The following is a 138,223-nucleotide window of genomic DNA, read 5'->3' as shown; positions in this document are numbered from 1 at the left end:
ATTCTCCCCCTTGGGGCCTCTTCTTCTTGGGCCTGGTCACTGGGCCCAGTTTGTCTCTGAAATTTGGGCCCGACATGAGTTTCCCCGAGTGTGTGTTGGGGCAGGAGGTGGAGCAGGAGTGGAGGAGAAGCCAGGCCAAGCCCTCAGGGCCCAGAGGGATGTGTGGGTGGGCGCTTACAAACCTAAATAGCTATTCAGGGCCAAGTCTCCGGCTGGTCCTGGGAGCCGGTCAGCAGGGTCCAAAGTTTTATACACCAGCTGGTCAGGGTCTGAGCTATCAATGTTGGTCACAAAGAGCAACCCTGTGGGGGCCGGGGGGGGGGGGGAGAAGAGACACCAGGGAAGGGACATCCAGAGGAGGGATCACAAAGTGGAGAAACAGAGCCAGACACAAAGGCAAGGAGGAGAGGAAGAGGTGGAGAAAGAATATGAGAGAGACAAAGAGGTCAAAGGGATACAAAAAGAGAAACAGAGACAGAGACAAAGACAGAGACAGAGACAGAAGGGCGGGAGCATGGAGAGGGAGGACAAGAGAGAGGAGCAAAGGGTTAGAGTGGCTCTGGGCCAGGGGGGGTCCCTACCAAAGTAGCTGTTGGCAGGGACCGGAATGAGGCGGGGGTCCTGCTCCTTCTCTCCCCCCGCCTCGTAGGGCCCGTCGTCCAGGTGGGCCAGGTCCGCTGAGCCCTGCACACAGAGCTCCACCCTGGCAGTGCCTGCAAGGACAGACCTGTTAGTGCCCAGGGCACAAAGCGAGGAGCACCCTTTAAGCCAGATGCTAGTTAGACAGTCACACAGGGAAGCCCCTCCTCTCCTTTCTAGCCCCATTGCCACCCCCTCCCAAGCTTCTGGGCTCCCACAAACTTGGCACACACTCACCGAGTGTCAGCTCAGCCAGCGGCAGCGTGCGGAGACGGGAATGGGAGTGATGAGGAGCGGGCTGGTTGGTAAGGAGGACCAGCCGTGCGTGTGGGGCTCATGCCAGCATATTGAGGAACACTCGGCCATGCGAAGGAAAGGAGATACCTCCATTCATGTGTGTGCTGGCATGACAAGGGTGGAAGGCATGGCAGTGCACAGGTCTACATGGCAGTGAACATGTGGGCATGCTTGGCCACGTGCTGCCTGCAATCCCCTGTCTGAGGTAAGAGGATGGTTTGGTTCCCTTCTCCCCTCCCGGAGGAGTGACTCACCCTTCCAGTTATAGGTTCCTGGGGCCCCAAAGAGGAGATAGTGGCTGTCGGGGGAGAAGGCAGCAGCTGCTCCCTGCTGGCAGAACCCAAATTGTTCATGGCCCTGGGGGCGCCCCTCACAGAACTTCCACTCGCCACCATCCAACTCATCGTGGATGGCCAGGTCTTGGCTTAGCACAAAACAGCGACCAATCACATCCCTCGTCTCCAGAATTTGGTCCACTCGCTGCCTCGCTTCATATCTGTGCGCACAGGTCTATGGGAGGAAGGAATGAGGGGCCATTCCACTGGGTGGGCCAGGAACCTGCTTGAGCCACACTGCCCACGTGCAGACATTTGGCAGACATTGGTTCATGTTGCACGTACCCCCCCCACACACACACACACACGCACGCACACCCCTATGCTAGCATCACTTGAGCACCACAACCAGCCCAGTGTTAGGCAGGTATATTCATAACCCACTATCCCATCAGCACCCATTTCCTTGCCTTGGCAGGAAGAAGTTTATGTTCCACATTCCGCCTGGGCATCCACAGGCATGACTAGGCCAGCACACAGGCCTCACACCTCCATGATCACACCTAACCTGTCAAGTTTGGTCCTATCTCTGGCCCTTTGTGACATCACCTTGTCTGCAGAGAACTTCCTCCCCTCTCCACTCTCCAAGTATCATTTATTCTTGAAAGACTGGCTCAAATCACCCCATCTGCAGGTGTCCTTTCTCCACTCCTCCAGACTTTGATAGACTGGGGATTATACCACTCACTTAACATTAACCATACTCTGTCTTATAGTGACTTGTATTAATCATTGTGGCCCTGGCCAGTGTGGCTCAGTTGGTTTTGGTCATTCCATGTACCAAAAAGTTGCCAGTTGGATTCCCGGCCAGAGCACACGCCCAGGTTTCGGGCTTCATCCCTGGTAGGGTGCATGCAGGAAGCAGCTGGTTCCAATGGTTCGCTCTCACACCAATGTTTCTCTTTCTCTCCCTCTCCATTCTTCTTTCTCAAAACATCAATGTTGAAAATCTTTTTAAAAAATAATAATTGTGTATTTGTGCATGTTAGGAATGATACAGAGAGACACAGAAAAGGAGAGGATGAGATTCTCCAGATATACAGTAGGCTATTTGAGGCATGGACCAAGATCTCCCTGTCTTTACATGTCTTCTCTCAGTACCTAGCACAATGCAAGATGCTTAAAAAGTTCTCAGTAAGAGTTTGACAAATGGATGGATGAATGAAATGTTTAGATGGCTTACATTTTTAAGGACAGGGGCCACATCTACTTTTCTCTATCTCCTTGAGGTTCTGGGCATCATACACACACACACACACACACACACACACACATACATACACACACCACCCTGGCATACAGATACAGAAGTGGTACTCACAACAATCTTGCCCCCAGGCCCCTGGCTCCGAACACTAACTCCCAACCACTGGTTCTCCTTGCTCTCTTTCTGCACGTCAGCTGGAGGCAGGACGGTGGGAATTAGGGGAGGGAAGAGGAGGCCAAGTCCTTTCCTCCCCTTCCCACATGCTCCCCCCACTCCATCCCCACAGGGCCAATACCTCCCTGGTCAATGTCCACTCTGTAGCAGTCAGTCTCCTCCAGGCTCAGGGGGCAAGCGAAGAGTCCTCCAGTGCGGTTCGCCTGCTGCCCAGGCAGAGCCAGGGCCTGGGGAGCACCTACCAGCAGCCTGCACGATGGGGCAGGGGCAGGAGTCAGCAGCCAGAATGTTTCCCCTCCACAGAGCTGCCCAGGCCCAATCCCTCAGTACCAAGCAGAGTGTTGAAAGACTAAAGACAAGAGCCAAAGTCAGTTTCCCAAGTCCTGAGAAGCGCAGGTTAATATACTTGACCATATATGTAATTATCATGTTACATATGCACATACTACCTGCCTGAGGGGCCATGTGCACAGAGGGACCACATGCACAGTAGATACACACACACACACACACACACACACACACACACACACAGAGTGACCCTGGGCTAGTTCGAAAGAACCGCCTATTCCCAGCACCTGTTCCTGACCAGGCCTTTGCTACCCACTCCCTGGCCCCATTTCCAAGCTCTACCCTCCTCTCCAGTCCTGTTGAAACCTTCCCAGAAATGCCAAGAATGCTGGGAGCAAAAGTAACAGGGGCCCAGACTGGCACCACGAGGTGGCCCAGGGATCAGCTTCAGAGGCCAAGCAAGAGGCTAGATATAGGTCTGCTTCCTCCACCCTTTCATCAGGGACCTGTCAAAGACCCCACCCCTAGCAACCCTACCAGCCCAGGATTCTATCAGTCACTCTGGCTGGCAGCAAAGTAGGGGCAAATTTCTCAATTGGTCTCTAATCCTCCCTCGCATCTCCCCCCACTTCCTCAGTCCCCTTTCCCATTCTTCCTTCTCCCCACAGCTACGATTTTCCCATTCCTCCCACCCCACCCCACTCCCTCCTGCCCCCTCCCAGTCTTCTCTCCTACCTCCCCCTCAGACACTTTCCCAGCTACAACTTTCTTGGCAGGACAATTTTCCATAATCACAGCCAAGGCTTCTTCCCTGAGAGAGGACTGTGCTGGGAATGGAGGCTGCCTGGGTCCCTTGGGGCTGAACCCTCCGGCCAGGAGTGTAGGGAGGGGTGAGATGAGGTGACTGTCACCCAGCTGGACAAGGATCCTCTTTTCGAAGAAGGAGAGACTCAAAAGTGGCAGCAGAGCAAACCTCAAAGCTTCTCTCCCACACTGTTTTCCTCCATCCCTCTTCCTGGTGGGGAGGCCCGAAGCTGTGTGGGGCAATGCTGCAGACAGGCATCTGTGGGGCACTGTGCCATTTCTGATGGTGCAGGGGGAGGGGAGGGCACAGAGCCATTCTCTCTTCCCACAGCTCTGCCTGGTCTCTGCCCAGCTGTCATCCCATGTCACAGCCAGTGTCAAGAGAGAGAAGGGGGGGCGGGACTAGTAGTAGGGAAGAGAGCATGGCATGCCTTTAGCATTTGTTAACAACTATTTACTGAAAACCGATCTGCCAAGCACTGGTGAGGCAAGGAAGTAATATTAATTCAGCACCTACGCTGGGTCAGGCCCTAGGCTAAAGGCCAGGGACATGAGGAACTAACTTTTATCACTCTCCACCTAGGTACCGGGCTGGGCAAGTTACATGCATTATCTCATTTAAGCTTCACAACAACCCCATGTAAGGCTTCTTTTCTGGCTATTCAAGTGGAGACACTCAGAGACATTAAGTGGTATGCTGGAATTCAAATGCACATCTGCCTAACTCCAATACCCATGCCTTTTCCACCACACCCGGTGACAGGCCATCTCCAGAACACTGAGACCCCTCCAGAAAGGGAAGAGGAGGAAGGAGAGAAGAGGGGACCCCCTGAGCAAAAAAGGAAACTGGGTGGCATGACCAACTTTCAGACAAGTCTGCAGTAATCCCAAATCATCTTCAACACAGAGATGGCCAGCTCATGCAGGTGGGGAGCTGTCTTAGTCATCTTTGTGCTTGCCCCATAGGAGGCTGAACCACCCTTCATGTGGACTCACAGAGATAGCCAGAACCTCAGTGCATAGTCAGTGCTGGTCAGTGACTAGTGCATAGTGGACTCACAGAGATAGCCAGAACCTCAGTGCATAGTCAGTGCTGGTCAGTGCATAGTCAAGTACCTGGAGAAGCTAACCTTCAGCATTCAATGTTCACATCTCCTCTGGAGGTCAAGAGGAGAGAGGAGGGAGGAGGGAAGGGGTCTAAAGGGAGGAAAGAAGTTGAGCATATGAATCCATCCAGCCCCACCCTTGGTGAACAGACCAGTCCATCGTTCCTGGAACAAAAGTTCCCACACACAGCCTTTCTGGTCCCTCCACCTCTGCCCCAGCCACACACTCCTTCCTAGCTCCCTGCTATGACCCCCAGACACCCCAGGACTCTGGACAGAACAGTAGCCACAGCTGCAGCCACTACAGAGAGAAAAGCAAAAACATGTTGGCAGCTGAAGGCAGAGGGACTCCCTGGGATCTGGGCTAAGTGGAGGTGAAAGAGAAGCCCCACTGCATCTTAGTTCTCCATACACTCCAGGCTCCCACCCAAGTCCAGCCCTCTCTGACCCTCTCAGTCTGGGTGGCCCTCTGCAGAGGGTGCTGGGCTGAAGGCTAGCCAAGCCTTTGGATCTAGGCTTGCAGTAAGGTGCTAAAGCTATTCTCTAGCTCTGTGGATCCCAGTACAGGTATTACAGTACTAACACTTGATAGCACTCACTTTCGTAGTCCTGCACTGTTCTAAGCTTTTTACCTGCTGGGAAAGGAGATCTGAACTCAAAAGCTAGGGATGAGAAAGGTACTTGGTCTCTCAGGTGTCGCAGAGCGCCCCCTGCTGGAGCAAAACCACGGTTAGACAGTCAGGCCCCTATGGGAATGCCCACAGCTTGACTGTGGGAGACAGAAAGAATCAGGGGCCACCTTCAGAGATGAGGGGGGAAATGACAAGAGAACAAGCTATTAAAAATAACCTAGAATTTGCCTGGAAATAGCTCAGAGAGTTCAGCATGTCCTAAAAAGGCCTCCAGTTCTGGAATTCTGGCAGATGGGGGTAGGGGGAAGGGAGACAGATGAGGGAGGAAGCAGACAGAAGGCTGAAGAAGAGATGAAGTCAGTTGCCTTCTATCTCTCTCAAACTTTGGGGGACCACTGACCCAGCTCCCTGATGACAGGGATAATGGAAGAAGAAAGATTAGAGCTAGCCCCTCCTCCCAGAGCAGGAAAAGAGAAATGAGCTCTTGTCACTACCCTCTGCCCCCAAGCCAATAGTACGGGGAAGAAGACAGTCCCTGTGGATGTCATTGATCCCAGTAATGGACACTTAGTGTGGCTTAGGCATGGCCTAGGAGAGAAAAGTCCCCTGACAGGATGGGGTGGGAAGCTCTCTTCCCCTTCCTGTCTCTCTTTTTTAAATCATACGTGTAGCTGGAGTGAACGGTACAGGAAGCATACAGTCACAGGCCCCATGCACAAGTGACCCACCTCCCATGGGTCCTGAACAGATTAGAGAATAACCAGAATTGTCTTCTGCCCTTCACTCCTCCCTGCCTTCCCCCACTGCTGAGATTCCTGGAGCTGGAAATTTCCTGAGGAGGAAGGGGAACAGCCTGGCTTGCATCCTTCCTGGATCTCTCACTGGCGGCTGCTGCTACAACTTTCAGAGCTCCGTTTCCTGCCGCTCTCTATCACTAAAACAACCGAGTACAAGTTGTCAGACCCTGCCAGGTCCTCTCCCAGCTTTCCCGTGGTCCTGAGCCACACAAGTGGTAGTTCTCTCCTGGCCTCCCAGTGTCCTGCTGCCCTGACTCCATCCTATGGCAATACACTGACAGGAAGCTATTTCTGGAGTCTACCCTCCACCCTTCCCATGGCACCTTTAGCCTCTCTGTTTTTTCCCTCTTTTCCTGTCCTAAGAAGAGACAAAATGCTCAGTCTCCTCCCTGAGGGAATTCAGCTCTCTGAAGAGGGAGGGGAGCCACCTACCCTGGAACTGGAGCTAGGATGCAAATTGGGGGTTGGGGAGAATAGTCCCTGCCAAGACAAGAACCTTGCTGTCCAACTCATCCCCAAAGCAAGAGCCTGGGTCTCTGGGCCTGAAGGTGTGCCTCCAGACCCGAGACACATGAGGCAAGGCTCCAGACTGGGGTGCAGGATATCTATGGACAGCCGAGTCTTAGTGGGGTTTTGGTGGGGTTCGAAGATTGAGAGATGAGGTAGGGGTGGGGGATCTGTGGCTGGGACACAGGGATTCTGGACCGGCTCGGTGACTCACCAGCTCTGGGGTCGGGGCTGTAACTGCCGGTGCAGAGCCACAGAGAAGCCGAAGAGGCTCCCGGGCTCACCCTCCTTGCGCAGAGCGCCCATCACATCCAGATTGAAGGCGACAGCCCCTGAGGAGAGCAATCCGACGAGCAGGGTGCCAAGAAGGTAACAAATCCCTCGAGGACCCCGAGGATCGCGGCCCGGAGTCCCAGCCATGGGCGAACCCTGCGCACGCTCCCCGCGAGTGCAAGGAAACTCGCTCGTTCCCCGTACCCCAGGTCCCCCAGGCAGGTCCCTGGTCTGGAGTCCCCGTGGTCTTCAGGGGTCTCCCAATCTTTCACCGCTCCACCGCCCCACACCCGTGGCACGACTGCTGCAGCAGCGGCTGGGTGTCCACTGGGGCTCCCGCCTCCGCCCCCGGGACACCGCCCCGCCCCGCCCTCGGCCCGCCCCGCGCTCCGCGGCAGGTGGAGGCCGCGCGGCGTCGCGAAGGGATGCCCGGGCGGACCGCCCCGGGTGAGACCTGGCCTCGCTCTCGGGGCCCCGAGCCCCGCCCCAGCTCCGCCCCACCGCTCCCAGCGCTCTCTCCTCCCCCCACCCCCCATTCCGGCCCGAGCCCTTGAGGGGTGGAGGCGGCGCCTCGGAATGGGGAGCGGGGAGCGAGAGAGAAGTACACAGAGAAAGGGACCGAAAAAGAGAAGAGGGTAAGAGATGAGAAGTGGATGAGGCTAAAGGAGTGTGGGAAGAGAGACAGGCAAACGGAAAGAGAGGAGATGAAAGGGGGGCGGTCTGGAGTCTGCGTTCTGTGTGGTCCCTTCACCCCTTGGTCACGGGAGGCATCCCTCGTGCTGTTCGAATCAAACCGCTCCCTACCTGTTCCCATCCCAGCCCCCAGAGCCGGGCAGTGACACGTCGTCTGCATTCCAGAGAAGAGAGAAAAAGACCGGCAAGAAGAGAGAAAAACTCGGCAGGCCTGGGGAGGGGAGAAAAGGAGGCAGGTAGAAACAGAAAGAGAAAAGAGATGGAGAAAGAAAGGCAAGAGTTTGATCAATAAGGGATAGGAGAAAACAAGAAAAAAAGACTGAGATGATAAAGGAAGAGGAATATAAGCTGGGGAAAAGGGGGTGCCAATGAAAGGCAAAGATGAAAGATTGGACACAAGAGGCAGAGGGATGGGAAGGATGCCTCCAACTCCCAGACCCCTCCCAGGACTGTGCATTTCCCACCTTCCAAAGGGGATGGAAGGGGGCTGAGTCCCACCTTCCAAAGCGGGTGGAAGGGGTCTGAGTCCTGGGCTGGCCCAGGCTGGAGCTGGGTGAGGCTTCTCAGGGATTTCCAGGAGACCTGCAGGCCTGTCCCTCTTTCTCTCCCTTCCCCCAGGCTGAGACAGAAGCAGAGGCAGGGGGACATTTTCCAACTCTCTGCTATTTATAACTCCAATCTAGAAATGAGGCCAGGAGGAGAGATAGGAAATAATTTGGCACAACTGGAACCTTGCTCCCACCTTCCTTCCTAGTTGTGTTTCTTACTGGGTGTTTGTCTTGTGTATATCCATCTGTCCATCTCTCTCACTCTCTCTTTCTATATATAAATAGATATGGTTTTGTCTCATCTCAAACTCTATTTTTGTCCCCCTTCTTGGAATCTTTTCAGACTATTTCTCAATGTCACTAATGATTTCTCTGCCCCTCAAACACTGTCATATTTTTGAGATTCTGTCTTCTTCCTGCCTTTCCTAAAAGTCCCAATATGTGTCATACCTAGTTCCTCTTCACATGCTCCCTTTGTCTCTCTTATTTCTTTGTCCAAGATTATACTGTTAAACAAACATGTAGGTTCTTACTCTGCCTCCCTCCAGCTCCACTCCACTGGCTCCTGCTGAATCCGAGGCTGAAATCAGATGCCAAAAATCTGCTTCTGACCTCCTCTGCCCAAATATTTGAGAAGTCACCTCACTGCCACAGGAGGAAGGAGAAGGAAAGAAGAGAGAGAAAGGCCGCCCAAAATTAGCCTGCCTATAAATAGTGGGACAAGGGTTGGCGGGAACAGGCAAGAGCTCTACAGCAGCCTAGTAAGTTCAAACATGGAGATTTTCTCTAAAGGAGAAGTGAGACCAGATTGTTGGAGTGGAAAGCAGTATTGTAGGAATATTGTAGTTGAAGGAGGGAATGAAGAAGCCAGAGGGATCCTGAGACTGGAGGAAGCTGAACATTAGAATAAGCAACCTGCCAGAGAACTTCCTGTATTTGAGTCAAGAGTTTGGAAATTCATTAAATTAAAACCGATGCTGAGCCCTGGCCTGTTTGGCTCAGCAGTTAGAGCACCAGCCCACAGACCAAAGGATCTAGGTTTTGATTCTGGTCAAGATCACGAACCTGGGTTGTAGGTTCAATTCCTCTACCACCGGTCCGGGTTGGGGTCGTTAGGGAGGCAACCAATTGATGTGTCTTTCTCACATTAATATTTCTTTCTCTCTCTCTCTCTCTCCCTCCTTCCTTTCCACGCTATCTAAAAATAAATGAAAAAATATCCTTGGGCAGCCCCGCCGGTGTGGCTCAGTGGTTGAGCATCAACCCTTGCGCCAAGAGATCGCCAGTTCGATTCCTGGTCAGGGCACATGCCCAGGTTGTGGACCCAGTCCCCAGTGGGGGGCATGCAGGAGGTGGCCAATCAATGTTCTCTCTCATCAATGTTTCTATCTCTCTCTCCCTCTCCCTTCCTCTCTAAAATCAATAAATAAAATAAAATAAAATGGAAAAAATATCCTTGGGTAAGGATAACAACAACAAAAAGCTGATACTATATTATTCCACTCATATAACATTCTCAAAATAATAAAACTATAGAGATGAAGAACAGATTTGTGATTGCCCAGGGACAGGTTTTTTTTGGGGGGGGGAGTGAATATAAAAGAATAGCACAGGAAGTTCCTTCATGGGATGAAGAATTCTGTATCTTGATTTTGGAGGTGGTGATTTGAATCTATACATGGGAAAAAATTGCACAGAACTACATATATACTATACACACACATACACAAATGAATGCCTGTAAAACACTGGTGGAAATTGGATAAGGCCTGTAGACTAGTTAACAGAATTATAGCTATGTCAGCTTCCTGGTTTTGATATAGTGCTACAGCTATATAAAACATCACCACTGGGGGAAGCTGGGGTTAAGGTACACAGGACCTCATGTACTATTTTTGCAACTTCTTCTGAGTGTATAACTATTTCAAAATAATTTTTAAAACTGATAAATGCGCCCTGGCCAGTTTGGCTCAGCGGTTAAAGCGTCGGCCTGCGGTCCGGAGAGACCCGGGTTCGGTTCCCGCTAAGGGCATGTACCTCGGTTGCAGTTTGTCCCCGGCCCTGGTTGGTCGTGCGGGTGGCAGCCACTCGATGTGTCCCTTCACGTCGATGTTTCTCTCTCTCTCTCCCTCCCACTCTATCTGTACAAAAAATGGAAAAATGTCCTCGGGTGAGGATAAAAAAAAAAAAAAACTGATAAATGCCCAGGCTCACCAAATACTTGTCTGAGTGATAGCTGAGGCTTTCTCCAGCCCCTTCCCCTTCCAACAGCCTGCTTCCCTTCCATCTGAACTCCCTATTTTCCAACTGCTGTCTCTAGCTTTCAAGCAAATACTTTCAGAACACACACTGCCAGGGTAACTTCTCCCTCTACTTCATCTGGCAGCAGAGCCTTGGCGCATACGTCCCGGGGTCAGCCTTTTCCTCCTCACCCACCCACCTCTCCAGCACTTGAATCCTTCTACCTGCCTCTGAATTCTGGCTGTAGCCAAAGCTTGAACTATGGGAATGACTGGAAGAGAAAGAATAGAAATTTGCTGGAGGGGAGTCGCTGGGGAAATGACCATTCTGGTCTTTGGGGATCCAAGGGAAACCCTTGCACGTTGGGGAGGAGGACTAGGAGGTCACTTCCCACAGGGAGCCATTTAAACTGTCTTCAGGGCCTCTTTTCTTTGAGCACTGGCTTCAGGCCAACATTTGGAACTCGGCCACGCCACCAACAGCCCCCCTCTTGAAGCCCAGCCAGATTTCCCAGTTTGAGAAACCTTCTCCACCCACACGATGCCCTCCCTCAGTCCTCACCCAACCCCTAACAACTCAGCAGCTTCCAGCCCTAATGTTTAGCCTCCTCTGTCAGCTTTGGAGCTTGCTAATTAAAGCTAATTCTCAAAGAGACTTCAAAAGAACAGGAAAATGAGTGGGGGGAAAAGAGCATGGAGTTGCATTCATTCATTCTAAGGGAGAATAATCTAGGTGGGAAATGGTAAGGAGAGGGGGGCAGGAAGAGATTTCAAATGTCAAGATTCATTCTCTGGATATGCAAACAGCTTTTCTCCATCTCTAGCAAAGGCAAGTGGGGCTGAGCTAAAACTTCCTCAGAAACTCAGGTGGGACAGTAAGCAAGAAAAACCCAGAAAAAGAGAAGCTGGAGGATGACCCTGGAGAGATCAGCTGCAGTCCCCAGATACAGGTACCCATGTCCTCTGTCCAACTCTAGGGCAAAGGAACAGCCAGTATCCGGGAGAAGAGGGTGGGGCTGATGTCTGCAGAATACTGGCAATCTCTGTACTGATTGTGAAAATGTCAAATGGTTGTGCCAAGCAGGGTGAGGGTAATACAGGATGTGCTTGGCACTCTCCCTGAGTTAGCCTATTCTTAATATTCACAGACTGACCACTGAAACCCCCAAACCCAACCCCCCTCATTAGCCCCTGCCCTCTGTTTCACATCCCCCAAGTCATCATTCTCTGGTACCCTTTCCCACCCCTGTCCTTCTTTCCCAGGCTCCACAGCTCTGGGAGTGAGGCACCAGGCATGTTCCAGTCTGCCTCTATTTTGCTTGCTCACTGCAGTTAGAAGCTGGAGCCAGAGTGGGGGTAGGACTGGGTGAGGCTGCCCTGTGATGCTCTCACTCTTCCCGCTTCTATTGATCAGCCAGTTCTCTGGAGTGGAGCCTCTTCCCAAACACTCTTCCTCTACCAGGATTCCCTTCAACTGATGCTCAAACTGAAGGACATAGTGACAAGAGACAGGGGTCTCTCCCATGGTATCTGCAGGCTTTGGAGTCAGATAGCCTGGATTTGTATCATGCCTCTACTTCTTGTGAGCTTTTATCTCACCACTCTGTACCTGAGATTCTTCATCTGCAAATTGGGAATGACAACTATAATACTTTACAGGATAATTCTAGGGATTAAATTAATTAATACATGTAAACTGTTTGACCTATGGTAAATGCTCAGGAAATGTTAGAAAAAGAAGTTATAGTACACATATAAGCACAGACAAATACATGCACAGTATCCAGCCTTTTTTAAAATATTTTTTCTTTATTGATTTTTAGAGAGAGAGGAAAAGAAGGGAGAGAGAGATAGAAACATCAATGAGAGAGAACATCAATTGGCTACCTCCTGCATGCCCCCCACTGGGGATTGTGCCCACAATCTGGTCACTTGACCTGACCAGGAATCAAAGCAGAGAACTCTTGGTCCATGGGTGGATGCTCAACCGCTGAGCCACACCAGCTGGGCTTAAATATGTTTTTATTTATTTTAAAGAGAGAGAAAAGGAGAGGGAGAGAGAGGGGGAAAAAAATCAATATGAGAGAGAAACAGATCAGCTGCCTCCTGCATGCCTGAAATCAGGGCATGTGCCCTGATCAAGAATCACACTGGTGACCCTTTGGTGCATGGGATGGCACTCAACCAACTAAGCCACACTGGCCAGGGCAGTATCCAACATTTTTATTCAGAATTTTTATTTTGGCCCTTAGTGTTGTGCTTTATGCTACCACTTAACCATTTCACTCACTAAGCCTTTGATGGTCACACATCTCCCAGGATTTAAGATGCTACTCTGCAAATAGCTAAATGAATCAAGCAATAAGTAATCCTCAACTCTTCCCAGAAAATTCAAAGAGGATGTTTTATTATAATTCAGTCAGCACCCATTTCTCTTCCCCCTGCGAGTAGATGTGATGGCCATTTTCAACTGTGTAACTGAATCACAAAATGAAAAAATGCCAAAGTTGGAAATAGCTTCAGATATGGTGTAGTCCAGTGGTTCTCAACCTTCAATGCATTTTTTTAACTTTTTTTAAATGTTTTTATTGATTTCAGAGAGAGATAGGGAGAGGAAAAGAGAGAGAAAGAGAGAAACATTGATCAGCTGCTTCCTGCACGCCCCCCACCAGGGATTGAGCCCACAACCCAGGTATGTGCTGGGACTAGGAATCAAACCAATGACCTCCTGTTGTATGGGATGATGCTCAACCAACTGAACCACACCAGCTGGGCCTTCGATGCATTTTAGAATCACTTGAACAACTTTTTAAAAATATGTTTTATTGGTTTTTTTAAATATGTTTTTATTGATTTTTTAGAGAGAGAGGAAGGGAGAGAGATAGAAACATCGACTTGAGTGAGATGCATCCCCCCACCGGGGATCGAGCCCGCATCTCAGGCATGTGTCCTGACGGGGAATTGAACCAGGACCGTTTCAGTCCATGGGACGACACTCCACCCTCAGAGCCACACCGGCCAAGCACCTGAACAACATGTTTTGTTTTGTTTTTTTCTATTTATTATTATCAGATAAAATGGGAAGGAGGGAGAGAGAAAGACAGAGAGAAACATCGATGTGATAGAGCCACATCGACTGGTTGCCTCCTGCACGACCCAACCAGGGCCAGGGACGAACAACTGAGGTACATGCCCTTGACCGAAATCGAACCTGAGATTCATTGGTCCGCAGGCCGGTGCTCTAACAGCTGAGCAAAACCAGCTAGGGCTGAACAACTTTTTTAAAATACTTATGGCTGGGCCCGGCTAGTGTGTGGCTCAGAGGTTGAGCATCAACCCATGCCGGTTCGATTCCCATCAGGGCATATGCCCAGATTGGGCCCGATCTCCAGTGGGGGACATGCAGGTGGCCAATCAATGTTCTCTCTCATCAATGTTTCTCTCTCTCTCTCTCTCTCTCTCTCTCTCTCTCTCTCTCTCCTTTTCTCTCTATATAAAATCAAAGAAAAAATATTTTTAAATAAATAAATAGCCCTGGCCGGTTTGGCTCAGCGGTTAGAGCGTCGGCCTGTGGTCCAGAGAGACCCGGGTTCAGTTCCCGCTAAGGGTACGTACCTTGGTTGCAGTTTGTCCCCAGCCCTGGTTAGTCGTGGGGGTGGCAGCCACTCGATGTGTCTCTTTCACGTCGATGTTTCTCTCTCTCCCTTTCTCGCTTCCTCTCTCTCCCTCCCACTGTATCTGAACAAAAAATGGAAAAATGTCCTTGGGTGAGGATAAAAAATAATAATAATAAAATAAATAAGTAAATAAATAAATACTTATGCCTGGGCTCCACTTCTCAGAGATCTAGTCAATTAGTCTAGGGCCAGGGAACGTTTTAAAAATTCCCCAGGTGTTTCTAATGTTTAGCCAGGGTTGAGAATCACTGTTCTAATCCAACCCCCTTATTTTACTAAGGAGAAAATCCAAATTCAAAATGGGTAAGCAATTTGCCCAAAGTCGCCCAGCATGTATGCCCATGGTGCACCAAGAAAGACTAGCAATAGCAAGAATATATAGATGAAGTTTATAATTTTTTCTTTTTCTTTTTTTTATCCTCACCTGAGGACATCTTTTTCCATATTTTGTTCAGATTGAGTGGGAGGGAGAGAGAGAGAGAGAGAGAAACATCTACGTGAAAGGGACACATCGGGTGGCTGCCACCCGCACGACCAACCAGGGCCGGGGACAAACTGCAACCGAGGTACCTGCCCTTAGCGGGAACAGAACCTGGGTCTCTCTGGACCTCAGACCGACGCTCTAACCGCTGAGCCAAACTGGCCAGGGCTATAATTTTTTCTTGTTGGAGTTAATCCCAGAAGTATTTTTCTTAGTTCAGAGAGGTGTTATATAATATACTTTTTACTGTGACAGCAGCATTTATTCTTCCGGTAAGATTGAAATGGGTTTGCATCGCCTGACCACAAAGGGACAGCGATGGAATTCCACGTTACTGCAGAGAGCCAGTCAAATTAGCAAAGCTCCCTAGGAGGCCACTTGAGGTGCCTTAAAAGCTGCTTCTCTACAATGATCACTTAGCGCTGAGGGACCGCAGCAGTGGTGAGAAGACAGAGGGCTGGAAAAGAAAGGAAAGTGGTCCCTCCTAAAGGGAAAAGAACCGGCCAGAGCCGCCAGGAAGGAAAGGCAAGAAAGGAAAAGAATTTCAATGAGTCTAGGGAGCCTCTCTACGGCAACAACCAAACCGTGATGGACAGCCTGGCAACATCAACCTCCCTGCCCCCGCACACACACACACACCCGGGAGCCAGAGAGCCAAAAGAAATGTTTAAAAATTGGCTCTACAATATAAGTGCTAAAGAAAGTGTCTTCCAACACTCACCAAAAAGTGAACCCCCAATAAAGACAAGAGCTCACTTGCCTCCAACCCTCTACTATTCTCTTTCTTCCCAGCCAAGATCTTCATTCACTACCTGTCAACCTAGGCTCAAAGAGGGGGGCGGTCCCCGCCTCACGTGACAGTGCGGTCACGTGACCCCGGCCTCTCCGGCGCGGAGGAGTGCGTTTCTGCTCCGGGTGTCGGAGGGGGCCGGGCGTGTCCAGCCCCCAGCCCCCACCCCGACGCGACCATGCTGTCCCGCCTGCTGAAGGAACACCAGGCTAAGCAGAATGAACGCAAGGAGCTGCAGGGTGAGCCGACATCGTGTCTTCCGTTTCCTCTCCTGCCGCGGCCTAGCTCAGCCCCGAGCCTGGACCTCGAGTAATGGCCCAGATCCAGGGAAGAGCGCGGGCTAGTGGGCATGGGCATCGGGAGCTGGGGGCTTTGGGGAAAGTCCGGCCCGGCGGCAACGGGCTCGAGTCCCTTTAGCAACACTCCTGGGCCCCTCAGTACGCTCCCTACGCGTGGGCTCCCTGGCCCCTTAGTCCCGCCCCTTGCTCATGGAACGCTGTGCCGATTGGTCCAGGCAGCCTCTCATCCTGAAAGTGGGAAGGGATGCTCCTTGAAGGGAGGAGGGTGCTGGGGACCCGACAAAGGTGGGATTCTTGGAGTCCAGAACCCACCGAAAAGTGTGTGGGGCGCTTGTTTCCTGAGCCTGGGCTTGGAGTCCTGGAGTTAGCGATCTGTGGGCCAAGAAAGTGGGGAGAGACTGCCTGGGAGGCAGGAGTCCTGGTCGTTGCCAACGACTCGTTAGGGCCCCTATGTGAGTCGCTTCCCCCCTCAGGGTACCAGCTTCCTCACCTCTAAAATGGAAGGTGTTTATGTTTGAAAAAGTCCTTTTCACCTCTGGCACTCTGAAATTAGTTGCAGTGTTCCCACAACTAGCAGAATAGTAATAAATTGGTAGGAAACCTTCATCACCACCCCTCAAAAACCAAGTCGCCACTCCAATACCTTTCCCCCCTCCCCCCAGAGAAGAGGAGGCGAGAGGCTATCACTGCAGCGACATGCCTGACGGAAGCTTTGGTGGATCACCTCAATGTGGGGTATGAACCTCTTCCCATCAACACCAGAAGCCCCCACCCCTGACCAAGTTTAGGCACAAGCCAGGTCTGGCTGGAAGACTGCTCTTGAAGATGAGATGTCCCACTCATTCCCTTACCTCCCCCCCAACCACCCACCCAGTTTAAGATTATGGAGAGAGGTTTGAGTCAGTTCTGACTCATAACATTGGGCAGGGAGGAACAGCTGCAAAGGTTTGAGAAGCAGCCAGATTTCCCCCTCCCCACAATAACTTCCCTGATGTTCACAACTTGGTGCCATCTGCCCACCTCCCTTCACCCCTCCTAGTCCAGCTGTCACTTTGGTGGGAGGGAGGGCACCTTCGTTTACCATAGTTTACTACCTTCTTCTTCGCCTTCCAGCCTCTGGCAGGCCTGGTGAGCAGCTGGCAGGAAAGAGATGGCACAGCTGGTGAGGGTGAGGGCAGAACCTGTGCCAGGAGCTACAGCAAAGCCAGGCTATCTCTGCCCTTCCTCTGGGTCTCCAGGGACCACCCTCTGCTCCAGTCCTAAATCAGAATGCCAATAACAACCAAAAACTTGAGAAGGAGCAAAGAATATTATCTTTTGACCTTGAGTGACCCAGGAGGATGCAGAGATGATTTGATAGGCTGTCTGTTGGAAGAAAGGAGGCAGTATGATGCCTTCCACCCCGGAGCAAGGAGAAAAGCTTAGTTGTGAATCCAGAGACTGAGTCACCCAAGTGATCCAGGCAGGGGCTGTTGTCTTCATTACTGGTTTCAGGGAAAGATAAGGCTGTGGTCAGGGCCTCTGATCTCCCTTCCTCCAGGCCACTCCCTTCACTCAGTATGAATATGTAAAGCAGGAGATCAGCAGGAAAAATGGCTTTCAGGAGTTCCCAGAGGAATCTTGAGATATTGGGAGCCCCCTATTCTTATTGTTTCAGCTCTTACACAACCCCCTACTGTGGCCCTACTGTCCCCAGAGAGAAGGGACAGGGTCTACCCCCTCTGTCGCCTCCCACATTGGTGCCTCCTGGGTCTGCTGTGAGGTTGGCCCAGGCTTCTCTCTCTCTTCTTCCTTTGCAAGGGGCCATCCCACTTCAGTTGAGAGGGCAGCTAAGCCAAAGCCAGATTAGAAAGGGTTTTGTGTTGCTGCCCACGGCTCCTCTCATTCCCTGGAAAGGAACACAAAGGCCCTGTCTATCTCAGCCCCTGTCAGGTGTCCTTCCCACTCTCTCCACCCTCCAACCCCGTGCCCCCTCCAGCCCCCACAGATTCCAGTGGGTGGGGGCACCGGATGTGGAGTCTCCCAGCTGACCTAGACCTTTGAGGTGGGGAGAGAAAGATTCACCAGCCAATAAGAAAGAACAGTCATTGCACAATGATTGCAGGAGGGTTATGGGGAATGAAGAACAGAGAATTGAGGATACCAACCTCATGGCAGTAATAGTAACTGTAGCCAGCATCTTGATTAAGGAGAAAAGAAAAACTATAGAGCCAAAGAAAGGGAGAAAGTGTGCATGTGTGTTCATTCATTTGTGTGGGTGAAAGGAGACGGGTTGGGAAAGAGACTGAGTGCCAAGAAGCAGTCCCTGAGAGATCTTCTCTTGACCCTGAGTTCCTGGGGAGGGGGTTGTTCTCTCATCCCACCCCAGATTCAGGGAGCGGCCCAAGTTCCCTTCCCAACTTTTTGCACAGATCCCTAGGCTTCCAATTGCTGCCAGATGTGTCCCTGCTGCTGAATTTTCCCAGCTTCCTCCACACCCCCTTTTTCTCCCCAGCTTCTTACTCAGGGATATCCCCCTACCAGGTTAGCCCTCTCTTCCCCCACCCAAATTCAGGAACTCCTTTGGGAGGTAGGAGATGGTATGTTTCTAGTCAGCTCCCAGCTAGGTTCTCCTGGGAATCCTGGGAATGAGAAGAAGGAACTGGGTTCATTTGCATGTATTAGTCTTGTTTGCATCATATCCCAGAATGGTCAAAGTCATGAGGTTGTCTCCAGCCTGACCCCTGGCTGGCTTCCCACTCTTTTTTTTTCCTTCTTTTTTTTTTGGTACGTGCCCCTAGCCACTAGGGCCTAGCAGGAACTGAACCCGGACTCTCTGGTCTGCCAGCCGATGCTCCAACCACTGAGCCAAACCAGCCAGGGCTGGCCTCCCACTCTTGCAGTAGGATATTAGTCCTGGAGACCACTCCCACCAGTTGCGTGAGTTGATCTCTTCCTTCCTCCAAACTCTAGTGTGGCCCAGGCCTATATGAACCAGAGAAAGCTGGACCATGAAGTGAAGACCCTACAGGTTCAGGCTGCTCAATTTGCCAAGCAGACAGGCCAATGGATTGGGATGGTGGAGAACTTCAACCAGGCACTCAAGGTGGGCCACACTCCTTACATCACCATTCCCATCCTGGGCCCCCACTGGCCACCACCAGTTGGGTCACCTCAGGCCTGCCTGGGGTTAAAGAATAATTAGGGATAGCTCCAGAAACCTGATCTATGGCCCTAGTGTCAGAGAGGCTAGAGAAAGAGGTAAATGTAGTTGGTGGGTCCAAGCAAAGACCTTTGTAGATGGATGGGTGGAAAGTGCCCCATCCATCCACTAGAGCCATATGCTACCCACCCTGATTTGAGGACTCCCATCCTCTCCCCTTCCCAGGAAATCGGGGATGTGGAGAACTGGGCTCGGAGCATTGAGCTGGACATGCGCACCATTGCCACCGCCCTGGAATATGTCTACAAAGGACAGCTGCAGTCTGCCCCGCCATCCTAGCCCCTCTTCCCTCCCCCTCTACCTCGCTCCTACCCCTCTACCTTCCCATGGGGCAAAAGGGAGGCTGACAGGCCACAAATAAAACACAAGCCTCCATTTCTCTGCAGTACATTTTAAGGAACTACTAGCTCAGCATTGGGGGGTGGGAGTGGAACGGCCAAAAATTGTTCTTCTAAGGCACAGGCACCTTTTGGATAGAGGGTGGAACTAGCTTCCTCTTATTATCCCAACTCTCTTTTCCTTCTCAGGCCTGGTGCTGGTGCCTGTTGGGTAAGCAGAGGTTGGGAGTTTCCCATACCTCCCCAGAGAAGGTCCCAGTGCGGGCCCTGCCCCAAGCAACCTAACTCAGGACTTCCATTTCCTGCAGAGGAGAAATAAGACAGGGAACAGACCTGGTCCCGGCTCTGGCGCGCTGCCTCTCCACGCGCTCCTGGCCTCTTCCAGCCTGGTGCTAAGCCGTGTCATGAGTCTGGACCAGGTGGGAGATTAACTCTAGGGCATGGGGGCACTTCAGGGGCTGGGAAGGAAGAGGAATGACAGGTCCATGGTCACCAACAGGGAGGGGCAGCTGTCATATTGATAGATCCCTCCTCCTGGGGGTCTTTGCATGCCTGGCCTGTGCCATACTTGCATATGAAATACAGTGAAGTCAACCAGCAGAATTCAGCTTTCCTGACTCCACCTCCCAGTCTTCCCCCACCCCACCCCATATGCTTAATACTCTGGCACCCAGTCCACCCACTGCAGACTTTGGCCTTAGCTGTAGCTTGTGTGGGAAGACTGGGAGCAAAGTCTCTCAAACAGAGCAAAGAAGAATTTTCTGTTGTAGTACCTGCTAAGTTTCCCCAGAGGAGGTAAGCAGGGTGCTGGGAGCTGGGGTGCTAGGGGAAGCCTTGTAAGATATTACGTGTATTAATAGCTCAAAGCTTTAAACTTTTAACGTGCTTCCTCACACATTCTCCCTTTTGATCCTCCACAACTCCCCGGTGAGCATGATGGGTGTTAGTCCCACTTGGCAGATGAGAAAACAGGTTCAGAGACGCTCAGCATCGCACAGCAAGTTTGGGGCCACCAGGACTGAAATGCAGGGCTCTTTGCCCCGTATGTGTTTCCTAAAACAAGGCCCAGCTTACATTTAGAGAGTTCAGATGTCTCTGGTTTAGCAAGAGAGAAGAGGTGATGGCAAACAAGATCCTTCTGCTCCTGCACTCGGGACCTGGCTCTTCTGGGTTTTCATTAAGCTACCCACAAATATAGGGTCTGCCAAGATCCTTGCTTTGCCTAGTGAGGCATAATTTGCATTTATCTGCCAAGCAGGTAGTTTCTCAAAATGCTCAGACCTAAGACTTCCAGCTAGGGTGGCTGTTAGGTGCCAGGGCTTGAGGGCCAGAGTAAACTACACAAGTTTTCCTGCCCAGCCTTGGCTGCCACCTGCACATCACTTGGCCTCCAACCATGTGGCTGCCTCTGTTGCTGGGAATCTTACTCTGGGCAGCTCTGTGGTTGCTCAGGGACCGGCAGAGCCTGCCCCCCAGCGATGCCTTCGTCTTCATCACCGGCTGTGACTCTGGCTTTGGGCGACTGCTGGCACTGAGGCTGGATCAGAGAGGCTTCCGAGTCCTGGCCAGCTGCCTGACTCCCTCAGGGGCAGAGGACCTACAGCGGGTAGCCTCCTCCCGCCTCCACACCACCCTACTGGATGTCACTGATCCCCAGAGTGTCCAGCGGGCAGCCAAATGGGTAGAAACATATGTTGGGGAAACGGGTGAGTATGGCTGGGGCCACTGGGAACATGGTGTAGGGTGTTCACTCGCAGGGGCTGTGGGAACCAGAGGGACTGTGAGGGGAAGGAGCAGTACTCAGGTCCTCCCAGGAAGGAGAGGGGCCATTGCAATGCCTCAACTACCCTCAGTGTGTCTCACCTCCCCACAGGGCTTTTTGGTCTGGTGAATAATGCTGGTGTGGCTGGTATCATTGGGCCCACACCGTGGCTGACTCGGGATGACTTCCATCGGGTGCTGAATGTAAACACACTGGGTCCCATCGAGGTCACTCTTGCCCTGCTACCTTTACTGCAGCAGGCCCGGGGCCGGGTGATCAACATCACCAGCGTCCTGGGTCGCCTGGCAGCCATTGGTGGGGGCTACTGTGTCTCCAAGTTTGGCCTGGAAGCCTTCTCGGACAGCTTAAGGTGAGGGGGCAGGTCCCTGGGTTCCCAGCCCACTCACAAAAGAGTTTGTGTCTGCCCTGCAGAGATGATTAAAACATGTAATGGAAATGGAATACTTCAGAGGAGGTAGTTTAGGGCTTGACTTCATGGATTCAAATCCCAGCTTCTCATTCAAGCTTTGTGACCTTAATAGGTTAGTTCTCTTTACTCCAGTTTATTCCTCATCTGTTAAATCAGGACGAGAAGACTGCCCTCTTGGGTGTTGTGAGTGAAATGAGGTATGTGTAAAGCCCCAAAAATACCTGGCACATAGAAAATGCCCCAAGCCCTGGCCAGTTTGGCTTAGCGGTTAGAGCATTGGCTCGCAGACCAGAGAGTCCCAGGTTTGGTTCCCACTAAGGGCACATGCCTCGGATGCGGTTTGTCTCCAGCCCCGGTTGGGATCGTGTGAGTGGCAACCAATCGATGTGTCCCTCTCACATCAATGTTTCTCTCTCTTTCTCCCTCTCTCCCTCCTGCTCTATCTGAAAATTAATGCAAAAAATGTCCTCAGGTGAGGATTTAAAAAAAGAAAATGCCCCAAAAAAGCCTGCTATCATTATTATTAGTGTTATTAATAACTATTATGAGGAGCTGGTACCTTTACATAATATTCTCATTAATTCTCCTGGCAACCCCATCAGGGTAGGTATTAACACCCTTAGAGACATAACTTACCCAAGACCATTGGAACTGTCTGCTCGCCTACCAAGCCTGGTCATTCTATTCTCCTGCCCCTCATCTTTATTTTATTTTTCTTTATTGATTTTAGAAAGGGAGAGGAATGGAGAGGGAGAGACAAGTAGGGAGAGAGAGGGGGGTAGAAACATCGATTGGCCGCCTCCTGCATGCCCCCCACTGGGGATCAGGCTCACAAGCTGGGCATGTGCCCTGACTGGGAATCGAACCAGCAACCTCAACCACTGAGCCCCACCAGCCGGGCTCTTGCCCCTCATCTTCAAACAGTAATGTTCAAAGTCCCATGAGAGCACAGTGGAGACTTGACAAGGACAACATGGGAGCAGGACGTGAATATATTTTTTTTTAAAGATTTATTATTGATATTTTTTAGAGAAAGAGGAAGGGAGAGGGAGAGAGAGAAACATCCATGTGAACAAAACATCAATCAGCTGCCTCCTGCATGCTCCCTACCCCCTACCAGGGATCGAGTCCAAAACCCAGGCATGTGCCCTGACCGGAATCAGCCAGCAACCTTTCAGTGCACAAAACAACCCCAACCAACTGAGCCACACTGGCCAGGGCTAGGGCTTGAATTTTGAGCAGAAGTACAAGTCCCCAAAGCCAAGCCCACCCTCTGAAGGAAGCCTGCCTTTGTCACCATCACTCAGCGAGTAATTTCAATATTGACTTTTGTCCCTATCCTTTTGTCTCTCAATTTTCCAATTGACATCATGAAACACATACTTTATACTTGGATTTCTGCATCTGGGCCAAGTGGTTGGATGTATCCCCACTTTCCTCCCAGCAAATACCAGTCTGTACCTTCATATCCAGCACTCAGGACTCAACCCTGTGTTTTGGGAGCTAGGGAATAGGGTTCTAGGTCTGGAAGTTGCAAACTGGTTCTCAGGCCAGATCTGGCCAGCTGTTTATAAGACAATAATGGTTTTTACTTTTTGTTATTGTTGTTAATCTTCACCCAAGTATATTTTTTCCATTGATTTTTAGAGAGAGTGGAAGGGAAAGGTGGGGGAGAGAGAGAGAACCATGGATTTGAGAGACATGAATTGGATGCCTCCTGCACGTGCCCCAACCAGAGCTGGAAACTGAACCTGCCAACCCAGGTACTTGCTATCGACCAGAAATCAAACCCTAGACCCTTTGGTGCATGGGCTGGTGCTCTAATCACCAACCAGTGTGATTTTTACACTTTTAAATGGTTAACTTTTGGTCCTGCAGTACCAAAAATATTTACTATCTAGACCCAGACCCCTGCTCTAGGTCGTAGAAGAGAATATAAAGGAAGACAAACCTCCTTTCCTCTGTCCCCCTTTGCCTCTCATCTCAGGGTGACAGCGTATCCCTTATTGTCAGGACCCCTTGTCCCTGGTCTGATCATTTTCCCACCTTAGCCTCCCACCCATGTCCCTGAACATCCTCTGTCTATAAGGGCAAGAACCCAGAAACCTCCCTCTGCCCCCACTCCAGGCGGGACATGGCTCCTTTCGGAGTACAAGTCTCCATCGTGGAGCCTGGCTTCTTCCGAACCCCTGTGACAAATCTGGAGAGTTTGGAGAATGCCCTGCAGGCCTGCTGGGCACGGCTGCCTCCAGCCACACAAGCACACTATGGAGATGCCTTCCTTACTAAGTGTGAGTAGCTGGGCCCACATAAGAGGAAATGAGAGTGCCAGAAATGTCAGTCCTGCACCAGCCTGCTGGGAGGAAGTAGGCAGGGCAGTCAGGAAGTGGGTGAGGGTGAATGGGATGCTATAGAACACCCAGGCCATGTGGAGCCTGCCCATTCCCCAAAAGGAATGGGACTAAGGATTCCTCTCATCTCTGCTGGGCAACAAGCCCCAGGACCCAGAAGAGGGCCTGAGATGGGCTAGAGGGGGACAAGGGCACTGATTACAACCACCCACTGGGCTACAGACCTGAAAGTGCAGCAGCGTGGCATGAACCTGATCTGTGACTCAGACCTAACCAAGGTGAGCAGGTGCCTGGAGCATGCCCTGACTGCTCGTCACCCCAGAACCCGCTACAGCCCAGGCTGGGATGCCAAGCTGCTCTGGCTGCCAGCCTCCTACCTGCCAGCCAGCCTGGTGGATGCTGTTCTCACCTGGGTCCTTCCCAAGCCTGCCCAGGCAGTCTGCTGAATCCAGCCTTCCAGCAAGAGGTTGTTCTTCAAGTACAAGAACTTTATTTCTGTCCCCACCCCTGGTACTGTCTGGTGCCTGGCACAAAATAGGCACACAATAAATGTGTTTAGAAAAAAAAAAAAGTAGGTGTGCAGAAATGAAGGTGCTCCGTTTTTGTTGTTACTAATCCTCATCCAAAGATTGTGAAAGAGACACATCATTCGACCCTGTGGGGGATTGAACCTGCAACCCAGGTATGTGCCCTTGATTGTGAGTTGACTGGGAATACGAACCCGTGACCCTTCGGTCTGCGCGCTGGTGCTCTAACTGCTGGAGCAAAACTGGCCAGAGTGAGGGTTCTCCATATAAATGCTAACTACCCTTCACTTACATTACCCAGGGTCTCTAGCCTGTTCAGTGGCTGCAACACAACTAGCACCACTGGAGTTCTTAAAGGGAGCTGTCTTGCGTCTCTATGTAGTCTTTAACGCTGCACCTAAATGGCCACCAGGGGGCACCACTGGACGTTTCCTTTATTTTCTGTATGAAGTAATAATTCATTGTTTGGAGTGGGAATGGCCCTTATATTATTTCTCTTGGGGGGCAAGGGAAGGTGGTAAGGAGGGGTCAGGGCCAGTCTGGGTGGTTTCCATGGAAAAAAAGGTAGTACCCACTTAAATTCTCTTATCTAAGTCAGGATGGATGACACTGGCCACACAAATGTCAGAGCAACTTATCACCACCCTGAAAGGAGCCAAGCCCCTGGGTTGGGGAGTTGCTGGGCCCTAAGTAGGGCAGAAGGCCTAGGAGATGTCCATGATAGACGTGGGCTGGCCTGTCCTAGGGAGGACCTTTGTGGGGAATCCTTTTGATTGATGAAGTTTGCAGCACTGAGCCTGGCCGCACACAACTAGGAGATGAGAGCAGTGGGCCACAGCCTCCTCCCAAACCCCACTTCCATAGCCAGCCCACCAATACCTTTCCAACACCCCCCAAAGTAGGCCTTTCTTTCCTGGAGGTGCAAATAGAAGAAGGGGTCCCAGAGTACAGGAATATTGATGACAGAAAAGGGATAAAGTATCATTCAAGACGGACTGTCTTTTCGGTCTGAAAAAATAATCCGTTTAATTGAAAAATGTGGAGTATACTACCCCCCACCCTCTCCTCAATGAGGGGCTAAAGAGACCAGATTCCCTACATCACTTCATAGCCACTTTGGATACTCTTCACAAGGCAGCAGGCAAAGATAATTCCCAGGACCTAGAAGGGGGTGGGGGGTGAGATGAGATGAGTCAGACAGGCAAGGTACACCCAACCACCCAAGAGACCCTAACCATACCCAGGGCTTTTCTCCTCAGAACCCTCCTGTCCACTGCCTTTACTCCCAGATGCCCTGAATGAGCCCTAAGCATGCCTCTCACCTCCACAAAGGCAATGCCCAGGGCTGCTGCGGCCACCACCAGCACGTTGCTCCTCAGCCAGACTCCAATCTTCTCTACACAGCCCTGAAGGGCAGCAGACAAACAGGGCAAGAACACCATCAGAAACTCCCCACCCACCTCCCCATGTCCATCTGCCTGCCGCCCTCTGTGCCTTTCACCTCACCCCTAGCATTCCCGGATCCCCTCCCCATTCCTGATCCCCAACTTCTCAGAGCCCCAACCCTCTCCACCTCCATCCCTGGTTCCTCTCACCTCTTGAAACATTTCCCAAGTCCCCCCATCTCAGCCTCCTCCCTACCTCCGTATGGATTTCCTTCACATTGAAATTAATCCCACAGCCCTGAGTGACATTAACACAGCAGGAGTCAGGGACACGGCCCTTGGGCTCAATAGACATGGTCTCCCAATCCGTGTAGTTAGCCGCCCCGCAGCACCTGAACTGAAGGAGAAGAGAGAGATGGGGGAGGTTAAGTGAACCTCCATCTTTAATATGGAGATGAGAATCTTCCTCCACTACCCCTGCTCCCAGCAACCCCACTCACATTTTTCTGCATCTTGTCCAGGATAAAAGCTGTCTGGTTCTGTTTGGGATAATTCTTCATCTGCTGCCGGAAGTCCTTATTAAATTCTGACATCACCTGGGAGTAGGGAAGTTGAGGTCAGAATTCAGGGTCCCTGGATCCCAGAGCAGCCAGGCCTCTGAGGCAAGGTCCTGCCCTTATTCCTTGCTTACCTTGTCTCTAAACACATACGCAGCAATGGCTGCAGCCACCTCCACCAGCACGATGAGAGACAGGAAAATGACAAACTGCAGACACAAAGAACAGGAGTCAGGTTTGGAGTCTCGGTGAGAGGGGCCTACTGTGGCCCAGCCAGTCTCTGGAACACTCACAAAGGTTTTCCTCACCTACCCACCTCCTGAGGCCCCTCCACAGAAGTTACCTTCCAGAAGTCCCACGAACCACAATGGCCTCACAGTCCACTCACCGTGATCATAAGACAGTAGTTCTCCTTGCAGGCCCCACAGCAGCCCACAATGGCCACCAGGAAGAGGAAGGCACCTACTGCAATGATGACCACAGGCAACATGGAGCCAGGAGTGGCCCCCTGGCTGATAGTCTGACTCAGGACATAGTGGGCTCCTACACCCACAGCGATCAGTCCTACTGCACAGGCCTGCGAAGAGAACAGGTAAGGGTTAGGCAAGACCCACAACCCGTTGTGGAGGGCAGTGGGTGCACCCAGGAGACAAATTTAACACCATCCTGAAGAGACAGATTCTCACCATCCTGAAGAGACCCATCCTTGTGAGCTTGTGAGCAAGGATGGGTCATCTTCCTCCCCCACAAACTTGAATGTGGGGAAGGAGGATGACCCATCCTTGCCCACAGTTTAATCAAATGCAAAAAGAGAAGTTCCCAGAAAGCCTTGACCTCAGGGCACATATTCCTAACCAAGAGCAGTGCTTCCTCCCTGGCCAGTGTAACTCAGTTGGTTGGACATCATCCTGTTCACCAGGAGGTTGACCGTTTGATTCCCAGTCGGGACACATGCCAGGGTTGTGGGCGCAATCCCTGGTGGAAGTGTGCAGGAGGCAACTCTCATATCCACTCTCTCTCTCTCTCTCCCTCTCCCTTCCTCTCTCTAGAAAATCAATTTTTTAAACATTAAAAAAAAAAAAAAAAAAACCTAGTGCTGCCCTGGCCGGTTTGGCTCAGCGGCTGGAGCATAGGCCTGCGGACCAGAGAGTCCTGAGTTCAGTTCCTGCTAGGGGCACATACCAAAAAAAAAGAACGAAAGAAAGAAACTAGTGCTGCCTTGTCAGTGTGGCTCAGTGGATTGAGCATCCTCCAGTGGATTGAGAGGTCCTAGTTCGATTCCAGGTCAGGGCACATGCCCAGGTTGCAGGCTGGATCCCTAGTGGGGGGCGTGCAGGAGGCAGCTGATCAGCTGATTGATGTTTCTCTCATCAATGTTTCTATCTCTCATTTCCTCTCTTAAATAAATAAATATGTGGTGTGTTTTTTTTTTAAGTAGTGCTTCCTAGGGGCCTCTTGGGCTCCTAGAACTGCCCTCTCACTACCCTCCATGCCCAACTCTTCCCCATCAGCTGTGAATAGGGTTCCTTGGGCTAGCTAGGCCAGAGAGGAGAAGGGGTAAAGACTGGTGTGCCTCATGCCTTAGCCCAGTACTCAGTTGCTGAGAGCGTCCTCTTATACACCATGGTTGCCAGTGATCCCTGGTCAGGGCTCATACAAGAATCTAATAAATGTATAAATAAGTGGAACAACAAATAGATATTTCTCTCTGTCCCTCCCCACCCCCCTCAAATCAATAAATAAAATTTTTAAGAGTGGTGTGCCCCTCCCTGGACAAGCAGTGGCCTCTCAAGTTGGGAGCCCAGGGCAGGAACAAATTGAGGTGAGCAGAGCCCCTCCCCACCCATGGCATGGCGATAGCATCAGCCGTTGGCTGGTTGCCCCACTACCCCTATCACAAGTGGTTGGGTCACCAGACAGGAAGGGCCAGGAGGGGTTAGGGTGAGGGAGCTACGCATCCAAGCTGACCATTCTCATCCAAACCAGCCTCAGAGGTCCCTGCAGGCTGCTGGAGGAGGTGGTCGAGCTGTCTCCGGCTGTTCCCCGGGCTTTCCTTCCACATCTGGTTTCCAGCTGCCTTCATTCTTGGTTCCTCAGCCCTCACACTCCGAAGCCAGGTCTCCCCGCACCCTGCCAGCGCGCCCCCTTCATCTCCCCACCCCACTTACGCAAAAGGCCAGCAGAAAAACGTAGTGCAAGATCTTGACACATTTCATTCCTCCTTCCACCGCCATGGCTGCCGGACCTGGGACAGAGGGGCGGGCAGGGGGATTAGAACCGGCCGAGGGGGCCCTCGGTTTCGGGCTCCCTGCCGGCCCTCGCAGCCTTCCTTGCACGGCCCCATTCCCGGCCCCGCCCACCCGGAAACCCGCGGACAGATCCACGTCTCCCAGGCCCCTCTTCTCCCTGCCCGAGAGGGGTGGGGGCGACGGCCGCGCAGCCGGGACTGAGCCGAGGGCGCGGACAGGGAGGGAGCCCGCCGCCCACCTTCCGCCGCCTGCCCCAGGCTTTCAGCACCCCCTCCCCACCAGACCGCTCCGAACACGGTCCCCACCCAAACCCGACCGCCGGTCACTTTCCCTGCGCTCTGACCACCCCAAAAACTAGGTGCGGCCGCACCCCCACCGCACCCCGCTCCGCCCGGGCCTCTGGAACTTTTCAAAGTTGCCAGAGCCTCGGAGCGGCCGGGAGCGCGGCGGGTCTTCGGAGACCGGGGCGAACCTGGAGCAGGGGGCGGCCGCCGAGCCCCCCGCCCCCGCAGCGGCCCGGGCCCTGCGCCCCACCTGGTCCTGGAGGCTCGCGCTCCTCTCCCGCCGCCGCTCCAGGGCTCTCTAGCTGCGCCCCCCACGCCACGCCGCCCCGCCCGCCGCGCGGCCCCGCCCCGCCTCCCGCCCAGCCCCCTCCCCCGCCGCGGCCGCCCGCCTCCCTCATGTGACGCGGGAACAGCTGCGGCCTGAGTCACCCGGCCACCGGGGGAGGGCCAAGCCCCACGCTGGGGCAGGGCCACGTGGACCCGACCTGGAAGACGATGCCCACCCCTAGCCGAGGGCGGGCTCCGGGAGCAGGACCTCGGGGCGCCTAGGGCTCTTCTGGCGCCCCCAGCGCCGTGCCAACGGGGGTAGGAGAGCGCGACGGGGCGCCGCTGGCTCAGGGGAGCAGACGTGTGAGCGCCAGGGCACCGGTGAGCGCCCTGGCCAGGCAGCGGAGCCGAGGCAAGGCGACGGGATGGTCGGCCAGAGGCCTCCTTGTCCTCCACCCAGAGCCCACCCCCTTCCAAGGAAGGGCTTCACGTCTGTCCAAGCCCCACTCCACCCCAACTCAGAGTGCGGGGGCTCCCTGGGATCGGCTGGGGCCAGAATAAACACTTCCAGAAGGTCCGAGCCTCACGTCCTGGGAGTCCCCCAACATTCTAGAGCCAGTGTGCCTGTTCTCCTCCGTCAGTCCCTCCTAGGGCTCCCGTTTTCCAGGGCTTCTGAGTAGTGGGCTGAGAAGGGGAGGAAACCCTTCTCCGGGCCATCCCGCACAGCCCAGTCTGATTCTTCAGAGTCGATCCCTCCCTCTGGGAAAGGACTGGCAAGGTCTGTGTTCCCAGCACTCCTGATGATCCTGTCGTGGTAGAGGTGTGGGGGTGGACACTAAGGCGGGCATGGCATATCCCGTAGATTTCCCCATCCCATCCTAGCAGACAGCCCTCTCATCCTACAGGGCAAAGCCAGGTGAGGGCTAGAAGGAGAAGAGGCAGGCCCAAGCTGCCTCCCTCCCATCTATGCCATGGGGTCCCCAGAAGAATTGTGTGAACAGGCCAAGGACAGAACCAGCCGATACATTGCCATTTCCTCAGCCTGGGCCCCTCCCCTCAGGTTCCTAGGGTTCTGCCTCAAGAACCACTTTCTGAGTCTTAGTGTGTGTACACAGAAAGGAAGGAAACTAAGAACAAAGGGACGGAGATCTGGGCTGAGCTGGGCACCAGTCTCCAGGATCACAACCTTCCATTCCGGACCTTTCTCCCCAGTTACCACAGCAGGCAGGCTGTGGAGGAGGTTTGAAGAAAGGAGTATTCAAGGGTTGGTTTTTCTTATTGTGCTGCCTTTAGATGCTAAGCATGTGCTAGGCATAGGGGTGGGAGGACAGCGAGGTGAGGAAGACAGTAGCCCTGCCCTCTACCCGCAGGCAGAGCCCAGCCCACACTGTCAACAGAGGCAGAAAACTCTGGTGGCAGCTGGGTGAACTCAGAAGGAGGGACAACTGATGCCTCAGCCCAGGGAGGAAAAAGAAAAAGAGTATTTCACAGAGGTGGGTGGTGCTCTCCAAAGTGACTTTAGAGAAGGAGCAAGCTCTCAGCTCCAGGGACAAGGACAGGGCCAAGTGTAAAAAAAAAAAAAAAAAAAGAGTTAGTTTATAACTCAGTGGCACATTAGGATTGGGTGGCTCAAAGGCCTCAAGAAGGATGGAGAGGAGGGGGCCCTGGCCAGTTGATCGGTGGTTAGAGCATTTCTGGCCTTCAGACCAGACCAAAGGATCAAGGGTTCAGTTCCTGGTCAAGGGCATGTACCTGGGTTGCAGGGTTGATCCTGGCCCTGGTCGGAGTCATGCAGGAGGCAACCAGTCAATATGTCTCTCTCACATCAATGTTTCTCTCCCCTTCCCTCCCTTCCACACTGTCTAAAAATCAATGGAAAAATATTGTCAGATGAAGATTAACAAAAAGAAAAGTACAAATTGTTACAGAATAGTCATGGGGATGTAAATAGAGCATAGGAAATATAATGAACAAGATTCTAATAACTACTTATAGTGCCAGATGGGTATGAGATTTATCAGGATGATTACTTAATAAGTTATATAATATTTAATCACTGAAACTACTATAATGTATGTCAATTGTATTTGAAATTTTTTTTTTAATTTTTAATGATTTCTTTTTAAAGATGGACAGGAGGGAAGGTGGTCTGGAATCAAGATTAAGAAACGTTAGTCTGGCCCATGTGGCTCAGTGGTTGAGTGTCGCCAAGAGGTCACCGGTTTGATTCCCTGTCAGAGCACATACCTAGGTTGTGGGCCAAATCCCCAGTGGGGGGCATGCAGGAGGTGGCCAATCGATGTTCTCTCTCATTGATGTTTCCATCTCTCTTTCCCTCTCCCCTCCTCTCTCTCTAAAAGTCAATAAAAAAGAAAAATAATTTTTTAAAGAAATTTTAGACATAACAACCAAATATAATGCTTAGTCTTTGATTGAATCTTTGAACAAACTGAAAGATATTTTGGGAACAACTGGAAGAATTATGAATATGAACTGAGAATTAGACATGAGAAAATATATTTGTTAGCTGTGATGATAGTATGATTATGTAGGAAAATTATTTTTTTAAAGATGCATACTAAAATATTCAAGGGAGAAACATCATATCTTCAATTTGCTTTGGGATACTTCACAAAACACGAGGTGAAGCATGAAGAAAACCATCTCGGTGACAAGACTATTGAGAACATAGCCGGCTATGCTGGGTATGTTCTAAAGGCAACGGGGAGTGGTGGGGAGTTACCTGGAGAGGGAACTACCTTGGCATTGGTCCTACACTGAAATGAGGAGGAATGGATGTGAGGTGTTCTGGAAGACAGCTGGGACATCACTGCCACCCATGGTCCCATCGAAAGTTGATGAAGGCTGGAACCACAGAGAGGAGGGAAGCCCGAGGGGGCATTTTAGAGGCAAATTAAAGGACTGGGTGACTGCATACCTACGGGAGGGGGAGAGGACGTAGGAAGAGTCCCAGATTGCTCAGAGAGGTACCCTTTTCCCTCCCCACACAGGAGAGCCAGACTGCCCTCCAGCTCTGCCATCCCTCCACACCAGGCCAGCAGCAGGGCATGGTGGCTACAGGTGTCCCAAGTGAAGGTGGTACCATCTGAGAGCACATCAGCATCGACCAGAGCCAGTGCAATGCAAAGCAGCTTGTGGTCAGTGCCCCAGGCCTCCTGAAGCCCACGTCCATACAAGGAGCCCAGACAGCTTCTCCTCTGCACTCAGCAGGGCCATGGGCCCCCTGCCTAGACCCCACTAGGAGAAGGCCTGCTCAGAAATGAGACTCAGTTGTTCCCAAAGAATCTTTCACAGGTGCTCTAATAAGATAGGCTTGTGAATTCAGAACTGCCACCTGCAGAGACTGAGTGGGGGTAGGTGGCATGGGAAAGGAAAGGAGAAAAGAGACGGACTGAGGAGAGTTGGGAGAGGGATGAAGAGACCGCGGAGAGAATAGAGGAGGGTGAAAGACACGGAGAAGTTGGGGGATATGAGAGGGGAACATAGACATAAGGGACAAGGGTAAGGAGAAGGAAGAGAAGGAGACCAGAATGGGACAAAAAAGGAAGCGAAGGCTGCATCTGCATGAAGGCCATCTCACTGGGAGGAGGGTAGGAAGGATGGTGGCTGAATTAGGGGCCTGAGATTTAAATCTGCAGTACCCAGTTTTGTATATGAGGAAGCATGGGTGCTTGATGGCAGCCACAGACTGCAGGGTCAGATAAAAAACTTATGGCTCTGCAAGTCCTGCTGGTAGAAAGGTCCATGGACCACCCAGCATAGCCCCCAGAGAGTCAGTGATCGACCTCAATGAGCACCAGGGCTGAGAGCAGCCCAGAGAGGAAGATACCCCACACAAGCTCTCTGGGGACGGCACCACTGAGGTACTGCTTGGTGGAGTCACTGTGGTGGCCAGCTCTGACATCCTCCAGCTGTCTGGGCAAGACTAGGTCACTAACTCCACCATGGTACCCAGGAGAACATCATCATTGCCAAAGTCACCTTACATTCTTGCTTCAAGAAAAGTTAAGCTTGGAAAAATTAAGCCACAATCAGAAGGAAAGAACCAGGGTCTTGACACACAAACTCCAGTGCTGAGTGCACCACGCACACCACAAGCAAGAAGCGCTGTGAGGTCAGCGCCCTGGTGTGAAATAGGTTCTGCCCTCACGCGTGCAGCTGGGGTGACTTTGCTAAACCTTCCTGAGCCTCAGTCAGGCAGAAGAAAAGCTACTCCTCTCATTTCACAGGAGGATCACAGAAGAAATGAAGGGATCAGTTTTGTTACCTTAAGAATAATAAAAGCTGCCCTGGCTGTTAGAGCATCATCCTACAGACTGAAGGGTCTCAGGTTCGGTTCCCAGCCAAGGGCATGTACCTAGGTTGCAGGTTTGATCCCTGGCCCTCGTCAGGGCACGTTCAGGAGGCAACCAATCAATGTGTCTCTTTCACATGGATGTTTCTCTCTCTCTCTCTGACTCCCTCCCTTCCATTCCACCTAAAAATCCATGGGAAAATATCCTCTGGTGAGAATTAACGAGAGAGAGAGAGAGAGAGAGAGAGAGAGAGAGAGAGAGAGGAAGAAGGAGGAGGAGGAGGAGGAAAGAGGAGGAGGAGGAAGGAGAAGGAGAAGAAGAGAGAGAGAGAGAGGAGGGGGAGGAGGAGGAGGGGAGGAGGAGGAGGGGGAGGAGGAGGAGGAGGAGGAAGAGGAGGGAGGAGGAGGAGGAGGAGGAGAAAGGCTTTATCATGCCCTGTTTTTAGACTCATGAGAATTAAAATGATTTTGCTTTGAGAAATATCTAGACTCCACACACACCCTCTTAAGCTTGCCCAGGAAAGGGTTGAAAGGGACAATTTGGCCTCCTCTGGCCCCTCCTACCCAACTTGGCCCATCCCAGAGCCCCAGTTCAAGCTCCTGTTCCAGCCTCACCAGGCACTGCCCCACATTGCCAGGCTCCATCCTCAGTGCTCTACCTCCCTTCTTGCCCTTTCCCTTTCCCTACTCCTTGGGCCTCCAGCCCATGACTGCTTGCCCCTTGTTCTCCCTGCCTTTGCCTGGATCCTGTCCCAGCCACCTCCCAGCCATTGTCACCATTACCAACGAAGTCAATCTAGATGCCCTGCTGATGACTGAGTAGGGTGGGCAGCTCCAGTCCGTGGCCTCCTAGTGTTCCGCTGGGACCAGGAGCTCAGCTGCTGTGTGGTTCTGGTCCAGGACTGGATCAGGAACACAGCAGTCTCCACTGAGAGTCACAGACCCACACAACTAAGATTTCTCCTGGGATGGAGCAGAGATGAACATCGGAAAAATAAGAAAGAGGCAATGCTGGAGCAGGGTGGTTACCTCGGATTTCTGTTTCTTGGGGCTGAGAGGAACAGCACTTCTGCCTAACTAGGAGCTGAGGAAGAATGCATTCATTCACTCACTCATTCATTTATTCATTCATTCATCTACCTGTTTATTGAAAGCCTAAACATGCCAGGCAGTGAGACTATACAGATATGAGTAAGGCATGGCCCTGCCTTTAAGGTGATTACAATTGTAGGCACATATTTTTAAACGCAGTGTGGTGTCTGGCTGGTGTGGCTCAGTGGCTGAGCATCGACCCATGCACCAGGAGGTTGTCAGTTCTGCCCTGGCCAGTTTGGCTCAGCGGTTGGAGTGTCGGCCTGCAGACCAGAGAGTCCCGGGTTCGGTTCCTGCTAGGGGCGTGTACCAAAAAAAAAAAAGGTCGCTGGTTTGATTCCCAGTCAGGGCACATGCCCAGGTTGTGGGCCCAATCCCCAGTGGGGGGCATGCAGGAGGCAGCCAGTGGATGTTTCTCTGTCTCCCTCTCACTTCCTCTCTCTCAAATCAATAAAGGAAAAAAATACATTTTTCAAATGCAGTGTGGTGAGGGCTATGGCAGAGAAACCCTATATGATGGGGGCCACTTAGCACAGGTAGGGGTAGAGGGGTGTAAGAGGGCATTGCAGGCCTTGATTGGGCATTCATTCAGGCTCTTCTCAACTGGTTGGACTCCTCCTCATGAGTGTGGTTTGCAGCTTAAGGAACTAGGAATGGGGAGAAGAGGCAGGATTTGAATGGATGAGGGTCACATACACACCCCTCATCTGGCAACAACCTTGACCATCACTGCCCTGTGCCCTGTTCTGGAGATTGAATTCCCTTTGAATATTCCTATCACCAGCTCTCCTCTGCTTCTCAACAGTTCTCCTCACCTGGCAGCCCAGCTCATGCTTTGTCACCTCTGGTGTCAGCACATCTGCCAGTGTTTTGAAGTCTTTGAAGAAGTAGACATTGTACTCAGACCTTTCCGTTTCTCTCTTTCTTTCTTTCTTTCTTTCTTTCTTTCTTTCTTTCTTTCTTTCTCTCTTTCTTTCTCACTTTCTCTCTTTTTTTCTCTCTTTCTCTTTCTTTCTTTCTTTCTTTCTTTCTTTCTTTCTTTCTTTCTTTCGTTAATCCTCACCTAAGGGTATTTTTTCCATTGATTTTTACAGAGTGAAAGGGAGGAAGGGGGAGACAGAGATTGAAACATCCATGTGAGAGAGACATATTGACTGTCTCCCGACTGCATCCCAACCAGGGCCAGTGATTGAACCTGCAAGCCAGGTACACACCCTTGACCAGAAATCAAATGCTCAAACCACTGTGCCACACCGGCCAGGGCCACCCTTTCTTTTCTTGACCAGCAGCTAGAATAGTGGTGCCTGCTGCCAGCAGCATAGCTGGTCAATGGGGCCAACTTTGGCTGATGCCCCCAAGCAGCACACCAGCAGAGGCCTGGAGAGGAAGCAGTAGGTGAGAAAGACAAGCAGATGTGGGAAGGCCTGGGCAGAGGAGAGTGAAGGCAGGAAAGAATTGGATGGCTGGGCCTATCCTAAGAGGGTAAGTGGAAAGTGATGGGGGTGGGCATATCTTCTTGGAGGCCAGAGTCAAAAGAAGATGTGACTGGAAATAATTCTCAGAGTTCCCCACTTGTACCCCACCACTCCCCCAAATTCAGACTCTTTGGCTTCCTGGTCCCAACCTCCAACTTTTCTTCAAGGGCCTTGGTAACAGGGTGGATCCAAGCAGTATAATTATAGGGTTTAGAATGTGGTGTGGAGAGGATGGTAATTACAGTGAGGTCCGGGGGGCGGGGGGGGGGGGTCAGGGTTTGTGGGCAGAGGCCTGGAAGAGGTCCGTTCCACCAAAAGACCATCCCCAGCCCAGAATAGTCAACCCCATACCACCACACTCTCAGAGGTTTATGCTGGGGGGCAGGGGAGAGCAAGCCTTGTAGGGAAGCCCCCCTTCCCTCAGCTGTTTCTCAGTGACCATGCTCATCCCTTCCTTGGAAAGAACTGCTGTGCTGGGAATGAGTCCACTAACCCTAAAAATAGGTAGGGCCTTTAGGAGGAAACACGGAGAAGAGAAAACTAGGGATTCTGAGTTACTCCCCACTGAGCCCCGCTCTGAAGAACAAGGCAGTTTGGGTGTTGGGGGTGGCCTGTGTGATAAGGATTAAGGAAAGCAGGAATCCCTTCTCCTCACGGTGGTTCCCAGTTCTGGGATCAGCTCTGAGAGTGGCCCAGGTGTCTCTGGTCTGAACTCTGGTGACTGGAGCCCAGGACCTTCAGGACCTCTTCCTGAGGATGTAACGGACGCTCTACCCGAGGCTACACAAGCTCGTCTTTCCTGCAGCAGCTCCTGAAAGCGCATTCCCTCCCTCTGAAACCTTTCAGGCAGTTCACACTCTTCAAACCTCAATGTCTCCCTTGGGCCCCAACCCACATTTTCTATGAACCTGTCAGGACCTTGAAGGAGGCGGGCCTGAAGGTTGCTTGGGTAACGCAGGAAGAGCGGCACCCGTGGCAGGAAGACAGTTGCCAGGGAGACCAGGACAGTGGGCGGGGCCCCAAACCCTGGTTAGCCAGTATTGGAATTGAGGAAAGAGCTAAATGTCTAGATCTCTCCCAACTCATCTTCCGTAAAGACAGCAAGGCTCCCCTCCTCGGGACTGGGTCTAGGTAGAGAGGAACAAGACCGAATGCATTATGATGCAAAACTTCTTGGACTAGAAAGCTACAGTGAAAATATGTGAAGTATGCAAAAGAAAAAGAAAAAAGAACAAAAAAAGGCTTTTAGTCCCACTTCCAAGAAGCGAAAATTCCAGATTCTACCACTAGGTGGTAGTCTTCCCCATTCATTGAATTAAATGCCTTCTGGGACCCCCTTGGGGAGGAAACCAGGAGGTGGAGATCCTTTCTGTCTCAGAAGTTATGCCTGACTCTGCTTTCTGGTATTTGGCAAGTACCCATTACTCCTCATGACCATAAATACAGTTTTCTCTTCCTAACCGACTCTGACCAGATCCAATTAGCAGGGTTCATTCATTCTTTACTCAAAGCAGTTAAGAATAAGGAGGGTGTCTAGAGGGAGAAAGGAGAAACATCTGTAAGAAAAATAAATTAATAAAAATTGGGGAAAAAATAGAATTCTTTGGTGAAAAAAGTAAGGTGGTAAATTGGGGTAACAGTAATGACTAATGAACTCATTTGGAACTGTGTGTTAGGTAGTTCATTCTCATAACCTTATGGAATAGGTACAATCTTGTTTTCCCTGTCTTATAGATGTCTGAAGCATAGAGCCAAATTCACACAGTCAGAAAAGAGAGAGAACAGGGACCTTAAACCAGGCAGCCTAGTTCTAGTCTAGAGGCTTTGTGATTAACTCCCATACTCACACAGAATGGTGCAAATAAAGCTAGGAGGAGCATCTACTCTAGACTTGGGAGTCAGGAATGGACTCCTGGAAGACATGTCTAAAATCTCATCTGTACTGAGAACTGAGCAAAAATGAGTATAGCCAAGAAACTGTTGGTGGAAGGGAAGGTAGGAGGGGGAGTTGTTCTAGGAAGAGAAAACAAGTTGTACAAAGACTCAGAGATTATCAAGAGAGAAAAAAAATGAGCCTGGCCGGGTAGCTAAGTTGGTTAGAGCATCATCCCAATAAACCAAGGTTGCACATTCGATCCCCAGTCAGGGCACATACAGGAGTCAACCAATGAATGCATAAATAACTGGAACAACAACAAATCGATGTTGCTGCTGCTGCTTCTTCTTCTTCTTCTTCTTTTTCTTCTTTTTCTTTTTTTCCTTTATTGATATTAGGAAGAGAGAGGAAGCCTCTTGCATGCCCCCACTGGTTGTTCCACAACCTGAGCATGTGCCCTAACCGGATTCGAACTGGCAACCTCTTGCTGCATGAGTCGTCACTCAACCACTGAGCCACACCAGCCAGGCTAAATCGATGTTTCTTTCTCTCTCTCCCTGTTCCTCTCTCTCTCTCTCTAAAAGTAAGAAATAAAACAATTTAAAAGAAGAGAGGAAGGAAATGAAGGCTACAACCAGGTTTCTGGACTGAATGATTGTCATTCACTAAAAATGAAAAACATCAGGATGGGGACACATTTTAGGGGGAGAAAAGGAGTTTTCTATTTATCCTATTTAACCTATGATGTTTTTGAGTTGCCTTGTTACTTCCAGATGGAGATATCAAGGAGACTTCTGGCCTAGAGCTTTGGCCAGTACTCTTCACCTAGTGTTTTATCTAGTTTACATGATCCCCAAGAAAAGGGGCTATTTTATTTATCTTTGCATCTTTAATAGACCTACCACTAGATATATGCTGTTCTTTTTTCAGTTCTTCTTTTTATTATTATTTTTTAATCCTCACCCAAGGATATGTTTTTATTGTTTTGAGAAAGACAGAAAGGGAGCGAGAGAGAGAGGGAGGGAGAAACATCAGTGTAAGAGAGAAACATCAACTGGTTGTGTCTTGTACACGTCCAGACCAGGGGTTGAACCCGCCAGCTGGGTATGTGCCCTGACAGGGAATTGAAACTGCCACCTTTTACTGTATGGGGATGAGCTCCAACCAACCGAGCCACATCAGCCAGGGCTAGATACATGTTTGCTGAGGAAGTAAAGGTTGGGCCAACTCCTCTGAGGGAGAAGGAGATGATACCACCTCTGCTCTCAAGGAGTTTGCAATTTTGCTGAGGAAATGACATCAGAGAAACATTTTGGATATAGCAGAATATGTGTTAAAGGCAATCACTGCTCTGGGGAGATCAGAAAAGAAAGGGGGGAAATCATGAGGAAAAAGGACATGGAAAACACTATTGATTGATAACTATGTAATCCTCACAATCAGTTGAGGGTAGACAATGTGATCCCCATTTTATAAATGAAGAAACTTGATAAAATGTTGAGATGCCCATGTCTTAGACCAAAGCAAGGGAGGAAACCAGCTGCCTACGTTTTTGTGGGTGTTTTTTTTTTCCCATTCTGCGGCAGTCATAGTTCCTGTCCTCCATAGAAATGTATCATCTCTTCATAGTTCCCCAGTGTGGTCCTCCTAATCCCTACCTGACCTCTCGCCTCACACCTGGACCCCCTCTTTCTTCCTTTGTTCCACTACAGTTCCCCAGTCCAACCCTGTCCTTACACCTAGGGCTCCATCAAGACAACTTTAAGACACTGTTTTGGTCTCTAATCCAGGAGAAAACAGTGTTTCTTTATTTTGCCTGAGAAGCCCAATAATGTTCTTCTATTGGTCCGATAAACATTGTGTATGCCAGCCCTGGCCGGTTTCGCTCAGTGGTTAGAGCGTCAGCCTGTGGTCCAGAGAGACCCGGGTTCAGTTTCCGCTAAGGGCACGTAGCTCGGTTGCAGTCTGTCCCCAGCCCTGGTTGGTTCATGCAGGAAGCAGCCACTCGATGTGTCCCTTTCACTGGATGTTTCTTTCTCTCTTCCTCTCTGAACAAAAAATGGAAAAATGGCCTGGCCGGTGTAGCTCAGAAGTTGAGCAATTTATCGGTTCGATTCCCAGTAAGGGTACAAGCCTAGGTTGTTGGCCCGATCCCCAGATCCCCAGTGGGAGGCATGCAGGAGGTGGCCAATCAATGTTCTCTCATCGATGTTTCTATCTCTCTCTCCCTCTCACTTCCTCTCTCTCTAAAATCAATAAAGAGAAAAAATAATAATTCTCCAAGTTTTAAAAAAATTTTAATGAAAACATGTCCTCGAGTGAGGATTAAAAAAAAAAAAAAAAAAACATTGTGTATGCCAGGAAACCAGCAAGATCCGGTCCCCTAAACATTTCAAATCTATTGGTTGTCTATTGATCTCCAAAGCTTTAGACTCAAGAAATAAGCCTAGAGAAATTGAGGTCTGAGAAGAAATATCCAGAACCAGAAGTTAAGCACTTCAGGAGTATATGAGTACCTTGGCCATCTTCCACACTGCCCTCTGGCTATACCCAGGGTCACACTTGAAGACTAGGGCTGGTCCCATATCTGGGTTTCTCCCTTTACAACTTGCTGCCTCCAACTCAGGCATCTGAGGGTAGACCTCTCTCTTATTCTCACCCTTAAAAAACTAGCCCCTTCTCAGATTTCTAAGACCCTGCAAATCGAAAAGCATAGCTAGGAATCCAGATATCCAGATTCCTCCACAAGCATAGTTGTCTTCACCCCTGTTTCCTCCCATTCTGCCCCCAGTGGCCCCCAGTTTCTGTCTCTGCCAGCCTCTGATTACCTTATCCATTTCAAACCTTAATTTCTTTTTATTTTTCTTTATTGATTTTTGAGAGAGAGGAAAGGAGTGAGAGGGAGATAGAAGCATCGATGAGAGAGAACATCAACTGGTCACCTCCTGCATGCCCCCCATTGTGGATTTGGCCCACAACCTGGGCATGTGCTCTGACAGGAATCAAACCAGCAACCTCTTGGTACATGGGTAGATGCTCAACCACTGAGCCACACCAATTTCAAGCTCATGAACTCTTCCCAGCTCTGTCTCCCCCTGGTCTCAGGGCTTCCCAACCACCTCTCCGCCTCTTCAGACCCTCTCTGTCTTCTTCCGCTCCTAGACACCCCACCCCCCCATCTCCAGTCCCTTCCTTGCTCTTCCTGATTCCCCTGAGGAGGACACAGCCTGAAGCTCCCTTCCATGGCTTCTTGAAACATCTTCTTTGGGCTGCCTTTGGTAGCTAGGGCTCCTCTGGGCTCAAATCCCCCCCACCCCACCCCCAGGCTCTCATGCTCCCACTAAGGCTGACTCTTGTCACTGTGCTGTCTCTCCTTCTCTCAGGGGTCTGTCTTCTCATCTCTGCCTTCCCTTGATCCTCTGTGTGGGCCTCCTCAGGGCTCCCTTGGCATCTCCAAGTCTCTGTCCCTCCACCCCCTCTTTCCCAGGGTCCTGGTCCCTGTCCCATCAGTTCCTCTGCCCGTGCTCCCATCTCTCTGCACACCTGACCTCCTGAGGTCTGGCTCTGTAGACCTCCATCTCTTCCCCTGCCTAGCCGTACCTCTTTCCTCTCTCTAGTCTCTCTCCCTTACCTTTGTCTCTGACTCTTCCTACTCTAACTCCCCTCCTAGTTGTGCCTGTCTCTTTCCTTCTCTCTTTTTTCTAAAGTCTCTGCTCTCTGTCTTACCCCTCTGACTCCTCTTATCCCCTCTCCCCTTTGTCTCTCCTCCTCTTCTTCCTGCTTTCCCGATCTCTGTCTCTGACCTGTCTCTTCCCTCTTTATCGCTCTGCCTTCCCTTGGTCTCTCTGATACTCCCTCTTCCCTCTTCTCCCCCACCCCAATATCTCGGTCTCTCCATCTCTCTCTGGGCTGTCGCTCCCTCCCTCTCTCTCTTTTCCACGGCTCTCTCCGGCTCCCTCTCTCGCCTCGGATGACAGCGCTGCCTCTTTTGTTGGCTCCGCAGCCAATCGCGGCCGCTGACGACACGGGGGCCGGGGCTATAAAGGGCCTGGCCCGGGCTCGGGCCCCCCCAGCCTCCCGCCCCGGCCGCCCGCCCGCCCCGCCCGCGCGCCCGCCGCCCCCGGCCCCCCCGGGCCCCCCTCGGCCGGGCAGCCCCCAATCCCGCGCCGCCGGGACCCCCTCCTCCCTCCCTCCCTCCTCCCTCCGCCCCCTCCCCGCGGGACTCCGGCGTCCCCGCCCCCCAGTCCTCCCTCCCCTCCCCTCCAGCATGGTGCTCGCGGCCCCGCTGCTGCTGGGCTTCCTGCTCCTCGCCCTGGAGCTGCGGCCCCGGGGGGAGGCGGCCGAGGGCCCCGCGGTGGCGGTGGCGGCGGCGGCGGCGGCGGCGGGGGTCGGGGGGGAGCGCTCAAGCCGGCCAGCCCCGTCCGCGGCGCCGGAGCCCGACGGCTGCCCCGTGTGCGTGTGGCGGCAGCACAGCCGCGAGCTGCGCCTGGAGAGCATCAAGTCGCAGATCCTGAGCAAACTGAGGCTCAAGGAGGCGCCCAATATTAGCCGCGAGGTGGTGAAGCAGCTGCTGCCCAAGGCGCCGCCGCTGCAGCAGATCTTGGACCTGCACGACTTCCAGGGCGACGCGCTGCAGCCCGAGGACTTCCTGGAGGAGGACGAGTACCACGCCACCACGGAGACTGTCATTAGCATGGCCCAGGAGAGTAAGTGGACGGCGGGGCGCGAGCGGAGGGGTGCTGACCCGGGCTCTGGGACAGTGAACGCCTCCGGCTCTGAAGCGGGGCGCTCCCGGTTGCTCCCGCCTCGAAGCCTTTTCTGAGAAAACTTGACGGATTGGGGGGCGGGGGCTGTTCCATAGAAGTTTTTCGAGCGTTGAAGATGGGCTGCGGAGTTGTGTGCACGCCTTGTCCCTGGAGGGGGTGGGGCGGCAAATCGAGAGGGTTGCGAGATACCGCCTTCAACCCCCGGTGCCCGAGAAAGATCCGAGTTAGGGGGAGTCTGTGGAAGCTGGGGCCAGCTCGCAGCGGAGGGGAAGGGGCAGCAACTGAGTCCTGAGAGTCGTGGAGGACAGGCTGGAGAACGGAATCGGTCCTCGCAGTCCTGGCGGGGCTGCAGCGCGCTCTGCCTCCCAGTGCCCCTGGCACCAACTCTCCACCCCTTCCACCCTGGGCTCCGCAACGCGCCCACTGGGCTACAGAGAACTGAGTGCTCCTCTCCCTCTCCCAGGAATGAGATCCCAGAGCCCTGTATCTCTCCCGGTACGTAGCCCAGCTGCACTCATTCCACCTAGAGTCCTCTGACACTCGGTCTCCCTAAGGGACCGAAAAGCTGTGCCTTCTCGATACTGACTGAGCTCAGAGAACTCAACTCCATTGCGCTGCGGTTACCGGCACCCATTTGCCTGCTCAAACCTTAGTGTTCCATCCCTTATTCATCTGCCCCTACCCACACCCACACTTGAGGAGAGAGGAGAAGACCTGGGGGGCGGGGGGAATAGATGGGGAGAAAGGAGGAACCCAGGCACCCAAGCCCCTGGCCAGACGGAAGATGAACATGTTAATAGACTTGAGCTGCTTTGAAATTTTATGGCCTGGAAAATCCAGGCCAACACTGCCCCCCCCAACACCCCCAAACTCTCCAGCCCTCCCTAGGGTCAGATGACTCCCTTTACCCTCCTCCACTGAGGTCTCCCCCCTCCAACTCCAGGGAACCAGGCCCTCTCTTATTCCCTAGAGGTTTGGCAAAGTAACCCCCCCCCCCCCATCCACACACACACACAACTGTTTGGTTTTATGGCTCTGAACAGAAGAGGGGGAGACTGTTTTATTGGCAGATGGGTCATAAAAAGCTGGGGGCTGAAGGGAGTCCTAGTGGCCCACCCCCATGGGAGAGGCACAGGAACCCAGGTGTGCCTCATACTGCCACCAGTTTTTTTGCAGACCCTAACTCCATAGTACTTGGTTGGGGCTGTAAAGAAAAGAAAACTCAAAGAACCAGGAAACCAATTTGATGGTGGGGTGGAGGTGAAGGCCTGGGATCTGATCTTGGGTTCCCTCAGTCTCCCTTCTGTTCTTAAGGTTTCTGCTTTATGGAAGCTAGGGTTAGTCTGAGATTGACTGAGGGCAGGGATGGGGGTGGGGATTTGTGAAACAGAGTTGTAGAGGAATTCTGAAAGAGTTTGCTGGAAGACGAAGGGCACCGAGGGAAAAGATTCTGTGGTCTGTGTGGTGTAGTGTGTGTGAGGATTTCCAGATAGGTGATGATAGAGCTGTGGTCTTCCCCTTGCCTTTTTCTATCCCCAGCATCCCTTAACAAACGGGCCTGAGTCCAGAGTTAGCCCTGGGGATGGGGATGGGGATGTGGGAAGTGAAATGGGCTCTGCATGCTTGGATTGGGAAGTGTAGGTTAGGCTGGGGGACAGGGGAGGACAACAGCAGGTGGGATTCCACCCCAACTTCTGCCCTCATGCCACCCCAGGACTTGGATAACTAGGGACTGGGTCTCCAGCCAGGTATTGTACGTCCCCTTTAAGAGCCAAGCTGAGCTCTTAAGAGAGGGAGGGGGAGTGGAGGGGAGGGGAGAGAGAGAGGGGAAAAGGAAAAAGAGACTTTTATAGTCTAATCCCCAGGGACCCGCTTTAATAAGAGACTTGTGCTCTGCTAATCGGGGGAGGTGTTTGTCAGCAGAGATGGCCTCCGCTCCCCTCCCCCTTTCTCCCCTCCCCCAGCCCTCAACCCAGGACCCCAGCCCCCACCTCTCCTAGGCTGCAGTGCCTGCCCTAGTTCCCTCCACCCTCTCAGGCTCTCCCACCCCAGCCTTCATCCTGGGAACCCAGCCCCCTTGCCCTTCTGGGAGCCAAGCCCAGCCCCTCAGTTTCTCTCTCCTCCCTACACCAAGAGGCCCCTGTCCTCTCAGCCCAACCTCCTGCCCCTAGGCCTTCCAGCCAGGGTAAGAAGAGTGTGTATGGGAGGGGGGGGGGGGGGGGGCGAGGTGGTGAGCAGTGAGGGGGTTGGGCTTTTGCTGAAAATAGTGCAATGACCTCTCTCCAGACCAGCACCGCCTACTAAACCTGACCTGCTGCCTGCCACCAACCCGATCAATCCAACACAGATGTGGCTCTTTCCCCTCCCTTTGGGAGCTGGGCCAATGTGTATGTTGGGGACTCTCTCAAGCCCCTTGTTTCCCTCTGTGGCTCTACCTGCTTCTTCTTTGTTCCCTGTATATCCCACTAGGCTTAGCTACCACTCTCTTTTTGCTTCTTAACCTCCACACACTCCTTTAAATTCCCCCTTCTCTCCCAGTGTTCTCCAAATCCCAAAATGATTTTGTCTCCCTCTACCATGATCTTCTCTTCCTTCTCCCCTCTATTTCTCTGCTTATTTCTCCTAACCTGCCTTCATCTCTAACTGTCTCTTCTATTATTTCCCTCACCATCTCCAGTCTTCCCCCATCTTCTCCCCTTTCTGTTTTCTTTCACTATACATTGTCTTCATCCTGTCCCCTTGTAGTACCTGACTGTCCCCACATCCACTGAGCAAGAAGTATATGGTGATTTCCTGGGATGGGGATGGGGACTCTGCCTAAAGACTTCGAAGGATGGGGACCTGGGGCCCAGTCCCCTTTCTCTACAGCCTTGGGTCAGCTTAGAAAACTAACAATAAGCCAACATTTATTGAGAAGCTGCTACTATTTTCACATTCTTTCTTTAATGATCAGCACTCTTATGGAGCAAGGATTATTTTATCACTGAGAAGTTTGGTGGGTAAAGTCAGATGCTGGTTAATGAGAAGGCAGGTGTGATTAAACCCACTTCAGTTGTAGTCAAAGAACAGTGTTTAGATGGGAGGAAGAACTTTCAGGCACTGGCCTGTATAACTTAAGAGTGGGAGTTTAGGGAGTTCATTCAGCATGCATTTATTAATCATTGCCTGGTACTATGGGAGGCACTAAAGCCACAATGAGCAAAACACACAGTATCAACACAGTGTTCACACTATGGAAATTAGTACCTAATGGTGAAGACAGTCAGGAAAATAAGACAACCCTTATGTTGAAATTAGGCATGGTTTGCTATTTGGATTGTTGTTTGTTACTACCCCCATCTCACCAGCAGCTTCCCTGCCCCAGCTCTCCTGATCTCTGAATCTCCACTCCACAAACCCTGCCCCATTGCACCATCACTGCAGCTCCAGCAGGAGGATTTCTGAGAGGAAGACCAGTGCCCTGGGATCTCAGAGAAGAACCAAGGGAAAGGAAGCTGCAGAGGAACTTGGTGTCTCATGTCCTGAATATATGAAGATCATTAAGCACTTTCCTCCCCATCTCACTTGGAGGATCTCCTCCTGGGGTGTGGGTGAGAGAGTGCTAATGGGAGAACTCAGATGCTAAGTCCTCCATGATTATGCAAAACTCAGAGACCTCGGTGTGATACATATGGACTTGGACTTCCTTATTATATATAGACGGCTCTGGAAGCTCCTTCTTGATTCTTCCTCTCTGTCCATTTAGAGTAAGAATGGGTATTCCTGTCCAATGAAAACATGATTTAAGGCATTCCCACCTTATTTAAAGGATTAGAAAGGGGAACTGAGAGGAGCTGCTATGGAAACAGAGGCAGATATTGAGAAGCATCCTGTAGACCCAAGAATGATCAATTTGTGGTCCAACACAAGGGGAAATGAGCCAAAATGTAAAGTCGAGATGTGAAACCTTTGTAAAGACTTACTGGCACTGGACAGGAAGCTTCAGGGAGAAAAGAAGACTGATTATAATTGATCTGGTGTGTTGAATTTTTAAATTTTTTTTCTTTATTGATTTTAGAGAGAAAGGGAGAGGGACAGATAGAAACATCGATGAGAAAGAATATCGATTGGCTGCCTCCTGCATGCCCCACACTGGGGATTTGTCCCACAACCTGCGCATGTGCCCTGACCGTAAATTGAACTGGCGACCTCTTGGTGCATGGGTCGATACTCAGCCATTGAGCCACACTGGCTGGGCTATTTCTTTCTTTCTTTATATATATATATATATGTGTGTGTTTTATTGATTTTAGAGAGAGGGGAAGGGAGAGGGAAAGAGAGAGAAACATCAATCAGCTGCCTCCTGCACACCTCCCAGGGAATGGAGCCTGAAACCCAGGGCATGTGCCCCAACCTGATGACCTCTTGGTGCATGGGAAGACGCTCAACCAATTGAGCCACACCAACCAGGGCTGAATATTATTTCCGATGCTTTGGGCAAGTAGGAAGAAAACAACATAGTTAGTTATTCCCTTCCTCAAAAGTGAGGTAGTAATGGTGATGATGATGAATGGGGAAGCAGCTGAAACTGGTTTTCAGGTTAATGGAGAGTCAAATGCACAGAAGTGCTTGAGTAGCTCCATTCTTCTGGGAGTGTTAGTTCTAGTGGGAAGGATGCCAGGAAGCCTGGATCTGAATTCTGGTTTACTTCATGGAATAAATTTAGCCCACGCTCACTATCTGGATCCTGGGTTATCCTCTTTCTGAGGCCATCTGTTTTGTTTTATTTTGTGTGGGTTTTCTTTGAGGGCGGGTGCTCCACCTGGCCACCAGACCAAATAGCAAAAATGGGACAAGGTGACTTCAGGACAGCAGGTGTGATATAAGGTTTGGCTTCTATGAAGAGCATCAAAGGTTCGGAAGTTGGAGCCCTACGTGTTGGGGAAAGATGGAGAAAGGGAAGACTGTAGGTGGAAGAATTACCTAACAACTATCTTTGCAGGTTATCTGGTAGAAGAGAATCTACGCATTAGGGCAAATGGATTAGGGAATGGGTAGAGATCAGTAAGACCTGATAGAGCAGTCATCCTACAGGGAAAAAAGACTGTTGTGGGTACCAGTGACATGGTAATCAACACGACAGGCATGGGAGAAGGGTGAACAAGAACTGGAAAACTCAGGCTGAGGACTCCAAGTTGCCAGTGCCATCCGGGGCTGCTGACTCCTTCCACAAACACCTTTTGCTGACCCTGTACCCCCTTTTCTCTTATCAGCGGACCCTGCGGTGCAGACAGATGGTAGCCCTCTCTGCTGCCATTTCCACTTCAGCCCCAAGGTGATGTTCACGAAGGTACTAAAGGCCCAGTTGTGGGTGTATCTACGGCCTGTGCCCCGCCCAGCCACAGTCTACCTGCAGATCTTGCGGCTGAAACCCCTAACTGGGGAAGGGACTCCTGGGGGAGGGGGTGGAGGCCGACGTCACATCCGTATCCGATCACTCAAGATTGAGCTGCACTCACGCTCCGGCCACTGGCAGAGCATCGACTTCAAGCAAGTGCTACACAGCTGGTTCCGCCAGCCACAGAGCAACTGGGGCATCGAGATCAACGCCTTTGATCCCAGTGGCACAGACCTGGCTGTCACCTCTCTGGGGCCAGGAGCTGAGGGGCTGGTGAGCAGAGAGCCTGAGATGGTGGCAGATATGTGTAACCTGGCCCTGAGGAGGTGGGATGTTGGAAATGATAGACCAGGAATGTGAAGAGGGTTGGGGACCAGCATTATTTATCTGGGGCCAGGAGCTGATTCTAGAGGAGTTTGGGAGGGAAGGGGAGTGGCAGCTGTCACTTTTCAGAGATCCAAGCCAGGCCAACAACTGAAAACAATTTGGGGTGAAGGTGTGAGTTAATGGAAGATCCATGGGAATACAAAAATGGACTCTTGATGAGGCCTCAGTCAGGGGGCTAAGGAGGGTAGGTTGCCAGGAGAAAAATTAGAAAACGTGAATTGAAGGAGATGGCTAGTTGGCAAGAAAAGTGGGCAGAAGATACAGGCTGGGGATGGGAGCAGTGGGAAAGCTGAGAAATCAGTGGTCTCTTGTTCTCATGCCCCTGTTGGGGGCAGGTAAGAAAGGAATGCCGAGTAGAAACCCTTCAGGACTCTATCACATCTCTTTCTCTTCTCCCATTCCAGCATCCTTTCATGGAGCTTCGAGTCCTAGAGAACACAAAGCGATCCCGGCGGAACCTGGGCCTGGACTGCGATGAGCACTCAAGTGAGTCCCGCTGCTGCCGATATCCCCTCACTGTGGACTTTGAGGCTTTCGGCTGGGACTGGATCATCGCACCTAAACGCTACAAGGCCAACTACTGTTCCGGCCAGTGCGAGTACATGTTCATGCAAAAGTATCCACACACCCACTTGGTGCAACAGGCTAATCCAAGAGGTTCGGCTGGGCCCTGCTGTACTCCCACCAAGATGTCCCCAATCAACATGCTCTACTTCAATGACAAGCAGCAGATTATATACGGCAAGATCCCTGGCATGGTGGTGGATCGCTGTGGCTGCTCCTAAGGTGGGGGACAGAGGATGCCTCCCCCACAGACCCTACCCCTAGATCCCAGCCCTGATCCCCATCCCCCTCAGGCCCTAGATCTCCCTCCACCTCTTCTCATGAACATCACACCTTGTTTCCTGCCCAAGCAGTGTGCAATACAACAGAGGGAGGCAGGTGGGGATTGAGGGGTGAGGGGTTTTGGGGGAAGGGAGACGAGGAGGGGGCAGGGCAAGTGGGGAGTGTTTGAAGTTTGCAGATATGAAGGTTTGGCAAGAAGACAGAGAGGCATAGAGACAGAGGTAGAGCAGAGGGATAGAGACAGGAACACTAAGAGCAGCAGTGAGAAGGCAAAGGGATGGAGAGGCAGAGAGACAGAGACTAGGTAGAGATAAACAATGAGAGAGATTGAAAGGAGTAATAAGAGAAAGCCCTATATCAAGCCTCCTTTCTTCCACTGGCAAGGTGAGGGGCTTGGTATATTTTGGGGAGATCCCCTGACTACCACTCTCAGTAGGAGAAGAAATAAAAAATCCATTCTTAGTTTCTTCCCTTTCTCTCTCCAGCAGTGGCCAGGGGAAGGGAAGTGAGGGCAGGGGCAAAAGTGAGGATTTTGGAATTTTATTTATTTATTTATTGTGACTTTTCATTTTTTGGTATTTGGCTTTACTGAAATAGAAGGGCCCCTGCCCATGTGTCCAATTTGTCCCTTATTCCCTAAACCCTGTCCTCCCTCAATACCCACCTACTTAAGCACTTGTATAAAGCCTCCAGGGTTGGGAATGGAGTAAAGGGCAAAAGGGCTGACATATGGTGAAGCTTCCAGTCCATAATCACCCTACTTAATTAACCTTCCTGAGCCAAAGGGGTTGAATTGAATTCCAGCGGTCATGGAAACAGTAAGAGGTTAGGGTTTAGGAGCTGGGGTGTGGGAGCCAGCCCTCAACATCCAGGATCTATATGAGAGCTACTAAATTAACCCTCGGGTCCACCCTCATAGTATTGGGTTATTTAGCCAGAGGGTGTGACCTGTATATGCCCAAATTCTCCCCAGCCAAAAGAGAGACCAAAGAGCCTGTGGAATGCCCCTGCTCCCAGCCTCTATTTTTCAGGTCAATAAAGAGTATAGAGACCCCAGGGTCCCTGGGTCTGGGAAGGGTTAGGAGGGGTCAAGAAAGGAATAGTAAGGAGGCTTGATGGTTACAGGGCATTTGAATCCAAATCACTGCTCTGGACTAGGGAATAGAGCCAGCAGACCAAGGTGGAAGGGATTCTGGAGGGGGGACATTTTAGTCCCCCAACCCCAAAGCTCAGGGTGGAAGGAGGGAGAAAAAGGGAGCAGAGTGTCTATAATTATTTTTATGTTTTATATTTGGAATCTAGCAGTACCTGGCAGCAGGGATGGGGACAGTACAGTGGGGGAAAGCATCTGACAAGGCCAGTTACAGCAGAGGATGGGAAGGATGGAGACTCCCTGGTTTGTTTGGAAGGTAGGAAGCAGGCAGGGACTGGTCACCACTACAAGTCACTAGCTGGGCCTATTCATTCCTCCCATAATCCTGACCCACCCTCCTCTGGACTCACTGTGCCTCAGTTTCTTCCCCTCGATGGAATGAAAAATAGCAGCACCCGCCACAGCCAAGAGATGAATTCTGAGCACTTACCACGGGCACTTTATGGACATAAAATACCTCTCGCTGTGGGACAGATAACCAGGGCACCAGAGCAGTGGTGAAGAGATGTGAGGCTTAGTGGAGTTGCAGGCTTCAGAGTACAAGTTCCCCTCTGCCTCCCTGCTGGACAGTGCCTGAAGCCAAGGAGCTGAGAATCTTCTGATCCACACCCTATCCATACCTCACCACCAGACTTCTTGGCTCCAGGCAAGAGCCTAGAGGGTCAGGAGAGGAGGGGGAAAGAACCTTCAGCAAAATTGTTACTCTTAAGTAGAGCCAGCAGTTATGGTTCTGACACAAACGGTAATGAACTAAAGTCAAGTCCGAGCTGGAGAGCTCACCTGGAAGGCTTGTTTTTCCCAAGAGCATGACTCTCCCACCTGGCCCAGCCAGTGGAAGGGGCAAAGGTATGTGACCGCCCTTGGGAAGATGGTGTCGATGAGCTTTAGTATCTTATTCCCATTACCATAGTGAAAAAGTGACATAAGGTGTTTCAGTATAGGAATGGGCAGGGGCTATTAAGCATTTCAACTCGCCTCCTCCCATACAGCTAACCCCCAAGCCTCTCCTCTCTGACCCTATTCTTCATCCTTCCTTCTGGCCCAATCTTGGAGAACCATCAACACCATTCACCTTTTCTTGGTGAAAGGAGAGGAACAGAGAAGTGAAGAACAGAAGATGCCTTCTCCAAGATCAAATGCCCATGTCTCTTGATCTTGGCACAGGGTGGGGGTTGGGCAATAGGTATCAGATGATTTCCCTCTACAAATTCTAGAGAGCTGGGGCATTAGACTTGGAGACACTTAGAATATGTCCCTTTAATACCACCAAATAAAGACCTTTGGGGGAGGGTCTTTTTCTTATGAACATAAATCTGTGAGTTGAAGTCTCCTTTCCCTGGTCCTCCCCACCCCTAAAGAGGCCTGGGGGCAAAGCCCAGTGGCCAAATGGGAACTAGCACCCCCTTCCCACCTTAGGATGTGTGTCGACCTCACCAGTGCCCTCAGATCATAATTAGTGTAATTATTATTTACTTTGTGTATTTGTCACACTGTGTGCGTGATTGCCTTTGTTTGTTAAGGGTGTCTGAGGAGTATGGTGCTGACAGGGGCACTGGAATGCCGGGAAAGGACTTTTTCACTGAGATCAAGGATTCCTGGAGGGAACCATTGCAAAAAGGCCATCAGGCAGTTTTCAAGTTATGTGACGGAGGGCAAAGATGGCCATAGGGTGCTCTAAGTTTTGGGATGGTCACATGACACAATCCAGCACTTGAACCTGAAAAAAGAAAAATAAAAGCAGTCAAAGAATTTAGAATTCAGTGATGAGCTCTTCTCCCTAACCAAGCGCCAACATTTGCACCTTAAGAGACCAAGAACAGAAGAGGATCTGAGGGAGGATGTACCCTGTGCTCAAGAATTAAGAAGATGGCAGTCTTTGGAGCAAGGGAAAAACACTAAGGACTTCTGGGATGATGTTTGGGACATGCAGCCCAAGGGAGGGGACCTAGAACAACTCTCTAGAGAGCTTAATCCAAAACAGTCCCAAAAGTTTACAAAAACCCTCTCCCAACTTCCTGAGAACAGATGTAAAAGTTCTCTTGAGATGATCCCGCTAATATCTATCATATTCTGCAGTTTCCTTATCCTAGGTGTCCTCAACAAAGTTTTACCAAAATCCACAAACCAAACCAACATAGCCATTCACTTTGCCAGTGTACCAAGAGTGGTTAAGTGTTTCAAAAATTTCTCCCAGGCATCTAGAGCATACTTCCTAGGCATAAGAGTTGGGTATAGCAAAGATATCCTGCCTGAGTTATATTTTTAAAAAATTTTTTTTTCTTTGATTTTTAGAGAGAGAGAGGAAGGGATAGGGAGAGATAGAAACATCGATGAGAGAGAACATCGATTGGCCGCCTTCTGCTTGCCCCCACTGGGGATTGAGCACTCAACCTGGGCATGTACCCTGACTGGGAATCACACCAACGACCTCCTGGTGCTTGGGTCAATGCTCAACCACTAAGCCACACCAGCCGGGCCTGAGTTACATTTTTAAAAAAGGAAAAAAGCTACTGTAACATGGACCTGATCCAGCATGGGGGAAAAGGGCCACTGAGGGTACAGTGTGCCACTATGTTTTCCCTGTTCTGCCAGTTCTATCAACAGATTGACCCCACCCAGATCAAACTACAAGACTGAAGTTGAGAAAGTGTTATGTACTGTATCCTCTCAAGGAACTGCCTTATCCACACCTACCCCTAGCTCTTTGAGCTAAAAAATTTTCTCCCCCTACTGCTCATTATTTCCTGCTTTGTGGACATTCAGAAGAAACTGCAAGATGACTTTTATCCCCAAACATCCTCCAAACCAATGTGTGAGTAGCTACCCTTTACTCTTTGTCCACTTTTTTGGGTGTCAGGGGCCCCAAGCTAATCAGCAGGCAGTGGCATTTACAGCTTCTGCTCTCTAGTGAGGCAGAAGCAGGGAAGTCTGCCCCAGGCAACAATATCAGCTTTCCTACCAGTAAACTGAGGATAAAGGAGCAATTAGGACTCCTCCCACCTCTTCCCACTCTCTGAACCTCCTAACATTCCTGTATATGTAGTGTACAAATATAACACACACTCAAGTTAATCCACAAAATCCATTACCCTAGTTGGAACCTACTCAAGGAAAAGAAAATCTTCCCATTGTAAATCACCTAGTAAAATTAAGAGCTAATATTTATTGAATAATTACTATGCAAACTATGGTAAACAAGCTGAGTATATATCAATTCTCACAGGGCTATTGATACAGGGTCTGGAGAGTCACAGAATAAATAATTTGCCCAGGGTCTCAGAGCCAGTAGAGTTAGTGTGGTAGAACAAGGAATTACACCTAAGCAGTTGCTACACAAAATTCTATTCTAATATATTCTATTAATAGTGAGGTGGAAATACTACTGACAGGGACAACTGATAAAGGAAAAAAAATAAAGCTGGGACACCCTGGGCTCAAAGGGTCTGCAAAGGTGTGAAGACTGCTATTATTTGGTAATTTCTTTGGAGTTTAAAAACAAGCCCTGGACGGTCTGGCTCAATGGTTGGAGCTTAGACCTGCGGTCCAGAGAGACCCGAGTTTGGTTCCTGCTAAGGGCACGTACCTCGGTTGCAGTTTGTCCCCAGCCCTGGTTGGGTCATGCGGGTGGCAACCACTCGATGTGTTCCCTTCACATTGATTTTTCTCTCTTTCTCTCTCCCTCCCACTCTATCTGAAAAAAAGAAAAAAGAAAAAAATGTCCTCAGGTGAGGATAAAAAAAAAGTGGACATGTAGCAAGAGAAACGGAGGTTAGTTTTTGATGGATTTCAGTAATCTGGTGAGTGACATTGCCTGTCAGAGGCCCTCAGAGAAGAAAACAGAGAAAAACAGTTAAGTTCCTTCCTTTCTCTTCATTTGTTTCTCATGTCAGACATGGAAACAGGACTCAACACCAAGAAATCCTGCTCTTATTCACATCTTCCTTCCCATACCCCTCACTCTCACAGAAGCTTCTAGCCTTGTATCTTCAGAAGTTCCCAGGAATTGAGGTGGGGGGAAGGGCAGTTTAGAGTGATGGTGGACAAAAAGAGAATGATCCTGGAGAACCATAAAAAGGTGCAGATTTACAGCTGAGGAAGCTAGTCCCCTCCACATCTTTTATAGACTCCCTCATTAAGAGCTTCCAGGTATGCAGAGAATGTCACAGCTTCAGGACAGAAAAAAGAAGCCTCAGTCAGCTAACCATACCTGGATCTTGGATCGGCTATACTGGGGAGATGGGGGGGTGGGGAGGGGCGGAGTAGAGAATAGAAAGGAAGGGTTACTTGGATCCCAGATAGAGTGGGTACCTGTTAATGCCTTTAAAAGGGCTTATTATTTAAAGATTAAATTAGTGGAAAAGACAGGCATCTTGAACTATTCATGTTCAAAAAGTGTGTGGAATGACTACAAGATAGGAAGAGGAGGATTTGGTCATCAGGTTTGAAGGTGAGAGACTCCTGACCAATATAAGAACAGCTGCTAGAATGACATGAAAAAGTTAGTAAAAATCCACACTATCAAGGACTTGGGGAAAGTGAGTTGAGTCAGGGAAAGAATGATTAGACTTCAGGAAGAGAATCCTGGGGGTAAGGCTGAGTACTTTCATGGAAGGTTATAGAGGATAAAGAGGCAAAGTGAAGAAAGCTTCTGAAGGACCATTCCACTCCATTATCACCATCTGCTCCATTCCTTTACTTATTACTAATTTTTATCATCCTTGTGTAAGAAACCCTTACCAAATCTATAACCTCTCTCAAGATGCAAAAGAGAATGAATTCTCTCTGGTTCTGTTTTCAGAGTACAGAGAGGAAGAGCTAGCCTCAACTCGGCCTGGAGAAAAAGAGAGGCCAGAAGGAAGGAACAGTTTACAACATTCCCTTTTGTTAAAATTTCCAAAGTCTCAGAATGGGGCAAAATGCATAACAAATAGGCAATCTTTGGATCTGCTCTCCAAGGCAGTTTTTGGCAAGTGTCTAAACTGCAAAGAGATTCTTGTTAGGAAGGGGATCAAACTATTACCTATTAATCACAAAACAAAGGCAGAAGGTTTTGGTAGAAATGGGAACAAGAAATTATACCGCAGCAACACAGGATATGATTATAGTACCAAAGTCTTCAGGTAAGGTGCCAAGCTCTTAAGTTTTATTACCAAACAAAACCAACCTTATATAGGTCCAGAAATAAAGATTAAGAGGATAAAACTTAGACCAACACATCCAAAAAGATTCAGCAGCAGGTTTCAGATGTATGTGAAACTTCAAATGCAAATGAGCAGCCTGCTTAGGGAGAGCCAAACCTTTCTAAGTGGAAGGTCCAGCAAGTAAATGAATTTTAGAAATATCACAACAGAAGACAAACTAGCACAGGGCTTGATTAGAAAGTAGACCCCTCCAGTCCACTGCTTATGTTCCCAATGATTTAGGCAATAATGTTTAGTAACTCTGACATCCTGTCATGCTTTGAATCCCTATACTCTCTTCTAGTTCTGAGGGGTACCCAGCCTATCTCCTTTACCGAACTGCCTAACCAACAAGGTCTTACATACTGGCTTTGGCTGAAACCAGACAGTATCACACCAGGTCACTTTTGAAAATAGGACCCTTCTGGCTTGGCCGGTTTGGCTCAGTGGTTAGAGCTTCGGCCTGTGGTCCAGACAGACCTGGGTTCGGTTCCCACTAAGGGCACGTACCTCGGTTACAGTTTGTCCCCGGCCCTGGTTGGTTGTGCGGTGGCAGCCACTTGATGTGATACCTTAACGTCAAGTTTCTCTCTCTCTCTCCCACTCTACCTGAACAAAAAGTGGAAAAATGTCCTCGGGTGAAGATAAAAAAAGAAAGAAAATAGGGCCCTTCTGGACTCCATTCTATAACAGACTACCAATCATTAGCCCTTGTATTTACATCCTTTGAAGCCCCTAAAACCCACAGTGTTCTCCCTATTTCATCCTAATGGGTCACATGAACCTGCTGAAGCAAAGACCCAGGGTAAAACTTGGCCTCTTCATGGAGGATTAAGGGGGAAAAGGAAGCCGGTGAATATGAGAGAACATAAATAGTCTTTAAAGGGATGGACTCAATCCTTTTCCTTATCCTCTTTTCTAATGGGTAAAGGCATGGCTAACTCCCTATATCTGTCCCTGAATTCCTCTTATCTGATCTAATCTGGTTCTAAGAACTCAAAGGAACATCTAATAAAACACATTTTTCTCTTTTCTATTTTTTTTATTAACAAGCAAAATAATAATTAAAAAAAAAAACACAACACAACAACAACAATCTTAAAGTTGGAACAGCAATAAGTCAAACTGCTACTGTAGTTCACGGATGTACCTGGGGTACATGCTCTCTCATTGTGAGGCAAGATGTAGGCACATGACTGTGTATTTAGGTATGTATGTGACCAAGAAGAATCAGAGAGATGGAAGCCACTGGAGAACAGAAAACATAAAGTTTCCCATCAGGCAATCCCAAAGCGCTCTGCTCTTTTCCTCTTCTTTGCCTATAAGGAAGAAGCAAGAAGAGAAAAATTAGATTGCAAAACAATAGTGGCCTGGGTTCCTGGCTGCTTTAATCCAAACTCACATGGATTATCACAAGGTCCAAGGAGGGAAGGCCCAGGCTTAAGCTTGGCAGCAAGATTTCATTCCTGAATTTCTCTTGTTTCCACTTAGAGCTGGGGAAGTTCAGTGGAAAAGGAGGGTGAGAAGAGAAGATTGTAAGGAGTGGTGGAGAGGGGGAGGAAGAAAACAGTGGTAAAAAAATGAAGGAAAGAGGGCCACTCAGCCTTGTAGTAAGATAGCCTGGAAACAGTGGACTCTTCACAGGCTGGGAAAAGTTTTCCAGTTAGTGGGGAGATGGGAGATTTTGGAGGACAGAGAGTTGACCAATGCTATTTCATGGAGGTGAGGTGAGGGAAAAGCCCTTCTGGGCAGTCAGGCAGCAGCTATGCCTTAGGTCTCCAAATCAAAAGAGGCATAAGCCCTGGCCGGTATGACTCAGCAGTTACAGCATCAGCCTGCCAAAGAGTTTTGGGTTCAATTCCTGGTCAAGGGTACATACCTGCATTGCAGGTTTGATCCCTGGTCCCAGTCAGGGTCATGCAGGAGGCAACCAATCAATGTGTTTCTCTCACATTAATGTCTCTCTCTCTTTATCCCCTCCCTCCCTTCCACTCTATCTAACAAAAATTTTAAAAGAGGCATAAAATCTTCAATGCCAACATAATAAATGGGAGAGGAGGGGAGTCCCCAACATAGATCTCTTAAGGGTGGACACACTGGAGAGAGGACACAAAATGGGGCAGGGGAGAGGAGAGAAAAGCCTTTTTGTTTTAAGAGTGACTTATAAACAGCATCGAATCCATCCTCACTCCAACCACTGCCCCCAGCGAAGGGGAGAATTCTTTTTTCATTCCATTCACACAGGAAGTTTAATTTAGATGAAAAAGACAAGCCAAGTCTATACAGGCACGAACCACTCCATCTGATTTACACAATTCTTTGAAATCAAATGAAAGTCATTCAGTTCATGTCAAGTCCATGAGCCTCAAAAGTTACTTCTTCCTTACATACACTAACTATCCCAACAAAAGCCAATATTCCTTGCCACGCAACAAAATCCTCATCTGCCTTATCTTAGAGAGGCCAAATGTACCCACTTAGTGAGCACAACAACAGTTTCCTTGAAAAGAGGGAGTAATTTAACTAGAATTAAAACAAGCTTAGGTTTATCTAGCTCATCCTGGCAAGTCACTTAAGTAAGCAGATACTTACAACAGGTAATGATTTATTCTGAATTAGCATAAATAACATAAACTCCTCTAGTTTTTTCCTAGAGAAGACTGTAAACTGATCAGATTCTAAAATTTTCAGGGTTTATTTTTATTATTCATATAGAAACTTCATATGATTTTGAGCGTGTGAGGTGAAAAGAATTTGGTAAGATATCTCCAGAAGTAGATGAAAAGAAGTAACTAAATTTGAATTAAATGGGAGAAAGACCATTCCAAACTCCTTACCACCCAAAAAATTTTTATTAATTCAAAATATATCCATAATTTCAACTGTTCCTTATGTATACCTCAGGTGCTACATGGTCTCCATTATAGATACTCTCAAATCAGCAAATCAATATTGTCTGTCAATGTTCTGAGCAGTTTTCCAATGCTTAAGAGTCTCAGAAAATGTGAGTTACTCCAGGGGAAGCTGGCATGTGGTTGAACATGTCTTTAAAAAGAAAAGAAAAAAGCCACCCTCCTTTCATTTTGAGAAACTATTTGTAAATAAAGTGATAAGAACAAGAAATCTCATTGGAGTCCACTGTCCTATTCCAGTGGGGAGGTTAGGCACAATTATATTTGTGTCTGGGTCGGATATGGCCTTCATTAAATGATCAAAGAAACATGCCTGGCAGATTATCAGAGACAGTGCTTCTTACTGAGTACTCACAATATGACAGGTGTTGTGTCAAGCATTCTATACAGAAGCATGCCGTTTTTCACAGAAACATTTCATGCTTAAAATACCAGTTCAAGGTAGGTATTCTATCTCTACATCCCAGATGATGAAACTGAGGTTAAGGAAAGTACCATAACCTGGAGATTATTATGCTAAGCGAAATAAGCCAGTCAGAGAAAGACAAATATCACATGATCTCACTTATATGTGGAATCTAATGAATAAAATAAACTAACGGGGGTGGGGGGTGGGGGAGTACCATAATTTGTGACAGCCATCAAGTAAAGGACAAAAGATCTTGTCATCTGGGCACTTAAGAATTAGGCCAGTGTACACAATGGAGTACTATGCAGCTGTTAAGAAAGATCTCTTATCCTTTGAGGTGACATGGAGGAACCTGGAGAGTATTATACTAAGCGAAACAAGCCAAGCAGAGAAAGACAAATATCACATGATCTCGCTTATTTGTGGAATATAATGAACTAAACAAACTGATGAACAGAACTGACCCAGAGACATAGAGGTAGGGTACAGACTGACAAACCTCAGAAGAGGGGGTGTTGGGGGGGGGAGATAAACCACAGAACTTACATGCATGTATGCATAACCAATGGGCATAGACAACAATGTTGGGGAGGGGGGGTGTCAATGGAGGAAAAAGGAGAAACATCTGTAACAAAAACAAATTAATAAAAATAATTTAAAAAAAAAAGAAGTAGGCCAGGCCCAGCGGGTGTGGCTCAGTGATTAAGCGTGTCAACCCATGCACCAAGAGGTTGCTGGTTTGATTCCTGGTCAGGGCACATACCCAGATTGTGGGCCTAATCCCCAGTGGGGGGCATGCAGAAGGCGGCCAATCAATGTTCTTTCTCATCGATGTTTCTATCTCCCTCTCCCTCTCCCTTCCTCTCTAAAAATCGATAAAGGAAAAAAAAATGTAAAAAAAAAGTAGGCCGGGAAATAATATTGTTTCTCTAGTCAGTTTATTCAGCCTCATTTCCTTTCAAGAGCTCTATGAAGTATTTATGTATATTTTACCTCTGTATCCTCTGTGGTTCCTGTTCCAGCTGAACTTGTGACAATTCCAAATCGTTCCTTCCTCTTTTTCAGCTTCTCGTCATCTTCAGACTGTTTAGTGGCAAAGAAAAGAGTTGAAACAAGCTAGTCTCCATTCACATGGTAAATGGAAATAAAACTATATAACCTATGGATCATAATATGCAAGCCAACCTTATGATAAGAACTAAGAATCGGCCCTGGCCGGTTTGGCTCAGCGGTTAGAGCGTCAGCCTGCGGTCCAGAGAGACCCGGGTTCGGTTCTCGCTAAGGGCATGTACCTTGGCTGCAGTTTGTCCCTGGCCCTGGTTGGGTCGTGTGGGTGGCGGCCACTCGATGTGTCCCTTTCACGTCGATGTTTCTCTCTCTCCCTCTCTCTCCTTCCCGCTCTGAGTGAAAAATGGAAAGGTGTCCTCGGGTGAGGATTAAAAGAAAAAAAAAAAAAAAAGAACTAAGGATCGCCCTGGCCGGTTTGGCTCAGAGGTTAGAGCGTCGGCCTGCGGTCCGGAGAGACCCGGGTTCGGTTCCCGCTAAGGGCATGTACCTCGGTTGCAGTTTGTCCCCGGCCCTGGTTGGTCGTGCGGGTGGCAGCCACTCGATGTGTCCCTTTCACGTCGATGTTTCTCTCTCTCTCTCTCTCTCTCTCTCTCTCTCTCTCTCTCCCTCCTGCTCTATCTGAACAAGGAATGAAAAAGTGTCCTCGGGTGAGGATAAAAAAAAAAAAAAAAAGAACTAAGGATCACACAAACAGAAAAAATAGATAAGAAACTGAATATAGCATGTCCCTAGAATGACTAAAAACTTAATTTTAAGTAGGGCCTTGAAGATGGCAGATGGCTCCAGCCGACAGAAACATGGAGATGGGAAGATCACGAAGCTGATTAAGAACTTGGAGGTGGCCCTGGCCAGTGTGGCTCGCTTGAGCATCATCCCATGCACCAAAAGCTCTCTGGTTCAATTACTGGTCAGGGCACATATCCAGGTTGCGGGTTTGATTCCGGGTCAGGATGTATAAGGCTGATGTTTCTCTTTTTCTCTCTCCCTCTCCCTTCCTTTCTAAAAATCAATACAAACATACTAAAAAAAAAGAACTTGGAGGCCACCCATGGCAATGGCACAAGCATAATATTATTATTATTATTTTTTGTATACTCACCCGAGGACATTTTTCCATTTTTTGTTCAGATTCAGTGGGAGGGAGAGGGAAAGGGGGAGAGAGAGAGAGAGAGAGAGGCAGACATCAACGTGAAAGGGACACATAGAGTGACTGCTACCTGCACTACCCAACCAGGGCCTGGGACAAACTGCAACAGAGGTACGTGCCCTTAGCGGAAACTGAACCCAGGTCTCTCTGGACTGCAGGCCGATGCTCTAACCGCTGAGCCAAACCGGCCAGGGTCCAAGCATAATATTATTGATCATTCCTCCCAAAGACCAGATTTCATGAATGGCAAAAATGTTAGCAGACTGTCAGTTCTGAGCAATGTAGCTCAGTTGGTTGGAGCATCCTCCTGTGCACCAAGAGGTGGTGGGTTTCCATTCTAAGTCAGGGCACATACCCAGGTTTTGGGTTGAATCCTCAGTCAGCATGCATGCTGGAAGCAACCAATGACTCTGTCTCTCTCCCCACCTTCTCCCCCTCCCTCTCTTCCTCTCTCTGGGATCAAAAAAATTTTTAATGTTATTTATTTTTTTTAATCCTCACTCAAGGACATTTTTCCATTTTTTGTTCAGATAGAGTGGGAGGGAGAGAGAGAGGGAAAAACATCGACGTGAAAGGGACACATCGAGTGGTTGCCACCCGCACAACCCAACCAGGGCCGGGGACAAACTGCAACCGAGGTATGCACCCTTAGCGAGAACCGAACCCGGGTCTCTCTGGACCACAGGCTGATGCTCTAACCGCTGAGTCAAACCGCCCAGGGCTTTTTTTTAATGTTATGAGTTTCAGTCCAGGGAGCCACATCTGTATAACAAGACTCAACTTTAAAAGTAATTCCAAATGACCTAGTTGTTCACTGTGGTACAACTATAACCGAAGGAGAAAAGAAAAGAAAATCAATAATGACTTTGAACCTTTCAAACCGATTAATACTTATTGTATTTGTATGACAACAAATTCCATACAGAGGCCTCTTACAGCAATACTTTAAGATGATAGCAAGTTTGGCTTCATTGTAATAAATGGTAGTTGGTGCACTTTTTGGCACACTCCAAAGAAACACAAGAGAAGTTCTGTACATATTCACTGTGGATCTCCCAAAGAAACATGGTAGAGGAGGCTAGTCAGCTTTGTTTTGCCTGTTTAAAAATGGAAAAGCAGCCCTGGCCGGTTTGGCTCAGCGGTTAGAGCGTCCGCCTGCGGTCCGAAGAGACCGGGTTCGGTTCCCACTAAGGGCATGTACCTGGGTTGCAGTTTGTCCCCGGCCCTGGTTGGTCGTGCGGGTAGCAGCCACTCGATGTGTCCCTTTCACATCGATGTTTCCCTCTCTCTCTCTTCCTCTCTCTCCCTCCCACTCTGTCTGTACAAAAAATGGAAAAATGTCCTCGAATGAGAATTAAAAAAAAAAATGGAAAAGCAACCCTGGCCAATTTAGCTCAGTGGTTAGAGTTAAGCCCTCAGACCAAAGAGCTGCCGGTTAGATTCCTGGCTCTGGTTGAGGTCCTGTGGGAGGCAACTAATCCATGTGTCTCTCTCACACAGATGTTTCTTTCTCCCTCCCTCCCTCCCACTCTATCTGGAGAAAAAAAAAATCAATGGAAAAACATTCTCGGGTGAGGGTTAAAAAAAAATGGAAAAGCGACATAACTATGTACTGAAACTAGCTGAGAATACTGTGCAGCTGTTTATTTCTGGGGACAAAGTGAATGTGGCTGGTTTTGTTTTAGCTGGATCAGCTGATTTCATGGTTTTTTAAAAAATCTTCAACCAAGGATATGTTTTTATTGATTTAGAGAGAGAGAAACATTGATCGGTTGCCTCCCAACTGGGGATCAAACCCAAAACTTAGGTATGTGCTCTGACTGGGAATCAAACAACAACCTTTCAGTGCATAAGACAATGCTCCAACCAAGCCACATGGGCCAGGGTGTGATCAGCTGATTTTAAAACTGAACTAAGTTAGCCCAGCCTGTGTGGCTCAGTGGTTGAGTGTTGACCCATGCACCAAGAGGTCATCTGTTCAATTCCCGGTCAGGACACATGCCTGGGTTTTGGGCTTAATCCCCAGTGGGGGGCCATTCAGGAAGCAGCAGATCAATGTTTCTATCTGTCCCTCTCCCTTCCTTTCTCTCTAAAATCAATAAAAAACATATCTTCAGGGGAGGATTGAAAAAAGAACATTGGAAGTTGTCATAGGTAAGTCACAAAAAGGATCCCAATGTGTGAAAGGATTTGGTAGAATTGTAAGTGTCTTGTGGTATCAAGTAGATTTCCAGAAAATGGAGTACTAAGGAGACAATTTTTTAACTTTGATGACTACTAGGTAGTCAATAGGAACCCAGAAAAATGTGCTTCACCCTCCAGCATCCAACCCAAAGGGCATACCCATGGTGGAAACTTGGAACATTTCCAAAACTTAACCCACAAGCATTGGGTATTGAAAAAACAAAAAAGAAAAGAAAACCAGACCCAACCCTATACTTTAGTTTGTCTTGGTGTCAGCACAGCAGCCTACAACTAAGTTCCTAAATGCCACTTTGGACTAATTTAAATAAGAATCCCAACTGAACAACTAAATTTTATGATGAGCAAACAAAAATCTTTATGTAATAAGGTAGGGGAAAAAAAAAAACAGAATCCCAGTTTTTATTTTTACTCAATTGTGAAACTGACTGTTTTTATATTTTATGAAAAAGAAAGTATGATTTTTGTTGTTGTTAATCCTCACCCAAGCACATTTTTCCATTAATTTGTAGATAAAGTGGAAGGGGGGGGACAGAGCGAGAAACATCAATGTGAGAGAGACACATCAATTTGTTCCCTCCCACATGACCCCGACCAGGGCTGGAGATCAAATCTGCAACCCAGGTATGTGCCCTAGACCGGGAATCAAACCTGAGACCCTTCCATCTACAGGTCGACGCTCTAACCACTGAGCAAAACGAGCCAGGGCAAAAATATGATTTTTTTAACCTTCATACATGGAAACAAAAATACCTTAACTGCTGTAAACCTTCAAAAGTTAATAGAAATAAAAAAGGGGGGGGGGCAGGGCCTTAATACTGATGAGTAAAAAAACAAAACAAAAAACCAACAGTAACAAATTTCTGTGCTCAAAAATTTTTTTAGTTCAGAGCTGGGTTCATTAGTTAAACAAACTGAACAAGGTAAGTTGGATCACTGCCCTGCTTTTGACTGAAGAGGTGGCTCCTGTGATCACAGGAACAAAGGATAACTCCTTGGTTGGGATCGACAGTAGAGATATCAAAAAATTCTTACGTGTTCTGTAGGTCTCTTGATTGCCTTTTCTTCTGATTCTGTGGTTTTTGGGACACCCAGAGACACAGTCTGCCTGCAGACTTCAGGAATATGAAACTTTGGGGTTTTTTTAAAACCCAGCTCAGAAGCACCACATAGCAGCTTTGTTCAAAAGTTTCCCTGAACTCTTTTGGCCTTATGTTGGTTACCAAAGAAACTATCCTGGCCCAAAGTGAGGATGGGTATGTGTGTAAGGAGTAGAGGGTCTCCGGAGGTGTATGAGAAGATAGATTCTCCGTCTAGATGTGTAAAGTTTGGGGGTTGGGGAAGAGACAAGACACCCAGGGAGCCCATATGAGTTTAGATGTTTAGTAATCCTAGGGCTGGGCTTTTAATTACTGGTGACTGGGTGTGCAGGGATGGTGTAAGATGAGAAAATGTTAGTGTGGGATAAATAAAGTGGTAGGTCTAGGTCCTGATGGAAATATGTATGAGATTCTTAGACTGAACAGTACCAGAGGTGAACAGTAGCTCAGTCTTTAAAACAGCTCTAGGAGCCCTGGCCAGTTTGGCTCAGCGGTTAGAGTGTCAGCCCGAGGGTTCGATTCCCAGTCAAGGGCACGTGCCTGGGTTGCAGGTTTGATCCCAGGTCAGGGTTGTGTGGGAGGCAATCAATCCACGTGTCTCTCTCACATCCATGTTTGTTTCTCTCTCTCTCTCCCTCTCCTTCCCTTCCACTCTGTCTAAAAATCACGGAAAGTTATCCTCGGATGAAAATGAACAACTACAAACACAGAGCTCTAGAAGGGCCAGCTTAGATGCTTAAAAAAGGTCCAGGGCATCTCTCGCTCAGAGAGGTGACTGCAGCTGGTTCCTTGACTCACCTTATTTCAAAATCATTTTCAAACTATTCAGAGCTCTTTCAGCTTGACAAACATGTTCATTTTCTCCCTTTTACTGCACCTACCTTCTAGTGAGTAAGAAAAGATGTAAGAAAGGTTGGTGGCTATGAAGGATTGTAGAATCCTACATATGAGCTATCAATTATAGTGTATAACAAGGATAGAATTTTTTTTTTTTAAATCCTCACCCAAGGACATTTTTGCATTTATCTTCAGATAGAGCAGGAGGGAGAGAGGAGGGAAAAGAGAGAGAAACATAGATGTAAGAGAGACACATCAACTGGCTGCCACCCACACGACCCCAACCGGGGACAAACTGCAACCGAGGTACAGTACATGCCCTTAGTGAAAACCGAACCCAGGACTCTCTGGTCCACAGGCCGACGCTCTAACCAAATGGGCCAGGGCATGAGGATAGAATTTTTAAATTTATTGATTGATTTGAGAGAAAGAAACATCAATTTGTTGTTCCACTTACTTATGCATTCATTGGTTGATTCTTTAAAAAAAATTTTTTTTCTTTATTGATTTTAGAGAAAGAGGAAAGTAGAGGGAAAGAGAGAAACATCGATGAGCAAGAATATCAATTGGCCGCCTCCTACATGCCCCCCACTGGGGATTAGGCCCACAACCTGAGCATGTACCCTGACCAGGCATCAAACCGGTGACCTCTTGGTGCATGGGTCGATGCTCAAACACTGAGCCACGCCGGCCGGGCCATTGGTTCTTGTATGTGTCTTGACCAGGGATCGAACCCATAACCTTGGTGTATCAGAACAATATTCTAATCAGCTGACCTACCCAGCCAGGGCTAGAATAGAATATTGCCTACATAGTTTTTCTGCCTTTTTCATTATAACTACCAGCAAAATTCATAACGGGTAAACCAGCTAAACCAGCCAGGTTTCAAGAAAAAACAGAAATATCTTGTCTTTAACTTTAATAATAAAAAATTAAAATAATATTATAGCCACTAACATCCTGAGTGCTTACTATGTGTCAAGTACTATATGAAGTTCTTTATATGCAATATCTCATTTACTTCTTATAGCAATCTTAAAAATAGTAGGTACTATGACACATAGCACATACTATGACTAAATTCATTTCATAAGAAAACTGAGGTTTAGAGAGATTAAGCAACTTGCCCAAAATCTCACAAATAGTCTTACAAAGTAGGTGACAGAGCCAGGAATGGAACCCAGGACATTTTTACTCAATAACCCACTTTCCTTACTTTACCATCTCCTCAGACATCTTACACAAGCATTTCTTTGGAACAATGGTAAAAGAATGCAAGAAGTGCTTAATTCCCAGGGGATAAGGATTACTAGGACCCTTAGCTAAAATATGAACTACTTTAACAACTTCCATATCACTCAAATAAGTTGGGTCAATGTTAGGATCCTATTCCCTTTCTACCATACCAAATGCCTCCACTTATAACGAACTAGGGATCTAAAGAAAGGACTCCAGTTAGTAACTTTTTTTTATAACTGATTTTACAGAAGGGGGGGGGGGGGAACGACACTGATCAGTCACCTCCCTAATGTACCGCAACCAAGGGATTGACTGGACACGGAACCCAAGAACCTTCAGTGCACAGGACGATGCTCCAATCAACTGAGCCACACCAGTTGATTGGAGCTCCAGTTTAGTAATCTTATACTAAAGATTTTCTCAATCAAGTTTGTGTCTAATTCTGGCTAACTGGCTACTCCATCTATCTGCTGAACTGTAATAAAATTAGAAAGATTCCCAATGAACACAGGCCTCACTACATTTTTCCTTACCTAAGTTACTAGGAAAAGTTTTGTTTACTACCACTAAGATAAAAGTGAATAAGGGCCCTGGCCATTGTGGCTCAGTTGGTTGGCTGGGTGTTGTCCTGTGCACCCAGGGGTTCCCAATTAGATTCCCAGTAGGGGGCCATGCAGGAGGTACTCAATTTATGTTTTTCTCTTTCTCTTTCCCTTTCCCCTCCTCTCTTTAGATTAAACAAAAAAGTGAACAGCCCTGGCCAGTTTGGCTCAGTAGTCAGAGCGTCAGCCCGTGGACCCTAAGGGTCTAGGGTTCGATTCGAGTCAAGGGCATGTGCCTGGGTTGCAGGTTCAGTCCCTGGCCCTGGTCAGGGTTGTTCGGGAGGCAACCAATTGATGTTTCTCACCCCCCCTGCCCTTCCACTCTTTCTAAAAATCAACGGAAACATATATTTGGGTGAGGATTAACATCATCATGAGGATTAGCAACAACAAGAAAGTGAATTAGGGATATAAGTTGAAATTTCAAAACAACAGCCTCTATAGAATATTCTAGATAAAAAAAAAAAAAAATCCCCATTTGACTAAGTCTCCAGGCCCAGCAGGAAATAAAGGGAACATTCCATACTCTTCTTGGGGAGAGGCAGGACTGGACCATTTGTTGCTAAACTACCATACTATGTATTTATTTTCATTCAATTCAATGCTAGGAGTGCTTCAGCAAGTTCAAATTACAGAGAGGGAGATGATACTCTTGAAACCCAGCCATTCTCTCAGCACAAACCCTGGAGGCACCCCTTCACAATCTCATCATAAAGTCCATTCGGAATGTTGTGAGAACCCTTTTTCTGGTTCCCTATTTTGCTATATCGCAAAATGGGAATTTTGACTTCTAAATTAAATTTCCTATGATTCCTTTTGAGCTCAAAGGTGAGGCAAGAACAACGGAGTAAAAGAATAGGGAGAGGGAAAGGGTATACTTCTTGAGCCACTAAGGACAGTAGTACAGATTTGCCCATGAGCTTCCTTTTTAATCACATCTTTGGTGCCTCTCCTGGAGATCCGGGCAGAGCACCTGCTCCAAATCCACCAGGGGCTCTAGGGTTAAAACAATACAGATCCCCCCCACTTCCCACTCCCTATAAACAGCCTGCCTACCCCTCACTCACAGAGACCAGTAAGGATTTATTTTGTACATGCCTGCTTTTCCCTCATCACCCAGAGCCCCTCAGCTCCCCTACTAAAGCCTCTTTCCTTCTTGCCCTGCAGGGCAACTGCACAACAGGCCAGTAAATCAACACAGTTCTAATGATCTCTCTCACTTGACCCTTCTAGCGTGACGGTGTCGCATGGAAACAAACGTACAATAAACTTCACTCCATCTTTAGCTCCTTGCTGACAGGTTTTGATTCATGGGATGGTGAGACCCATCTGAGGGAAATCACCTCGATCAAAACACATCTCTCTCCGCATTCATCAGGCCAATACTCCCCCAGGCCATGCTCAAGTGCACAAATGGGGTTATGCATCTGCAGGCAGCACTGACCCCTCTAGCTCAGTGTCATATACATTTGTAAACCTTTCCCTTCTTCATCCCCCCTCACCCCATTCCCTCCTGCAAACCCTCAACCACTAACAAATCTTTATTCTTCCCATGCATGCTCCTGTGTCAGAATAATAGTGCTGGAATCTGAAGCACCCTTATTTCAATATTAAGTGAAAACTCCTAAAACATACAACTTGCATCCAAAATCAGAAGAGAAACCTGTCCTCACTAACTAAACACAGGCATTGGATGTTCAGATCAATCCATTAATTCACTTCTCCCATCCTGTCACTGAAGATTTAAACAAACAGCAAGCCAAATGACTGATGCCAATAATTTCAGCATACATAATAATCCTATTTTCCCCAAACTGCCTTTATAAAAAGAAAAAGCTCATTGATAAAAATAAAAATGGGAATTGTGTAAAAGAGGAGAGAGCCCACATATATGAAGCATAGGAAAGAAAGCATGATGTATATTTAATAAAGCCAAATAACCCCATGAATCACTATCACTGTTATTTTCCATCATGGAATAAGATAGTTCTAAACTGAACTCTTCAAAAATCACTTTTTTTCCTTGTCTCCCTTTTGTATTTGCAAAATCCTCAGGCAATATAAAGAAAATAACACCTGCTGAGGGAAAAGACTGAGAAATTCAAGGCAAGAATACAAATTACATGTGTGAACATGCTCAGTGCAAAGGAACTATCATATAGGTAATTCAATAAATATCAGATAATATTTTTACTGCAACATTCCTCCTGGTCCTTGAAACAAAGTGTGACACTGCCAACAATTTGAAGCTAACAATGCCATGCATTATTCCTCTACATTGGAAGTGAAGTCACCAAAAGTTGGTAGAAACCAGACCCATTACCAAGGCAACAAGGAAATTCCCTTTAGCTGCAAAGCAAATGAGTATTGGACAAATGACTAAATTTAGGGCTAAAGTATGGCAGAACAATAACTTGACAAAACCAGAGTCTTCATCAAGTGCTATTAACCATTTTCTCTTTCTGGAACTCTAAAAAAAAAAAAAACATCTATGCTGCAAGGCTTCACTGATTTCATCATCCCTAATAATTAATGACTATCAAAAAAATCTATTTAAGGAAATATCCAAGAGAACTGAGCAAGGATCCAATCTCTAACTCTGGATCCAGTCCCAGGTACTCTAAAGGCCTCCGAGGATTGTTGTCACTGAATTACCTGACATTGGTTTCTATCAACATTTTCAATAACATTAAAACTGTAAAACAAAGATCCTTAACCTCATGGGGCTTATGAATTCACAGCTGAGTTACTATAAAGATGTGTGCCATTGTTCATTACAGCAATGCATTATGAGGACCCATAGGAAAATTTTCTTTCTGGTCCCCAGATCCAAAATAATTAAGCTTTTGTTGAATAACTTGTTAGTTTTTATCTTCTGAACCCTGTGAATAACTAAACAGTGCAACTGTGTTTTCCTCTTCCTACTATTGTAAAGTTCAAAGCCACTGTATGACCCCTCTCTAGCAAGTGATTTTGAAAACATTTTTATTAGATAGAAAAGGCCTGCCCTGGCCAGTGTAGCTCAGTCAATTGGAGCGTGCACCGAAAGGTTGCAGGTTTGATTCCCAGTCGGGTGCTTAAGGGAGGCATCTGATCGATATATCTCACATCATATATCTCACATCGATGTTTCTCTACCTCCCCCCACCCTCCCTCTCTAAAATCCATTAAAAAAAAAAAAAACGAGCCCTGGCCGGTTTGGCTCAGCGGTTAGAGCGTCGGCCTGCAGTCCTGAGAGACCCGGGATCGGTTCCCGCTAAGGGCGCGCACCTCGGTTGCAGTTTGTCCCCGCCCCTGGTTGGTTGTGCGGGTGGCAGCCACTCGATGTGTTCCTTTCACATCGATGTTTCTCTCTCTCTCTCTCTGTTCCTCTCTCTCCCTCCTACTCTACCTGAACAAAAAATGGAAAAATGTCCTCCGGTGAGGATAATAAATAAATAAATAAATAAATAAATAAATAAATAAGCATAGCTGCATTTCATTAAAAAAAAAAAAAAAATATATATATATATATATATAAAAAACACGAAAGAAGAGGTCATAGTATTGCAGTGAAAGACAAACATGAGATCCAAAGATGGAGATCCACCACTCAGATCCTAAGGTAGAGTCTTAGAAGACAAGACGAAGTGCAGTTAGTTTCAGGGCTGCTGCTGTACCCTTAAGAACGTATTCCTCTCACTCCAGCTGGTGGAAATCAGTTGGATGGAGCATCGTCCTGTGCACCAAAGGCTTACAGGTTTGATTCCCAGGCAGGACACATAACCAGGTTGTAGGTTTAATCCCAGGTCAGGGTACATATGGGAGGCAACCGATGGATGTTTCTCTCTCTCCCTCTTGCTTAAAAAAAAAAAAAAAAAAATCAATAAAAACATATCCTTGGGTAAGGATAAAAACCAAATAAGCCCTGGTGGTTTTGCTCAGCGGTTAGAGCATTGACCTACCGTCTGGAGAGACCCGGATTCAGTTCCCGCTAAGGGCACGTACCTCGGTTGCAGTTTGTCCCCAGCCCTGGTTGGGTCGTGTGGGTGGCGACCACTCGATGTGTCCCTTTCACATCGATGTTTCTCCCTCTCTCTCCCTCTCCCACTCTCTCTGAACAAAATATCAAAAAATGTCCTCGGGTGAGAATAAAACAAAACAAAACAAAACAAAACTCTTCTTCTCTAAATATAATGAGATTAATTTTAAAATGCCACAATGGCCCTGGCTGGTTGTTCAGTGGTTAGAGCATTGGCCCACAGACCAAAGATTCATGGGTTCAGATTCCAGTCAAAGGTATGTACCTGGGTTGTAGGTTTGAGCTGTGGTCCTGGTCAGGTTGTGCAGGAAGCAACTAATCAATGTGTCTCTCTCCCTCTCTCTCTAAAAAATCAATAGAAAATTAGCCTTGGGTAAAAATTAACAAAAAAACAAACAAAAAATTAAAAATACCTTAATGCCCCAAGAAAAAGAGGGGAAGGAGGTAGTTACAACTTGAAAATTTTAAATTAAGGGCTCCTGTCAATAGTTTCCATGGCACATACACTGTAGCTAAATGGAAGGTTAACTGCAGTAATTTGCAGGCTGAATAAGGTAGATGCTCTTTCTAAAGTGATTGCCTCTTTTTATGGCAGAGTACCAAGGATAAGCTCTCTACCCACAATGGAATTCTACCTTTGTTGTCTTCCAAACCAAACTTGTGTCAAGATTCAAATTCAAGAGAACATTTTTCAAAACTTACTAATTTTATTCTGAATTCAATAAATACTGCTAATCCTAAGCTTAGTGTTCTAGGGTTACTTGCTCTGCCAAAAGGAGTCCACTTTGATTTAATTAGCAATAGTACCCCATGGACTGTGTCTTGAAAGCATTCACCTTCTTCAATCTTATTACCAGTGCCACTCTGGATCATAAAGAGAAATTAGAAGAAACAAAACAGTGACCCAAATGTAACCCAGGTTTATTTAGGGAATTTGAACTTGGTAATTTCCAAAACACAAAGTAAGAGTATTTCTGAATTCAAACAAGAGACATACTTACTATTAGAGGAGATCAAAAGCATTAACCAAGTCCAGCATTTTCCCTGGTTAATGCAACAAGCTCACTCACTTACATAATGTGTAGGAAGTAAACATTTCAATCTAAAGAATTTAGTCAGAGCCCTGGCCGGTTTGGCTTAGCGGTTGGAGTGTCCGCCCACAGTCCAGAGAGACCTGGGCTCGGTTCCTGCTAAGGGTATATGCCTCAGTTGCAGTTTGTCCCTGGCCCTGGTTGGGTTGTGTGGGTGGCAACCACTTGATCTGTCCCTTTCACGTCGATGTTTCTCTCTCTCTTCCTCTCTCTCCCTCCCACTCTATCTGAACAAAAAAAATGTCCTCGGGTGAGGATTAAAAAAAAAAAAGATTTTAGTCAGTTATCTTTACAAGTAGGAAGGGGTATTTCAGGGAACCTCAGGTACTGCTATGAGTTGGAGCTGGCCATTCTCCTTTAGCTCTTTTAATGGCTAAGCTATTGTTCATATCCAACACTGTTAATTTAAAAGTCTAATAAACTGTATTCCCATCAGGACCTAAAACCTGCTACTTTATTTATCTCACTGTAACAGTTATCTTCTCTGAAGTCTTTCCCCTGGAGTGCTAGAAGAGAGGCTAACAGTGACTTAAGATAGTCACATTTTGCAAAAATAACAAATAACTGTTCCCCTTTGTAAATGAATTACCATACTATGTTAATAGTTCTCAGGTCAACTTGATTTTCCAAGGGAATGTAAGGCAGGAGTGAGGCAAAAGGAAAAGAGGGAGCCTTATGGTCACATCCTGACTCTCACTGCCACGTGACTGATACCAAGATGAAAAGCAGAGCCTGGGGGCTTTCAGGCGATAGTAAATTAATAATGACATGCCTTGACTTCCCAGAAGTAAAGGTTATGAAACACTCCAGGGTAAGTGAGCTTCCAATTTCATACTCTCAGGGTGAATGACAGTAACTGATGGTTTTTCTCTCAGAAACACTTCAATGCTTAAACACACAGCTGTCACCTCCTTGCCCCAGTTTCTGAAATCCATCTGTACATGTTTACTCCTGAGCCTTATGCCAGCCGGATCACAGAACATGGGGTGGTCCTAAAAACAATGCACAGAGCCTACAAGAGGACTAAAGGTGAAGGACTGGACTACCAGAGGATACACTAACTTAGCACATATGGTACATAGTAAAGAGACATTTCAACACTTCCCAACACAACTATCTTACCTACCCTCAACAATATTTCAACTGTGAGACCAGAATCAACTTTCTAGGGCCAGATGAGTGCCAGAAACTTTAAAAATACACCAGAATAAGAGACCACCAGGAACTTTTATCACCTATCTTCCCTGATTTGAAGCTCCCAAACACAATCAGCTCGGAACCAAAGATTCTTCTGAGTCACTAGCTCCTATCACTTTTTCTTTCTCTTGTCAAAATCAAGCTTTTTCTCCAACCCCCACTCCTCTCCAACCCCAGAGGAGGTCGTCTCGGTCTTGCTCTAACTGATTGTAGGACAAAGCAAGGCAGGTGGAGGAAATGAAGGCTTCACACTTGAGACTCCCGGAAACCAAGTTTCTATTAAAAGTCCCCACCTCCCTTCCCTTAAAAGCCAGAAAGCTGTTGCTTTTAAGGATAAGCGATGCAGAGCTTAGAAAAAAATGTCAAGAAAGCTAAAAACTTTTGAGGGGAGGTAAATGTTGTCTTGGCCAAAATATATAGAGAATGAAGGATGACGGTTATCTGAGAATTCACAAGTTTAGAATGAGCACTAGGAAAAGAGATTCTTTTCACCTCCAATATTTTAAAATGCAGATTTCTGGCTTCACCCAACCTAATAAATCTGAATCTCAAAAGGAAGAGCTTAAGGAGCTGAATTTTAAAAAGGGTCCCATGGTGACTCTTATATGTAGCCATAGTTGGTAACAATCGCAAATAGCTTTGAGAAAGTATAGATCCAAAAAATTTTTTAAAAAATTTCTCACCAAGTCCAAAGGAGGCTGTTACTGCATTCCAATCCCCCCACCCCAAAAGCACAAGAAGCCTTCCAAAAAAGTTTAAGATTCCTACAAAAAGGATATCTCCATTGCAGAGATGTGAAAGGAAAAAGCAAGTTAGCAGGGAATCACAGCTGGCTCTAAGGAGCACACCTGTCTTGCTGCCTTCCTAGAATTTAAATAGAAGCACAGAAAGACTTTTTAACCAGAGGAGTTCAATAAAGGAAGAACATGCCAAAACAAGATCAGAGAAAACCTCAAGTATGTGGAGAAAAGAGAGGCAACTAGTTCAAGCACACAAAGGTATTTTTTTTCTACAGAACTGATACAGAGTTAAAAGAGAGAAAGTCAATAAAGTGGAGAACAAACAGATTTTAAGGCTCATGTGTTTTGCTTGTTCATTAGAGCACTAAAGAGGGCCATCATATAAGGCCTGTCATATTATAACTCTGTTCATTTCCAGTTTCCTTTCCTCCTCAACCATTTCATACCCAAGCACGAGTATAATAGTGAAAATTCTGTAACTGCCTCCTCTGCTCTATAACTCAATGAACCCCTCATCCAATAAACACTTCCTAAAACCCAGACACTAAGCATTTCAAACATAATCTCCTCAATAACATATATTCACTGCTAGGGCCTTACAAAATTCACTATTTGATATAAACTCCAAATGTGGAACACCCTGAAAATACATTTCTATTTCTGTCCTAAAATCTGCTCTTGGGATGAGAGGGTTAACATATTAATTTTTGAAAATGTGACAAAGAAGTAGCAAAGGTACAGAAGGGGAGGAAAGGAGTTAACATTTTCTAGATCTTAACAACAGACCTCAGATTTTATTAAAAAGAGGCTCTTTGCTAGTTTGCAAACATCATGACCAAGTATACCCCTACAAAATATCTCCCAATCTCATACCCTGCCTCATACTTATCTCTGTCTCCAAAATACTATAGAATTTTTCTGACTGGCTTTAGCTGTCAAGCATGAAAAACAACTTTGCTATTTTGGTGAGTACATTAAGAAAAATGAACTATCATGTGATTATTAAACCCGAATTGAAATGATCCCATATGCACTTTTAAAAAATAAAAGATTACCTTTCCTAATCAATGTCAGCTCAAAGAACAGTATTATTCAAGTGTTAGCCTCTCAAGTATGGAAATAAATCTTAAACATTCATGTACTGGTATAGCTCTCATATCATGAGGAGCCTTTTCAACACCAAAATTCCCCACTCCAAGCAAAAATAACAACACACACATACATACCAAAAGAACAAAAACAGAAAAGTACGCCCCACCGATGTGGCTCAGCAGACAAGCGTCGACCCATGCACCAAGAGGTCACTAGTTTGATTTCCGGTCAGGGCACATGCCCAGGTTGTGGGTCAAATCCCCGGGGAGGGGGGGTATGCAGGAGGCAGCCAATCAATGTTCTCTCTCATCGATGTTTTTATCTCTCTCTCCCTCTCCCTTCCTCTCTAAATCAATAAAGAAAAAAAATAAAATAAAATAAAAGGTAGCCCACTTTATCCTCCCATATAGATTTTGAAGAATGGATACACTTGGATTCAGATAGTTAGCTTACATTTCACCATAGCCAAGAAGAATACCTGGGAGTGATCAGACAAATACTGCTCTGCTTAGAAAAGCCAGGCCAGCTATTGGTCACCCTAAAATTAGACATACAACTAGATAACCAATCATATATAATGTGATTTACAGGTGGGTTTTTAAAATTATTTATCTTGCCCGGTTGGTATGGATCAGTGGTTTGAGTGTTGTCCCATGGACTGAGAGGTCCCAGTTCAATTCCCAGTCAGGGCACATGCACAGGTTGCAGGCTCAATCCCCAGTAGGGGGTGTGCAGGAGGCAAACAACTGATATTTCTCTCACATCAATGTTTCTATTTCTCTCTCTAAAAAAATCAATAAAAACTTATTTTTAAAAGTATTCATCTTATATACTAAAGAGTAGCAATTAAAAAAAAACTGACACGCAAAGAATCATCCCACCCCAAGAACTTAGTTGTCCAAAAAAACCAAGGGTATTTAAAAGTAAAACTGACTCAACAAAACCCAGCATTCCTCTCCTTTTGCAGGAGCAAAAACTACAGGGGGACCACAGAAAGACATAAAAATTCTTTTTCATCAAAGTCATCAGTTCTGACATGTTAGGAGGAGGAATGCAAAGACATTAGTGGGGGTGGGGTATTGAGCAAGGGAGATAGAAGAGTTTGTTATCTGACTATAAGCTTTCTCACCTACTAGTTCTTTGGGTTCAAACTCAGTGAATGAAATCTGAGGGGGAAAAAAATCAAATGAAAAAGTACAAGATTCTGGTGGTCTCAACTATGTACCTTAGGGAAGTGTAAGTCCTCTATCACAAACTTCTCAAAGATCCAATTTACAGCCATGGCTGGTGTAGCTCATTTGGATGAGCATTATCCCGTGCACTGAAAGGTCACCAGTTCAATTCCCAATCTGGGCACATGCCCAGGTTGTGGGTTCAGGACCCTGTAGGGGTGCATATGAGAGGCAGTAAATTGATGTTTCTTTTGCGCTCGCTCTCTCTCTCTCATCAATGATTCTCTCTCTCACTCCCTCTCCCTTCCTTTCTAAAATCAGTAAAAACATATTTTTAAAAAAGATCCAATTTATAGTAAACAGGGCAAAACACCAGCCATAAATGTTAACATATCATCAAAAGTTTCATCTTGCTTCCTCAATTTTTTAAACTTTTCACCTTAAAGTGTTCAATTTACATTCCTAACATTTTGTTTCCAATTTTTCCTCATACCCAGTTAGGTGAAGTGTGTTTGAAAGTTAGGGCATAGTGGGAGAGTACAAGTTGTTGAGCAAAGAAAAACCTGACTCCTCCCTCCCTAGTTAAAAATTAGAATACACTTTCAAGAGCCCTGGGCAGGGGAGAAATTCCATTCTGCCTCTTTGCTCTTCCAAATTCCTATAGCCAAGTGGTTCAACAGCAGCTGAATGGAACACATAATGACATCATTGATTGGAATCATAATAGAAGGGGGTGAGAAAAGAGGGTGGTAGGGGGAGTGGAAGGGAGGGAGGTGAAGATGTATTTGTGTTACAGACAAAAGACAAGTTCTGTTCCTCAGCAGGGACAAATGAAGAACCAGATGAGGGGATAAACTGAGGTCAGAGAGTTTTCCCTATTGTTTCCTTTTTAAACAGCTCCTTTACCACTCCCTAAAGGTTTGTTCCAATGGTTGGGTGGAGAAACAGCAGTATAAAAAAATGTCAAATATTTATTTTTAAACTATTATGAATTATAAGGAAATTTAAAGGATTGGTTAAATTTGGCTGGGCTTTCAAATGCTGAAGACTATGTGGGGTTGGATCTTGGTTTTTCCTGAAATTCATCCCTTCTGATAGCCCCTCTCAATTGCTGTCTCTACCATATACATAACTCATTCTTATCTTCTTTTCTTGTTGGTTAATATAAGAGAATAGCATTTTTCAAATGGAAGAATCATTTTGGAAAAATAACAATCTAAGATGAAGGGGAGATCCCCCTTCATCATATAATGAACTAAGAGGATCATGCTAACATTTTTTTCCATCTACAATCCTACTTTCTGCATTTTTCTTGGTCTTTTTTTAAAACCTTCATCTGAAGATATGTTTTTATTGATTTGAGAGAGAAATGGAGAGAGAGCGAGAGCGACATCGACCGGTTGCCTCCTGTATGTGCCCCAACCAGGGGTCAAACCCGAAACCTAGGTATGTGCCCTGACCAGGAATCAAACCTGCAACCTTTTCTGGTGTATGGGACGATGCTCCAAACAACTGAGCCACCTGGCCAGGGTTTCTTGGTCTTCTTCTCCTTCTTTTTTTTTATTTTGGCTTAAACAACAGCAACTTATTTTCTTACAGTTCTGGAAGCTGGAAGTCTAAGATCAGGGTGCCAGCATGGTTGGTTTCTTGGTGAGGGTTCTTTCTGGCTTGTAGCCAGCCACCTTCTCATTGTATCTTTATGGGGCCTTTCCTTGGTACATACATGTAGGCGATAAGGAAGGGAGGGGAATGGAGAGGGAAGGGAAGTGTGCATAAGCGCACCTTTTTGCTCTTATGGGGTCTTATGAGAATGGGAAATAGAGAATTAAGTGTTGCACTTGGCCTAGGTACCACTGCTTTAGTATATTTGGATGAATATAAGAACCCAAACCTACTCAAGTGAGTTCCTTTCCCAACTTATCCTGAGATCTAAATCTTCTACCACTCACCCCTTTAAAAAATATTCCACTGAACACTTCACCTCAGGTTCTTAACAGTTCCAGGTTGGTAATGTCCTATGCATGGCCCAACAGTTCTTCGGAAAAGGTTTGTATACCCATACCTAAACTCTCTAACAAGTCCCAATTATAGGCTTTCTGAGAAGGCTGGTAACCAACTTCTAAATCCACAGCATAAACTTTCTTCTCTCCACATCCCAATGGCTAACCTCTATGTCAAAGCCCACTGCTGAAGGGGAGGAACAAATATTTCTTCATTTATTTCAGATTGTGGAAGGGAATCTAGATACAATCAAATAGGCTTTCCAGGAGAGTGAATTGGTTAGCCACAATGAACTTTGTATGCTGGGAGACACTGGTGCTCTCCTGTACTTGGAACTGACTCTTTGCCCTAGTTTCCTCTTTGATACCTCAACACATTTTAGTGACAAGCTCATCAAAAACAAGGCAAGTCTGCTCTTCCCGAAAGCATCCATAGGTGACCTCTGGAAATGGTTCGCTATTCACTTGACCCAGTAAACCCCAACAACATCATGCAAATCAAGAGGTACAAATCTTTACATTCACTTTAAGAACATTTGCCCTGGCCGGTTTGGCTCAGCGGTAGAGCGTTGGTCCGTGGACCAATGAGTTGCAGATTCAATTCCAGTCAAGGGCACATGTACCTTGGTTGCAGTTCATCCCCGGCTCTGGTCAGGGTCGTGCGGAAGACAACCAGTCAATGTGTCCCTCTCATATCGATGTTTCTCTCTCTCCCTCTCTCCTTCCCACTCTATCTGAAGATAAATAGAAAAATATCCTCAGGTTAGAATTTAAAAAAAAAACATACGTGAAACTGCCCAGGCCATCAAGGGTATGCATATTTGAAAAGCCACCAAGTATCTGAAGGATGTTACTTTACAGGAACAATGTATGCTGCACTGTCGTTACAATGGTGGAGTTGGTAGGTGTGCACAGGTGAAAGAGTGGGGCTGGACACAGGGTCAGTGGCCCCAAAAGAGTGCTTAATTTTTGCTGCACATGCTTGAATATGCAGACAGCAATGATGAACTTAGGGTTTAGATGTAGATTCTCTAGTCATTGAGCCCATCCAAGTGAACAAAGCTCCTAAAATGTGGCACAGAAATTACAGAGCTCATGGGCGGATTAACCCATACGTGAGCTCTCCCTACCACACTGAGATGATCCATACTATAAAAGAGCAGATTGTTCTTAAACCAGAGGAGGAGGTTGCACAGAAGAAACATAACCCAGAAGAAACTGAAGAAACAAAAACATATGGCCCAGCAGTAAGTTCAACATAAAATAAATACTAATAAAAGTAAAACAGAATGTTGGTTGTCTTTATTAGTAAATATATTTCAAGTGATGAAAGAAGTTTTCTTCTGATTAGAATTAAAAACAGATTATTCTGTTTTAAAAAAAGAACAGCTCTAATATCTCTCTCTCTCTGAAGTGGTTTATGCCCAACCAATGGTTAAGCAAAAATATACAATTATATGAATGGTTCATAAAATTAATCACTGTAGTCATCCAAGAATTTTCTAGCTACCAGCCTCATCAACAAGATGGTCAGTGAAGGGATAGGTTATTTTCAACCTTTATATTCTGACACTGTGTAATGTTAGACCACATTATCAAGGACAGAGGCAGAAATTATAAACCTGGGAAAAGCAGCCTTCAGGGTTTACAAGCTTTAAGATAAATCATTAGCATAGTTAGCTATAGCACAGTTAGCTATATGAAGAGCTACAAGCAGGGAAAACCCAGTTAATATTTTAGTACAGAAGGAAAATGTGTTAAGATCAATAGGATATAAAGTGCTTATATTTTCTACTACAATTAATGAATAAGAAGCAGTAACATGCCCCTCTTCCTAGTGCCTGGGTTTTTTTGTTTGTTTTTGTTTTGGTACTCCTACCTAGCTGGATCTCCTGGAACTTCCTAAAGTATCAAGTTTCACATTCCCAAATGTGGCAGTATTTGAAAACAATAAACTCAAATTAGCTACTTCAGTTAACGCTGTAACTCTAGGCCCAGACTTAAGTTTTTATCAAAACTGAAGACCTATGACCAATGTACAAGGTAGGGCAAAAGTAGGTTTACAAGTGTTCATATGGAAAATAATACAATAAATAATACTATAAGAATAAACTTTGTTTCATATACTGACAAATGTAAACCTATTTTTGCCCCATCCTGTATGTTAACTGATCTGGCTTCCCATCTATTCCCTTTATCCATCTCTCATTCCTTTCAGAGATGAGTTTCTTATATGCCAGGCCAAGTTCTGTCCTTCACCAATAGGACTAACCCAAACACCATTTCTCTTGGGAGGCATGGAAAAGTGACAGAAAGAAGAAAAAAAAACCAGTCAAGCACAAGACTGAAAACCTAGCTGGTGATCAATCAGAAACAATCAAGCAGAGGTTATTTATCTGAGTTTGGTTTTGTTTGAAGGGGTGGGAGGTTTCTCAGCCCATAGTCACCATGAGGCTTATATGAGAAAAGGCATGCCATTCTATCCTCAAATAGTCCAAAGAGTTAGAGGGAAAATTTACAGCCTCTTGTGTAGAAAATGTCTATAAATGCCAGTGCCATTCTTTGCCCTGTCACTTCCCATTATCCTAAACCAACAAGATTCTAATCACTGAGACTTGAGCTGGAAACATGAACGGACAGGCCTTTCTTTGGCGGAGTAAAAGAGGGAAAATGTGTATAGTATACTAGTGGAGCTGAAAACTGAAATATATGAGCAGTCATAAATACTACTGATCCATGGTTCACTCCCTCACACACTTTCTCTCTATCATATACACTTTATTATATATACTGGACTACAGTAAAATCTACTAAAGAGAATCAGCAAGCAATCAGGGCCTTAAGCTGGATCAAGTAAACACAAACTCTGTGCAATGGAGATGACAGGAGGTGGGTTTCTCATTGCACTTTTTAGGATACTAGGATGAAGAAAAGGCTCTTCCACACCATTTACTAACTTACAACTACTGGAATCATCTCTAAGTGAATGAGATCTGTGCCTAAAGAATTGTAAAACTTAAAGACAGGTGACTAGCCCTGGCCAGTTCAGCTCAGCAGTTGAGAGTCCCGGGTTTGGTTTCCGCAAGGTGCATGTACCACAAAAACAAAAACCAAAACCAAAAAGACAGGTGACTAAATTATGTAGAAGGATATTATACTAGAGCCCAGACACCAAAATAAGGTGGATAGGGCGTGCTGATCTGGCTGTTCCATACATGCAAACTTAACCATGTCACTGCTTTAGTGATCAAGAACAGTTAAACCTAAGACTGAACCAGGCAACTCTCACTGAGAGTGTATCCAGTTTGCAATTTTAGGATCTGGATCTAGGACACTAAGTTCTAGGAAAGAAGTTACTTGAAGAAAAGAATACCCTCTTTTATATTACTCCTTTTCCTCCAATTTCTCTCTTTCTACAGATTCCTTCTAAAACTGTTTATATTCTAGCCTGGCTGGTGTGGCTCAGTGGCTGAGTGTCGACCCATGCACCAAGAGGTCGCCGGTGTGATTTCTGGCCACAGCACATGCCCAAATTGTGGGACAAATCCCCAGTGGGGGGCATGCAGAAGGTGGCCAATTGATGATCTCTCTCATCGATGTTTCTATCTTTCTCTCCCACTAAAATCAACAAAGGAATAAAAATTTGTAACTGTTTATATTCTAACAAGTACTAAAAAATTCTGGGCTAGGAAAACAGTGATTCAATTTATGTGATCTGATGAGTTCTATGCTACGCCCAAGTGAAATACTGTGTGAGAGAGATAAAAGTTAGACTTGAGTAGTTCAATACACATGTGGCTATTTAATAAAAAAAATTTAGTTCCTCAATTACACTAGCTACATTTCAAGTGATCAATAACCACATGTGGCCCTGGCCAGTTTGGCTCAGTGGTAGAGCATTGGACCATGGACTAATGAGTCACAGGTTCAATTCCAGCCAAGGACATGTACCTCAGTTGTGGTTTGTCCCGGCCCTGGTCAGTTGTACAGGAGGCAACCAGTCGACACATCCCTCTCACGTCGATGTTTCTCTCTCTCTCCCTGAAGATAAACAGAAAAATATCCTTGGATGAGAATTAAAAATAAATAAAAATAAAATAACCACATGTGGATAATTATTACTATATTAGATAACAGATTATTAAATAAAACAACATTCTATAGAATATTTCCATCATCACAGAAAGCTCTATTCGTAGTAGTCTAATATAGCAAAGTATCAGCATTTGTGGGACATTTTAATGGTTTATGGAGAAAATCAAAGCAAACTGCTAAAATAAGGATGATTCTCAAATCAGGATTAATGATCAATGTAGAGGAAACTATACTCAAAGGAGACATCTCAAAAAGTCACAAACCTCCAAGCAAAGTGGTCCCGGGAAGAAAGCATAACTCTAGTGTAGTACTACTCAAAATGTGGTCTGCCTTCTGGTGCTGGTTTCCAAACTGTTTGTTACCAGGCTATGGCTAAGTCCAGAAATTGAGTGTTTAGAAACTTCCAGAGTAATAACACTGCTGTGACTTTTTTTTTTATCCTCACCCGAGGACATTTTTACATTTATCTTCAGATATAGCGGGAGGGAGAGATAGAGAGAAACATCAATGTGAGAGAGACACATCAACTGGCTGCCACCCACATGACCTCAACCAGGGCCGGGGACAAACTGTAACCAAGGTTCGTGTCCTTAGCACAGCAGTTCTCAACCTGTGGGTCGCGACCCCTTTAGGGGTTGAACCACCCTTTTACAGGAATCACCTAAGGCAGAACAGTAGCAAAATTACAGTTATGAAGTAGCAACAAGAGTAGTTTTATGGTTGGGGGTCACCACACCATGAGGAACTGTATTAAAGGGTTGCAGCATTAGGAAGGTTGAGAACCACTGCAGCAGGAACCAAACTGGGGACTCTCTAGTCTGTGGGCCGACCCTCTAACCGCTGAGCCAAACCGACCAGGGCTGCTGCGACATTTTTATTGTTATTTTACAAAAGTATCACTCTGCTAAACACTGGAAATTTTAAAAAGCTAGTCTTTGCCACAGACTTTGAGAAACACTACTCTAGAACATGTGTGACAATGAATATGATTAGAGAAGAGAGCTCATATAGCCAGAGTTCTGCCAATTACCAAGGCAGAAGGAAGAGATTATGACCCTTCAGAGATTTAAAATGAAAACTGAAATCTTATCAATGATCAAATAAAACATAGAAGTTAACTGACTCAATTAGTCATAAAGCCAGTTAGCCAACAGAATTGAACTAAGAAAAGAAGAAAACTAGTATTTACTGAGGGTCAAAGTGTCACTGTTAGGTAATTTCAAACATAGTACAATGATTTACTCTTCACAAACAGTGTTAGGTATGAGTCCCATCTCTATAGATGAGGACTAAGTAAGTTTAATATTTTGCTCAAAATCACAAAATTAATTAAGGTATCTCTTCATGTTTTACTCAACCTCCTATGGACTAAAAATGAAATCAAGTCAAATACGGAGAAAGATTCCAGGGAAGGGAAGAAAAAAGCTGATGTCCCTGTAATGAAATGTAATTAAAATAACTCAGGTAGACAGTATAGGTGAGGGACAAAATCCTCTCAGGAATGTGTCCATGTGAGCTGAGTAGTAGGAAGTATGATTTTCAATTTAGTTTATTTTGATGGCACACACAAACACACATACTTCGTGAAGTTATTGCTGAGATTCTCAGACAACTAACCCTTATATACAAAAGGAGACAGATAAGATCCAGGGCCACAGATCCAAGACCACCTGTCCCTTGCCCATCTAGCAAAACACAAATGACTTTGAGTTTATATTAATTCTTCCCAATTAAGCTGTGTGTGATTTAAGAATCACATACGCTGCCTTCCTCTTAACTCCCAAATTTTAAAAATTTCACATAAACTAGCAAATACTCATACTGAATACCTACGGTCTCAGCATCAAGCTGGGCACATAGAGCTGATGTTATATATCTGGTAAACAAAAAAATGTAACCTGAAGGAAAGGAAGATGAAACACAGTTGTAAGCAAGGTTATGAGTCCCACAGGGGCATAAGTATTTTAGTGTTTTTTTTCCTGAGCAAAAATATAACCACTGTCAGGTCAATTTTTTCCTATGGATTTGCATACTCAGTATTTCCATACTCAAATGAGAAATAATCTTTTTTTCAAAAATGTTTTTATTTATTTTTTAGAGGAAGGGAGAGATAAAAACATCGATGTGAGAGAGACACACTGATCAGCTGCCTCCTGCACACCCCCTACTGTGAACCAAGCCCCAAACTCAGGCATGTGCCCTCATCAGGAATCAAACTGGGACCTCTCAGTCCATGGGACGATGCTCAATCCACTGAACCACACCAGAATGGATAATTATTTTTTTAAAAATGATGGTTTCTCTAGTTTAATATATTCTTCCCTTAACCCTGTCACCACTTCAACAACCAAGAGAAATATACAGCATGCTCAAACAGCCTGAGTAGAAGCTATGAAAACAATCTGTGGGGGGAAAAACGATTAGCTTTGCCCTGGCCGGTTTGGCTCAGCGGTTAGAGCATTGGCCTGTGGTCTGAAGAGACCCGGATTTGGTTCCCGCTAAGGGCACATACCTCGGTTGCAGTTTGTCCCTGGCCCTGGTTGGGTCATGTGGATGGCAGCCACTTGATGTGTCCTTTTGCGTTGATGTTTCTCTCTCTCCCTCCCTCCCTCCCACTCTATCTGAACAAAATATCGAAAAAATGTCCTCGGGTGAGGATTAAAAAAAAAAGAAAAAAGAAAACAATTTGCTTTGTGAAACAATTCCTATAATGTAATCAATAGTTAGTGAGAGGAGATGATAGTCCAAGGACTATGTGAAACAATGTGTTACATTCTCAGCCTAGTAGCTGCTCTAATATTGTAAAAACAGGACTTTACCTTTCTGGATATAGAAGAGACATTCAAACCAAATCTTTGAGCTCTTTCCTTTAGCTTGTCCAAGTTAACCTACAAAAACATAGGGGGTAAAAACCAACTGATATTTAAAAAAATCAAAACAAAAATACAGAAGGCAAAAATTATGTCAAAAGATGAGTTAAATAAGCCTACAACATCAAAGATACCCTATGTGCCAAATTAGGAAACTAAGCAGCACCCATCCACGCCACTATTAAAAGGCTTCTTCTGGTTGCAGTTTGTCCCCGGCCCTGGTTGGTTGTGCGGGTGGCAGCCACTCGATGTGTCCCTTCACGTCGATGTTTCTCTCTCTCTCTCTCTCTCTCCCTTCCTCTCTCTCCCTCCCATTCTATCTGTACAAAAAATGGAAAAATATCCTCGGGTGAGGATTAAAAAAAAATAAAAATAAAAATAAAAAAATAAATAAAAGGCTTCTTCTGGAATGCAGTGACAGATTCAGCCCTTCCTCCTTCATTCATCAAAGGTGGCAAGAACCTCAGGAGGGTTTAAGATCAAAGTAGGACAAACACTGCTTGAAAAAGCAAACAAATGTCTAAATTATCACCTCAAAACAAGTCCACCATTCACAGTCCAAAATCATTAATTCCTATAGTCTCTGCAAATAGTTCTTAACTCTATCTCCTAGCAAAAAAGAAAAACTATCATCCGGGCCGGTTTGGCTCAGTGGTTGGAGTGTCAGCCCGTAGACCAAAGAGTCTTGAGTCAGATTCTGGTCAAGGGCATATACCTAGGTTGTGGCTCAGTCACCGGCCCTGTGGGGGTCCTCCAAGAGGCAACCGGTCAGTATGTCTTTCCCACACCGACATTTCTCTCCCCCTCCCATTGTTATCTGAAGATAAATGGAAAGCTATCCTCAGGTGAGGAGGATTAGAAGAAAAAAAACACCTACAACTTTCACTGCAGATCTTTCCTCAGAAGACAATGTACCACCAATACCCTACTCAATTTTCTTCCTTTTTCTTGGAAGCCTTGATATAACAAGACTCATTATCATAAAGATATTTGGGGCATTTTTTTTTAGCTAGATGAAGGCTATTTTGAATGATTAGTGGTTATTGCTGAAGTCTCTGTACAGGTGAGAGGTGGAGCTTTATTTCTTGGTCTCTTCCTCCTTGGACAGTCTTAAGGATTTCCTCCTGGAGCCCTTCTTCATGGCGCTTGTGTGCTTCCTTGGTCTTAGACCTGCAGGCCTCAGCCTGGTGGGCCCAAAGTTTCTTGTGAGCTTTGTTTTCCTTCAGCTTGTTCCGTAAGAATCCACTAATTTCTGAACATATTATCTCTCACTTTCAGATAAAGGCTGTGATAGATGTGGTGGTCAATCTTCTTAGACTCACACTATTTTCAGAGCAGCCGGAGAAGAATTCCCATCCTCCTTATCCAGGTTACCTTCTCAGGCATTTGAGCACTAACAGTACCTTTTTGCTTACCTCACCTATATGCCTGCCCTTCTTGCAGACCAAGGTGTTTTCCAGACATCAAGCTTGGGGAACAATCACAGGCTTCTGGATGAACAGTCCATCTTTGATCAGCTTCTGAATCTGCTGATGGGAGTTGGCATTGGAGATTTCACTGGTCTTTCTAGGGTCCAACCCAACCTTCTTTTTGCCACAGTGAAGGACAACTACAGGCAAGCCTCTTCTGAAGCCTGAGCATACTCATGGATGCAGCTGCAGTGGTGAAAGTATTTGGGATATTTTCATTACTACTATAACTACAACTACTACTACAACAACTACTACTACAACTAATAGTAGTAGTGATGAACTGTAACCCCAAGAACAGGATTTCATAAAGCTGAACACACATTTATTTTAGTATTTTAAAAATACCTTTTTGTTGATTTTTTTAAAGAGGGAGAAAGAAACATCAATGTGAGAGAGAAACACTGTTTTTTTTAAAAATGAATAAGCCAGAAATTCTTTTTTTTTGTAATGTCTTTATTGGTTTTTTCGAGAGAGAGGAAGGGAGAGATAGAAACATTGATGTGAGAAAATCATCAATCGGCTGCCTCCTGTACGCCCCCTACTGGGGATCAAGCCCGCAACCGGACATGAGCCCTGACTGGGAATCCAAGGGGAACCTCTATGTCCATGGGGGGCAATGTTCAATCCACTGAGCCACACCAGCCAGGCCTTTTTTCTTTTTTTTTATCCTCGCTGGATGACTTTTTTTTTTTTTTTATCTTTAGATAGAGTGGGAGGGAGAGAGGAAGGGGGAGAGAGAGAGAGAGAAACATCGATGTGAGAGAGACACATCCACTGGTCACCACCTACACGACCCCAACCGGGGTCAGGGACAAACTGCAACCAAGGTACATGCCCTTAGCAGGAATGGAACCCGGGACTATCTGGTCCTCGGGCCGATGCTCTAACCACTGACCCAAACCGGCCAGGGCCAGGCTTTTTTTTTTTTTTTTTTTACAGTAAACACTGACTTAAAAAAATTAGTTTTATTATTATTATTTTAAATCCTTACCTGAGGATACGTTTTTATTGATTTTAGAGAGAGAAACATCAATTGGTTGCCTCCCATACACACCAATCAGGGATCAAACCTACAACCTGGGTGTGTGCTCTGACCGGGAATCAACCTGCAACCTTTTGGTGTACGGGACGATGCTGCAACCAACTGAACCAAGGACAAGCTGAGCATAGTTCACCACATAATTTATTTACATTTTCTAAACATGCCTACTAGTCATAATGGCCCAGAAGTGTCTTATTCTACTAATCTTTATTTCCTGACTTTACATTTACTAGGTAGTGTTAAAAAATACCAATATGTATAAATAGAGTACATTAAGTTGCTTTCACAGATCTTCTTGTGGTAATTAAGAATCAGACATTATCTAAAGTTACTGTACAAGGCCTAAAACTCCAGTATCATAAAACAAAGAGTTACATGGACTGTCCTCTAACAAAATCTATTCATTTTTTTCAAGAGTGGTAGGAAGATGTCTATAGTATTTTTGAAGATGTGGCAATTTTCCTGACCTCTCTATACTTCAAACAATTCTTTTTATTCGGGGCATAAAACACTACTGAAAACAGTCACCCAGCCCATAAGATCTCAGAGTTTCCTCTGACTTCAGGAGGAGGAGGAGTCTTCCTAACTTGAATACTAACTGTATAGAGTTAAGCTTTGGCTCTCAAGGTATAAAAAAAGATTTCTTACCATAGGTTTGATGTCAGATGACAGGCCTAAAAAAGAAAGAAAAAGTTTTATTTAATATTTTAAAAAGTCATAAAGGAAGTTCATTGTCTTCAAATCAAATTGGATAACATAACAATAGTATAAAAGACAAATGTCCTTCATGATGAGAAGAAAAGGCAGATTGCATCTAGAAAGCATATCTGCATTCACTGAGAGCATAAAATGGTATAGCCACTTTGGAAAACAGTTAGACAGTTCCTCAAAGTTAAAACAGAGTTTATCATATATGACTTAGCAATTCCATGCCTAGATATATACACAAAAGAAATAAAAACATACATCCATACAAAAACTTGTGTGTGAATGTTCACAGCAACATTATCCATAGTAACCAAAAAATGAAAACAATCCAAATGTCCATCAACTGATGAAGATACACATAAAATGTGGTATATGTCCATACAATGGAATCTTACCCAACAATAAAAAGAAAGGAAGTACAGTACTGCCCTGGCCGGTTTGGCTCAGCGGTTAAAGCTTTGGCCTGAGGACCAAAGGGTTGCAGGTTCGATTCCCAATCAATGGCACATACCTGAGTTACAGGTTTGATGCCCGGCCCCAATCTGGGTCGTGTAGGAGGCAACTAATTGATGTGTCTCTCTCACATCAATCTCCCCCACCCCCACACACCCTTTACTCTATCTAAAAATTAATGGGAGCCCTGGCCGGTCGCTCAGCGGTTGGAGCGTCAGCCCACAGACCAGAGAGGCCCAGGTTTGGTTCCCGTTAAGGGCACATACCTCAGTTGTGGTTTGTTCCCAGCCCCAGTTGGGGTTGTGCGGGTGATAACCAGTCCATGTGTCTCTCTCACATGGATGTTTCTCTCTCACTTCCTCCCTCTCTCCCTCCCACTCTATTTGAGGATAAATGTAAAAACGTCCTCGGGTGAGGATAACAAAACAAAACAAACAAAAAAGGGAATGAAGTACTGATAACATGCTACAACACGGATGAGCCCTGAATACATCATGCTAACTGAAAGAATTCAGTTGCAAAAAAACACGAATTGTATGATTCCATTTACAGGAAGGCAAATTTATATATCTAGGAAAAAATTAGTGGTTGCTTGGGGGAGGAGATCGGCAACAACTGCTAATGGATTCAGGGTTTCTTTTTTGGGTGATCGATCTGTCCTAAAATTAGACTGTGAGGATGGCTGCACAATCCTGTGAATATTTAAAAAAAACAAAACACTGAATTATATATTTTAAATGGATGAACTGTATGGTATATGAATTATATCTGAATAAAGCTGTTTAAAAAAAGAGAGAAAGACATCCTATCTGGAAAAAAGAGCAGAGCTACTATCGTGAGTTAAAATTATGGCCACTTTAAGACAATGTTCTGTCCTGAAATTATCACTAACAAGCAAATAGTAAATTGGCCGATAGAATCAACCCTAACCTAATCAATAATTATTTACTTAAAACTTTTCAAAATTTTATTTTAAGCAATCTCAACTTTGTAATTGGTTCTCTAACTCTCCACTGTGTATGGATTCAACTTTTACCACAATCCACATACTAGGAACTGTTAGGGTTTTTATGTTCCTACACATAAAACTAAAGCTCCTTTCAAATGTTCTGTTCTTTTAGGAGATGCTCTATAGTTCTAGGGTGTCAGAATTATATGCTAATGCTGTAAACATTGTACATTTCTACTGATCAGGTTAAAGTATATTTTTCATACTAGGTAATAATTTTAACTTTTGTTCTTTCTTCGAATAGCACCATCTAATGTCTTTAATAATTTCTCTAGTACCATCACCAATCCTATTTATTGTATCTCTCTTGACATAATTAAAAGCCAAAAAGTATCTTATTTCTAAAATCCATAGTGATAGTGGCCAGAATTTTGCTGATCTTTTCAAAAGTAAAACACTGTAAGATCTTTGCAGGACATTTTCTTAACACACTTGTAACTACAGTCAAGTCACTAGAAAGACTGGACTGGATTGGATTGGGAGACTACATTTAAACTTTAAGTAAGTCCCTGAGAACAGAGATTACGTCTTTTTAAAAACTAATAACTTGATGACTTCCGGTCAAGATGGCAGGTAGGTAAACGCGGTATCGTGTCCTCCCACAACCACATCAAAGTTACAACTAAACTACAGAACAACCATCATTCAAAACCGCCTGAAATCAAGCTAAATGGAAGTCCTACAACTACGGAATTAAAGCAGCAGCCACATTGAGACTGGTATAGGAGGGGTGAAGGCGCAACGAGCTGGTCCCACACCCACATGTGGCGGATAAAACCAGAAGGATTCCTCGGCTGGGAAGGTCCTCCCTGAGGACTGAGGGGTCTCCGTCCCACACACCAGGTGCCCCGCTCAGGGTTCCAGTGCCAGGAAGAGAAGTCCCCATAACTTCTGGCTAGAAAAACCAGTGGGAACTGAGGTTCAGGGAGGCCTAGAGGGCTGGAGCCCCAGGCAGCCTCTTAAAGGGCCCACACATGGAATTACTGGACTCACTTCCTCTAAGCTTGGAGAGGAGGCAGCTCGAGGGGCGCCAGAGACATAACAGGGAAGAACTGAGCTGTTTGGCATTGGAGCAAGGGCTGGAGAGGAGGCTTTCTCCGGGACAAACGTGGTGTCAGAAGGTTTTGTTCCTTTGGTAAGCCCTGCCCTGGGGCAGCCAACAGCTGCCATATCTGGGACTCCAGCAACCTGCCTCACACTGGTTGCCCTGCCCTGGTGATTCCCTGAGAGCCCACCCCACCCAGCTTTCAGGCCCACCCAAGCTGTTGCCACTTGCTTAACCATAGGATTGGCCTGTCTTGGATCCTGCTTCAGGTTTTTCCTAAATTCTTTCAAACAAGCAACATCTGATCTCAGCTAGACCCATACCACTCATTAAGTAATACATAGAAACAAACACAGAGAGGCAGCCAAAATGAGGGGATAAAGAAACAGGTCCCAAATAAAAGAACAGAACAAACCCCCAGGAAAAGAACTAAGCAAAATGGAGATAAGCAACCTAACAGATGCTGAGTTCAAAATACTGCTTATAAGGATGCTCAATGAACTTAGTGAGAACCTCAGCGAACTTAGTGAGGACCTCAAGAGCATAAAAGAGGACCAGTCAGAAATGAAGGAGGTACTAACTGAAATAAAAAATAATTTACACAGATTCAATAGTAGAGTAGGTAAAGCTAAGAAGCAAACCATCAATTTGGAATCTAAGAAAGCAAAAAACACGTAATCAGAACAGCAAAAAGAAAAAAGAATCCAAAAAATGAAAGTGTAAGGAGCCTCTGGGACAACTTCAAGCGTGCCAACATTCGCATCTTGGGGGTGCCAGAAGGAGAAGAGAGAACAAGAAATCGAAAACCTATTTGAAACAATAATGGCAGAAAACTTCCCTAACTTGGTGAAGGAAACAGATATACAAGTCCAGGAAGCACAGAGAGTCCCAAACAAGATGAACCCCAAGAGACCCACACCAAGACACATCATCATCAAAATGCAAAAGGTTCAAGACAGAGAGAATCTTAAAAGCAGCAAGAGAAAAGCAGATAATTACCTACAAGGGATTTCCCATAAGACTGTCAGCTGATTTCTCAAAAGAAACTTTGCAGGCCAGAAGGGAGTGGCAAGAAATATTCAGAGTGATGAAAAGCAAGAACCTACAACCAAGATTACTCTATCCTGCAAAGCTGTCATTTAGAATCGATGGCCATATAAAAACATTCCCAGACAAGAAAAAGTTAAAGGAGTTCATCACCACAAAACCATTATTATATGAAAAGTTGAAGGGTCTTTTTGAAGAAAAAGATAAAATATATGAACAAACAAAATGGCAATGAATACATATCTATCGACAATTGAATCTACAAACAAAATGAACAGGCAGAACAGAAACATTCTCATAGATACAGAGAACATTTTGTTGGTTGCCAGATGGGAGTGGGGTTGGGGGAATAAATGAAAAAGGTGAAGAGATTAAGAAGTATAGATTGGTTGCTAGACTGACAAACCTCAAAGCGAAGGGGGTTGGGGGGGTAGGAAGAAATAAACCAAAAAACTTATATGTAACCAATGGACACAGACAACAGTGTGGGAAAAGGCGGGAGTGGGGAGGAAGGGGTCAATGGGGGAAAAATGAGGAACATCTGTAGTACATTCAACAATAAAGATAAAAAAATAATAAAGCAAAAAAGAAAAACATAAAAATAAAAAAATAATAACTTTTTCCCCTAATTTATTACAAAATACACATTCATTTTAGAAAATTTAAAAACACAAACAAAAAGTCATGCAATTCTACCTACCAGAGATAATGAGTATTAACAATTTAGTACATATCCTTGTCATCTTTTTTCCTAGCCATATACATGCACTTTCATTAATACAATGGGAACCTACTACAAATGTTATAACTTGCTCTTTTCACTTACTATCTTTCTGACAAGTACTCTTCCATGTCATTTTTAACATCTGCATGGTCCTCCACTATACTATGGCATACATTTATTTGACCAATTTTTTACTGTACATCACTGTTTCCAGTTACTGATCACTATAAATAACTCATGATAATCCTTGTGGTTAAGTCTTTAAATATATCCAAGATTATTTCCTTGTAAATTCCTAGAAAATTGTTAAGGTAAAAAAAGATTCTCTTTCCCTTTACCACTACACTAGGCAGTATAACACTGACAGGTACATAATAATCATATGCTGATTTGAGACAACAGAATAAGTAAGCGAAGTGCTAGAAACTTCTCTGAAAATGTCCAAGAAAAGGTAAACAAGTGTTGACACGTCTTCCTATTCTCATAATTTCAGCACCTTCTTTAAATTGCCCAGAAAGGCTTAAGTATAGTTTTACCTAAAGCAAAGGGATAAATATAACCTCTTAAAGGCTTCTAAAGCTAACAAGTTTACCTTAATTTGGAGAAATGAAATCTGTTGTGCCAGAAAATAAGACTACACAGATAACTGTCTCTGTATACTTACCTTTTGATGAAATTGAAGAAATCCCAAATCTGTAGAAAGAAAAACAAACTAAATTTTAGGAAGCTATTTAGACTCCTGGTCTCCGTGTCAAGTGTACATATGGCACTTCTTGCTTGTGATCTCAAGCTTTGCAATCATTAGCTAATTCTAACAACCCCATGAAAAAAAGTTCCGTTTACTCTTTTTCTCACCAAAAGTCCAGATATTAAGCTAAAAGGAAGCCTTATCAGAAAGAGTACTCAGTCCTTGACTTTTACCTATTACAAAAACCCTGCTTGATAATAAAACCCATCTATAGCTACTACATCCAAATCTACAGAGTTCTGAATGGAGCCAAAGAGTTTCTTTTCAGCAAGGCCTATATCCTCCTTAAAGTCAACAATTATATTTAAAACCTAGGATCACAGTCCCTCACCTTCAACCTATCACTATCCCAGTTCCAAAAGGCTGGGGACACTCACCTAGCTGCCCGGGCAGCTTTCTTACTCTCCAAGCTCACGGGCACATTGAATCGTTCAGCTCTCTTCTGCATTCTCTAAGTAATAATGGACAAAATAAGGGGAAAAGAAAAATTCAATTTCTGGTTTCCTTCTTTTAAGAGAAAAGTTGTTTAAAGAACATCAGGAGTAGTATCTTAAGGTCTAAACCGAGAATACTGACAACCCTAAAGGATATCAGGTTATATCCATCCAAGGGCTTAACTCAACAGCCCGTTCCAGAAAGCAAACACAAAAAGACTATTATTACATTCATGTCCTTAAAAACAAAAGAGAAGGAATAACATAAAACCCACATTCTGCACAAAGTCAAGAAGACAAAAAGCTGCATCTAGGTGACCTCTGAAAAGGGATCAAAGGAACAGCTTGGTTCCAACACTGGTGGTAATCTTTCAGTTAGAAATGAGGCAGTGTGTCCTATACCACCTTTATTTTAAAGGTACGAAAAAGAACACAGATCTCAACTGGAACCTAGTTTCAAAGACATTAAGACAGAATCCAGAGAAATTTCAATCTCACCACCTAGTGAGTTGTAACTTAAGGGTGACACCTTCCCTTGTTACTTTTCATCTCTCCAAGGTACAATTCTTCCAAACTCCAATCCTAGTTTGTAAGCATCCTAAAGAAAACTACCACTAAGACCACAGTACTATATACAAAAAGACTAGGGTTTCAAAGGTGACTATGCCAGCCCAAATATTTTCTTAAGTGTTGTTGGTGGGAAAATATAGCAATAACAAAATCTGTCAATATTGATTTTCTGCCTATGAATAAATTTTTTAAAGTGATGATACAGACAGAATAAAGGGTAAGAAACAGAAAGATATAGAGAGTGACTGCTCTTCTACCAGGAAGCAGAATACCTACCTCAGTCTGTGGTATTTCAGATGTAATTTTTACTACTTTTTTTTCTGCTGCCCTGGAAAACAGGAAAGAGATTTTTAAAATTAGAAAACGGATACTCTAAACCAAAACTTTAGAACTGTATAATTTACCAGAATCATGTGTTCTGTCCCATATCTCTCTGCCATCCCTTATTCGTCCAAAAAAACCACAGAGTATTAGAACTTCAGTTCCTTGCACGGTCATCTAAAAAGTTCAAATAACAGACTAAGCTCCTTTGCTAAAGTACAAGAAAGTTTTTAGGCTAAGAAGTCAGGTTAAATATATTGGGCTGAAGGGAAATACTCAAAGGATACTGGACACTCACTATCTGATTTACTTTTAGGAATTTTAAATTTACTTCCAGACTACTAACGAGTCCTCTAAACATCATTTAAATATTAGCTCTCAATTTTCATCAGAGAAATCATTCATGAGTGCTCTATAAGCTCTGGATTATTTCTTTTACAAATCCCGTATTTCTCCCACAAGGACTGTAGCTTCAGCTGAAACAGTCAAAGTGGGACAATTAAAAAATGCCAAAGGGAGTGGGAAGAAAAAAGGCTAAGGGGAGTTTGGATTAGGAAAACATGGTAAGTTACTAGTCAAATGGCTTAAGAGAAAACAAAAGAGAGGGGGACCATAGGGGTGGGAGACAAAGTTCGGAAGTACCCAGGATAAATGGAAGGGCATTAACCTGCCACCAAACAACTCCCATAAAACTGTGGGTCATAACCAGTCTCATTAAGGTCCCTCATTTAGAGACATGGGCGGCTTTTGTTCCAATATTCCAGACACTTTTCCCATTTGATGCCCTGAAAGGTAGTAATGGTTTAATGGCATTTTCAGAGGAAGCAATTCTGGAACAGGAACTTACTCTCTCCTCCATCCTTTTGTTGGAGGTCCCTGGCACAAACAAGCAATGGGTGCCCCCTGCTGACCATAACTAAGTCCTACAATATTTAACTGACTTTTGGCAAGGAAAAAAGAAAAAAAATCAAACTAGAAACAGGAACACTTTTGGAGACCTCCAAGCCAAAGATGAAGCAAAGGGATCTCCTTTTTAATGTTTCAAAGGACCTAAATTAGCCCTAAATATTCTGACTTTTAAAGAAATTTCTGAATTCTTGCCATTTTCTGGTCACTCTTCCTTCCCCAACCCTCTGTCTTATTCAGGCAAAAAGGGACACTGAAGTTTAATGTTTTTCTTGAAGTCCAATGCCATTAAGAAAGCAGTCCACTCCACCAACCCCAGGCTAATGACTTCCTTCACATTCCTGTCTTAAAGTACAATCACTGCGGTATACCTCATAGCATAAAGGGAACCTCAGAAAGGAAGCCTCCTTCTGTTCCATTCTAACCCCTTAGGCACAATTAAGCACAAGCAATAAAAACACATCACATTCTGGGACTCATGGGAAAATTCATCTCTTCACTGAGAAATTTCTCTCTGACACACACATATAAAACACTGTTTAAACTATAGAACCTTTCTGTACTGTACATATTTTAGTCTAACCATGACTTCCCTCTAAAAAACAAAATCACCAACCCTACACACATTCAATTTCCCGTTTTAGAAATTCATTAATAAAATTAAAACCCTTTAAACAAATTACACATTTTATATATTCAAAGGATAATGAACTTTTACAAATCTTCAAACTCTATTTTTTAAATTTACGTATTTATTTATTATTGATTTTTTTAGAGGAAGAGGAGAAGGAGAGAAGCATCAATGTGAGAGCGAAATATCAATTGGCTGCCTCCTGCACAACCCCTACCTCCTGCCCCCTACTGGGGATCAAGCCCAAAATTCTTTCAGTGCTGGGAGTGACACTGAGCCACACCAGCCAGGGCCAAACTTCGTTATTTTTAAACCACACAAGCCAATTATCACTAGAGTCCCCAAAACGTCTCAATTTTAAAGCTATCCCATAAACCATTTTCTCAAAACATTACATCTAAACACAAATCTCCTATGATGGAAGATAACTAAAAGGCTTTTAAAAGCAGTAATATTTGACAAAATCTTATAAAACATTAAATGCACATCCCCTATGATGCAGTAAATCCAGGCATTTATCCTATGAACATACTTGCATAAGTATAAAAACAGTTGCATAAGGACATGTAGCACTGTATTTTTTATTATCATGAATAATCTAAATGTCCATCAACAGCAGACTAGTGAAATTACTGTTCATCCCTGGAATGAAGTACTATTACCTGTTAGAGAAGAATAAAGTTCTAAGCTGATAACTACTAAATCTGAGTAAATGGGTACTTGAGGGTCTATTATACTATGCTCATAACTTGTACATATACTTGCAATTTCCCATAATAACAAGGTAAAAAAAGAGACATACTAGAATTATCCCTATCTCACAAGGTTGATGTGAAGATTAAATGTATATATGTATAACACTTATAACCTTACCTAGTATATCTAACATTTAGGAAAAAACATTATTATGCAGTGATACAGAAAGACATCCAGATGTGAAAAAAAATCAAGAAATCAACAATATGCAGTGTGTAAACATATGTGTCTGTATATATACACATATACACATACTATGTAAAATATTACAAAAGAATATATATTGAAAACATCTAGAATCAGATGGAGGTGAAAACAAAGTGTACTTGAGTGTATATGTACTGTTTTACCGTTTACGAGTCCATATACTGCCTTTTATAATTAAATACATTAATACAGCTACTATGAGGAACAAAAATGTTAAAAAGGACTCAACTGTTCTTAATGTGCTGGAGTATAAGATGGCCAGACATCTGTGGAAAGAGCCCCAAATAAAAAAATGTTTATGATAACACTGTGGGATAGTTTAAATAAATCAAGATTTACTTTTCACTCTAGTATTTTGTCCTCCTCTCCTCTACTATAAATCAAAAAGAGAGAACAGTGTTACTTGAAAGACAACAACATCTCTGCTCAGCACCCTCCACCCTTATGAAATTCCTTATATGCTGAGAATCTTTATGATTCTCTATACAGAAAGAGAATCATCTATTATGGTGATACAACAAAGGCTAGAAGACCTAAACTTTCTCTGGGCTTGATGTCTGTCTCCTGCTTCTAATTATCTATTATATAACCCAGAGACAAACTACTTTTCTTCACTGAGACCATATACTTGAAATGAAAAAGCTAACTGAGGGGGAGGTAGGGTGCCCTGGCTGGTTTGGCTTAGCAGTTAAGAGCGTCAGCCTTCAGACCCAAAGGGTCAAGGGCACATACCTGGGTTGCAGGTTCAATTCCTACCACGAGTCAGGGTCATGTGGAAGGCAACCAATCTACATGTTGCTCACATCAATGTCTGTCTGTCTCTCTCTTTCCCCCTCCCTCCCTCCTTTCCACTCTCTCTAAAAATCAATGGAAAAATATCCTCGGGTAAGGATTAACAAACAAAAAAAGAAAAAGCCAATGGGAATGCATAAAAGGCAAACAGAATGAGACACGAACCCCACCCTCCGCCACCAAAACAAGAACTGTCTGCTTTACACTCAGATTATAAAAAAAAGAGATAGTTACACATCAACAGTTTTTTCAGGGGGTTCTTCCTCTTTGACAGGCAGTTCTATGGGCTTTGGTTCTTCTTCCTAAAAACAAATGAAACAAGATGGATGGTTAACATAAATCAATAGTAAAAACCTGTCAGAAGAATATGAAAACTCCAAAATGAACCAGTCTTTCAGAACCTTCATTCACCCATTACGCTCTCCTAATGAGTTAGCATTTAAGCCCTCTAATGATTGCTGTTAAGTGGCCAAGGTAGTGGCACACTCAGGCCAGTGATTAACCTTACTCTCTCCAACTCACCTCTGTTTCATCTCCCAGTACATCTTCTTCATTTGCCTCCTCTTCAGCTAAAGAATATGAAAATATTCAGGTTAAGCCCTGCTATAAAACCATATTGATCACTTCACTCAGGGCAAAATTAATAATTTTGCTGCCCCAAAATAAAATTCAATAATGAAGGTAGAATTAATGCTCATAAAATTTACTCCACATGGAGAAGATAAAACTAATTTCTCCACCTAACATTTAATACAAAGTGGAACTCCAGCTGGACTAAAGAACTAAATGTGATGGACTAATGAACTAAATTGAAATGTTAATATAAATATGGGAGACTACCTTTAAGATTTTTTAGTGGTGGAGAAGGGCTTCTAAAAAAAACACCCAGAAGCAAAAGTAGTATGAGAAAGTCCTGACTGGTGTGGCGCAGTTGGTTGGATAGTCACCCAGTACACCAGAAGGTCGTGGGTTCGATTCCCAGTCAGCACATACCTAGGTTGTGCATTCGATCCTGGAAGGGGCACATACAGGAGGCAACTGACTGATGTATCTCTATCACATCAATGTTTTTCTTTTCTCTCTTTCCCTTCCTCCCTCTCTAAAATCAATTTAAAAAAAGTAATATGAGAAAAATTGCAGACTTTTCAAAACTAAGAAAAACATCATAGAAAAAGAAACAAATGACAAAGAAGATAGTACTGTTTAAAACCAACAAGGGAATAGTTCTAGAATATAAGATAAATGGCTTGCAAACTAACAAGTGAATGATGCAAACCATAAAAAAGAATAACGAACCCTGGCCAGTTTGGCTCAGCAGTAGAGCGTAGGCCTGCGGACCAATGAGTCATGGGTTGGACTCCGGCCAACGGCACATACCTAGGTTGCAGTTCGTCCCCAGCCCTGGTCAGGGTCATGCGGGAGGCAGCCAATGTGTCCCTCTCATGTCGATGTTTCTCTCTCTCCCCCTTTCTCCTTCTATTTCTCTCCCACTCTATCTGGAGATAAAAAAAAAAATGCTTGGGTGAGTATTAAAAAAAAAGAATAACAAGCAAAGGAGAAACTCAAAGAACCATGAACACAAGAAGTATTTAAACTTTCTAATAATTAGAGAAATGTAAATTGAAGCCACCAACAGCCTAGCAAAAAATTAGGCCACTTGATAGACAGTGCCAATTTTAGGTTTCTGGAGGCCATACAAGTACCCTTGTGCAGCCCAGCCTATGTAGCTTAGTGGATTGAGTGTCATCCCACGGACTGAGAGGTCCTGGTTCGATTCCTGATCAGAGCACATGCCCAGGTTGCGGGCTTGATCCCCAGTAGGAAACAGCCAACTGATGTCTCACATATTGATGTTTCTCTCTCTCTCTCTAAAAAAATTTTTTAGCCCTGGCTCAGCGGTTGGAGCGTCAGCCTGTGGACCAGAGAGACCCAGGTTCGGTTCCCACTAGGGGCACGTACCAAAATAAAATAAAATAGAATAATTTTTTAAATCAATAAAAACATATTAAAAAGAAAAAGAAGAGCCCTGGCCAGTTTTGCTCAGCAGTTAGAGCATCAGCCTGTGGTCCAGAGAGACCCGGGTTTGGTTCCCACTAAGGGCACGTACCAAGGTTACAGTTTGTCCCCGGCCCTGGTTGGGTTGTGTGGGTGGCAGCCACTTGGTGCGTCCCTTTCATATCAATGTTTCTCTCTCTCTCTTCCTCTCTCTCCCTCCTACTCTTTCTGAACAAAAAATGAAAAAATGTCCTCAAGTGAGGATTAAAAAAAAAGAACCCTCATGCACTCTGTAGTTTTATAGAACAATTCCGGAAAGCAATTTGGCAGGGCTTAGTCATATTAAATATACATTATAAATAGATATTAATTAGCAACTCATTCTGGGGTATATATCCCAGAAAGACTCTCACACAGGAATATGAAGGAACACAAAAGAAGTTCAGGAGGGAATACAAGGTGTTTATCACTGGGTGGATTATACATCACAGATCACTATGCAGGAATTGGAATAGACTAGATGATAACACAGCTATAGGCCACATAGATATGTCTTTAAAACAACACATCACTGCCCTGGCTGGTTTGGCTCAGCGGTTAGGGCGTCGGCCCGTGGTCTAGAGAGACCCAGGTTCAGTTCCCGCTAAGGGCACGTGCCTCAGTTGCAGTTTGTCCCCGGCCCTGACTGGGTCATGTGGGTGGCAACAACTCGATGTGTCCCTTTCACATCGATGTTTCTCTCTCTCTCCCTCCCACTCTATCTGAACAAAATATCAAAAAATGTCCTCGGGTGAAGATAAAAAAAACACAACACATTACTTAGAGAAAAAGTGAGAAATAAAGCAAGACTATAGCCTCTCTGCCAATTATATAAAAATACTGTACATCAGTCCTTGCTGGTTCTGCTCAGTGGTTAGAGTGCTGGCCCGGGGAGCACAGGGTCTTGGGTTTGATTCCTAGTCAAGAGCCTGTACCTGGGCTGCAGATTCGATCCCTGGCCCCAGTCAGGGCACACGCAGGAAGCAACCAATCGATGTGTCTCTACCACATCGATGTCTTCTTCCTCCCTCTCTCCCTTCCACTCTCTCTAAAAAACTCAATGGAAAAAAATTTACTTGGGTGAGGATTAATTAACCAAATAAGTAAACATGTACACTAAACAATACTACATGGTTTTACAAGGACAACAACCAAAAAATACCTATCAAACACATTAGAATAATTGTTTAAGGGAGCTGAAATAAAAGGAATGGGAATAAACAAATACAAATTAACGAGCGAGCCCTGGCCGGTTTGGCTCAGCGGTTAGAGCGTCAGCCTGCGGTCCAGAGACCTGGTTCAGTTCCCGCTGGGGGCGCATAACTCAGTTGCGGTTTGTCCCCGGCCCTGGTTGGTCGTGCGGGTGGCGGCCACTCGATGTGTACTTTTCATGTCGATGTTTTTCTCTCTCTCTCTCTCTCTCTCTCTCTCTCTCTCTCTCTCCCTCCCTCCCTCCCACTCTATCAGAACAAAAGGTGGAAAAACGTCCTCGGGTGAGGATAAAAAAAATTAAAGAGGGAACTTGTACAACCTAGGATGCCTTAAATGAAGTTGTTTTTAAAAAGGTGAAACTAGCCCTGGCCAGTTTGGCTCAGCGGTTAGAGCGTTGGCCTGCGGTCCTGAGAGACCCAGGTTCGGTTCCCGCTAAGGGCGCGTACCTCGGTTGCAGTTTGTCCCCGGCCCTGGTCGGTTGTGCGGGTGGCAGCCACTCGATGTGTCCCTTTCACATCGCTGTTTCTCTCTCTCTCTCTCTGTTCCTCTCTCTCCCCCCTACTCTACCTGAACAAAAATTGAAAAAATGTCCTCGGGTGAGGATTTAAAAAAAAAAAAAAAGGTGAAACTAGCCCCAACTGGTTTGGCACTGCGATTAGAAGGGCAGCCCTTGGACTGAAGGGTCACAGGTTCAATTCCCTGTCAAGGGCACACACCTGGGTTTCAGGTTAGATCCATATCAGGGTTGTGTGAAGGCAACCAATCAATGTGTCTCTCTCACCTCAATGTTTGTTTCTCTCTCTCCCTAGCTCCTTCCCTTCCACTCTATCTAAAATCAATGGAAAAATATCCTCAGGTGAGGATTAACAATAACAAAAAAGGGTGAAATTAGAGAATGTCAGAGCTAGAAGGGACCAGAGGTTACCAAGGATTATGAATTTCAAGGGTGGAGACGAGACACTTATCTCATTTCATAGATCAGAACAGACAAGTGTAAACAGTAAGCCATGTAAACATGACTGTCCAAAGTTACCTAGTAAATTTCTGACACAAGAGGAATTAGATTCAAATCTTCCAATTCTCAGGCTAATATATATTATTATATATATGTATAATGATACTTGTTTTACTATACTTCCTTTTAAATAATTTGTTGAAATAAAATTACAATGTATTAAAAAGGGAGAGGAAGTATTTTTTGGCATTATAACCACTTTAATCAAGAGTTTTCTTAATATAGTTCATTAAGAGCTTATATCACCAACAACCTAAAGGAAAAGAATAAATTTTCCATATGGCACAGCCTAAAAATTAATACCCTCAATCATACCACTCTTTGCCTCCACAAAGTACTCACCATGCTCTTCAAGATAGGCCTGGAGCCTGTTGATGAGATCTTGTTTTATTCCCTTGGTCTCCAAACCACGAGCAAGACATTCCTGCTTTAATTCAGCAAGCTGATAAAAAAGAATAAAACGTTTCCTTAGTTAATAAAATGAAGCTGGCGAAAAAAAAAAAGAGAGGTATAGCTGACCCTTGAACAACATGGGATTAGAGGTGCTGACACTCCATGCAGTCAGATACCTGCATATAACTTGAATCCCCCAACAATGTAACTAGTAATAGACTAATGTTGACTGGAAGCCTTACTGATAACATAAACAGTCAACTAACACATATTTTATATTATTATATATATGTATAATATTATACAAAGAGGAAGAATTGATGGATCACTGACAACTAAGCTGAGGGAAGGGGGAGCTCTTCAGGGAGAACAATGAGCCAAAAATAAAGATTCAATTTAGAAGTAATAAGATATACCTATAAAGTACTACAATTATATTCAAAACTTAAATTGTTCAAAAAACTTAAAATGAGCAAGATCTGGCTCAACAGTAACTCAAAGGATAAAGACCTCAGGGTTTTAGATGATTACAAGTGCAGAGAGAGAGTTAACAGTATGATTTGCAACAAAAACAATTCTAGGTTATGGATAACTGAAAAATAGAATATATTAAATGATGTAACAGCCTTACTGGGCTCCAGATTATTTTAAGAAGTATAACTGTCCTGGCTGGTTTGGCTCAGCAGTTAGAGTGTCAGTCCGAGGACTGAAGAGTCAAAGGTTCAATTCCCTGTCAAGGGCATGTACTTGGGTTGCAGGTTCAATCCCCAGCCCTGGTCAGGGTTGTGCAGGAGGCAACCAACTGATGTGTCTCTTTCACATCGATGTTTCTCTCTCTCCCTCCATGCCTCCTTTCCACTCTTATCTAAAAAAAAAAATCAATAGAAAAATATCCTCAGGTGAGGATTAAAAAAAACGAAGCATAATGATGGGCTGATCCAAGGAGAACAAGCAGGAAAAGGAAGGCTCCAGAAATCCTATATGCAGATTAGTGCACAGATGTTTGGCCTAAAAGAAGATTTTACTTGATTTGAAATACAGATCGAAGAACAACCAGTAGAAGTTAGAAAGCAGATTCCTATAAAAGAAAGAACTTTACAACTAAGAAAATATGCTGGGCTCTCTAGGTTTTCAACCAAGGGAGCCATTTGGAAATGGATAGGGGAAGCACCCCCCCAACCCCCCAATAATTGGCCAACTGCAACATTCAGTTCAGTGGGGCAGCAGGCAGGGATAACACAGGGTGGGTGGAAAAGTAAGTTTGAAGTTGTGAGTACATGAAACAGTTTATTCTTGACCAGTAATTGAACCTTCAACCCTTAAGTCCTCAGGCCAACACTCTAACCACTGAGCCAAACCAGCCAGGGCTCTTGTATTACTATTTATTACTTATTGTATTATTTTCCATTACAAACTACAAGCCTACTTTTGTCCCACCCTGTCTGTGGAGAACTGTACCACTCAACAAGCCAACAGCATTCTCTTGAGAAACATGTTAGGTAATCACCTATTAAAAGTGTGGAATGGCTACATAGCCTAACATAGCCTCTGAAGCCAGACTACCTGGGTTCAAACTCTAACTTTACCACTAACAGCTGGGTAAACTTAGGTGGATAACTTAACTTCGCTGTGTTTCTGTTTCTCATGAAATGGGGATAATACAACAGTATCTATACCAAAAGGTTGTTATGAAGATTAAGCCAGTAAATATTTGTGAAGCATTCAGGCAACATTTTATAAGTGTTAGAAAGACACTAGATGGAAGGTTAGACAAGATTAGACTGCTTCTCAGATTTGTGAATTTCACAGATCAATACATTTTTAAATAAGCAGACTGATAGGGCTGCCAACATTTTATAATATTCAACCAGGTCATGGATTGATACTTCTGTGGGAAAAAACAAACAAACAATAAAAACCAATTACTGCCCTGGCCGGTTTGGCTCAGTGGTTAGAGCATCAGCCTGTGGTCCAGAGAGACCAGGGTTCAGTTCCCGGTAAGGGCGCATACCTCGGTTGCAGTTTGTCCCCAGCCCTGGATGGGTCATGCAGGTGGCAGCCACTCGATGTGTCCCTTTCAGGTCGATGTTTCTCTCTCTCTCTCTTCCTCTCTCTCCCTCCCACTCTATCTGAACAAAAAATGGAAAAATTTCCTCGGGTGGATAAAAAAAAACCCAATTACTAGCCCTGGCCTGTATGATGTAGTGGTCAAAGAATGTCAGCCCACTCGAGCGGTCAAAGAGTTGAGGGGTTGAGGGTTCATTTCCCAGTCAAGGGCATTTACCTGGGTTGCAGGTTCTATTCCAGGCCTGGTAGAGGTATGTGTGGGAGGCAGCAACCAGTTGATGTGTTTCTCTCACATGGATGCCTCTCTCTCCCCTCTCCCCTCCCTCCCACACTCTTTAAAAATCAATGGAAAAAATATCCTCAAGTGAGGGCTAACAAAAAAATTAATTAATTAATAACCAGTTATTAGAAAAACAATTATATACATCAATGTAGTAGCAGTGACGTCAAACTGCTATAAAAGTTTCTAAAAGATTACTCAATTTTACTTATGTTATCACTAACCAGTAAAACAAACAGTTCATGAGAAAGCAATGGCCTGTGAACCATACACTGAATAGTATTAATCTAGATCTAGACTCTAAGTGATCTCTAAGGTCCATTTCTTAAGTAATAATCTTGATTTTTTCCACCCTGGTACTTTATTTCCTTTCAGCTTCTTGAAGAACAAGTCTTTTGATTTTAGTTACACTTCTAAAAGTTTCTGCCCTGGCCCAGCAGGTGTGGCACAGTGGTTGAGTGTCGACCCATGCACCAAGAGGTCGCCAGTTAGATTCCAGGTCAGGGCACATGCCCAGATTGTGAGCCTGATCCCAGTGGGGGGCATGCAGGAGGCGGCTAATCAATGTTCTCTCTCATTAATGTTTCTATCTCTTTCTCCCTGTCCCTTCCTCTCTAAGAAAAAAATTTAAAAATAAATGGAAAAATATCCTTGGATAAGGATTCACAAAAACTAGTGGGTTTTTTTGTTTTGTTCTATAAATATGTTCATCATCAAACAGTTTTAAAATTCTGAAAAATATAGAGAAAAATAAGTCTTATGCAACCCCAGTACTGAGAGATCACCTAACATTTAAAATGTATCATTGTGTGTGTATGTTTAGACAGTGTTGGTTGTCTACAAAGCAATACAGCTTCTTTATTTCCTGTATAACTCCTAATCTTCCTCAGAAGCCTCAATTCCTTTTTCCCCCCTGTTTAAGTAACATTTTAGTAAATATTCAGGCAATTCAAAATTCAACTTCTCTAATAAAGCTGATTTCCCCTTCTCCTTCCTTCCCAAAATTGTGCCTAGGTAAAAGTTTACAAAAACTGCCCTGGCCGGTTTGGCTCGGCGGTTGGAGCATCTGCCTGAGGTCTGGAGAGACCCGGGTTCGGTTCCCGCTAAGGGCATGTACCTCGGTTGCAGTTTGTCCCCGGCCCTGGTTGGGTCGTGCGAGTGGCAGCCACTCGATGTGTCCGTTTCACATCGATGTTTCTCTCTCTCTCTCTCTCTCTTTCTCCCTCCCACTCTATCTGTACAAAAAAAATGGAAAAATGTCCTCGGGTGAGGATAAAAAAAAAAAAAAAGTTTACAAAAACTTCCAGATGAGAGGGAAATGTAGTCAGAGGTTTTTGCATAGGATGCTGATCTGATATATTCGGATCTAGACTTGGAGCTGACACATTGGTAACTGATTATTTACATAGACAGTATGCATCACTGCTGGCTGACCTTACCATTGTCTTTGGCCACTGAAATCTCAGCCGCCCACTGGCTCTCAGTTCCTAACCCCAGGTCTCTGGCTCATGCAGAGTCTTCTCAGCACCTCCATGTCCTCTCTCTGGTCAAATAAAAGTGTTACGTATGTTTTAACTTATTGTATTATTTTAGTTATTATATGGTGGGTTCTGCTCATACAGTAGAATATAGATGGGTATAAAAGGGATATAGATGACTGAAAACACAAAACAGCTGAAAATGAAGTCATTTCTTCTAGCACATTTCATTTTGGTACAAGTATATTAATAGAACAAAAATCTTCTATTTTTTATTTATTTATTTTTAAATGTTTTTATTGATTTTTTGAAGGAGAGAGAAACATCAATGGACTGCCTATTCCATGTCCCCTACTAGGGATGATACAGCCCGAAACCCAGGCATGTGCCCTGACCTGGACTCAAACTGGGACCTCTCAGTCCATGGGAGGATGCTCATTTCACTGAGCCACACTAGCTGGCAGAACAAAAACCTTTTAAAGCCTCAAATAATAACTTATAATATCAAATCTCACCCACTTATATATGTATTTGACTACAAAATATTTTAAAAGAACATATTTTATTTATTTATTTACTTTTCATCCTCACCCAAGGATATTTTTGCATTTATCTTCCAATAGAGCAGGAGGGAGAGAGGGGGGAAGAAAGAGAGAAACAGCGATGTGAGAGAGACACATCGAGTGGTTGCCACCCACAGGACCCCAACCGGGACCAGGGACAAACTGCAACTGAGGTACCTTAGCAGGTTCCTTAGCAGGAACCAAATCCAGGCCTCTCTGGTCTGCGGGTCAACACTCTAACCACTGAGCCAAACTGGCCAGGGCTTATTATTTTTAAATATAATTTTATTGACTTTTTAGAGAGAGGAAGGGAGCGAGAGAAACATCGATGTGAGAGAGGTACGTACATCAATTGGCTGCCTCTTGCACCACCCCCCTCCACTAGGGATGGAGCCCACAACTTGGGCACGTGCCCTGACCGGAAATCGAACTGGGACCTTAGTTCATGGGACGATGCTCAATCCACTGAGCCACACCCGCCAGATTCAATAAGACTATTATAAAAACCAAGTTATAGAATATTGTATACAGGATACTAACTTTTTTGTCATTGTTAATCCTCACCCGAGGATATTCTTCCATTGATTTTTAGACAGAGTGCAAGGGCGGGGGGGGGGGAGGGGGCGCACACAGGGGGTATGGGCAGAGAGAGGAGAGAGAGAGAGAGAGAGAGAGAGAGAGAAACATTGATGTAAGAAAATTGATTGGCTGCATCCTCCATGACCCTGATCAGGGCCAGGGATCAAACCTGCAACCCAGATATGTGCCCTTGACTGGGAATCGGACCCTCAACCCTTTAGTCCATGGGCTGACACTGTAACCACTGAGCCAAACCAGCCAGGGCTATAGGATACTAACTTTCATTTTAATATAAAAAATAATGCACGTGTATGCACACACACACACTCCATGTGCTACACATATACAAGATGCCTGGACAAGAAACAGATAAATTAACACTGGGAAGAAGAAGCTCGTTGAGAACAAGTGTAGTAAGAAAACCTTTTACCACATATCTTTTTATACCGTTAGAATTGTGAACTTGTACATGAATGAACTATTCAAAAGTAAATTGCTAAAAATTTTATTTTTCAGTATCAACAAGGCATTTTCCATTCTATCTATCCAACCTACAGAGAAAAAGACCCATCAATGACCCACATAATACATTTAACATTAATCATTTATTGCCCTGTTGATTCTGTTTACTAATCGTGAATTTTGATTCAAGTCTTTTTCACCTGTTATCTCTCTATCTGGTTTGTACACTCTTTGAGGGCAGAGACATTTCACATCATTTATAACATTTAACACAACAGGAACTCAAATTTACTTTTAAGTATTAATACATGCCAGGCAAAGGGCTAAACTTCTAAGGTTAATTCCTCATTTAATCCTTTCAACAAACCTAAGTTGTTGGTGTTATGATCCCATTTTATAAACGAAGAAAATGCCCTGGCCGGTTTGGCTCAGTGGTTAGAGTGGTCGGCCTGCGGTCCAGAGAGACACAGGTTCGGTTCCCGCTAAGGGCATTTACTTTGGTTGCAGTTTGTCCCTGGTCCTGGTTGGGCCATGCAGGTGGCAGCCACTCAATGTGTACCTTTCATGTCAATGTCTCTCTCTCTCTCTCTCTCTCTCTCCTTCCCACTCTATCTGAACAAAACATGAAAAAATGTCCTCGGGTGAGGATAAAAAAATAAATACATGAAGAAAATGAAGCTTAAAGAGATTCAGTAATTTGCTAAAAAACAACAACATATAGTTAGAAAATAGTGGAGCCGATATGCCAGCTCAGGTCTGTCTGATTTAAGCCCAATCTTTTTTGTGTGTGTGTCCTCACCCGAGGACATTTTTCCATTTTTTGTTCAGATAGAGTGGGAGAAGGAGAGAGAGAGAAACATCGATGTAAAAGAGACACATCGAGTGGCTGCCACCCGCACGACCCAACCAGGGCCGGGGACAAACTGCAACCAAGGTACATGCCCTTAGTGGGAACCGAACCCGGGTCTCTCTGGACCGCAGGCCGACACTCTAACCGCTGAGCCAAACCGGCTAGGGCTGATTTAAGCCCAATCTTAACTACCAAGATGCAGACACTGCTCTCAGGTGTATGATTGATCTATCGCTCTCCATTTTTCTCTTACCTCTCTCTCCTCCTCAGCCTCCTCGGTAGCTCTTCTTCCACTCAGCCCTGTAAATACCAATATTCACTAAGTCCTTCTTTAGCCTTCTCATTCCACTTGTATCAAAGGCTTTTTCACTTCCCAGAATCAAATCACTGGCAAATTCTGCCAGCGCTACCTTCAAAATATGTTTAAAATCTGATCCCTTCTGGTCTTTTTTTTAATAGATTATTGTAAAAACTCTATAGCCCTTGCACATGTTTATTCTTATAGTACGTGGTCAGAGTGATCTTTTGAAAATTTAAGTCAGAACACCTCATTTCTCTATTCAAAAATGTTTGATGGGGCCCTGGCCAGTTTGGCTCAGCGGTTAGAGCGTCGGCCTGCGGTCCAGAGAGACCCGGGTTCGGTTCCCGCTAAGGGCACGTACTTCGGTTGCAGTTTGTCCCCGGCCCTGGTTGGTCGTGCGGGTGGCAGCCACTCGATGTGTCCCTTCACGTCGATGTTTCTCTCTCCCTCTCCCTTCCTCTCTCTCCCTCCCACTCTATCTGTACAAAAAATGGAAAAATATCCTCGGGTGAAGATTAAAAAAAAAAAAAAAAAGTTTGATTGGTTTCCTATCTCTAAGAGTAAAAGCCAGAGTCCTAACAATCACCTCTAAGGTCCTCTTACACTTTGCATAGGGCTTGCTCCTTCATCTCCTTCAAGTCTCTGCTTCAACATCACATTCTCAATGAGGTCTTCCCTGATCACCTTATTTTAAAATACAACACCTGTTTTCCCACTTGTACTCTCTATCCTGCTTTCCTATTTTTCTTTACAGATCTTACCACTATTTGAGATATTATAAATTTTACTTTATTGTTCCTTCCCCTAGTAAAACATAAGCTATACAACAGAAATCATTCTGTCTGCTTTGTTCCTATATCTCCAGCACCTATGTTAGCTGGCATATGGTAAGCACCCCATAAATATTTTTTTGAGTAAGTTCCAAACCTTTATTATCGGCTCTCAACTCGAGCAGATCTACATTTCCAACTGACTACCAGACATCTCCAAGTGCATGTCTCAAAGAACTTATCTTCTCTATTCCACAAAACTGGCTTCTTCTCTAACTCCCAACCTGAACTAAAGATATCACTACTCAAATCTTGGGAGTCACCCACATCTAACTGATGCATAAATACTTACAATTCTATACCCCAAATTTATTTTAAATTCATTCACTTTCGAGTAGCAGCTACCTTATTTCAGGTCTTACAAAGTTTATTTACTTAAATAGTTACTTAGTACCCCCTACATGTCAACCATTATTTTAGATACAGGGAAATAATCATAAGCAAAATGGATCCAGTTCTTGCCAACATGAAAAGCTTACAACCTAGTAAGGAAACAAGGCAACCAATGATCATATATATACTATTTAACTGATTAAAGATCACAAGTACAGAGACCTATGGAGGCATTTAAAAGTGGTCTGTGTGTGTATAGAAGAACCTATCCTAACTAAAGGTTCTTTGGGTAAATGTTTAACACTTGAAAGGTAACTAGCAGTTAGATAAACATGTGGGGAAGGGGATTGGCAGGAGCACTGTAGCCAAAAGAATGTGTACAGGTTCTGGGTTCTGAGGTAAGGAGAAGCAGTAGTGTGTAGTGATAAAGAACATAAATTTTGGAGACAGACTGCCTAGATTTGATCCACCACTCATTAGCTTTGGAACCTAGGGCAAGTTATTCAGTTAATTTCTCTGGGCTTGTTTTTCTCATTTTAAAATGGGGATAGTCCTGGCAGGTGTGGCTCAGTTGGCTGGGCATTGTCCCATGCACCAATAGGTCACTGGTTCCATGCACAGGGCACATGCCAAGGTTATAGGCTTGATCTCCGAGGAGGGGAGGCTGCGGGAGGTGGCCAATCAATGTTCTCTCTCATCGATGTTTCTATCTCTCTCTCTCCTCCCTTCCTCTTTCTGTAAAATCAACAAAGAAAAAAAATAAATTTAAATTAAAAAATAATAAAATAGAAACGGGTGTGTGTGTATATATATATTTTTTAAACAGGGATAATAGCTCAGCTGGTGTGGCTCAGTACTGAGCATCTACCTATGCACCAAGAGGTCCCTGGTTCAATTCTAGATCAGGGCACATGCCCAGGTTTCGGGCTCATCCCCAGTATGGGGCATGAAGGAGGCAGCCAACAACAGATGTTGATGCTTCTCTCTCATCAATGTTTCTATCTCTCTCTTCCTCTCTCTAAAAAAATCAATAAAAACACTTAAAAATAGAAATAAAATGGGTATAACAGAGGCATTTACTTTTCAGGGTTACTGTGAGAATTAAATCAGTTAATGTATTTAAACAGCTTTAATCAGTGCTTGCCACATAGTAAATGCTATTATAAATGTTGGCAGTTAACGAACACATTAATTCTGAGGAATGAAATAAAATAAAGCCACTGTATGCCTGGCCAGTGTTGCTCAGTGGTTGAGCACTGACCCATGCAGCAGGAGGTTGATGGTTCGATTCCTGGTCAGGCGCATGCCTGAGTTTGGGGCTCGATCCCCAGTAGGCACATGCACAAGACAGCTGACTGGTTTCTCTCTCATTGATGTTTCTATCTCCCTCTCCCTTCCTCTCTCTCTAAAAAAGTTAATAAAAATATATTTAAAATAAATAAATAAATAAAGACACTGTGGCCCAGCCAGTGTGGCTCAGTGGATTGAGTGTGGTCCCATGGACAGAGAGTCCCAGATTCGGTTCCTGCTAAGGGCACGTACCTGGGTTGCAGTTTGTCCCCAGCCCTGGTTGGGGTTGTGTGAGTGGCAGCCGGTTGATATGTCTCTTTCACATTGATGTTTCTCTCTCTCTCTCTTCCTTCCTCTCTCCATCCTGCTCTATCTGCAGATAAATGCAAAACTGTCCTCGGGTGAGGATAAAAAATAATAAAAATAAATAAATAGCCTGGCCGATGTGGCTCAGTGGTTGAGCATCGACCCATGCACCAAGAGACTGCAGGTTTGATTCCCGGTCAGGGCACATGCCTAGATTGTGGACCAAATCCCCAGAGGAGGACATGCAGGAGGCAGCCAATAAATGTTCTTCCTCATGGATGTTTCTATCTCTCTCTCCCTTTCCCTTCCTCTCTCTCTAAAACCAATGAAGAAAAATAAAATAAATAAAACCACGGTAGTTGGAGTGTGAGAAACTAAGCTAGACAGTTTGATAGGTATAAAGTTAAAAAAAAAGGCTTTAAGCTGGGGAGTGTATAACATTATAAAGAAATGTAACTGGTGAAATCTCTCCCTCTCCAGATCCCATTCTCCATACTGCCAAAAGAACACATGTGGATCACATCAGCTCCTTCTTTCAATTTTCCAAAGGCTCCCCATTTTCTGCCTACCTAACAAAAACCAAATGCCATACACAACTTAAAAGGTCCTTTTCAATATCACTCCAATCTACCTTTATAGTCACACAATTCACCTAGTCACCTTTACAAACAATCTCCAACCACCAACATATATGCACTTTATGATTCAAAATTACATGTCTCACTCTTTTTCAACACTTGTACATTTGTAGATTTTTCTCATTCTCTCCTCTGTAGTAGTCCCTTTTCTCACCATTGATTGGATATCTGGTACAATTACAGTTTAAAGAATTTTAACCCACAATTCAGTCTCTATAACTTGTTAGAATGATGGCAGTTCTACAAAATCTTGAGAAATCTGCAGTTGATGTGGACTTACCTATCAATTCAGATAGTTTTCCTTCCTACTTTAAAGCTTGTTCTTTTCCTCTGAGATACCATTCTAAAAGCCCAAAATTTCTTTATAAAAATGGAAAGACTGTGCCCTGGCCAGCATGGTTCCGAAGTTTGATTCCCGATCAAGGGCACATACCTGGGTAGGAGGTTTGATTCTCCACCCTGGTCGGGGTAAATGCGGAAGGCAACCAATCAATGTGTGTCTCTCTCTCCTCTCTACCACACTTTCTGAAAATCAATGGAAAAATATCCTTGGGTGAGGATTTAAAACAAACAAATAAATAAATATGGAAAGACTTTAAAAATAGAGATAAAACCCTAAGTTAATCCAAGTTAGGGTTACTCCATCAAGATGAACAGTGGAACCAAATATTAACTCTCCTGGAAATCATAATTAAAGGCATGGGTTCTTAACCAGAGGTCCATGGACTCCTCAGGGCTACAAGGTAATTTTATGAGGCCCCTCAAATCGCATGCAAAGTGTGTGTACATGCCTTTTTCTGGGGAGAGGGTCCATACCTTTCATCAGAGTTTCAAAGATATCTGTGACCTCCAAAAGGTTAAGAAGTGCTCTAGAGAAAAAGCAAAGACAAGCAAATGTGATTAAAAGAGTGAATCCTTTTTACTTTTTAGGCTGCCAGGGGTGCCTCATGTTCTCTTAGACTATAATACCTGAAATCAGGTGAGAGGACATTATCCAATCAAAATAAAATTAATGCAGTCCAAACAAATACAGCTTTTATGGAAGGAACTCCAGCTTTTATGGAACTCCATAAACCAACACAAAATCCATAAAGGCAAGTCACAACTCTGGTGCGTTCCTCCAGGGGTTTCAAAAATGGGACTAATAGGAAGAAAATATTTGTTCTATTCATATTTCCTTTTTATCTCATTCATTCAAAAATTCCTCTTCTTTGTATATTTTATAACATATATAACAGTACGGTAACATAATTTACATAAGTATACATATAATAGAAGTGGTTGCTCAACTTTTTACTTGTGGTAATAGGAGACCACAGATATAACCTATACATTTCAGTACCACCAAGTTAATAGCAACTCCAGACTAACACAAAAATCCACTAGTACAGTTTAGAACCCAAGAATAACCAATCTATCAGCTTTCACAAAAAAGCTAATCGATGTCAACTAAAAAGTGACTAAAAGGACCTCTCCCTAATCTTACCCTCATTAGTGTTTTTGCTTGTTTGTTTTTAAGCTCAATATGCTTTAAAGGGTTAGTTTTCAGCTTCAGCTAAGTCGGCTTGGTTTGTCCAAGGTTCCCAGGATGATGTGACCAAAACATTTAATGGGAAAACTACTTGTGAAAGCACAAATAGTCAACTCATCAAGATATTCTCATAATTCAGCCTAAAAGAAACCACTCTTTTCTTCCAGGAAAACAATAATCTGAATGTGAGCAAGCTACCAATATTCATTCTCAAGACACAACTTAAAACAGGTTACCAAGAGTGTCACCCAGTGGTGATACCAAGAGATGCAGGGTCCATCCGTGATATGAAATGGGACAGAGATAACCCTAAGCTTGGAAATGTTTTTCCAAAATATTACAGCTACAAGTGAGTTGTCTATGGGGGGGGGGGGGGGGCAGGTACAACCCGTGTGAGAGAACTAGAAAAACTTAAATGCGAGCTATCTGTGCCTTTACTAACTCTAAAGGTCTCCTAAACCCCAGGTTTCTATGGGGAAGCCTATATTGAGGCCCCTCCTCAAGTTTCAAAGTCCCCGCTCCCCCTGGGGGTGTAATCCCATCTTTATAAAAAGAGTTTAAGTATTTTTCTGGATCATGTTTGAGACCTATAAAGATGAAAATACACAAAGATGCCATCATTAGTTAACAGGAATCTTAGCTTGGGACAATAGATACGAAAGCATCAACCCAGGGAAGAAAAAGGGGTGCTGGAGGCGGCATGGGGCAGAAAGGAGGGGACCATTGACGTAATGCAGTTCTGATAAGAAATAAGGAGAGAACAGGTTGAAAGCACTTACACAACCCCGTGGAGAAGTGACAGACAACACAACGATGAAGAAGGGAGACGAAATAACAAGTACAAATGCAATAAAACCGTGAGGAGCATGGGAAATTAGGACAGGCGTAATGTGGACGAAGGAAGGCACAAAAAAGAACTACGGAGGGAGCCAGTAAAAAGTGGAGAAGCCTACAAGAGAACACGTAGGAAAGGGCACAAGCCACGCGGCAGAATTCAGTCCCCAGAAAAAGTCCAAATCAGCCCTTTCCGCCCTTCATGGTACCTTCAGTTTGTGGAGCTCCACCGTCTCCGCCGCCATCTTGTTACCCCTCCACACCACTAGGCCCCCACCCGCCGCCTCGGCTTCCAGGAGCTCCCGCCTAGGCGCCGACAACCAGAGCCAACCAATCACTGCCACTCTTGCTACCACCTCATATCATCAACTCTTCCTATTAGTCTATAGCTGCCGTCCCTCTCACTCCTCTAGGCAGCTTTCCCCACCTCTCTCAGAAGGTGGGGCAGGGAGAGGAGCGGGTTCTGCGCCTTCCGAACGACGGAAACGGCGACCAATTGTGCGTCTCCATTGCAGACTGCCAGCCAGTGGGTGGCGGCAGCGCTGATTCTGTTCCACCAGTAGGGAGACTTCAGATGAGCGAGGGCGGCTGCTTCCTGGAGACCACAGGTGTAGAAGCGAGCGCTGTGCCCCTAGCGGACTAGCTCCTGAAGCTTGCAGGTAGGGGTTTCCGAGACGGGAAAGGGGTGCTTAGGAAAAATGGTGGGAGGCGAACGGGGAGAAGCGGGGGTGGACTGGCGGCGAGTTAAATACCAAGAGAGGAGCGCTGAGGAGAGCCGATGTACGAGAGAGGGAAGCTGGGAGGAGCATGGGGCCGGTTCAGTATTAAGGTTTAGGTAGAGAGCGGCGGGCAAGAGCTGCTTCCAAATTAGGCATCGACTTCAGACTAGCACGATTTTAAGGAGCCGACTTCAGACGATCTGAGCCGCCCCTGGACGGGGCTAGGGCTCAATCTGGAGGCTCTCAACTCGGGTCCCTTCCAAGCCCAACCCAAAACCCTGGGTAAACTCCTCCAACGCCTCACGCTTGAGAAAAGGAAGTGGGATGCTGGCTGCTTACATGCCAAGGGGATGAGAGACAGGACTGGCAAGCCCGAGTCGAGGTGGGGATTGGAAGTAGCTTTATCCTCCACCCCTCCTTAGTGAATTGTTTCCCGTGAACCTCTTCATGCTTCCTTATTAACTTCTTCAGGAAAATAAAGTGAGATATTTCAGTTTCCTTTGCTACTTGAAGCAGGTGCCCAAGCCTAGACTTACTTCTTCAAGTGACAGCTTTTAAGTGTAAGAATCAGAGCATACGATTGCCATATGTCTCTAAGATGTAGAGAGGACTCTATTTGCCTTTTAAGTCCCCCAGCCCGCCAAGTCGTTTTTCCTTTGTGCGTGATGGGGATGTTCTTTAATTCCTAACACAGCTCAGGGGATTTGAGCTATTCAAGAGGCAATGGGGAGGGGGAGTCAAAGAGGGGTTAAGAGGAAATTGAGGTGGACTCCTGCCTGATCCCCCATTGTGGTAGGATGAATGTGGGGGTGGCACACAGTGAAGTAAATCCCAACACTCGAGTGATGAATAGCCGGGGCATCTGGCTGGCCTACATCATCTTGGTAGGACTGCTGCATGTGGTTCTGCTCAGCATCCCCTTCTTCAGCATTCCTGTTGTCTGGACCCTGACCAACGTCATCCACAACTTGGTGAGCACTAAACCACACCCTTATACTACCCACCCCAGGGCTTCCTAAACAAAAACAAAATAAAATCCGCAATTATTTGGGGGTATATATCTTCCTTTTGGGATCTTAATTCTTGGGCTAAAGGACTACATTGTGCCCCTTCAAACTGCTCCTTCTTTCCTCCCAGGCTATGTATGTCTTCCTACATACGGTGAAAGGGACACCCTTTGAGACCCCTGACCAAGGAAAGGCTCGGCTACTGACACACTGGGAACAGATGGACTACGGACTCCAATTTACCTCTTCCCGCAAATTCCTCAGCATCTCTCCTATTGTACTGTGAGTCCAGGGGGAGATATGGGAAATACTCCAAGAGCCAGGTACAAAGACCCCCGGGAAGCTTTAAAAAAAAAAAAAAAAAGCATACTAATCACTTAGATAGACCCTTTGAAGATATTATGGCATACTAAGTCAAAATTTAGGAAGAGCATTAAAAAAATAGAAGGCAGTAATCAAGCATTCCTTGCTGCCTCCTTGGTGGTAGAAGAATGGAGAAGGGAGTGAAAAAACTAAGTATTTTACACTTCCAAAAGATGTGAATAAATCAAAGCAGAACTGATGTAAATCTGTGAAAACTGACTGTGGGGAGTGGAAGCAAAGAGGACTTAACAGTGATACAGGCTGAAAATGCTTCAGCTATCATTTGCCATTATGTCATTAACAAAAAAAAACACACAAACCAACTTACAAATCTCCAGTTAAAGGTGCTGATTATCTCTCCAACCCTTGGACATTTTCAGATATCCTAGGACTACATGCAATAAAACTATTCATTTTAAATAGAAGAGAAAGACACTGGAGAGGCATGACTATGGATATGGAAAGCCAACTTCATTCAACCTATTTCTTTTCTCCCCAGCTACCTCCTAGCCAGCTTCTACACCAAGTATGATGCTGCTCACTTCCTCATCAACACAGCCTCATTGCTCAGTGTACTGCTGCCTAAGTTGCCCCAATTCCATGGGGTTCGTCTCTTTGGCATCAATAAATACTGAGGAATGGGACTGAGGACAACATTGGAACAAAAGGCTGTAACATCTTTCCCTTCTCCAAACTGTCTTCTTTATCTTGAAAGCCTGAGAACTATACAACTGTTCCCAACTCCCTGGAACAGATTGGAAAATGCGGCTCCCTGGGCCTAGCCCTGCTAGGAGCAGGCTTCTTTGAACTAGGAAAGGCAGATGAGGTAAGGAACAAATCACTCTCCTCCACAGGAGGAGGCCATGTTTGGGCAGCTTGTTTGGTTTTTCCAAGTATTCCACCCCCACCACCTTCCAGTTCTGTTTTGCTGTGTATTTTCCTTATAATAAAGGTGAATTTTTTCAGATATGGCTACTATTTGGTCAGCAGGGAGGGTAGGGAGATGTCCTCATAATGCTGGGGAAGAAAGATGGAACAGTGACTTACTGCACAGACTTCTCTAAGGTATTTTTTATCCCCTCTCTCAGTTCAATAGGAGGTGCCCTTCACTCTCAGCTAACACAGAGAAAGGATTCTCAAATGAGAAAAAGGACACCGGCTGTAAGGGCAAAGAAGAGGGAAGAAACAGGTTGCCAGTTATATATTTATAGAAAGATAATCCCCTGGCTTTAAATAGTTATATACATACAAATATGAATAAACTTAAAAAAATACAAACCCTCGGATCGTAAGGGGGCTGCCAGGAGCCCCATTTATCCTTCCCCCTCACACAAGGGCAGAGGGCATGAGTCTGATTTTTTTAAATCATTAGTTTTGGCCATCCCTGCAGCAACAAGCATGAAGTTGGGCAGTTACCCACAAGGTGAAAGTCAGAGGAAAAATTCAGAGTTCCCACTCTCTGAACTCTATGTATCTCCTATAATTAGGGCTACATGCTTTCTTGTTCTGTCTTTTAACTAGTATATTGGGCTAAAGGAAGGGGGCTCCCTCCTGAAATGGGTCAAGAGATAAGATAGACTTGTAGTTTAAAAAGAGGGAGTAAAGTGTCATCTGCTATAGAAGCAAAGTACAAGACAAAGGCATACAGACCCCAGGGAAATACCCAACTCCCACACTACTGTGGGAGATATTGTCCAGCCCAGGTCCATGCCCTAGATTCTTTGCTCTAGCCACCCCCTATTTCTTTGGTATTGTCAAAAGACAAGATTCAGTTCCTGGGTGCTGGTGGAAGAGGGAGAGTGGTTCTGGGGCTTCCTACAAGTACTGAGTGAACAATTTGAGCTTAAACCTTTCCCTTTTTTAAATACTTAAAAATAAACAAATCAAACTCCATCCTGTGCTGTACACAGCCCTTTTGACTCCCTGACATTGATTTGAGGAAAGAAGAAAACAAGTGTCAACGTTGGAAGGGCCTCCTCACTTTCTTCCGCCTCTTCGGTTTGGCTTCTCCCTTCGGTACTGTGCTGTTGGGCTTGGAAGCTGCCGTGGCCCCAGGGCCAGGATGAGGAGCTGCAAAGAAGTTCCCATTGGACATCTGTCCTGGGGGTACTTGAAAGATCCGGCTCAAGAAATCCTGAAGGTCAGCAGGAGGGGCATCTGGGGTGGCTCTGAGAGGAAAACAGAAGAAGAATGAGGCAAAAGAGATTAAGGGTCAAATGGTACCTGTGTTGCCTATTAATACCTAAGTTTAAGATATATTGGGTCAGTTACAAATTTTTTTTAAAAATATGTTTTTATTGATTTTAGAGAGAGGAAGGGAGAGGAAGAGAAAAATATCAACATGGATCAGCTGCCTCCTGCATGCCCTGCTACTGGGGATCAAGCCTGCAACCCAGGCATGTGCCCTGACCAGGAATTGAACCAGTGACCTCTTGGTACATGGGTCGATGCTCAACTACTGAGCCATACCTCCACCCTGGCAGTTACCAAACTTTTAAAAAAAAATTTTTTTTTCTTTATTGATTTTAGAGAGAGAGAGAGATAAAAACATCAATTGGCTGCCTCCTGCATGCCCCCCTCTGGGGATTTGGCCCACAACCTGGGCATGTGCCCTGACCGGAAATCGAACTGGCGACCTGTTGGTGCATTGGTTGACGCTCAACCACTGAGCCACGCTGACCAGGCAACCAAACTTCTTAAAGGGTGAGACATCTAGGTATCCTAAAAACCATGTCATCTGAAACCATATTCAGATTATTGAAAGAAATACCACCTACCTCTGTCGTCCACTGGTGCCTGGGATCCGAGAACCAAATGAGATGTGATAGGGGACTCTGTGAGTATCTGGGGAGATTCCCACACGCTGACATCCAGCCCACTCTGCACACATGAGAAATGATTAGCCAATACATCACAGTTTTAAGCGTATAAGAACCCATATTTATAAAGAACAGAAGTGTACCTGTGATGTCATACACCTTTCCATCCATCAGTGCAAAGTAGGTGATCTTGAGGCCCAACATGCTTGACTCTGCCCAAAAGTCTCCTTCTTCAGCAGGATGCAGCCTATTACACTCAGCACAGTATCTGGCACTCTTAGGTTCCCGGTCCATCTCAAACCTCCTGCAACCCAACAGAAGGAAAATTCCTTAATAATGTCAAGACTGGCATTGCTGTAGTCTCATCATTTCTGACAAATGTGGCCGAAAGATCTAAAATTAAAAATTATCTCCCCTAAGTTGTTAAATATGCCTATGCACATCCTCTCAATCTTCTATTTTAAAACTAAAAAATACTTTTTTTTCTTACTAACTCAAATCCCCAATCTCTTGACAATATAGCAGAAGTAGAAACATAAGGATTCTTCTACTCGCCATCTGTATCCCACAACTACCAACAATACTCACAAAGAAGGTCTTTGGCTACCCAATCCCTAAGTTGTGGCTGTTCTATTCCTATTTCATACCTATGCTTTCCCTGGCATCGGCTGCACATCATAGTATTCATTGCTTCTTTGAGGTCATCCTGCAGCTTGGACAGAAACTCATTCACTGACCGGCTCAGCTCATTCTCTGCCATTCGTTTCCTAAGAGAAGAAAAGCTTTGTAAATCAGAGGGTATTGAGCAAGGAACAAAGGAGACAGATCTATTGGCCTCTTAAGGCCTGTGGCTTACTAGAAAGACAAGCAACCTTGATTCTCTCCACCTCAGAGGGCCTCCACCCACAACTCCAGGGACCTCTGCTACTGAAGATTATCCATTTACCCTACCTGATAATTTCCCATCTCCAACTTACATCTCATATTCTTTCCGCCTTTCAGGATTGCTGACAATGTCCCAAGCTGCCCGTAAAACCTTGAAGGCCTCCTCAGCCCGGGGATGATGATTTTTATCAGGATGAACCTACCGAGACAAAGATTTCATCACATCCACTCCGATACTCTCCTTATTTGGGTCAAAACCTCATGTCAAATGGTAGCCCTGGCCAGTGGGGCTTCAGTTGGTCGGGTGTCATCCCATGTACCAAGATTGCTGATTCAATTCCCCTTCAAAGGCACATGCCCAAGTTGCAGGCTTGATCCCCAGTGGGGATGTGCAGGAGGCAGTTGATTGATGTTATGCTCTCACATTGATGTTTCTCTCTCTCTAAAAAATCAATAAACTATTAAAAAAAAAAACAAAAAAAAAAAAACCTCATGTGAAATGGTTCTCTTTCACTACTCTTTTGGAGAGTCAACAGCTTAATAATTAATTGCTCTGGCTCTATAGAGAATCTCTGTTCAAGTTCCAGATGTCCCTATTAGCTACATGACCTAGAATATTTTGTCTATCATGGGTGTTGGGAGTATTAAATGAGAAAATATGTGAAGTATATAGCACAGAATCTGTACTAGGGTGATCCGGCATCCCTGTGCACCTGGGATTGTCTCAGTTTTAGTAGTGAAGTTCATGTCTTAGGAAATCCCTCGATATCTGGCAAATAGGGATGGATGGGTTGGTCACCTGACCTAACACATGTATACTAAGCCCTCACATTTTAACTTTATTATCAGTTACAAAGTAAGAGTTTCAAATATATTACATCCTCAAACACTTTTCTAACTAAAAAATTCTCATATCTACTCAAATCTTCCTACAATAGTTTGCTTTTCTGTCCCAGAAATAAATAGCAATTTTATTTCACAGACTTGTTATCCACTTTTCAGCCTTTTCTCCAAGACAATGTCCTCTCTTCCTACAATTTTCTTATTGTTCCCACTCTAATTCCCCCAAAATACAGAGATAAAGCTAGTCTCTTGACTGATGTCAAATAAGCAGAACGCTGTCAAATCTCCCATAGTCCCAAACTTATAGAACAACCTTGTGGTCTTGGTCACTCTGGGGTCTAATAATGGCAGTGAGAGGTTCTATAAAAGAAGCCCACATTGCCTGGTGGGTGTGGCTCAGTGGATGAGCTTTGACCCATGCACCAAGAGGTCACCGTTTTGATTCCTGGTCAGGGCACATGCCCAGATTATGGGTCAAATCCCCAGTCGATGTTCTCTCTCACTGGTGTTTCTCTCTCTCCCTCTCCCTCTTTCTAAAATCAATTTTTTAAAAAGATGCTTAAAAAAAAAAAAAGCCCACAGCCCTGTCCGGTGTAGCTCAGTGGTTATCAAGCGTTGGACCACGGACCAAAGAGTAGCGGGTTCAATTCCAGTAAAGGGCATGTACCTCACTTGCAGTTTGGTTCCCAGCCCTGGTCGGGTTGTGCAGGAGGCAACCAATAGATGTGTGTCTCTCACATTGATGTTTCAATGTTTTTCCCTCCCTCCCTCCCACTCTCTCTGAAGATAAATTGGGGGGAGGGGGAAGCCCACAGATACTCTGACTCAGAACAAGGAGGAACTTAAGGGTGTGGAGCAGGTGTATTGAGAATTGGAGAACTTAACATCATCTCCACTCCAAGAAAGTAAGTTGAAAATAAATTTTTTTGGAAGAATGATATTCCCCAAGAGATATCTGCTAAAAGATGTGTAAAGGTGAGAAAAAAGCTCTACTATTAGTAACAATTTAGTTGTTCCCCCACTCTAAGAATATCCCAGGCTAGCCACTAAGGGGGCATGCATTTCCCACCAAACTAATTTAGTACTCTGGTAAGTTACAGATCTGGTACTTCTGGTACTCGATTGTGTGTTGAATGGTTAATGGAAACCATGGTTGCCCATCCCTCTGGTGTCATGCAACTCAAGGTAATCTGCAACACTGATATTTTGCCAGTCCAGTTCCATACATTGTCAAACAGACCTCCTGTGCAATTTACACATATTATTTATATTCATAATATAGTTTCACTTATACAGAAATAGCAATAACAATCATATCTAAAAATAGCAATCTAAGCCCTGGCCAGTGGTTAGAGCATCAGCCCACATTGCAAGTTTGATTCTGGTCAAGGACATGTACCTCGGTTGTGGTTCATCCCCAGCAACCAGCCGATGTGTCCCTCTCACATCGATGTTTCTCTCTCTCTCCCTCCCTCCCACTCTATCTGAACAAGAATGGAAAAATATCCTCAGGTGAGGATTAAAAAAAAAATAGCAACCTAATATCAACTTCTAATAGCAATTTGATTGAATGCTTGTATTAAAGTTTCCCTAAAGCATGTGGTGCATCACAACTCCCACCCGTAACTACCCTTTTATCAACAAAAGCAACCATATTTTCATGTATAACATACATTTGCATATGTCTCTTTATGATTTATATTCCATTTTCCTTCCCTTTCCCACTCTGGGTTGCTGGTCTTGAAATAGCTTGTTTTCTTTGACCTAGTCCTAGAATAATCACTCACATGCACTCCCTGAACCATCCCATACTAGGTCCACACTTGCCTTTCTGGGACAGATTGCTGGATTTCCCTGTGTTAAAAAAAAACAAAACCCTCATTTGTTCAGGGAGAGGAACTGACAAGCTTTCTGCCTAGCCCTCTTCTCCACCCTAGTCAGAGGGACTTCATTTTGATATTTCACGATGAGTGAGTCCAACACTGCCTGATATATCAGGTTCATTTTTTTCATTAAGAAAAGGAATCTCATGACCAAAAAAAAAACTTAAAAATGAAAGGAATGTCGGATCCCATAGTAGATGTGGAAAAAGTAATTATGACTCTTTTCTAAGAATTAAAGTTACTCTTTAGCTTAAAGTTGACTTTTTTCTCTGCCTTCCCTTTATTTTACTATCCCTAAAATTAGAAAATGAAATATGGGAACAAAAGAGGTTCAGGAAACAGAGGAGAAGGATACTCACCATCACTGCCAACTGCCTATAGGCCTTCTTCAGTTCAACATCTGATGCTGTGGCTTCAACCCCCAACACATGGAAAGGGTTTAACTCATCTTCAGGAACCCCAGCCATGGTCAAGAGTCGAGTCACTTCCTCTTCAGGCTGGCAGTAGCGACCACTAGCTACAGGTGCATTCCCCTGCCTGTTAGTCCTCTGTTTGACCCAAGGCAACTCCGGCCAACCCCATTGAACCATTCTTACCAGCTGCTGCCATGGCCTGCTATCTCCCAGCAGAATCAGACAACGATGCAAAGTGGGAGAATCCAGCCAAGAGAAGAGCCAGGTGGCTTTACCTCTCCAGCCTAACCGGTCACCCAGTCCCACAAGAAACCGCCAGCCCAACTGCAGACAGCCCAACAAGAGGGCCAGAGCCAGAAGCAGCAAAGCACCCAGTAGCCTAAGAAAACGGGTGAATAGCCCTGCCCCATAGCAAAATCCCTGGCTCAGAAATTGGAACATCACCTGGGCCCAGCCACTCAGCCGTTCAGCCCAGAATCCTGCCCAGACTCGAAAAAGGTCCAAATCACTGCCTTTCAGCTGTCTGCATGCATAGATGAGATGGCCACAAGTTTCCACATACTCTCCCACCAATACCAGCAGTTCAATCAGCCACCAGAAGCCTGCTTGTCCAAGCTGACACAGTTCTTCTGCTCCCCATAATCCCAGGCCTCTGCGCTTATCTGGCTGACTTCGTTTCCGGCCCAGCCGCTGTCGACCAGGGGACCTGGGATCTCTGCGTCCACCCTCCCAAGTATCCTCCTTGGCTGGAACACGGTGCCGCTGTCTCCGGGGTGGAGGTTTCTTTCCACTGGGCACACGTGAAAAATCACTGGGAAACTTGAGTTCCTCATCATCATATTCCTCTTCCAATTCTTCATGTTCCCCTAAAGCTGGAGAGGTACAATGGTGGCAAAAGTTGCTAGAAGAGCTATCTCCTCCCCCAGAGTAAGGCCCTTCAGGGATTCCAAGGGTTCCCTGGCAGTTGGAAGCAGATGGAATGGAAAGAAAAGAAGGGTTCCCATCTTTTGAGAGTTCCTGGTCCACTTCTGACTCTTCTTCCAAAAATGTCTCACTCTGATCAGGGTCTTCTCCATCTCTAGGGGGTCCTGGACCCCTTGGCGGGGCATGGCTTGGATCTGACCAGTGGGCTGGGTTTGGGGGCTGTGTGTACTTAGGGCTAGAGTGCTTTGTGAGGCAGCTGGTACCATTAGGAGCAGGCCTCACTGAGTCCCTGAGTCCAGAGAATGAAAGTATTTCAGGGTCTACAGAGGGTTCTAAAGTCTCCAGGGAGGCACCACCACTGTGGTGGGCTCTATACAACCCTCTTTCTCTGGGGTGCTTCTGGGCCATGACCCAGGGGCTTCCTGGAGATTTTAGGTCACAGCCATCATGGTAAGTTCTGATGCCTGTAACAAAAGTATCAAGGTGGGGATAATCAAGAATAGGACCAAGAAAGGGGTTAAATAACCTTAAATTGGGGATATATATGATGCATAATTAATTAACCATAGCAATAAACCAATACTACATTAACCACACTACCCCCTGCCCCCTCCTCCAACTCCACTTAATTTTTTCTTCTCTCTTCAGAAAGATACAGTTCTGAATCCTGGAAAGAGGAAGGGTGTGGTCCTGGGGCTACTCTTGGGAAAGACGACCAGAAAGGAGGGCCGTAGGCTGCCTGAACAGGGTGAGGACCGTAAGGCCCTTAAAGAAAACCTGAGGGCGCGGGGAGGGGCAACGATATACCAAAGACTATATATACAAAACCAATGGACATAGACAACAATACTGAGAAGGGGGGGCGGGAGCGGGGGGGAAGGGTGTCAATGGGAGGGAGAAGAAACATCTGTAACAAAAATTAATAAAAACACATCTGTAACAAAAATAAATTTTTAAAAAGAAATAAAGAAGACCTGAGGGTGGAGCTTAGGTGGCCCCTAAGACAGACAACCCGGGAAACCTAGAGCTGGGTAGACCGGGCAAAGGTAACGTACGGAGGAGCGGAGGTAACTCCTCCCCCTCCGGCTGCTGGGCCCAGAGCCAGGGGAGCTGAGAGATGAGCTCCCCCGGCTCCGCCTCCCGCTCAAGCTCTGCTTCCGCCTTCCGTCTCCGCCGCAGACGCCGATTTACGCCTATTTCCACATCCGGGGTCACCAGGGAAGAGACAGGAAGGAAAAGAAAAAGCGGTAGGCGGAGGCGTGAGTCAGTCTAGCACGCGCAGAGTCAAATCGGAGGCGGCGGTCCTGGGGAAGTACTGGCACCGCCCCTTAAAGGGCCCTCTGCTGCAGCCCTCCGCGTGCTCGAGTGGAATCCCTGCAAGTTGCACCGCTGAAAGTGAAACAAGTGGATGCTGCAATAGTGCCTGCGATCTGGGGGCAGATTCTCAGGGTTCCTCTGGCTGGATCCTTGAGCTTTGCCGAGATTGGGAGATAGAGGAAAGCCACCGAGCTACAGTCTGTTTCCTTCGCAGACAAAACTAGGGAGCGTAGAGGGGCCGCCACCCTGATCCCTTCCCCGGGAACTGTAGCGAGGACAGAGGCGCTTTGGTATCACGTCCTCTCCTTAGATCGAGGAGAGGACACCCCGGGCCAGCCCCCGCCCTGGTCCCCCTAGCGCTGCCCCTTCTTTCCTAGCAACCCTGAGCCTCCCCAGCTTCTGACCCAACTGGCGAACTGCCGCGTATAACTGCAGCTCCCACGGCCTGGGTCCGCCCCTCTGGAAGCAGCTCCCAGGCCCCGACACGGAGGGGGACCGGAGACTGGGAGCGTAGCTCCGCTGGGCTCAGAACCTGAACGGAGTGCCTAAAAACATTGCACTCATCTGCATGCTGCTTTACATCTCATTTGCATACCGAGCTGTTCTGTCGACAACGACAAACGACCCCTCTCACACGCAGACCCGGCTCGGGTCCCCTCTCTGTCGGTCCCTTCCTCTGCACACGCCTCTCTCGTTAGTCCCCCTTCCAGACTCCGTCTTACTCCGCAAGTTTGTCCACCCATGAAACCCTCGCCAGCGCCCCCAGAGCAGCAAGAGCCCCTTCCCCGAATCCCCAATCCCGACCACCAGGTTCTCCAGAAGACAATACTCCAATTCTCTGGGAAGTGGAAGAAACCAAGCCAAAGCTAGGGGGGCGGTGAGACCCCAGTTGGGGCTTTGAGAGCTTCCAAGTGTCGAGTCATCGCCTAAGCATTCAGAGAACTTTCCCCAAACCTCTTGTGCATCCAGGGCCCTTCCCTGCTATGGTTGGGGGATGTCTCTGGTCCCAGTCTCGAGCAGAAGGCAAACTGAGTCCCCCACACACAAGGGAAAGTGTTGGAGGGGCCCGCCCCGTGATGTCACCCCCCACACACACACACCCTGTCCCCTTCCTCCACCCGCCCCCCGCCCCCCCCAGGCTGGTTGCATTTAGCTCTCGGGCTTGGGCTACGACTTGCAAGAGTTTAGGGGGCAACGAACTGAGGAGCCCTGGGGGTGCCCACGCCCGACAGCCGCCCGGACACCTAGGACCTCCGGGCAGGGATGCAGCTGGGGGTCTAGGGAAGCACTTCTACCCTCTTCCTCTCCTCAGTCCTGGCAGGGTGGTGAGTAGTTAACACCCCCTCCCCAACCTCTCCTTGTTTAGGGTCCTTAGGCTTTCCAGAGAATTGAGGAAAGGAGTCCCAGGGATTCTCCAAGCCAACCCTACAGCCTGTTAGGACCTTGATGTCCAAAAGAAAACAGCTGAAGGAATGTGCCTGCATACACCCTACCCCACTCCCACAGCGTCCCCAATGCCAGCTCCTCCTTGATGTTCTCTCAGGAACTGAATTCAAATCCCACTGGCAGCCCTGACACCTCTGGGGAAAGGGAGGGGTAGGAAAAGTCCCAGTGTGCTGAGGGGAGGTGCAAGAAGCTACCAGGATGTGAGATATCTGTGGGCAAGGTGCCTGCTTATTCCCAGATGGGTCTTGGAGTTGAACTGTGGCTGGATACCCCTTCCTCCAACAACTTCATCTCCTCCATTTGAAGCAGAGGTTTCAAAACCCTGACAAATGTGAATGACTGTCTCTACTTTATGTCTTGTCCCAAACTCTTTTGGTGCCTGTTTACCCCCTCTTCCCTGGGTTAGGAGCAGCTGTTGGGAGACCCCACCATGATTCATTCCCTCCTCTTTCTCCTTCCCCGCGTTATTAACCCCACCCTTCCTAGTCCAGTGTGGTAATATTGAATCCCAGCTGCAGATGGGGCAAGATTTCTTTTCAGCTGGAACAAGCTGCTGGGCCTTTAGCCCCCAGTCCCATTAGTGCCCCTGGACCCCTCCCTCCACAGATCTTAGGACTTCCTCCTCCTCCTACCCAACCCTGAAAAGTTTGCAGGCAAAAGAAAGTTCATTACCTCATAAGATTTTCATTTAAGTTTTCGTTATTGTCCTTGTTGCAGAGGGTAGTCAAGAGACAGCTGTCTCCCCATTAACCAACCCCATATATTTATTCAGTTACCCCAGCAGGGCCATGCTCCTTCCTGAAACTGTCCTTTCTTCAAATGAAATAGAGGTACAAAGTCCTCAAGATTCATGGGCACCTGAGTTCCTGCCCCCTACCCCCTTGCAGGTTTCCCAAACCCCTCAAGATATTCATGGATGGATGAGAGGAGCTGAAGCTGACCTCCTCCTCTGTGACCACCTTTTCTTCCTGCCATGGAGGAAGCTTTGTTGCCCCTGGCCATGACCTCTGACTCCAGGCCCTTTAATCAACAACTCCCAGAGCCTCCAGACCCAAGATGTGTCTTGGAACCTCAGGACAATCCTGAACTGGCACCTGCCCTGGTGTGTGCTCTTTGCTGCTGCTTTGGAATCATCTACTGCTGCTTCGGTGAGGGCAGAGCCAGGGTTCTGGGGGGCAGCTGCCCAAGACTGTCACCCTTCAAGGATGATGTTAACTTTCTCCTTTGCTCCTGGTCTACCTCTACTCCTCTGTCGGGAATACCTACTTTCAGTGTGGTCCATGCTGCTCCTGCCAGCTCTTCTTCTTTATCCCCACAACCCTGCCCATGCACTCTCACTTGCCTTCCTCTTGCCTTCTTCAAAACTCCATTCCCAAATTATCCTCCATGCTTAAAGCTTCTTCACCCTTCCCCAATAACCTGAATCAGCTTATGCTGATTTATTCCCATCTACCATCCCTGGAAGGACTAGACCTGCTTTCTATACTTACTCCCCTCAATGCATCCATCTTACCTCCTGACTTTTCCCTCCTGTCCCCTCACAGCTCCTGAAAAGTCTTTGCCCTCCCTGAAATTATCCCTTTCTGCCTCTTGCCTTGAGGTACTGGGTGTGTTGCTCCTGTCTTCTGCTCTTCTGCTTATCCTCAGAGCCATCCCTGTGGACTCCCCCTTCCCTTTCTGCCTCTCAGTGCCTCCTGCCTCCCTTCCCAGGCTACCGCTGCTTCAAAGCAGTGATGTTTCTCTCGGGCCTGCTATCAGGAGCTCTGGTGATCTTTCTGCTATGCCACAAGGAGCGAGTGCTAGAGACACAGCTGAGCCTGGAGGTGAGCGCGGGCATTGCGCTGGGCATCGGACTCCTCTGCGGCCTGGTCACCATGCTGGTTCGCAGTGTTGGGCTCTTCCTGACTGGTCTCCTGCTAGGCCTAACCCTGGGTGCTGGGGCCCTGCTGGGCACCGAACCCATCTACCAACCACCTTCAGCCTGGGTGCCAGCTGGGGGGCTGGTGGGGCTGGCACTGCTGGGAGCCCTGCTCACGCTTCGGTGGCCACGTCCATTCACCATTCTGGGCACAGCTCTGTTGGGTGCTGCGGTGCTGGTGGCCTGTGCTGACTATTTCCTGGAAGGGCTAGCACTGGGCAGTCGGCTGGGCCAACGCTTGCAGGCACTTCCAGCCTTGCCTCCTCTCTGCTGGTATAGCTGGGTCTTGCTGGGAACTTGGCCAGCCCTGGGGGCCCTTGGGGCCCTGGCCCAGTGGAAGCTCATGGATGAGGAACATGGAGCCCACGCCAATGGTAAGTTAGTGCCATGGTACAGAAGCAGCCAGCCTGTGCCTTCTCACGTCCCCAAGTCCCAGACTTGAGGAGGGGAAGGGGGAAAATACACTTGAGAGGAGGGCAGAGGTGTCTAAGGTGAATGGGACAGGGCATTGAAAGGAAGTTAGCGTTGGAGGAGCCAAAAGTCTGGGTAAAGAATGGGAATAGAAATTGTCAGGGAGAGCAGGAAAGAGTTATTGGAGACTGTTATGGAAGAAAAGGAAGATCTGAGGAAAGTTTAGGAAGAGAGATTAGGAAGCCTCCAAAGAGGGGTTTCTTTTGGAAGAACTGGGGCAAAGATGAGGTTTGATAGAGCCAGAACAAGGAGATCAAATGGATTTCTCTAGAGTGTGAGTGTGTTTGGGGGTGGGATTCGGGGTCCAAAGAGGATTCCTCAGTCTGCATTTCCCCCTCCCAAGCAGTGGTCTTGAGCCACCAGCGAAGGCATCTCCAACTCCTTCGGATCCGTCAGCAAGAGTCCAAGTGGCATCGGACCTCCCCTGGGGTGGGGCTCTGTGAGGGCAGCTATCGGCGCCAGCTCCCACCCAATGCCAGGAGCCCTGCTGACAGTCTGGCTCCAGTGAGTGGGGGGGAGGGGACACTCTGGGGGACGGGGCAGAGGGCACATGGGCATGGTCAGGGTGGGACAGGGACTGACCCAAGCTCTTCCTTCTGTCCTCTCTGCCCTGTGTCCCTCCAGAGTTATCTCCAGAGCCTTCGAGAGCGCCAACTGGGGCCAGGCAACCAGGCCCCAGCCCCCCACACCATCCTGGACTTGGATTCTGACTGTGGTTCCACTGTACCCCTCACCACGCCTTCTAGTTCCACCCAGACCTGAGCCTAAACCTGCTCTGACACCCCATACCCCTAGCAAGTGTCTGGGAACACTAGTTGGATAGGGTCTGAGCCCACAGCACCCACACACAAACTTCCCCCACCTTGTAGACTTGGGAATGGAATCTATGCTCCAACCTAGACCAGCCCTGTAGAAATAGGTTTCAGAGACAGAGAGAAGAATCTTGGGGAGAAGAGAGTAATGGAAGTATGAGTAGCTACCTCTGTCCAATAATAGAGGTGGCCTGGTCCTGAAAGTAAATGACTCCCTAATTCCCTCCAAATTAAGGAGGTGCCTTATCCAGATAGCCTTTTATATACCTGCCTCAGTGTGTCACACAATGGTAAAGGGGGGGGGGGGCTGTTTCTGTAGGAACTGTAGAAAAGCAGGAAGCTTCCTGAAGCACTTGATAGCTTTTTTGATGGGGAAAAGGGCACAGAGGAGCTCCAGCATCCCCCAGTCCCCAGTCCACTCATTAGGGGTAGTTGGGTTCCTCATTATCCTTTTCTTGCTGGGCCCCACAGGCTCAAGCCCCCTTCTCCTACCTCAGTTGGGGGTATTGTCCTCCATGGTGCTTCCTTTCTCTTCTTGATGTGGGGAAGACCATGGGGCAGTGCCTGGCTTAGCCCCTGCCTCCTCCAAAAGCTGGCTTCTTGCTCCAAGGAGGAAGCATTGGCCCACATGCCAGAGTGTTGCCCTTTTGCCCAAAGGAGCCTGGTCTTCGGGGCTGTATGGGAGACAAGTGCCTTCTTTGCCTCTCATTAACCAGAACTTTGTCCCAGCCACTAATCCATTCTAACTCTCCCCACTATGATTCTCCTGCCCAAAGTCAGTTCCCTGATTCCCAAGACAGCATGAAGAAAAATATATCCCTCCCTTGGGAAGCAAGGCTATGATGGGAGGGAGGAACACGTGGGAACATGTGAATAAAGTGGCATTAAACACTGAATCAGGGAGTCTGGCCTCTACTGTTGCTGCTCCTTTGTTTCTTTGCACCCCAAAACAAAGAGCCATACTGACAAGTCCTCTAAAGATTAGATAAGGGTTCCCTTAGAAGACAGAGCTACTGTAGGAGCTATACTTACATAACCAGAGGAAGAGTTGTTCAGTCCTCTTATGAACATGAAGTTAGCCTTTATTAAACACAATGTACCAGATACTGTCAGGCTGTTCACATATAGTATTTCATTTAATGCAACAACCCTGCAAGATCAGTGTTAGCATCATTTTACAGATAGAGACTCTGAAGCTCAACGAGGTTAAGTAACTTGCTCAAGTCATAGACCAACAAATATGATTCTCAAGGATTCCAAAATCCTTGTCATTTTACTGGCCATGCTGTTTTCTTGAATTTTATCCATAAAGAAAAGGACCCAAGCACTCTGCTTCCCAGCTGTTGCCTCCTATCAGGCCTGATTGACACCTTCCCTCTATCACTGTCTTCCAGATAGTAGATAACACAGTTGGAAAGTGTTATCTGGGGTGGGAAGAATGGATAGAGTTGAGGGCTGACCCAGAGCACAGGAAAATGGTGGCTAGAGCTGGGACATTTAGGTCTATGGTCCATGCCCCTGCTGCAGCACCTGCAGTACAGTGAATAGACATTAGGTTGAGGTCTTAGTTCTCTGGGAGGGTGACATTACCAGGGAATGAAAGGGTGTTGCCTGTGGCTGAGGGGGTCATATCTAAGATCGTGTCTTTGAGTGGTCGGTATCCAAGGTGGTATCTATGATCGCGGAAGTGGTGTCCAAGGTTGTTCCTGTGACTGAGTGGTCAGGGCCTGTGGCTGAGGGAGTGGTGTCTCCACCGGAGGGGGTAGTATCTGGGATTTTGGGACGACAGTGCATCCAGTTGTGGGCAGTATCTCTGGGATAACCCTTCTCTACTCGAAGCTGCCGGTTGAGGTACCAGTACTGTTTGCCCTTGAAGAAGTAGACGTGGCCATCCTGCCAACTCATAGCAGCTGAGAGTTGATCTGTTACTCCTGTAAACAGCCCCTTGATAGGTTTGGGGTAGTGGCTGAAGTCATTTCGGGCCAGCTCATCCCACTGCCAGTACCCGGAGCCCTAGGTGTAGGATGGGTAAGGAGAAGAGGAAGATGAGGAAAGAGTTTAAGGACCCCCATATATTCACCCTCAGCCCACTGCAGCTGCAAATCTCTTTAGGAGCAAGTCTTAGCTTCTCCATGTGGGGTAGCTCACCCATCCCGAGAAGGAATTTGCCCTTGCTTTGAAGTATATACCTTAAAGAGGAACACCTTTTGGTTGACTGGCCAATAGAGAGCTGCATCCAAGTTGGGTTCTACCCTATTCAACTTCTTGGGGAAGCCAGGAGACAGCTTGAAATTAACGTAGCGCCACACCTTGTCTCCTGAGAACGTGTAAGAACAAGTCATCTCTGTCCTCAGGTAGTAGTTTTAGTTCCTCCTTTTCGCCCTCTCAGAAACTTCTCATCTCTCCCTCCTTTTTATGGCTTCTTTGATGGTGGGACATCCTCAGGTAAGATACATAAACTAGTCCCTTTACCCTTAAAGAAGTAAATCCATTGTGTTCGAGGAGAGTAGACAGCAGCATCCAGGTTTCCTGGGAGCCCTTCCCAAAGAGCAGACACTTGGAACAGGGGACCCAGCCCTGAATCTGTCACAGTCCACACGTAGCTCCCCTTGAAGGCATAGGTCTTCCCATGGGGCCCTGAGAGCAAAAGTATGTCAACAAATTTAAAAAACGTGGATCAAATAAAGACTTGTGGTTATCTCAGGCAGTCTGAAAATTTGCCCTTCTCCCACAGGCTGATTTCTCAAAAATTAATTCCACTTTAATTCGATAAGGTTAAGGGGAAAAAGAAGGAGGACCCAGAGTTCAGCCTCTCCTTTGTTGTTCAGAGCAATTGAGCTCTGGACCACTCACCAAAACAAAAACCATGCAGATAGCTGCTCCCCCTTTGGAGACCTCACTTTCCACCCCAAGTGGCTTCCAAGTTATCATTCCATGCAGGTATAATACTCTCTCTTATAGATATTCCAGTTAATATAGTTTTCTCCATCTTGTTGCATTTCCAGATGTGTTTTAGTGGCCCTTACAGGGTAGCAACTAAAGTAAATGCCTGCCTGGCTTATTTTTTAATTTGGCTCTGAACCCTCCCTCCCCATGCCACATGCCTCCTTCCATGACCACTAACTCCTGCTTAGTGTCAAACCTCCATTGCTCATGCTGTTATCCCATGTCATATCCATTTGTCCAGGTCTCGAGGTCAGCAGGCTGCCCCCACTGGTTAGCAATAGCCTGGAGGGGAAAGGCCTCCTACCCAGCATTATGGCATCCAGTTCACCACTGCAAGGGTCTGGCATGGGACTGGGTTCTGTGGGCACTTGGGGTACAGTGAGAAGCTCCGTCTCTTCTTCCTCATCCCCTGTATCGGAGCTCTTCTTGCCTGCAAGGTAATGTAATGCTGCTTAGAGAGAGAACTCATAACTCCTGATCTCCTCACTCTTCTGTGAATTTGGCTCAGAGGCCCCATAGATATGGGGAAAGGGAATCCTAGAGAGTTTCCCTTGGTGGGAGGCAAGATCAGATTGACATCAGCAGGAGACATGTTTTAGTTTAGGAAGAAGGAGGTTTGCTAGAATATTCATTCTTCATCCCCAAGAAAGGGTCTGAGGGGAGAAAGGCCCCAAAGGAAGATTAGATATGGAAGTGTCAGAAAAGGAGTTCCTGAAAATAGAAGTCCGAATAACTGGGCAGGAGGAAAAGAAATAAGCCAAGCCATTTCCCTCCATGGAGATTAGACCTGCCTCTTCAAGTCTGAAGAGAAGCTGATCAGACTGACCCTCATGATCACTAGGGGAAAGAACTACCATAGAGAGCCTGGATCCCTGCCACATCGTCTGAGTGCAACTTGAAGTGGGGCCGGTAGCCAGAGTAGACAGGGGCCATGAGGGCTTGGGTGTATCGAGAATGCCCAAGCCCCAGGGCATGGCCCAGTTCGTGGGCTGCAATGATGCGAAGGTTCACCCCCTTGTAGGTCCTCTCAGTCCAGAGCTCATCTTCATCAAAGTGCACGCTGCCCAGCTCTGGGATGTCAGCATGGGCCAGGACCCTCCCTGGATAAAGGCAAAGATGAACAGGAAAGAGATCAGAGCTCCTAGGCTTGAGCTCCCTTGCCTGTTATAAACTCCAATCACTCCATTCCCATAAAATTCCCTCATCTATAGTCACTGTCTCTTGGATGCCTCTCTCTTTTCTTTCAGATTCTCCTGTCATCACCCAGTTCTCACAGGGATGACCATCACTCTGTCACTTTACCTTCTAACCATTCTCTCCTCTCTGGTCCACTCCTCTCTGGGGTATGCTTTGAGCAGGGTCCCAGCGAGGTGATCAGCTTTCCCCAGGGGAATGTTAGAAGGTGTTTAGAGACTGTAGGGCGCAGTTGGTCATAGGGATCAGCCTGGCTCAAGAGGACAGAGATAATCCCAGAGGCCTGTTTGGTGAGAGCCAGGAGCTGGTACCTACCAGGTCCATCAAAGCTGTTAGAGCAATATGGGCTTTGGCGGCCATGGAAGGAAAGGCGAATGTCAGCCCAGCCAGCCTGCACCTCTCGGAAGGTCAGGGGAGCCACATTGCTCCAGTACTGGAAGGCTTGAAGCAGGGCTGCCCGGGCTGTGTGGGGTGGGAGGGTGGAAGGTAGGTTCAAGATGCGGAAGGTCAGGTGCTTCTTTCTCCAGCGGCCTGATTATTGGACCGGAAAATAGATTAGAAACACAAATTCTTCTGCCAATCCCAGAGAGCTCCACTGAGTTAGTGCATTCACTCAGCAAAGCTATGTAACATCCCCTCCAGGCAAGTGATGATCAGGTAATCACCAGGTGACCATCCGTTCAACACTAAGCTAGCATAGGCTGCCCACGCCGCCTCTGCCTATCCCTCTCTTTCCCAGGCTCAGGCCTCACCCAACAGCAGGTATTTAAGGGTCTTCTGGTTGAAGGGGTCCTCCAGACCACAACGGGGCTGCCTCATGCGGGCCCTTGTGGCATCATCCAACTGACCTGAGACTGGAAGCTCAGATACTTCCTGAAAAACTCTGAAAAGAGGGAGAAGGATAGGTCTAGGAAGGTAAGGGCATCTGGAATGACTGAGAACTAGGGAAAGCTCTTTGGTCCTCTGTTGCCCAGGTGATAGATGAGAAGGCACAGAATCTCTGAAGCTGAGGGGGTTACTCCTATATCCAGTTCTCAGACTTTGGAATTTCTCTTCTGTTCTGGAGATATGGGGTATTCCAACTTCACCTCCTCATCTCCAGTCTCTTGTTTGGGTAAGGTTCCCCTCGGGTGTAGCTTTCCCCCACCATTGCCATCGAACCTGCTCTGGCGATATGTCCTGACACCCTGCCCTGGAGACTCTCCCACCACTGCTGCCACCTGAAGGCCTGTCCTCCCTCAGCCTTCTCCCCTCCTGGCTGGGTACTCCTCCCATCCAGCCTACTCTGTAGCAATTTCATCCATCAGGCACTGCAGGCGCTATGGCTTTTCAAGGGATTGTGAACATACGTGACAGCAAAACAAAAAATGGTCCACTGGATCCAAATATAAATAAAAACAAATAAATGATTAATTAAATGTCTACAAAAGGCATCATCATATCAACAACTCAACCTCAACTAAACTCATAGTTTTACATATAAATTATACTTAACGTGGGATGTGACTCAGTATTAGTACCTGAATATAATATGGAGCCTCCAAAGGAGTGTCTAGAGCCTCAGAAGATCCAATGACTGCTTCTCATCTTTGAATCCCCATCTCAACCCATGTCCACCACCCTAACAGTGATAATCACCCATTTCCTAGATCTCACCATGGATTTAGGTCAGGCAGGGGTGGGCCCTGCAAGGGTAGGGAGAGGAAAGGAGGAGAAGAGGGAAATACCTTCCAACCTCAACCCCAAAGGCATGCACTTTATGATCTCTCACCTCAGAGCCTCCATGATATCTTCTAACCTGAAGTTATCAGGTCCTTCTAGAGGCTTCTGTAGGTACCCATATTGCAAAAGGTAGTCCTATGACAGAGGTAGGAGTTAGCAGAATAAAGAGCATGTTAGCCTCAAGGTAAAGCCTCTAAGTGACCTAATAGGACCATGAGGATAGGAGGAGACAGATGTGGAAAGATTAAAAGAGAGGCACCTTAGAGAAAGAGTGGGAGATGGGCAGGGGTAGATGATGTTGTGGAGGAAGGAAGGGAAAGGCAGGCAGGTTGGAGACCAGGAGGGAGGCTTGGATGAGACTGTAGAACAGTACCCTAAACCCTCCCCTGGCCTAGGTCCCTCTTACCCAGAGTACTCACCACTGCTGCCTCCTCTGCAGGCCCTAGAGCCCGGCCTATGACTGTCATGGGAAGTAGGAAGCCCAGCCACAGTAGCCACCCGTTCATGACCCCACCAGGCAGGAGCTCCCAAGGCTGACTATGGCCTCTGCTCTGAAATTTCTGGGAGCCTGCGGGGTGGGGGGCTCTTGCATCCAGTTGTTCTTACTCTCCAGTCTCTGGTCCTCTTTATAAAACTTCAGGGGAGAGGAATTGGGGGGAGTGGCGGTGGGAGGTGACTCAGCCCAGAGGCCCAGAGATATGTTGTAATTCACCATTAACCCTTGCCCTGCCAGAGTGCAGAGTCGAGAAGATCCCCCAACCCATGCTCCAGAGTCTTCTGCTGGAGATGGGAAGACTTTTTGTACTGTCCTGGGGGTGAGCATTGTAGTTGGATGAGAAGCAGAATCTCTGCAGACACTAGGGATAGGGACCATGGTCATCCCCTGGAGCTGGACATTTCTGTGCTCCAGGAACCCTGGGGCAGAAAACTCCTCATCTTCAACCTTCATGTCTCCCTGTCTACTCTGGAATAGGGAAAAAGCAATAAAAGCTAAGATGTAGAAAGTAGCTTAGGTGCTTGGGTGTCAGGTGAAGGAATCAGAGTTGAGGTCTTAAAATTTTTCCCCCAAGACCACGTTGAGAATTTAGATGCTCTTGAAGCCCACTTGTGTCCACTTTAATAAAAAGTCATAATTTCAAGAATTTAATGAGCCTGGTATGGGGGTAGAGGTTAACGAGGGCACAAAGAAGTAAAGGGTAGAAGACTGTTCACAAGGAACTTACAGATAAGGGTAAGGCCATCCAAGTACCTGAAGTGAGGAGAACAAGGATGCCAGG

At 46.1% G+C, this 138,223-nt stretch overlaps 10 protein-coding genes and 1 pseudogene across 21 annotated transcripts in view; 5 read left to right on the top strand and 6 right to left on the bottom strand.

Moving 5' to 3' along the window:
- Positions 1-7,341, bottom strand: part of ITGA7 (integrin subunit alpha 7) — a 19,435-nt gene extending 12,094 nt beyond the window's left edge. The window contains exons 1-5 of one of the 4 annotated variants that reach the window (XM_036252364.1): positions 7,004-7,341; positions 2,774-2,901; positions 2,593-2,672; positions 1,191-1,446; positions 183-302 (exon numbers count right to left, since the gene is read on the bottom strand). In XM_036252364.1, the coding sequence (XP_036108257.1) occupies positions 183-302; positions 1,191-1,446; positions 2,593-2,672; positions 2,774-2,901; positions 7,004-7,209 (790 nt within the window). In that variant the 5' untranslated portion in view covers positions 7,210-7,341. Of the gene's footprint in view, positions 1-182; positions 303-581; positions 714-1,190; positions 1,447-2,592; positions 2,673-2,773; positions 2,902-7,003 lie in introns of all 4 variants that reach the window. The other 3 variants (XM_036252363.1, XM_036252366.1, XM_036252367.1) reach the window with 3 other exon arrangements.
- An 8,281-nt stretch (positions 7,342-15,622) lies between these two features.
- Positions 15,623-19,369, top strand: BLOC1S1 (biogenesis of lysosomal organelles complex 1 subunit 1). Its single transcript, XM_036252261.1, has 4 exons — positions 15,623-15,730; positions 16,453-16,525; positions 18,743-18,875; positions 19,158-19,369. The coding sequence occupies exons 1-4, from the start codon at positions 15,670-15,672 to the stop codon at positions 19,269-19,271; spliced, it is 381 nt and encodes a 126-aa protein (XP_036108154.1). The 5' UTR covers positions 15,623-15,669; the 3' UTR covers positions 19,272-19,369.
- A 509-nt stretch (positions 19,370-19,878) lies between these two features.
- Positions 19,879-24,526, top strand: RDH5 (retinol dehydrogenase 5). 2 transcript variants are annotated; one of them, XM_036252258.1, is made up of 5 exons: positions 19,879-20,125; positions 20,690-21,036; positions 21,204-21,462; positions 23,650-23,813; positions 24,096-24,526. In XM_036252258.1, the coding sequence occupies exons 1-5, from the start codon at positions 19,905-19,907 to the stop codon at positions 24,317-24,319; spliced, it is 1,215 nt and encodes a 404-aa protein (XP_036108151.1). In that variant the 5' UTR covers positions 19,879-19,904; the 3' UTR covers positions 24,320-24,526. The 2 variants fall into 2 exon arrangements, with proteins under 2 accessions (XP_036108151.1, XP_036108152.1); XM_036252259.1 differs by having other exon boundaries at positions 20,783-21,036; positions 24,096-24,433.
- Positions 24,527-25,384: 858 nt separating this feature from the next.
- CD63 (CD63 molecule) lies at positions 25,385-29,176 on the bottom strand. Its single transcript, XM_036252062.1, has 8 exons — positions 29,126-29,176; positions 28,511-28,587; positions 26,731-26,919; positions 26,477-26,551; positions 26,286-26,381; positions 26,042-26,182; positions 25,723-25,806; positions 25,385-25,561 (listed from the first exon to the last, which is right to left on the bottom strand). The coding sequence occupies exons 2-8, from the start codon at positions 28,574-28,576 to the stop codon at positions 25,496-25,498; spliced, it is 717 nt and encodes a 238-aa protein (XP_036107955.1). The 5' UTR covers positions 28,577-28,587; positions 29,126-29,176; the 3' UTR covers positions 25,385-25,495.
- Positions 29,177-42,136: 12,960 nt separating this feature from the next.
- Positions 42,137-49,401, top strand: GDF11 (growth differentiation factor 11). The gene is made up of 3 exons (XM_036252458.1): positions 42,137-42,606; positions 47,919-48,316; positions 48,835-49,401. The coding sequence occupies exons 1-3, from the start codon at positions 42,168-42,170 to the stop codon at positions 49,213-49,215; spliced, it is 1,218 nt and encodes a 405-aa protein (XP_036108351.1). The 5' UTR covers positions 42,137-42,167; the 3' UTR covers positions 49,216-49,401.
- A 7,236-nt stretch (positions 49,402-56,637) lies between these two features.
- On the bottom strand, positions 56,638-115,554 carry LOC118623494 (SAP domain containing ribonucleoprotein). 6 transcript variants are annotated; one of them, XM_036251138.1, is made up of 11 exons: positions 115,474-115,552; positions 102,872-102,971; positions 98,791-98,837; positions 98,503-98,570; positions 94,932-94,983; positions 94,029-94,102; positions 93,568-93,596; positions 88,566-88,591; positions 85,353-85,421; positions 59,924-60,013; positions 56,638-56,928 (listed from the first exon to the last, which is right to left on the bottom strand). In XM_036251138.1, exons 1-11 carry the CDS (start codon positions 115,507-115,509, stop codon positions 56,887-56,889), a joined length of 633 nt encoding a protein of 210 aa, XP_036107031.1. In that variant the 5' UTR covers positions 115,510-115,552; the 3' UTR covers positions 56,638-56,886. The 6 variants fall into 6 exon arrangements, with proteins under 6 accessions (XP_036107031.1, XP_036107033.1, XP_036107035.1 ...); XM_036251142.1 differs by lacking the exon at positions 56,638-56,928 and adding an exon at positions 84,367-84,431 and having other exon boundaries at positions 59,931-60,013; XM_036251140.1 differs by lacking the exon at positions 85,353-85,421 and having other exon boundaries at positions 56,678-56,928.
- On the bottom strand, positions 85,941-87,050 carry LOC118623496 (annotated as a pseudogene).
- Positions 115,555-115,827: 273 nt separating the features above from the next.
- Positions 115,828-119,351, top strand: ORMDL2 (ORMDL sphingolipid biosynthesis regulator 2). 2 transcript variants are annotated; one of them, XR_004958343.1, is made up of 5 exons: positions 115,852-115,923; positions 116,780-116,954; positions 117,121-117,272; positions 117,853-118,179; positions 119,298-119,351. XR_004958343.1 is itself a non-coding variant. In XM_036252230.1 (4 exons), exons 2-4 carry the CDS (start codon positions 116,781-116,783, stop codon positions 117,986-117,988), a joined length of 462 nt encoding a protein of 153 aa, XP_036108123.1. In that variant the 5' UTR covers positions 115,828-115,923; position 116,780; the 3' UTR covers positions 117,989-119,116. The 2 variants fall into 2 exon arrangements, 1 of the variants encoding a protein (XP_036108123.1); XM_036252230.1 differs by lacking the exon at positions 119,298-119,351 and having other exon boundaries at positions 115,828-115,923; positions 117,853-119,116.
- Positions 119,239-125,689, bottom strand: DNAJC14 (DnaJ heat shock protein family (Hsp40) member C14). The gene is made up of 6 exons (XM_036252229.1): positions 124,143-125,689; positions 121,150-121,256; positions 120,820-120,939; positions 120,316-120,476; positions 120,131-120,233; positions 119,239-119,521 (listed from the first exon to the last, which is right to left on the bottom strand). The coding sequence occupies exons 1-6, from the start codon at positions 125,526-125,528 to the stop codon at positions 119,311-119,313; spliced, it is 2,088 nt and encodes a 695-aa protein (XP_036108122.1). The 5' UTR covers positions 125,529-125,689; the 3' UTR covers positions 119,239-119,310.
- Positions 125,690-127,654: 1,965 nt separating this feature from the next.
- On the top strand, positions 127,655-131,350 carry LOC118624390 (transmembrane protein 198-like). 2 transcript variants are annotated; one of them, XM_036252616.1, is made up of 5 exons: positions 127,655-127,762; positions 128,771-129,031; positions 129,594-130,175; positions 130,619-130,776; positions 130,897-131,350. In XM_036252616.1, the coding sequence occupies exons 2-5, from the start codon at positions 128,857-128,859 to the stop codon at positions 131,032-131,034; spliced, it is 1,053 nt and encodes a 350-aa protein (XP_036108509.1). In that variant the 5' UTR covers positions 127,655-127,762; positions 128,771-128,856; the 3' UTR covers positions 131,035-131,350. The 2 variants fall into 2 exon arrangements, with proteins under 2 accessions (XP_036108509.1, XP_036108507.1); XM_036252614.1 differs by having other exon boundaries at positions 130,616-130,776.
- Positions 131,351-132,264: 914 nt separating this feature from the next.
- MMP19 (matrix metallopeptidase 19) lies at positions 132,265-137,526 on the bottom strand. The gene is made up of 9 exons (XM_036252405.1): positions 137,366-137,526; positions 136,996-137,081; positions 135,977-136,107; positions 135,540-135,755; positions 134,885-135,130; positions 134,335-134,460; positions 133,557-133,721; positions 133,274-133,401; positions 132,265-133,097 (listed from the first exon to the last, which is right to left on the bottom strand). Exons 1-9 carry the CDS (start codon positions 137,450-137,452, stop codon positions 132,717-132,719), a joined length of 1,566 nt encoding a protein of 521 aa, XP_036108298.1. The 5' UTR covers positions 137,453-137,526; the 3' UTR covers positions 132,265-132,716.
- Positions 137,527-138,223: the final 697 nt, after the last annotated feature.

The sequence above is a fragment of the Molossus molossus genome, unplaced genomic scaffold (genome assembly GCF_014108415.1).
Source record: "Molossus molossus isolate mMolMol1 unplaced genomic scaffold, mMolMol1.p scaffold_m16_p_10, whole genome shotgun sequence".
Taxonomy (NCBI): Eukaryota; Metazoa; Chordata; class Mammalia; order Chiroptera; family Molossidae; genus Molossus; species Molossus molossus.
Note: the sequence above shows the minus strand (reverse complement) of the source record. Positions and strands in the feature narration are given on the sequence as shown.

Coding starts and splice junctions, on each gene's coding strand:
- BLOC1S1 (XM_036252261.1), top strand. CDS start 15,670: ATGCTGTCCCGCCTGCTGAAGGAACACCAGGCTAAGCAGAATGAACGC. Junction 15,731..16,452: donor TGAACGCAAGGAGCTGCAGG/GTGAGCCGACAT, acceptor CCCTCCCCCCAG/AGAAGAGGAGGCGAGAGGCT. Junction 16,526..18,742: donor GTGGATCACCTCAATGTGGG/GTATGAACCTCT, acceptor TCCAAACTCTAG/TGTGGCCCAGGCCTATATGA.
- RDH5 (XM_036252258.1), top strand. CDS start 19,905: ATGAAATACAGTGAAGTCAACCAGCAGAATTCAGCTTTCCTGACTCCA. Junction 20,126..20,689: donor GCTAAGTTTCCCCAGAGGAG/GTAAGCAGGGTG, acceptor TTTCCTGCCCAG/CCTTGGCTGCCACCTGCACA. Junction 23,814..24,095: donor AGATGCCTTCCTTACTAAGT/GTGAGTAGCTGG, acceptor ACTGGGCTACAG/ACCTGAAAGTGCAGCAGCGT.
- CD63 (XM_036252062.1), bottom strand. CDS start 28,576: ATGGCGGTGGAAGGAGGAATGAAATGTGTCAAGATCTTGCACTACGTT. Junction 25,807..26,041: donor TGAAGGAAATCCATACGGAG/GTAGGGAGGAGG, acceptor GCTGCCCTTCAG/GGCTGTGTAGAGAAGATTGG. Junction 25,562..25,722: donor TGGGCATTGCCTTTGTGGAG/GTGAGAGGCATG, acceptor ACCCCCTTCTAG/GTCCTGGGAATTATCTTTGC.
- GDF11 (XM_036252458.1), top strand. CDS start 42,168: ATGGTGCTCGCGGCCCCGCTGCTGCTGGGCTTCCTGCTCCTCGCCCTG. Junction 42,607..47,918: donor CATTAGCATGGCCCAGGAGA/GTAAGTGGACGG, acceptor TTCTCTTATCAG/CGGACCCTGCGGTGCAGACA. Junction 48,317..48,834: donor GGCCAGGAGCTGAGGGGCTG/GTGAGCAGAGAG, acceptor CTCCCATTCCAG/CATCCTTTCATGGAGCTTCG.
- LOC118623494 (XM_036251137.1), bottom strand. CDS start 115,509: ATGGCGGCGGAGACGGTGGAGCTCCACAAACTGAAG. Junction 98,838..102,871: donor GGCCTATCTTGAAGAGCATG/GTGAGTACTTTG, acceptor CATATTCTTTAG/CTGAAGAGGAGGCAAATGAA. Junction 83,001..85,352: donor TCTCTTCTATATCCAGAAAG/GTAAAGTCCTGT, acceptor CTATATCTGAAG/ATAAATGTAAAAATGTCCTC.
- ORMDL2 (XM_036252230.1), top strand. CDS start 116,781: ATGAATGTGGGGGTGGCACACAGTGAAGTAAATCCCAACACTCGAGTG. Junction 116,955..117,120: donor CCAACGTCATCCACAACTTG/GTGAGCACTAAA, acceptor CTTTCCTCCCAG/GCTATGTATGTCTTCCTACA. Junction 117,273..117,852: donor AGCATCTCTCCTATTGTACT/GTGAGTCCAGGG, acceptor TTTTCTCCCCAG/CTACCTCCTAGCCAGCTTCT.
- DNAJC14 (XM_036252229.1), bottom strand. CDS start 125,528: ATGGCCCAGAAGCACCCCAGAGAAAGAGGGTTGTATAGAGCCCACCAC. Junction 120,477..120,819: donor CGATGCCAGGGAAAGCATAG/GTATGAAATAGG, acceptor GTTGGGTTGCAG/GAGGTTTGAGATGGACCGGG. Junction 120,234..120,315: donor AAAGGTGTATGACATCACAG/GTACACTTCTGT, acceptor TCATGTGTGCAG/AGTGGGCTGGATGTCAGCGT.
- LOC118624390 (XM_036252614.1), top strand. CDS start 128,857: ATGGAGGAAGCTTTGTTGCCCCTGGCCATGACCTCTGACTCCAGGCCC. Junction 130,176..130,615: donor ACATGGAGCCCACGCCAATG/GTAAGTTAGTGC, acceptor CCCCCTCCCAAG/CAGTGGTCTTGAGCCACCAG. Junction 130,777..130,896: donor CTGCTGACAGTCTGGCTCCA/GTGAGTGGGGGG, acceptor GTGTCCCTCCAG/AGTTATCTCCAGAGCCTTCG.
- MMP19 (XM_036252405.1), bottom strand. CDS start 137,452: ATGAACGGGTGGCTACTGTGGCTGGGCTTCCTACTTCCCATGACAGTC. Junction 136,108..136,995: donor GATATCATGGAGGCTCTGAG/GTGAGAGATCAT, acceptor CCCTCTTTTCAG/AGTTTTTCAGGAAGTATCTG. Junction 133,098..133,273: donor AAAAGGTGTTCCTCTTTAAG/GTATATACTTCA, acceptor TCCTACACCTAG/GGCTCCGGGTACTGGCAGTG.